Source organism: Ciconia boyciana, chromosome 1 (assembly GCF_034638445.1).
Source record: "Ciconia boyciana chromosome 1, ASM3463844v1, whole genome shotgun sequence".
In the NCBI taxonomy this organism is placed as follows: domain Eukaryota; kingdom Metazoa; phylum Chordata; class Aves; order Ciconiiformes; family Ciconiidae; genus Ciconia; species Ciconia boyciana.
In genome coordinates, this window is record NC_132934.1 from 186,557,361 (window position 1) to 186,701,539 (window position 144,179).

Here is a 144,179-nt window from a genome sequence, read left to right on the forward strand (position 1 = left end):
GTACTTGACTGAACTCTTGAGTGGCAAGTATTTTACTCGCAGTAAACAACAAGATCATCAGAGAGGCATTCACAGGAGAGAGACCAAATCAGTGAGTGAGCAGCAGATGGGGCTTGAGATTCAAAAATGAAGAGCACAGGCGACTTCATCTCCTAAATCTCTTATTGATTAAACCATGAACAGTCAAGACTCTAATTTCACTGACGTTTAGTGCAGCAGCTCTTGGCTGCCAAGCTTAGGGAGTGAGCAACCTAGCAGGAATTAGAAAAGAGTTGGATAACAGAGTCTATGGACATGAAGAGCAATCATACCATTGTTATTAATAATAATTCATGCACTGCTGAAGCCATTTGCACAGATACTAAAATCAGAGACGAGGAAAGAAAACTTTAGCAGTACTGGTGGCAGACAGCTGCACAAGTGTGGGGCTGGCACAAACTCCTTGTTAGTGAGTAACTGACCTCCTGAGTACCGCTATCTGCAACATCTCCTTTCACTCCTTCCTACTGAGACTCTTTCTCATCCCTGTAGTAGCTGATGCACATCTACAGAACTATAGGTAGCTCTGCCTCATCAGAGAGTGGTGCTTTGATTTTTTTTTTCTCCCTTAGCACCTAGTCCAAAGTAAGAGATTTTCTTTCCTACCATGTTGGCCTCTTTTTGACACAGTTGGGGATTTGGGGGGGGGAGGGGGTGTCTAAGTTCTGTCTCCTTTTTAATCTTCCTCTTGACCCCAGCCTTCTCTTGAGTATGATACACAACTTTTTCTTTCAGTACAGGATTCTCTCTTTCTTCAAGCTTCTCTTATAACAAAATCTGGACACTTTTCTCAGGTCTTAACCCAGTGACAATGTAATCACCACCTGTTTCTGCAAGGCAAAAAGTACCTAGGCTGTTAATGGAGTTATTGCTCAGGCTTTCCTACTTCCTGTTCTACCTTGTGAACAGGGAAGTTTGTTTGGCCCAAGTAAGCCATTGAATATCCAAAGGCAGTGCATAGGGTTTGAATTCTCATTCTTCTGTGCTCCTTCTTCCTGAACCTGATTGATACAGTTCCTGCTGACTTTGAGAGATTTCCCTAAGGGCAGCTGGTAGCACCAACAGGCTTTTGAATTACAAAATGTTACGTCATGCTAATCCTGAAAATTTGCTGTCCTCTTACTTGCAAATTGTGGCCTGAATCTGAGCTCTTCATAGACAGCACTTCTGCTCTACTCCTCTACCTAAGCGCATTCCTCTAACAGTGTGTGTAGAGCAGACCTTGGGAAAGGAGCTGCAGCGTGATAGCCTCTGTGCCCACTGCTTAAGAAAAAAAGCCTGGATCCATCTTCTTTATTCCCCCATCAAGTGTTTATCCACATGGATAAGATCCTCCTCAGCCTTCTCTTCTCCAGAGGCTGAAGAGTCCCAGCTGTCTCAGCCTCTCCTTGTGTCAAAGGTGCTTCAGTTGCTTAACCATCTTCATGGTCCTTTGCTAGACTCTCTCCAGGAAGTCCATGTCTCTCTCGTACTGAAGAGCCCAGGACTGGACACAGTACTCCAGGTACAGCCTCACCAGTGCTGAGCAGATGGCAAGGGTCACCTCCCTTGATCTGCGGGCAATGTTTTTCCTCATGCAAGGAGGCTGTTGGCCTTCTTTGCCGTGAGGGAACATTGCTGGCTCACAGTCAGCTTACTGTCCATCAAGACCCTGAAGTCCTTCTCTGCAGAGCTGCTTTCCAGCCAGCTGGTCACCAGTGTATACTGGTGCCTGGGATTATTCCTCCCCGGGGACAGACTTGGCATTTCCCCTTATTGAACTCAGTGAGGTTCCTGTCAGCCCATTTCTCCAGCCTGTCAAAGTCCCTCTGGATGGAAGCACAAACCTCTGGTGTATGAGCCACTTCTCCCAGTTTTGTATCATCTGTGAAGCTGCTGAGAGTGCACTCTCTCCCATCATTCTGGTCATTAATGAAGATGTTGAACAGTACTGGCCCCTGTATCGACCCCTTGGACACACCACTAGCGACTGGCCTCCAGCAGAACTTTGTGCCACTGATCACAGCCCTCTGGGCCTGTCCACCCAGCCAGTTTTCAGACCACCTCACTGTCCACTCATCTAACCCATACTTTGTCAGCTACATCTATTTGAAGCCCAAGTAGTAAAAACTGGAGTTTCCGGGTGGAGGGTCCTATCTTGAGCTGGAGAGGGGGTGAATTTAAGTCACTGGCTGTGCACATAGTACGGGGGAGTTGTTACAGTCAACCACTTGAGTGCTTTTGATTCTGTGATAAAAAAGACAGTAAAGGCCCTTTTCAGCTTCCAACAGCACTTAATCCAGACAGAGCATGACCTGATCTACCTGCAAACTGCTGTCATCATATTTTGCTCTCTATTTTGTCTCAAGGGGTGGTTACATCTTGCTTCCTGCTAGACACACCTGGCCACATTTGATTCTGCTCCATTTCTTAAGAGGTCAGGTCTTTAGGCAAGCAATAAGAATTGCCAGTGGTGTTCAGAGATTTACAGGTTTGTTCTATATCCTGTAGGCTTCAATCATTTGCACTTGTTCAGAAACCCCTGGGATGGCTAGCTGAGCTGGTTTGGTTTTTGCAGTGGGCTCTTTTTTCTTTCCCTTCTAAATTTATTAACATGATTTTCAATTACTTTTAGAACCCTGATAGTAATTTATTTTTAATTATCTACACTATGTAGCTGTAACTTGCTAAATATTCAGGTCAGTTTAAGGTCTCCCTCTGAAAACAAGTATTATGGTCATGGAAAGGCTCTCAATCTAGTTCTATTATCGTTATTAATTCTAATTAAAATAATACTTAGTACTTATCTAGCAGTTTTATGTCTGGAGTATTTTGTAAACATTTACCGATTAATTTTCACATGATTATTGCAAGGTAGGCAGGAAATAACAGTGAAAAAATCTGTAGCATAGAGTGAAAAGAAGAAAGTCACTTATCTACAATAAAAGGAGTTCGTGAGCATGTGTTGCCCATAGCCTCATTCTCCTAGAAGTCTATATAGTTTCCTGCACATGTGTGTGGACCTACTGTACGGTAGCAGAAACCATGCATCCTGACAGCACGTAAGCTAATACACACTCTGTTTCCTCTCAGCAGGGAATAGAGAGCAGAGAAGTTCACATCATCAGGTTCAGCTTGAAAAGAAGAAATTTAACCAACCTAAGGTCAGGATTTAAAGATACAATAGGTCTCCCTGTCTTGATTCAGAGCCATAAAAAGAATTGGATTCCTCAGCATATGGTTAAGTACCAAGGGAAGAGGACTAAATAGACAAGATTGGATTGAAAAGAAGAGAATAGATCTGAAATTCAAATTAGGGAAGCAATGATAAGTCCTTGGCCCTGTTACCAAATTTGACACTGACAGAGATTAGTCTTGGCACCATCAGTAATGAGAGAGTTGGGGTGCTTTTTAAGCTAAATTTGCTGCCAATATCTAAAAGGTTTGCCATCCATGGATGAGCACATCGTGTCAGAAGGCCAAGAGCTATTAATACAGTCACCACATAATGAGTGGGGCAGACGAAAGGAGCAGCTTCTGTAAGATTAAAGGCAGTTCCAAGTCAATACCATTTCTGCAGTGTTACAGTTCTGTGGACCAGCTACAGCTGAAGTCTGGGACTCCAGTGGAGAACATCAGCGATGCAAAGTCATTGACCAGCACATTTGCCAAAAGAAGCCCAGGGGGCACAAGCAAATGATTTGCTCAGGAAAAAAAAAAAAAAGAAAGAAAGAAACTGATGGCTCTGCTCCTTGGAACAGAACAATGCCAGTATGACACTTCTAGGCATAAGATGGATGCACAGTCCGATCACCAGCCATCATGAAAGATGATGAAGAAGCCATCACCAAGTGCTCCTAAAAGCCATGTCATCAACATGCCACAGGCTGAAGACTTCCTAGGACTTTTCCCATAAATGGGACAAAGTACCTCAAAGTGTATGTTGCTTGCAAATGGTTCCTTTGTGTATATCAGAGGGCAGGGACCCATGCAGTTAAATGAAGCATGAAGCAGGGTGAAGGCAGAGAAACCACCCTTATCCAGGACTGGCCAGTTTTCAAAGATGTAATGGCAGAAGACGTTATTATCATGTAAAGGATAGGCTGGGTATGTGCAAGAAAGGATGTTGTTTAGTGCTTCCAAGCAGTTATTCCTGCTGTCATGAGATAGACAGGTACTGAAACAAGGCAGAAGTATATGGCACGAAGTACTGGTTGCGAGTCTGCAGGAAATAGTGAAAGGGGTATCCAGACAATAGAGAGGAAAGTCAGAAGCACATCGCAGTCTCAATATGTTGCCTCCACCTACACCCAAAATAAGAAAGCCTTGTTTACTTTTACAGGACACAGCAGAGATCATAGCTGTTTTCTGTTCTTTTGAGCTGTGGAGACTCTCAGGAGCACACTCAGATAGGACCTGTGATTAGGAAGGAGCATTTTCAATAGGAAAACTTTAAAAACAACTAAATGGCTAAAGCCTGGAAGAGCCCAGTTCATTACCTTCCACTCTGGTGGGCAGCTGCAGGGAGACCCTGGCTTGAATACATTGTAGGTTCCTACCCCATGTCAACAGAAGACCTCAGAAACCTCAGAAAATGTCAGTTCAGCACATTATTTTTCCCTTTTCCTTTATTCCTTAAGGAGCTGTGCATATCTGCTTCACCCTGCATGAGTAGTTCAGGAGTCTGGCATTTGCAGGCAAGAAACTCAGTTCATGTCACAAACAGAATATGTTATTGTGGCAGAGGAGCAAACTCACTGGAACCTCTAATAAGAAGTTTTGCTAGCCATGGCAAGGGTAGCAATGTAGGAGCTTAGCCTACATGAGCTTCTGGGTTAGCACTCACAGAAACAAAAATCTGCTGGAGCAGAGTGTATACTATTCAAAGCACTGATTCATCCTTCACTCAAGACATCTCCATGTGGTGTGCAGTGTGGATCAAAAGGTCCTCTAAGTCCAGTCCCCCGTGCTCTGCTCTGCCTCATTTCCTTCAGTTTTGTAGTCGGGTCAGGGGCTGCACTGGCCTGCAATAGACCCTGGTGACGTCTACTGGCCTACGTCTTCACAGGCAGTAGCTATGCCATGACCCACAGGCAGCGTTTCCTACATTCGTTCTCTTATTGATGTTGCCAGCACCCTTCCCACTCCTCATGGGTGCCGGGCCAGCAGTGGTGATACCAACTCCTGCTCTCCTTTCACTTCAGTGCATTCACTGCCAACCTGGAAAAGGAAATTGCTTGATAGTTTCCTGCCTACTGAATAATTGAAGATTTAAGGTTAATACTTTCATCCCATAGGGAAACCTCAGCCATTGCCCTACTTTTTGTGCATCACAGAAACCAGTCTGTGCACAGGTCTCTTCACGGCCAAGCACACGTCACGGTTCCTCAGCCTACATGCTTGGCACATGGCCTGGGCTTCGGACTGGAGCAATGACTGTTGTTCAGGTTGATTGTACAGGTTAACTTGTAACAGTCTGAACATGATCTTTAGATATCTGTTTTTAAGGGGCGATGGGTGGAGTTTGCCAGGACCGTACCTTACAGTCTGGGGCACATGCTGCAGGCTGTCCTATCAAGGAAGGGGCCTGTGCTGGGGAAGGTCATTGGCCACTGTGAGCCTGCTGAAATCAGCTGCAGTCTGCCCTGAGACACATGAAAACAATGATGGAGAAACCATCATGACAAATCTCCACCATTATCCAGTCGTGAAACACAGAGTGCCCTTGCTCAAATAAATTTAAGAAAGAAACCGGCAGTGGCTAGGGCTGGAGACAGGGGGATGAGAGGACAATCGATGCCAAAAAGGGTAGAGACACCCATGAGGAGCTGTGGCCATGGGTGGTCAGTGGCAGGGCCTGACCAGGGACACCCCTGAGGGACTGCAGCCATGAGCAAGCTGTGCAGGGGCAGTAACATCCAGAGGGACTGTGGCTGTAGGTGACCATGTGGTGGGGCAGGGGGGAGATAGATGTTTCTGTAAGTTTTAAAAATGTAGTATTTTTCTTCTTTTTCTCAATACCCAGATCAGTTACTGGGTGTTTGTGTTGGCTGGCAATAAATTAACTAAAGTAAGATTCCCCAACTTGAGACTCTTCTGCCCATGATAAATGTCTTACTGCGTCTCACTCGGGGGTCGTCGGTGGTATCCAAAGGTACAGAGGTGATAATAATAAGGATAATGAGGACACTAAAACAGACTGTGGATTCAGGATAATCAAGACAGAGCGAAGGGTGCATGGTAGCACCAATTCTATCCAATTCCCTCCATTTCAATAGACATTATTTATGTATATATCCTACCATACATAATATCTATCATATTGTAATATATAGATACATTCATGTCTATATGTTTAAACACATAGATATATTTGAAAATATTTTATATACATATGTTAATTTCTATTATGTATTAACATCATTTATTATATATTAGCATATTTTTGTATCATAAATGTATATATATTTGAAACTGTGTACATAAAAATAATCTACTCCATATGTACTACACATATATACTAGATACAATATAACATATCATAACCGATCAAAAGATTAAGTCATATACTTTATGAATTAATATACTACTGCTCAGCCATCCAGTCAGTATCTCTGACAGACAATAGCTTTCTACACTAAAGCTCAGATTATTTTGAACTTTTAGTCTATGTCGAAAAAAACTCAATAGATTCCTGAAATGTGATGGGGGATTTTCATTTGCTTCTTTTTAAAAAAATGCAATTTTTGATTGTATGTATATTTCTATATATGTATGTATGTTCTCCTGAAAAAAAGAAGCTGTTTTTCAGATTAAAAATGCTTTAAAATTGTTTTTGTGAACTTCAGGGAAAAAAAATACGTCTTCCTCTGTTCCTATCAGGTTTTGCTCTTCAGCAGTTGTCAGGAATTCTGCTGCTTCCCTCGCACGGGAACCACTGGCACAGCTCGCGGCCAATCCTGTCCAGTACCTGTTGATGAGAAGAGATGAAGTTCTGGACACTACAGGAGTCTCTGGGCTGGCCCCACGCAGGAGATCAGCAATGGACCAGCAATGCAATGAACCCATTAAGGGAGAAAAATTTATGCTTAGGAAAAAATGACTGAAGAGTCTGCTAACAATACATATGAGGACGTTTTGCGTCACTATGTAGCGCAATGCCATTTTTTCTTAATAATATTTCTGTTCACCTTTCAAGACCCAACGTAATATAATTCCTTAATATGACAGTTTGGCACCACATCTAAATTTACGGCTAAACGTAGCTTTCATTGAAGTCAACCCCCTGCTGACATCCCAGTGGCCATGAAAAGAAAATTTTCACTTTCACTACCGAAAAAATTGAAGGTGGCTGCAAAAGAATAAATGAGCTACTTATCAACCTGCATTTTAAATCTGTACTTTTTAATGTTACAGGGTATTTTAAGTGACTTATTTTCTTTCTACTCTCTCTTGCTAATTGGTTGTTCCTGGACCAAAAAAAGGAAAATTAAGGAAAAGAAAGCAGAAGTGCTGATCAGAGAATAGATTTGATTTCTCACAGCATGGTCATGCTGTGGTTAGTTAGCCACCTGCTCAAAGACATGCAAGGACTATTCAGGAGCAGGACTATTCAGATACACCCTGGTTTAGGGGAACCTTTCAGACCAGTTTCTAAGCAATAAGAGTACATACACACTGTTGCCCATTTAGTGCTGGGTGAAATGATATGATAGTCAGACAGACTTAAAAGGAATGTCTGGCGAGATAAAGTAGGGAGCTGTCACCTGTGTAATAAAAAACAGAGACACACTGAAGCTGTTCAAAATAACATTGGTTGAGATTTTGGGTTTCCTTTTAATACTGTGTTTTACTGAAATGTTACAGTGAAATCAGCTGTGGAGGGCTAGGGCAGCTGTATGTGACATTTCATTTCACTTCTGGATACCAAGGGAGATGAATGTATGGGGGCCCCAGCCCGTGCATTTCCATTGCCATTCCTCCAGAAATGAAATATCATGTACAGCAACTTATTCTTTATGGCTTAATTTCCTTCTGCCCAAACAGCCAATCAGAGACATAAATGGACAAAAGCAATTCTACAATAAAACTGTATGTGTATTATATCACAGCCATATTATTCTGAGGTTTTGCTCTATTTTTGCCTAAGGATCGATGGATAACTGAAACACAACAGGAAATATTTTGTTTGTTTGCTTCTTAAAGAGGAACAGAACCACCCAATTGATAATAAAAATTGGTATGTGCTTTTCTGTGAATGCATTCTAGCATGGCAATTAAGTATTGAGTAAATAATAAACATCTCAAGGCAAACCTTTTACAGCCCAAATAAGACAAATGAGTTACAAAATGTTCACTTATAATAGGAAAAAAGTGCTTCATCATCACTGGAAGCAACATGAAACAACTGAAGTTACATTTCAATTCCTGGTGCTTTCTCAGCAGTGCAGTGGAATACTGGGTATCATTTGGAAGGAATTAATTCCTTCATTCAAGCATATGGAAACCAACATTTTCAAGACCTCCCAAATTCTGATGCTGTATTAACCCAGGAAAACAGGAAATATTCTCTGCATCCATCAAAAATTTTGTTGTTCTTTTTTAATCTAAGGGTCTTGAGAGCTATTTTACTTCATAAAGGTATCCAGCAAAAGATTAGTTTCCGTAATAGTACAAAAAACATTTATTGTCCAGCTGGCAGAGTAGCAGTCCTTTAATTAGTCCAGCCTGCAAGTTGGATGGTCCTCCATGACACTGTCTGCTCTTGTGTGAAGTATTGCTCCTGCTGAAGTCAATGCTACTAACGACATCTGCTGAGCCAGGTTTCATCTCTCAAGGACAGCTTGATTTTTTGCAAAAACGCACTGGCACCAATCTCTCAGGTTGCCTTGGGACAAAGTCTCACTTCAGCTCTGACCGGGGTGAACCCTGAGCCTCACAAGCGAGAGATGCCAGCTCCTGGGATCATAACCCTTTGGGTTTCTGGGGCTCATACTTCCTTGTGAATGCTTTTCTTGGGCAGATCCCTGCAGCACCTAGGTTTGCAGGTTGGCTGTAGCCCGTTACAAGTGGACAGGGTCACAGACATGACAGGCTGTCTCCTGGGGACTTCGCGTTCTGTTTTGCTTGGGCACTTTGCTTGGGTAGCCAATTCTCACAGCATCTTTTCCTGCATGTTAACTGAGATTTTCGTTTGACTTGGAGTGGCTTCTCTGGGTTGTGCCGTGTATCACTAATCAATAAGACAGACACAGAGACATAATGTGGAAATGAATTGATTTCTGTGAAGAGAGAAGAATGTGACTAATTATTGCTAAGCCACCTGCTGCTACAGCTGGATTGAAACTTCTCCACTGTTCGCTGCTATGTTGAGCAGCAAATTGCTAGGTGTGAAGGCTTTCTGCCAGCAATGCAAATGCCCGGCACAAAAGGGTGCCTTCTTCATAGCATAATCCCATGACTTCAACTTTTGTAGACAAACTGGCCTCAAATTAGCAGCCCAGGTGTTGCTAGCAAAATAGGAGGTGTACGGCTCACCCCATTCACCTGGCTTTTAGGAAGGAGTTTTGAAGTCAGTTTGAAACTGAGCTAGGACATGACCATGACCTGCAGTCCCAGCACTGATCTTGTTATAAACACAGCTGGAGTATGCTCTGTTGCTGAAAACTCTTTTTGAATAGTGTTCTACCTCGATAGGTCTTGAGATGCTTGACAAAGACTGCCACAATTATCCCCTTTTCCAGATGGGAAGACTGAGGCAGGCAGACAGTAGCAACTGCTTTTGATCATCAAGAAAGCAATGGCAGAGGCTTAAAATGAATGCAGGTCATTTGCAAAATCCCTCCTAGGTGCACTATTTCCTAGTATCTGCCCATGCTTACTTCTGCAATTCTTCTGGGAAGTCATTTGCTCTAAGAGAAAAGAAATGACAGATCTCACTTGAGTAATGTTCAAATCTAGTGATGTCTAGATTCTAGTCCTAGACCTATGAAGCTGACTTGGATGCTCAGTGTGTCTATGCCAGGTATATTGCATTGCAGCTTTGGCTGGTTGGTACTAGGATGTGAGTGATACTTGTGCCTGTAGCAAATGTATTCATAATGCCTTGATACTATTTGCATTTTCTAGAGTCCTCATGGTCTTCAGACAAATTGTCCCTTCTTTCTCTGCTCACTGAAAAATTAAGCTTTTAGCTCTTCTCCCAGGATCAACATGTGTCTGGGATTCCCTGAACACATTGAATAAATCACACTGATTTCTCTAGTGTTTTTGAGCACCTGTCTTTTTAATACGATTGCTATTCTGATGCATGGAAAAATTTGCCAGCTCAACATTAGTCTCACAGTTGTTGTTTTTTTTTTTAATGCAGACTGGTTACCTGACAATCTGGAGAGTACGCTGTTTGCCTGCCACTGTAAAATATTTAATTTGTCATCTTCCTTCTCCTCCTCTATCCTTTTCCAAATGGACACACAGACAAAGAGGCAGGAAGACCTTCCCTTGCTTAAGTGGGAATATCTAGGACTGTATGGGAAGAGAGTTTTATATCTCATATTTCAAATAACTTACATCTCAGAATTCCCTGCTTAAAGTCCCTTTGAAGTTCTTTTTTAATTGGATTGGACTTGGAAATTAATTATCATGATTCTCAGCAGTTAGAGAGTGCTTTAACTCCTCTGAGCCTTGCTCAGATGTTAATGAATTAAGGACAGTTTGCATCTAATTTGGACTAGGTGACTAAACAACTCAGAAAAAGGACTGTGTTTCTATATACAGTGTCTCATTGTGTCGCTGCTGGGGGAAGTACCTGCTGGGGGATGGCTGACATTTAAGGGCTTGTGCAGTGAGGATACTTCCTTTTGCAGCATGGAGCCATTAGGGTTTGCTCCGAGCAGGTTTTCTTGGCATGGTGCTGGGAACAGTTGAGCGCTGCCTGCTCCCTCAACACACAGGCAGCTGCACCAAGTCACTTAGAGAAACAGCCAAAAAGCACAGACAGCATGTACCAGGGTAGATGGGCATATTAAAGTGCTAAATACATTCAACCATAATCAATGGTTCATTGCTAGTGGGTTAAACAACCTTCTCCCTTGCTGAAGGATTTTATTTGACAGCAAGGTTATAGTGAAACACAGAAATCCAATATCCCTTCTATAAAATACAGAAGGAGAAAAAAATTATGTGGACTAAAATTATGACTTAATATCACATTTAGTTTGTCCTTTGCTGGGATTGGTAGGCTGTGTTTCAAGCTTTATAACTGATATTGCTCATAACACCAGGGAAAAAGAGAAAGAGGGCAGGCTATAAACTAAAAGATTGGAGCTGTAAGACAAGCATATTGCAAAGTGACAATAGGGAACAAGGTGGTTAAAGGGATCACTAGATGGCAGTCAGCTCTCCAGCAAGGATAATCGAGGAAGGGAGAGATAAGCTTGTGGAGACACAAAAACAGCACGGAGGAAAGCATAATGCCATAAAATTATTGAAACGATGTCAAATTTGCTCTGCTTTGCGCCAGGAGTCCCAGAGCAGGCGATGCTCTCTTGAAAGTGGTCTCATTGTGTCGGCGGATTTACTCACCTGAGGAGAGCAGGTGGGATCGGTCTGTGCACACACAAAGCAAGGAAGAGAAAGGAATTCAATTTAAAAAAAAAAGGAAGAAAATTGTCTTGCCAAGTCTTTCAGGCTTGTATCGAGATGTGAAAATATGGTAATTCAAACCCAAACCCTAATGAAATTTTAGATAGAGATTGCACACATTAATGTTACTTACTCGTACAGCATCAGTGCAGGAGTGCCATATGTTTTAGCTAGGCTGAAAACAGTATAATATCTGCCTGTCTGCAGAGTTTATTAATGTTGTTTATTATTTCTATTGCACTGTTCATGGTGCATAGGCCTGTGCTAACTTCAGCGGAGAAGGAGAGGTATCCCCAGTCCATAAACCAATACCAGGGAATGCATTAAAATACCTGAATTTGGGATCACCCCAGCATTTCCTTTCCATGGTTATGTTAGAGGAAGGCAAGGATTAGGAAGGAGAGGAACACAGATCAAACAGTAGCTATGGTTTAGTTCACCTGCTCTTTTTCAATTCATATGACTATCTTTTCCACATTAACACTCCTCCAGAAACGTGGCAAACACGACTCAGTTCTCCATACAGTTTCCTGGGATCATTCCTAATTTTAAGGGACACAGGATTATGTGAGTTCCTATATACCAGCAAAGACCATAGGATTACACTGAATAATGTGCCCGCCCCTCCCTCCCCCCAAGCCCATACATTTTGAGTTGAACTAGGGCTACATTTTTCAACCTGTGGGGTCATAATTTCTTGTAGATGGTCACAATGGGAACTGGAAATGTATTAGTCATAGCCCAAATCTTCCCAGTTGGCACTGCCATATGTGAGAGCTCTAATACAGGAATTTGTTAACATTACTTTTTTTTGTAAATGTTAAGACTAAACTTGCCTCCCTTGGGGGAGTAAGAAATGCCTATTTTTAGAAGGCCATCTAGTTTTGCTTAATGATATGGAATGATGGAGATGTTACTGATTTGTCTGTAATGCTTCTTCAGCATTATTCCAATAGGCATCACTCTGAGACAGTAATTTATAGGCAAAAAGCCTAAAACCTGCTAGCACCTTGGAGGAAGAGTACACAGAGAAGTCACTTTCCTGAGAACACATCTTCCCACAAAGGTATTATCTTGGAAACAGGGTAAAACTTCTTGCAATATGTGGTGTCTATCTCTTTCTCCTTATCTTTTTCCCCACAGATATCCCTTTCTTGGCCTTGACAGTTAGTCTGCAGTGTGATTTTATCCAGTTTTCTTAATGTTCAGTGGTTGGTTCTTTTCTACACTTAACTAGATGGCTCTCCTATACTTTCTCCTTTCAATACAGCTTGCTGAATTTGAACAAGTCATCACCTCAGCTTCTCAATAAATAGTGAAGATGGTACACCTTCAGCCTGTCATGCTGAAATGCATTTTTCAGACTTCATATCTATTGCATTTTTTCTCTGAACTTTGACTTTTTTTTAATGTCATTTTCTCAAAAGCAGTGACAACAGGATCAGACTAGATATCCATGACATTTTTCCCAATTCTAGCGAAAGGGGAAGTACCACCTTCCTACACCTATGTGCACGAAATGTATTAGTGTCCCCACAAGCAGCCAGCCCCCCAGGAGTTAGAAGTAAACCACTAGGAGATAATGGTTAGTTGTTTATCCAACAAGGATATCTAACAAGACATCCAAGGTCTTCTCAAAATTATTGCTTTGTATGACAATCATCTAGTCTGTTTGGGCTCCGTTCTTTATTTCAGGAGGGATGACGTCATATTTAGCCACATTTAAATAAATAATTTGAGGATTTTCAACACATCAAAAAAATGTTGATTCAATAAACTAAAAGGACATGGTGGGGATTTACTGCGGCAAATTTGTTTGCCGTCTTGACCGCATTCCCAGGCAAGCTGCCTTAAGAGTGCCCAAATCAAGGAGTCCTCTGTGCACTGTAGGTAGAGAAGCCTTGCTTTTCTGCTCCCATAGATCCAGGGAGCTCATTCATCATTATAAGATGAACAAATTGTTCCCAGTGTTTCTGAAATAAAATACTGTAGAAAGGGGAAAGGGAAGGAAATGCTTTGGCTTTCATTCTGTCTCTGCATGAACATTTCCTTCAAGGTCTTGAGATTTTCAATGGAACTGAAAATTTGGGTGTGTCTACATCAGTATTTTAATTCAGATCAGCAGTATACGTTTGAAGCAAATCTCCTCAGTGTGCCAGTCACCACACTTGGGCTCACATTTCAGAATAATCTTGGATCATGTTCTTGCCACATGAAGCTAAAGTTTAGGAAGGGCTCCTGTGGTGCCTCCAACATGCTCCAGTCACTAATGGGCCTTCAATATGCAGAGTTAGTCCGTAGTCAAACCACTGAAAATAAGGATAGTGTAGGCCTGGGTTCCTCAGCAACAACAGTTTTGCTGCACAAATCTGATCCTATTGAGCAAAACCCCTTGCTAATATGATATAGCTACTGTATCCCAGCCAACCTAACAAAAGTACGTATTTGAATGCACACAATTTCTTAAGCAATATCTTTGCTGGTCTTCATTATTATTACCTACTGTATGAAAATTTTTTTCAGCAACTCTGTTACCAGCCCCAGGCAGGATTCTTGATTTTCACAAAGGCAGGTTCCCTGCGGTCTGATCTGACCTTTATAGATATCAATTTAGAGTCATCTCCTTGGTCTCATTAAGAACAAAGCAGAGGACCTGATAGGACTAGGAACATCTGGACTCCTAGATGCTGCCCACTGATTTCTGATGCAGTTTCATCATGCCCCATTGATCCACAACCCACAGAGGAATATCAAGGTCTCACAATTTTCAAGGGATCCAAGTCAGCCTGCTTTCACCATCCAGCAGTGGCCATCTAAAGCTGTGCTAATCCCAGGAGGCTCCTTTTGTAGCCAATGAAGAGAGGTGGGCCTCCAAAAATCATTTAAAATGACCTACATTAGAAACTTACCTTAGGATAAGATTCATCACCCAACAGAGATACCTTTTTTACTACATCAAAAGGAGCCAAAGGTAACTATGTCAGATCTATGTGTTTTGGTTTTAGAAGCAGATGAATCCTATCTGTGGACTAGTTAGAAAGAGGTGGAAAATTAAGATTTTGGAGAAGTAGAAAATTGAAATTTACATTTTCTGGCGAAACCATTATAAATCTCAGCATAACAAACTAAAAATGCCCACAATGATGAAAAGTTCTTCAAGTGACAGGTCAGGGGGACAGTTTGCTGTTTCCATGGAAGAATTTAGCTGAGATAAAAGTATTGTCCACAATCAGAATAATACGTATGCAATAAGCAATTATCAGTGAAGAGCTCTGCTCCCCAGGCTCATTATAGAAAAAGCATATCTAGGACTGCTGCTTAGTATCATTGTCTTAAGCTGAGTTTCACCTTGTTGGAATAATGTCGAATCAGTGGGTTCTCTTCTTTTACCTTTTTCTTTTTCATGGTAGGGATAAGGCATTTGTCATTTGTTTTCCTGGTGGTATATTATCTATTTCATGCCTTATAGTTCTCGCTTTTGCCTGCACTGCTGCTTTACTTGGCAATCAAAGCAACTCCATCCCCTTCCCCTTATGCATGTATTTCTGTTACAGAGTGAGCAAATGAGGATAATTCATGTCATCGGACTGGGATTTGTGGATGTCATCACAATTCATTAAAACTAGTAAGTACTGTAGCTTGTTCCCTATTATTCTGCAATACAGTTGGCATACGGATTGACACACTAGTAAAAGCAGATGAGGATATTTAAGTTTTTTCCATAGAGAAAAATCCCTCTGCTTCATTGTCCCAGTTTAGTGATATACTTTCGACCTGTACTTGGGTATCAGTCCTTTGCTACCAATATAAATGCTGGTTCTATCTCTTCCAGGTATTTCCTTCTTCCTTTATTCTTTGACTTTTGTCCTCCTGTAAGTCATATAGAAATCAGTAGAGTTTGTAAAGCTTTCTATAGCATTTTAAAACCATATCACAGCACTTAGTCAACAACTGCACTTTTGCTAGTTGATGCTATGGGTCAGTAAAACAAGATGGATAAATGCCTTGTGAAAGTATACAGGCTTTTTGACCAACTTCTTTTTAGTGCAATCATTTTTACAAGAATTATTCCAAAGATGGGCCTTCAAATGAAGTTTTATCTCCCAGGGAGGTGGAAGAAAGACTTGCAATAGCTCTGAGCTGTACATCACACCTCAATCCTGCTCATAGATCTTGCTATTAAGGGCTTGACTGGCACTTAATTTCCATCTCTATCTAGCTGTTCACATTGGCTCCTTTCTCTTTCCTTTACCTTCTTATGACTTTCAGTTCTTTGTTTCCTTTCAGAACTTCCTTAATAAATTCAATATACTTCTTCCTGATCTCCTTCTCATGCTATTATTAGGTTGGAAGTGTATCTGTTTTCCATAAGCATTTTGTTTAGACCATAGAACATAAGAATCTGATAATTTCTTTATTTCAGGTAGTTTTACACCCTAATTATCAGTGAGGTTCATTAATCAATGAGGATCACTAACCAAATGAGGTTTTAGTTTGGTTGCTTTTTTTTAAAAAAATACTTTTTATGTCTCTTCTGGTATTGTTCCCAGCTGGCTGTTTTATTCCAAGACAAAGATGTTTTCTTGGTTTCCTTGGTCATACATCCAGTGCCTCTCTTTCACAGTTTTAAGACAGAATTGCTCCTTGTGCCAGCTTAGGTTAAGCATTCTTTATTCTGCTGTGCTCTTGCATTTTTGCAGAGCCACACAACAAAGACAACTAGGCTCTTTTCTTCTGCTAGTGATCAAACTAAGAATTAATACTAAAAGCTAATCCTTGCCCAAAGAGTGAATCAACACTTTTTGTTGTTGTTTTTCTTCTTTTTTTTTAAAGAGCAGGCAGGAACATACGGTGCTCCCTGACTTGCTCAGTTCCCAGACATATGGATGCCTTCCAGCCACCCCGATGGCAGAGCACGCTGGCAAGAGACTTAATGCCAATGCCATAGGCACACTTGATTGCACAGCCTCCCCTGTGCTATGGGGGAAGCCCTGTGGGGCACTCAGGCCCATGCTTCCACCAGAAAGCTGTCTGGAGGTGCCCCTTGAAAGATCACAGAGCTGCATCCAAAGACCTTTTGGATTAAACGTGTGGGATACTTGTCACTGTCATCTCTTGAATATTGTTGTCCCTGAGCTGAAAGGTTTTGGCAAGCTGTATGCCTGGTGTTAAACTCTGACTCTGAGTAACCAATAATGAACCATTCACTGTCAGCAAAGATTAATTTATAGTGCAATAATAGTTATATGCTTACTATTAAATATTTCTAAATGGAACTTGTGCACATATGGAATAAAGTCAGTTTTGTGACATCTCTTAACTCTGGTCCAGTTTCATTAACTTTTATTTTCCTCACCTGTTTCCACCATCATTATTGTCAGCCTGGGGGCAGGCACTTTTGAAACATTCATTTTAATTACAGCACAATAAGAATGCAGCTCCTTGTGATATTTATCAGCGGAATACTCAAGAAATTTTTAATATATTGAAAATAAATCCTGTTTATAGCATACTGCTTTCCCAACTGTAGAAGATTTTAGAAGTTCATATATCATGCATTTACCACCTTTTTAACATTTAAACAGAGCCTGGAATTTATACTCTTTGATGACTCACTGGTCCCCGCTGCTTAGATGTAATCATCACTCAATAAGAAGTGGAAGAACAGAGCGAACACAACTAATGCTGCAGTGCTGACCAGGCTGGCAGAGCTGAGCAAAGTGGATTAATAAACTCCAGCATGATCTACTCCTAGTGACAGACATGGGCACCCCAGAACAGGCTGGGTCTGATCCATACACGTGCAAGGCCAGGTAACAGAGAAAGTGAGACTGCTGGATACTCAGTCATTATAGCTCATTATAAAAGTTTATGGTAGACTTTTACTGGCCCCTTACCACTTGAGGAATGCAACCTTTGGTGGATGAATGATTAACCATTTGCTGGGAGCTTGGGGAAATTGTTAAACAAAATATTTGTAGAACGGGTTTGAATAGGCTTTGGCACAGAGGACCACCTTTGACAGGCTAACTGTACCTCATTATAGTAGGAAAACACTTCATAGATCCATTATCAAGGAAGTGTCCAAGGAAAAGACCAACTCGTCACTACTGGAAGCTATTAGCACATAGTACTACCGGCCTTTTTCCCTGACATGTGGAAGGGTTGAACATAACAGCCAAATACTTGGCCTCAGAGCTCTGCAGTTTATGTCCTTTTGCAATTAAACACAGTGAGCTGGTTCTGCCTTCATCTGTGGGCTTTAGCTGTAACTGAGATCAGGCCATGTCTCGGCATATCACTGACCCTGCCGGGCATCTCCAGTATCTCCTTTACTGACGTGCACAACCGCACTGCTTTGGCACCCGCAGTGGATGCACAGTTGGCGTGTTTAGGAGGTGCAAGGAGGGGTGGTAGCAATAGGCTGCAGCTTGCTGAAAGGGTTCCCCGGATTAAGTCTGTTGCCAGCCCAATCTGCCATAGGGGGTGTCTGCAAATCTCCCCAGCCTGCCCGGAGCCAGCTGCACAGCTCCTTCACAATGCATGAGACTCAGCTGCTTAGGATTGCTTGCACTGAGATATGTAATTCATGTGCAGTTTAAAGGACCCAATTTCACTGAGGCTATGCTGATTTACCCCTCTTTATGATCTGACCATACATATTTATTTAAAATGCTGTCAGATTCAAGGTATCTTAGAGGCCTGTGTGGTCTATATTGACTTTAGGATGAAATAGTGTATCAAGGGACACAAACCTCAATACTGGTACTACGTATTTATGGGTGTTGTCGTCCCCTTCAAACAGATACCTGACAAACAGCAGCCTAGAGTGAAGCACGGTGGCTCAGGGATGAAAAGCTTTTTTAGCAACAATAAAGTCATAGCGCATCATCTTCTCAAGGCCTGACACTAACGAGGTGCCTCCTAGCTGGGATGTGAATGGAAGCCCATCAATGGCAGAGGCACCTCTGCAGGCCATAAAAAGTGAAGAAATAAGAAGATGCCACTTAGCCACAGTCAGAGCTCCCTCCTGGCAATCCCACTCCAGAGCTACTGAGCGGTGCCTCTCCACCTCTAGCACAACCATGATGCCCTGAGCTGTTTCTCTCCATGAATTTTGTCCCCAGAGTAATTTCTTTCTGCCCCTCAAGCCCTGTGGACTTGATGGAGGGCAGTTGTAGCCACCTTCCTGGGACCACAAAAGCTTTTAAGCTGGCTGGGTGCTCACACACTGTCTCCACAGCCACTTCACTTTGGCTACACGCTCCTGCCCTTCCAAGGGTCTCTTCTGCCCCTTGCTAATCACCCTCCTTCCACTCCAGGTTCTCCTTTACCTTCCCTTATTTCCTTTGTTTAGCTAATCCTCTCTAATGAACTCCTGAAGAATTAAACAATTAAAAGATGTATCTGAGACTTAATTTGTTGTTTGCCAGCCATCACTCTGTTCATATATTATATCCCTTTTTTCCCCTACCCTGTGCCTTGTTTGTTTAAACAAAGCCTTTTGGGTCAGGGACTGTCAGTGAACAGGAATGCACAGCACTGTGCGCTCACACAATGGGCTTCTAATCTCATTTGACCCTTCAACAACCCTTAAGCTTCTGCAGCCACAAATATCAACATATAATTTCAGCTAAGAGCTATCTATGAGTAGTGAGGCCTCCATTTTAAACTGTGATCCCTATATTTGCCTTAAAGACTGATTTGCGATAACTGGCAGACTGAAGTACTGTTACCTTGTGTTTATTTGTGAAAGCAATTTTTTAAAAAGGTCCCAGGACTACCCATATAGTTGCAACTATGGGAATATGCTGCAAGTAAATCACTTTTCTTGGTGCTTAGGCTGTTATAGTTGGGATTCAAGTCACCCAAAAATTAGGAACATAGTCTGTGGTGATCATTTGTGTTCTCTCCATAGACTGCAAAGACAGACAGACATCCTCAGAGGCTGATTCATCTTAGGTGTCAAAGATGCCCTACCAGATGGCTCCACAGATCTGCTCTCCAGACAGTTCAAGTTCAGAAAACTGAATCCTTCCCTCAGTAAAGACAATCCTTGGAACAGAAAATAAACTGCTCCTGCAGGACCCATTTGTGTTCTCCTCTCCACATGCAAACTACAGACCTAATATGTGGTCTATTTGTACCACCTCCATATTTGTATTCCACCTACCTTTTCAGTTTATTCTGCCTCACAACGCTAAAAGACCACTATAAAGATTACCGTTACCTATGTTAAATTGAAAATAGATACAGTGAGAAAGATATCCTCTCCGAATCCTAGATTTTGCAAAATGCTAACACAATAGCATTTGTTTTCAGTACTTGTTCATTAGCCCACACACCCACTTCCAAGTCTTAAAAGCTGTCCATTTTGTGACACCAGAAAGCTAACCTGCAGGCAACCCAAGTGCTGGCTATCCCATTTGAAATCAAAAGGAGCTGCAACTTGTAAGGCAATAATTACATTTAATCTGTTTATTAAATTGTTTTATCTTTATGGTTGGGTTGCTTTCCTATCAGTTTAACCTATTTCAATTCCAATATTTCGCATTGCCTTCTGCTGGAGACAAGTGGCAGGGTACAAAGAGCAAGCAATGCATTTTCCCAGATTAAACAGAGAAAGCAGAATGAATCACTGCTTCATACAGTCTTTTTTTGAAGGAGAGCCAAGACAGACATTGATTTAAAGAGCAAAGTAATTGGCACTTTGAGTTTTGATCTCACATATAGAAAACATAAAAGTTCAAGAGAACAGAGAATTTATCAGAATTGATCCAGTGTGACAAGGTACTGCAGAACTTCTGAAAAGTCACGTAAAATATAGGCTAATCCAAAAAAATTCCCGGCCTATCAAATTCAACCATTTATTCTCTCTGGAGGAAATGGAAAAAAAAAAAGAAAAGAGTTTGTTTTAGTTTGGTTTGGTTTGGTTTCATGGTTTGGGGTTTTTGGTTGGTTTTGGGGGTTGTTTTTTGGGTTTTTTTTTGCCATTTTATTCAGGTTAAAAAGAAATTGGGCAAACCAGGTGAAATTTACCTAAGAAACTTCCTCATGTGTTACTACTTTGTATTACATCCACTTACCTTAACCTCCAGTAAAAGGTTCAGATTAGTTCATTGTAGCAAGTCTTTTTTATTTATTTAAATGGGGTTGGATCAGGTAGGTGAATAAAGAGTAGTCCAATTTCTAGGATTGAAGGCTCTAGTCTCTGCTTTGCTGTGCTAGCAAATGCTGACCTTCAAGATGTGCTACAACAGCACAACATCTATTTCCCAGACTCTCCATGAAGGAGGAAGCAATCCAGTTGTGTAGATCAACAAAACAAATAGAAATCAAGATATAAGCATTCCAACAGCCTTTTGAACCTTTTTTTTTTTAAAGAGAGAGAGTCAATAGCAATAGAGACTCTCCACAACAGCAGAGCAAAATTGAAATAGCATAGGATGCTCTACATTAAGGAGGAAATTGTAATTTCTCAAGGTGAGAAATACTTTTTTCTGGTTTTGCATTGAACAAATGCAATTGAACAAACCTGAAAACTTTTGGCTGTAACTGAGAGGACAGGAATGAAGAGTAGACCTGACTGTTTTCCTCTTGGCTGCTGGGCCATAGTATTACTCGAAGCTTTGAAGTGATAGTTAGATGAGAGCTTTGGTATCAGGGATACACCAAGACTGCGTTTGTTATTTTCCTCTTTTTATAACTTTGTTTTCGCCTTTGTAATCCAAGACTTACCTCTTCCTTGGTGGAGTAAATATGGAGGGTGGCTACTAAATCTTATCTGCTATGAGGATCATATTTTACAAAAATGAGATACCCTGCTTCTCCAGCAGTCACCAGTCATGTACCACAGCTTGTGAAAACAGCCTCTGGGAACATCTGTAACCCAAGAGGAGTTTGGGAATCACTGGCACCGGAGTATGTCTCCTGCTAAGGGGACAGGATCATATTGGGGGCTACTGCTACTATGTGCCTACCTCCAGGGAAACACCCCACTCCAGGCAGAGACCAAAGCATCTAAGACGAGGAGCACCAGCAAAGAAACTCTGCCACCCCCACAGATTAGCTCAATAACAAACACTGTGCCAAAGAGGAGGCAAAAGTGCAAAATCCTCACTTCTGGTAATAAAATAAATTCTTATTTATTTTTGGGAAACAGACAGATGGCTATTTCCAGTTTAGAATAGGGAAATACATATTTTTTTATTCCTTTAGTAAAGCAGTGGGTTACTAAATATCAACAAAGCAGAAAACTTGGACCATTGGCTGTAGACGTATTGAGTGATGAGATTGTTAAACTGCTGTTTTCAAAGTAGGATACTGGGTAAATCCTCTGAGATATGGTGACTGTCCAAAAGATTGAACAGAGAAGACAGGAAACAAATTTTTCAATATTTCCAAAGGATAATGTGCTGAAAATGTAACTATAGGTCTGTCAATTTAATGCTTACCCAGGGCAAAATCTCAGGAAGGCATAATAAGATGTGCTCAATAAAGAATTAAGGGTGAACAGCATAATTAATACCAGACAACATGGTTTAATGAAAGAAAAAACTTTAAAGATAAATAAGTTGCATTTTTGGTGGGATTAGTAGTCTGACAGAATGTGCATTGGTTAAAATAGCAGAGTTATATAAGGCCATATGACTTTCTCATTTAAAAAAAAAAGAACTATTCAAACTTCAAAGTTTAGGTAAGCAAATTAAACATTTACTAGAGAGATTTAAAAAGAAAATACTAAGTGGGAATGGTCTTTCAAAAATAACATTTCTGGTAGGGTTTTCTTATCCAAATGTAGTTCAGGGGAGTTCATGGATTGGGAGGGAAGGCAAGAGAAATTGGTGGTAAAGGCTGTGGTTGGCACTAACTGAATGAGAGATAAAGATAGCTTCTGGAGAGAGGTCCAGACAGCAGGAAAATCTGGACTTGCCTTCTTTTAATTAAAGAGCTAGGTGCAAAGATCAAACAGCTAGGAACAGGGAATGTGGGCTGTAAGTGAAATAAAAGATGAATTAATGTTGGCAAGAAACCCCCCCACCCTTTTATAATGAGAGCAGACTGGAGAGAGTTCAGATGAGATCCCTAGAATGGTTTGAAATTTGGAAAGCCTTTAATGAGAGACTGAAGGAGCTCAAGAGAATCTTCTCTCACCTTCAAGCGTACATTTCTACCCAGCCCCAGTCACAGCGAACGTTCCCCCTCTACTAACAGTGTCGGCATGTGCTGAGTGCCTGCCCATGATTGCTGGGACTGAGGTGACTCCTTTAAGGCCAGGACAAGAGAAAGAGTTTATTCCAGATAACATGAGACACTTACAGGTTCCTGCTCCACGGGCAAGGGAGGGAAATGAGCAGTTCAGACCTCAGATGCACTGAAGCTGGTGTCCAGGGTCCTGCAAAGACATCCAGAGCTGCCCGAGAGAGCAAGCGGAGAGCTGGAGGAGAGCCACCATGGGCAGAGCTCGAGAGGACCAAGGACTGGCTGTTGCTGACAAGAAAGGAGGGTGAAGACAAACTGTCGGCTCCAAGATTTAGACAAAAGAAATAATTAGAGATATTGATTTAAACTACTTCTTAAAAAATTAATTTTAAAAGTGTAGAATTACTGTAAACAAACTACAAAATTAAAAAAAAAAGAGGGTTGGAAGCAGTTAAAATTAATTGGGGCACAAAAACTTTGGTTTATGTCTGCAGGATGAAACAACAAGTCTTTCTTGGATTGTGAGCTGAAAGTGGAAAATGTGGGCTGAGGAAAGAAATGAGTGGTAGCAGAAGATGAAAATAACTATGGACAGCTTAGGAGATCACTGCAGGACAGGTGAGGTTCACAGGTGCCTCTGGAGGTCACCTAGTCCAATCTCCCTGCTCAGAGCAGGGTCACCTACAGCAGGTTGCTCAGGACTGTCCAGTTTGGTTTTGATTATCTCCAAGTATAGGGACACGGCAGCCTCCCTGGGCAACCTGTGCCAGTGCCTGCTCACCCTCACAGTAAAAAAGAAGAAGGGGGGTTGTGTGTTTAGACATATTTTTCTGTATTTTAACTTGTGCTCATTGCCTCTTGTCCTGTCATTGGGTACCAAGAAGAGCCTGGCTCCATCTCCTTTACTCACCCTCTTCCAATATTTACCCACATGGATAAGATCCCTCTGAGCCTTATATTCTCCAGGCTGAACTGTCCCAGCTCTCTCAGTCTGTCCTCATATCAAAGATGATCCAGTCCCTTCGTCATCTTCTCAGCCCTTTGCTGGACTCACTCCAGCATGTCCATGTCTTCTTGTACTGGGGAGCCCAGCACTGGACCCAGCAATTCAGATTTGTCTCACCAGTGCTGAGTAGAGAGGAAGGATCACCCCCCTTGACCCACTGGCAATGCTCTTCCTAATGCAGCCCCATACCAAGATGGGAAAAGATGGGATAAGTAGGGGACCTAGAGAGAAGTCAGGAAAACACATCTGCCTCTCAGAAAGGAGAGAGAAATGATTGCAAAAGAAAAAAGTTAAGTTGAAGCAGCAAATAGCAATAGTATTTCATCCATTTGTTCTATGATAAGATATAGCAGAGAAAGAGTCTGTTGATGAAGGAGTCAAGAGTGCCAAAGAAGAAACCATGGATTACAGGCAGATTCAATTCAGCTGGTGAAGTAGAGGGATTTAACAAGAAAGGGGGCATGATTGAAGGGAAAGAAGGAGGAATGCTTAACAGGGGGAGCGAAAGGGATTTCTGCCAGAGAGTCTGTACTCCAGGAGCAGGACTAGAGAAAACAAGTAACTGGAAGTGTAAAGGAGTGAGTGCACTGGGTGAGAGAGCCCTTAGGGAAGACTACAATGGGGCACAGTCATGGCATGGGCCACAGCAGGGACACCCAGCTCTTGGGCTAGATAAAGCCATGTGCCTTCTCACTTCACATGAATTTCTATTCTGTTGCATAAAGCAGAAGAGCCATCACAGCCTGGGTGCTGAGAACTACCCTAAAGAGCCTGGTGGTTAAGATATTCTCCAAGACAGGAGACAGCGGTTTGGATTTCTTGAAGCAGAGGCGTGAACTGAACATGGATGAGTATCAAAAAATGTAAGCTATGGATTAGCTCCCTTTCTAGTAGCTAATAATATTCTGCCTCGGTGTCTGGGTAGTGGGGCACATACCAAAAAGAAGATACATTTATCGAATCCTATTGCATCTAATGCCTTCTGTAAATCTGAGATATTTTTAAGAATTAAAACTGAACAAGGACTGCAAATTGAATGAAGCTGTCCAAATATGCACACTGAAAAAATAAGAGTCCCAAGAGCAGAAAACTCTTTAATTTACCAGGCAAGTGGTTAAGAAAATTCAATAACAGATACCTGAAACTTGGCAAGTTTGAACTAGGAGTCAGGCAGATATTTTTAAAAGCAGGGATAGTTAAACCATCGGAAAAACTTTTAGGTACATAACGGAGAATCAGTCTTGTAAGTCCTTAAATGAACATTGCATTTCTTCATAGGATAGTTTCTGATTTAGGCAGACCATAAAAGCTAAACATAGGAATCTTGCTGTCAAGTTATATCAGAATTCAGAACAGCTGATCATAATGGTTTAGTCAGTTTGTTAAAATGAATTTGTCTCAGCAATGAAAAAGCAAGGGTGTAACTTCCAGCCCCATACCACTCCCTGTTGGAAGGTTTGTTTCTGAAATGGCAAGGAGAGCATCAGTGCAGATTATATTGAGAAAACAATGATTTTCAAAACAAAAAAACGAGCCTCCACTTACTGTTATATAGTAATAAAATCTGGTTTTATGCCACTGCATAAGAGATAATTAATTCGGTCCATGTAAGTTCTAACCAGAGGAATCTATTTGTATTTGAAAACCTTTATCAAAGGTTTACTCTAACAGGTAGATAGAAAACGCACCTAGCTATCAGTTCCTAACTCTCAACAGACATGAAGCCATTCTCCCAGTGTATCGCCAGTTCATTTCATTATAACCCCTTTAAAGAGATGTCATAAAATCCCTTTGCTTTCAAGCTTAAAGTTTGGGCAGGATGTGTGTGTGGGGAGGTGGTAATTCTGAGATGCTGGAAGCTTTCCAACAGGATAAGAACAGCATTTTCCAGACATCCTGCTAATATCAATTCGTGGATGCATGTAACTTCTTATCATCTCCATTGCAGGCCATGGCTCTCAAAGACACTTCCTGGGCCACTGTTCATATAGATTTGTTTGTTCTGTTCAGAAAGATAGGAGAGAAAAAAATCAGATACTTTGCCATTAAAAAGGGCTGGAATAGTTAATGTCTGAAATAATAGTTTGTAGAGAGCATTTCAAATAAGAGATTGAAATGCTGGATAAGGGGAAGGACTTTGAAGATTGTGATCAAGTTTCATCTTTGAAGACAGCCAAAAGAAAGTAGACAAGCTTAATGGAAGAGGTTACTCAAGGTGACTTGCCATCAGTGTTCCTGAATGTGAAAGTAGCAGGTTAATAAAAAGTTCTTCTTTTTCTTTGGATATAGAAACACAGCAACATGATCACACTGAACTTTAACTTGTCAGTGGCCATGGTGACTTCCCCTCCCACTCAGCCTTTGTCAGCGGGGTCTAGGGGTATTGTACCTCAAGTGCAGAGAGGCTGCAGGTTCACTACTTCAAAAAGACCACCTACAAGTCTTAGTCTGATTAGAGTACAATACAAGGATCTGATTAAAGCAAAGGCATTTCCTTTAAAATACATATGCATGCATGTACATATATGCCACTCTGCAGACATTGAGTCCAAGCCCTGATATCTACTAAAGGAGGCTGGATGAGGGAGTTCTTGGAGGGAGATGTGAATTTAATTTCCAAAGCAGCAGTCCGATAGCACAGCCAAGTACCACTTGCAATACAGTGCCATTGTGTAGGTATGCAAAAGTCTTCCCAAGGAATTTTCCCAGTGTCAGATACTTAAAAAAAGGCTAAACCACAGAGCATTACCAAAATCTCCACCATTTCCTATTAACATCAGCTAGCTAGTAGTATGAGAGATTTGAGTAACTCTTTGAGGCAAAGAGAGCCAAGGGCAACTGCAGAGAGTCCCAGAGGGGAAAGCAAACATAGCAATATCCATGGTTCAAAAGAAAACTTCAGGTAATCCATTATGAAGTTTTCATATTGCAAGGGTGATGGAAAAATATCGTGGCATGCCTGCACACTGAAAAGAACTGCTCAGGAAACCTTTAACTTTACGTAATATGTACTTGTAAATGCCACAGATACTTTTTCTTGTCTGCATGGTTTATCTAACGTACTGTGGACCCTTCTTTTCCATTAGAAATATCTTGGTCATGCATCTGACTTTTGGAAAGCATTAAAGTGTTGTCATCTGCAGAAACAGGGAGATATAAATTAAATTCCATTAGACTAGAGGGACAAAGAAGAGCAAGAAACTAATGATAACCTTGCAGTAGTTTTCCTCACTTATATAACAGAAGTTACCAAGGTAAACCAGGCAGAGTGAAAAACTGGTATATCATATCACAAAAGATGTGGGAGAGATCAAATAAATTTCAGTGTTATTTCAAGGTTTATTTCTTTCATGTGTTGTATTTTTCTAAGAACATATTTAAAAGATCCTGTCTACAATACACACACATCTGTTTCTTCTTGAGTGTCTGCTGTTGAATACAATAGTAAAACAATTCCACAAAATCCCCACCAAAACAAAACAAAAAACCCCCAAATCAGCAATACTTCCCATCCCAAAAGAAAACCCTCTATCTGCTTCTTTAGTTCAAGTCTCTGAGAGTTTTTGGCTGGGTATAGAGCAGCAAGTAAACACAGATATTACTGCAGCTTCTGCAGCCACTAATGTCTTCTTTTTCTGAGATCCCAAAGACTGGGATAATTACATTCTGCAAGAGGCAAAACAACTTATGAAAAAAAAGACACATTCTCTTATTAAAAATTAAATAGGACTTTCATAATCAGCTGCTTCAAATATGCGTGAATAATGACAGCTAGAAACCAGTCTCTGCAGATTGCTCATGAAGTGGGTGTGAAGCTGAAGTCAGGGTAAGAAAAAAAATCACAATGATAAAAGAGTGCTTTCTTGGAGCTTTTACAAGGTCATTTGGCCTAGGCAGGATAAAAATTAATATTTCTCCAATACCCTGTAACAAGAGGGAGAAAACAAAATTAAAAATTATCTTTTGCAGCAAAAACAAAAATCAAAGTCAACTTCTTTAGGATTAAGTCCACTGGAAAATAGTCTCCCTTTTCTTCCAACAGGTTTTAGCTTTTAATTATGTAAAGCCTTCATGAAGGGATTTCTATCTTTTTGTAAATTTAATTCACAAAATGTCCTAATTATCTGCAGACATATTAATAACTTTGAACAATATATTAATGTAGCAAGCTGAAATGTGTTTTCAAAACAACAGTGAAACAAGGCTTAAAGAAGTACACCCATCCATAATTCTTGTACAGTTCATATGTAAATATATTATTGGTATTGTAGATATTGTGAAAAACAACAAAGAATCCAACGTGTTGAACTCCTTCAGCTGCCCACAGTTTACCAAACCTAATAGTATTGTGGGCTGCAAAAGATGGCCATTTCTTCCCCTGTGGGGAACTGCCTTTATCTATTCGTTGTCATTTCTTTAGTGAATTTGAGTTAATTTTTAATAACAATTTTACTCCTCATAAAACTGAAAAGATGACTCATGGGAGGCCAATGATATTATTTAGACACTGTCTTCAGAATACAACCTTGCTGCAAAAATACTAAAATAACTGTTGGACCAGAAAATGAGGAAAAAAGTTGCAGAAGAATATCTGCATTTGTGGGAGAAGGGTTGAAAGCAAGGGGCTTTTTAAAGTTTGATTTTTTTAAATTCCTCTTTATAAAATCCCGGCTCTCAAAAAAATGAGTTATGTCAAAGCCATCTCCTAAGGCAAGAATAATGTGTGTCAGTACCTGAACGTGCTTCAAAAGTCTCCAAGCCTAGAAGTAAAGGCTCTGCACAAATCTTTATATTGGAACTGGGAATTAGGTTAGGGAACCCCTTTCAGAAAAGAACATAGGTGCAGTGAGCCTTATGAAAAGGTCATTTGAAAACAGAGGGCCTGATTTCTCTGATTCAGTAGTGGTGATTTACCAACAGCCTCCACTGATATGAGTATTTTCCCTTTTTGCTCATGCGAAATAGCAGGAAGAATGCAGCCCATGACAAAGTCATCCTCTTTCACTTAAGAGCACTGAAAGTTTGCAGAGTTGCCTCCTGCATTTCCAGCCACATTCCTCAGCTGCCCAGGTTTATCCATGCACAGTCCACAACACAGAGAACGTGGCTGTATTGAGGTTTTAGCCTAAATGTCAAGGCACCCCCAGCAGATGCTTTCCATGCCATCAGCACTTCCTCTGACTTGCAATATATGTTCTGCAGTTCTTTACGAAAGAACGTGTTTCAGAATAGGTATGTGCCATTGCATGGCTCCAAACAGAGTTGGAAAGCATTTATTTTAAGATCCCCTCTCATATTACTTGAGAATTGAACCACCTAAGCTTTCATAATGAAATGTCAAATATGAAGCTAAATTAATACCAGCATTGGTACTAAAAAGAACAAACAAATCCATTATTCTTACCTTTCTCCTCCTTTATTCCAAGTAGTTTGACTCCTGGATAAAAGAAAAAAAAAATGCTTTATTACAGGACAATCACATATTTATGCAAGTAATTATGGTTATCCAGTTGTATGAAACTTTGATTACTTGGTGCCCTTTCCTGTCTTTTGAAACTCCACTTAAAATAACAAGTAAACCCTTCTGCAAGATTCCAATTCTAGCAATAAATATTTCTTTGATTTGAACTCAATATGAATAGCAGGATGTATCGACACAGGAGATAAACATATCTTGGTTTTGCTGGAAAAAATCAATCTAGAAATGTTTCAAATATCTTCAGATCCTTCAATCCTTTCTTGATCTCACACAATTTGAAAGAGTGAAAAGTTTCTTCCGTTCCCCCCCAGACTCCCACTATTCTTTTAGGATGAGATTTTCAGAGGAAAGAATGATTGAGCTCAAAGTCAAGCCAGGCAGAACGCATCTGCATATGCTGTTTCACTGCCTTGTCAGAGGTAAGTCGTTAAACTCAGCTACAGCATGCCTGGACCTACTCATCTGAGGTCCCTATATCGATGCTGATACTTCTGCTGAGTAGTTTATTTTCTGCCATCCTTCTACCAGGAAAGACAAGCACATTACTGTCAATTAAAAAAAAACCTCAAACCAACCAGTTTTAGGAAAAAATTTAATAATCTTTCCAACTCAGATTGTATATAGACTAACCAGGCTAAAGCTAAGTTAGCAAACCACATTCTTCATTAAAACAAACGTAACCATTGCGGATTGCACTCTGGAACCTTTTTATATAAATATTATATTCTCAATATTCCCATATTAAATAGAAGCTTTTTATTTGTGCTGGGAAACCAGCATTTTCAGTGCAACTTTATCAATCTAAAAGTTCATGAAAGTTTGTATTAAATACTGATTGTGTATGGAAAACTGTGGCATGCATGCTGGCCTTGTAACTTCAGGGACCTTTGAGCTATGGTTCCTCTCTGCTGTGCAACAGCAAACTTTATGACATGCTCCTTCTCAAATTGGTAGCAAATAGCATAAATCAAGTGCTGGTTGAGACTCCCATGGCTCAAGCTACAAGAATTAAACCAAGTGCTAACCCACAAACCATGTTTATTTAAAATAGTTTTATACATAAATCATTCTTCCTCAAAACAGATTTATCCAGCATCCCTCGAGTTCATGTTCTGCATATGGGAAAGGAAGAGAACGGGGTGTCCTGTCACACTGCACCTGCGTATTCAGGGTGTAGTTGCTTCCCACAACAAATATCTAGAATTATGCATCCACTGAAAGAGCAGAGTCAGCATCCGAGAGAGCATTTCTCATTCTTATGCATAACACCGGGTGTAATGGAGACATGAAACGGGAAGTGTAATATGTCATGTTGCCCTCCAGATTCTGCGTTTACTATAGCTCAGAGAGTTTCAACAAGACAACTAGTATTTCATTAAAGAAGAGTAGACATATAAATTTCATATGTTCACCATGTCATCTCTCCCCATTAACAGAATAGACAAAAGGGTCCTTGACAGTGCTCCATTTCCATGCAAAAAATAAACAAGGGCTCTGTTACAGGCTTGCCATGCATTAGCACTTGGCCTCTGCAAATCCCTCTGTACTTGAACATGGGCAAATCTCATGAGGGAGTGAATATAAAAATGTGCAACTGTTTTAAAGTTATTCTTCTGTAAAAATAGAAGTGTTTTAATATTTAAATAAAACCGATCATTTGTGCCATTAGAGTGAACAGATACTGTCTCAGTCATAGGTCCCAGCTGAGTAAGGATTAAATCTTATTGATTAAACTTTGATGTCGAAATGACAACTGTTATTTTTTTATCTTCCTATCCTAAAAGGTTTATTCTTATGTTAGAGACAATGGCGGGGCAAAGGACATCAAAACTTTCTTGATAGCATACGACAAGACTCAATGCTCTCTCAAGGGTGCAGTAGCTCACAGACAGACGTGGAAATTCATTAATTTGTATTCCCATTCAAAAAGGAAACCACACAACCACCCAGAGAGCACCCTGGCATTTATAACCAAAGAGGGAGAAAAGATGACTTTCATGAAGATCCTTTTTGAAATAACAGCTTATAAATATTGCTAATAAAACACAAGATGTCTGGAGGGCAGATGAATTAATTAAAACTGGTTTCCTATCGATGAGAGGACAACTGGGCAATGCAACTGCTCTCCTCCCCCCTGCCCAGACACACACAATAAATTTGCCTTCCCCCACTCCTCTCCATGTCCCCTGTAATATCCATGTCCCCTTCTGCATCCCCTAGCCCCAGGAAAACAGGGCAGAGCTGCAGCTGCTCTGGAGCTGTGCCCACGCTGATCGGCCGGAGGGCTGCAGCCAAACAACGCACGTTGTGCCCAGGTCCTTCCCACTACCCCTCGGAGTGGGGCACTGTTTTGGGGTCTCTCCTCTGCCAGCCATTGCTTTTCACCGAACGCATAGAAATTTAATCATCTTTTGAGACTTATGCTCCCTTTCAAATTTGGCTAAGATTGGCCAGCAGGTTGAAAACCTTACATGTAGACAGGCAGCGTGATCATACAAACTTCATTTCCTTTGGAAACCAGGCTAATAGAAATAATAGTGAAAAATACAGCAGGTATATCAACAACATGGTGCAATGTTCATTTTCTGTTAAGTGCAAAGCCGTTGTGACTGTAAAGAGTTCAAACAGGGAAAAAAGAAACAGGAAAGAGAACAAACATTTCCTCTTCAGCGCCACTGCACAGACGGAGCAGGCTCAAAAATTACCTGCAGGTCTTAACTTTGGGAACCTTTTAAATTTCTTTTAATCTTCGTATATAGTCTGACCTGCTTCAGTTAGCTCCCTTGTGATGTAAAACGCCACGCTGCAGACTACATGGCTTGTAAGCCTCACCTGGAGTTCAGTTCTTTTTGCTTAAAATCCCAAGGGGAGGGAGAAGAATCTTGGTATAATCAAAGACACTGAGGTTGCAGCCTCCAGCCTATCTTTTGAGAGACATTTTTCTTTCTTGTTCTTGTTACCAATACTCATTTTTAACTGCTTTCCATAATGACATATTCTTTCATAGTTTATTCTTTCCCTGATTTGTTTAGTCTTCAAATCTCACATCATACAGGAAATCTCACATAAAGGAAAAATGGATAATCTAGCATTACCCAACAGAAGGCAGGTTCCTTGGGAGCCATTAAGTAAACATCAGAGTAGGAAATTTATCACTTCTACACACAGGGTTTTATTGCATTTGTGTGGATGCATTCTTTGAATATATATATAATAATAAAAAAAGCATAGATTGGCAGCATACATCACAGGAGTCGTCTGTTGTTAAAACTGTGCCTGGGCTGAGTGCACTCGTTTGGTGGTACCAACACCTGCCCTATGGAAGAGCACATATGGCATCTGGCTAAAGGCAAACCCCTGCTCCCTCTGCAGACAATGGCAAGGTTTTCAGTGGTGACAGCAGGTGCTCTGATGGAGATGCTTGAGTTTAGATATTGGGGATCTCGGCTGTGTCACACATTTTCTTTTGAGTTTATCAGGAAACAGTTTACAAATTCAGATAAAGGACACAAACTAAAATAAAAATAATAATTTCTGCCCTTGCTGCCTTTGTTAACGAAGCCCCATCCAGCAGACTTTACCTTTTGCCCCTTACTACGTATCAGTCGGCTCTGTCCTATCTGAAGTCTCTAATTCTGCTATCTGCAGACATGCCATCCTTCGGGAGATGGTTCAGGCCTGCTATACAGACTGCTTTCTTACAGTCTTTTACTAGCCTGGACATCTGTAGTCTGGCTTCCAACAACTCCTGGATTGCTTGGCATGTGATGCAGGCCTTACCAGTAAAGCCTCTAGCCAGCTGGTTCTCCAAGCAGCTGCCTGCAGACCTTATGGGAGGTTGAGCTGGCAGGTCCTGCCTCCTCTCAGCAAGACCAAGAGAACTGCTACGCACAAAGGTGGCCTCAGTCCAAGGTTCCTGAGCCCTCTGCCATGGCCCAGGGCTTGCCTAAAGCTCGTAGTGATTAAGACACTCTTTTTGCATTTCCAGTATATGGAAAACTCTAGCAGCAAGAATATGTGCTTCTTAATCATGCCTTGACTTCATAGATGCTTGAACCCAAGGCTTCCTGGCATTCATCTGCCAACATACACATCCTCACCAAACAGTCCAACTAATCCAATTCAAGCTTTTCTTGTCTATCAACTAAACATCTTTCTCTACACTGGCACATTCACTGAATTCTCTTAGACTCTAATCCTTTTGCTGCTCAGTCTTTGTAAATCTTCCATTTCTACACTAGGGTCCTTTCAGCAAGGGAGTTTCAAGCTAATGGAAATTTCCATGATGGGAATACTACATAATTTTTTTTTTTTACACTGAAGAGTGCAATTCTAAATAACAGTCACATTAATGCCTCATTAGGACAGCTGAAAAATTAATGGATGTTTAATAGGCTACAGACAAGATACCTTTTCTTCAAAGAATCCTTACAAATACTATGTATTTTAAACTGGATGCAGTTGGGTCTTCTTTGTCATAATTTTATACGGGCAAAAAGTGAACAGCTGTACCTTTCATGGGATTTTTCCCCTCCAATTTCAATATCATATTAAAATGTTTACAGCATTTCCAAGCACGTTTTATTTAAAGACTTTCAAAAAATCCCTTACGATTTCACTACCCTTGTTCTGAACTTAAGGAAGTACCTTGGATGCGGTTCCTCGCAGTAAGTACCTTGCATGCAAAGCCACTGAGTTCTGCTGCAAGAGCAGCTGTTCCTCCCTCCTCCCATTTGAACAGCTTATATTTACAAGAGGATTTCTTCTTAAAAGCTATTGCAGGCAGCCAGCCAGGACTGTAAGTTCTGTCAGGCAGGCTAAACACACACAGACACATGATAGTATCTGGGGAAAAAGTCAACTTTCAAACAATCTCATTGTTTTCACATTCTGTATCCAAAAACTTACCCAGGCGCTGTTACTGCGGTAGTCCAGACTCCCACGATATTCAGGTTGGTAGATGCTATTAGGTTGCGTTTTGTTCTGGAGTCGGTCCAGGAAAGCATTATTTACCCTTAAAATACAACAAAAAATGAATAATGATTGAAGGTAGCTGCGGAGTTCAAAAACTTTTGAAATTTAACATTCTGTGAGTGGCTCTCCCTATTCTCAGTTCCATACCCATCGTCCTATGTTTTCCAAGCCTGTGCTGCATAACCACGGACTGGCATGAGATAGGGTGTAGCGCATCTTCACTTCACTAGGTGCGTCCTTATCCTGTGATCAGTCTATTGTGATTAAAAGGCACACCTCGGCTGCTGTGAGAAATGCACCAAAATTCTCCATAGAAAGATGACCTGCATACCACCACCCACCTTATCAGGGAGGTTAGCTGTTTTGACAATTCACCTTAGGTAGTCTTTCAGCCTTCGGTACACACGGAAAGTTTCTAGAAGTACTGATTTCCTAATGCCAACGAAAAAAACCACTTGAGCTTGTTACTAATAGAGACAATTTGTGTAGCTGACAACTTTCCCTACCATCCAGCTCTGAAATCAACTCTAGCATTTTCTTGTACTGCTCTATCAATCTGGAAAGCATGCACAAATACAAATACACTTTTCCTCAATCTGTTTTAAAACAGATTGTTTAATGTTTTTAAACCTTCTGAAAAACTGTTTCTCCCCCCCCCCCCTAATGCTTAGGACTGACACACATGCTTAGACATGACTGTTGTTTTAATGTTTTACAATGCTATTGGTAAGAATGATGTAAAATGCAAGATACTGGATTATTTCTATCTAGGGACATGAGATGGACTGAATCGAAAATCCTTCATTAACTTCTATGGGTAATTATCTCAATATCTTTGCTAGAGAAAAAAAAGAAATGAAAACAGTATGGAGAGTGGTTGCCTATAGAAGTAATTTTTTTTATATTTCCCTAATGATATAAAAAAAGAAACAAATTGTGTTTTTATTTTTGAGCCTGAGCCTTGCTTCTTTTTACCAGCAGAAAACAAAACTGAGAATAAAGCCATGCTTCATGATAATGGAAAGTCATTTAAGTGACAGAAGTGCAAGATTAGAGCTGCTGAGCACAGAGAGGGCACAGCAGTGGGCCACAGCCTGGGGTGCGAAGCAATGCAGCTGCAGAAGGCCCTGCTGCACTGCAGCTTCTATCTATCAATATCAAATCCCACGTTTAGCTCTGCCTATTAACCTCAGTGACAGTCAACCACACAATGTGGCACGGACAAAGCAGCCCATTCTAAAATAAAGTAGAAATAAATAAAAAAATAAATAAATGGATAGATAGATAGATGGATAGATAGATAGATAGATAGATAGATAAATAAAAAAAATATGTTTCCCAGCTGAAACTACTATACTAGCAGTTACCCATGAAACTGCTAATAGTTTCTACCGTATGCTGTATCCTATGCTGATAGGATAATTAAAGTGAAAAAGGCACTCTGGGTCATATGGCATTACAGTGACTCTGGGTCATACTGCATTACAGTGAGCAGTTGTAATGATGGATATTAGTGCCTCATTTGAAGGCAAAGTTAAACCAGAGGCGAGGTCAGGCATCCTCACTGCAGTCGTCTTCTAAAGCATGAATGCCTGCGATTTTGAGACCTTTTCCAGATAGGAATTGAACTAAAGTGTATTCTGCATTTTTGCATCATACCTCCTCTGTTCGTTTTGACGTGCTCTTGTCCTGGCTTCCTCTTCCTGCTTTTGTTTAAATTCCATTAATTCAGCCTGGGAATGATAAAAGTGAAAAAACAAACAAACAACAAATTTACTTTTAATTGACATACCTATGTTGCAAACCCAATTAATTCCACATGGTGTTAACTTCAGCTAGAGCCACGTGTCATTCCCAGAACTTCTCTCAATACATTTTATTTATGTGACAGCACTATGTTAAAAACTGAGCTCATTTTTCTGTTCAGCGTTGCACTGGATGAGTTTTGTTTGTGCCTTAAAAAATGGGAAGTCGCAGGATTCAGACATTTACAGTCCTACCTTTAAAAGGGGTATGCCAGACACCAGTCTGCTCCCCCTTGCCCCAACCTATGGGTGGAATTTCCCTGTGGGTCCAAGGGGGAAGACAGCCTAAGTCATCTAGTAGGAGCAGACACAGCTGTCACACCCGTAGGGTACAAAGGAGACATGCCCTTTGCCTCCTGCCTCCGTGGAGCGTGAGGAGAAGATGGGAACGGGGTATGTGGCGTAGTGTGTCACCTCCAGCTCCCTGGGGCTCCCCCAAGGGTGAGGGAAAGGCAAATGGTACCTGCTGGTGTGGTGAAAGCGAGTGCAAGCACCCAGCATTGCAGCAGCCTACCATCCTTACGTTACGTAATATTAAGGTATATAAACAGTGTCAAAGGGAATTCTGTTCAGAGGAGAGTTTGCTTATGCAATTTTAGCCAGGACTGCGAAGGAAAAACAGTGTGTATGACTCTGCTCTGCATGTGTGCTTGTTTGTCTGGCTCTTGCTCCCTGCAATGCACCCAAGAATTGAAGATGCAGATTTTTCTGCAAAGAAAATTTGTCTTGCAGGGAGAGGGGGAAAGGATAGGAACAGACCCATCTTTCATATTTTCCATAGCAACTGAGTAGCAGTAGGAATAGGAACTAAAATAAAATGATGTGGTTAGATAAAAGCTTCAATAACTGAATGGAACCACGAAAGTTTTAAAAAAAATCAATTTAAGTGGAACATTAAATAAAAACTATGCAATAAATGTATGAAGAGAATCAATAACTGAGAATGTGTTGTGTATCAATATTTGTCTAGCCCTAAAAGAAGAAACAGGATTAAGAAATAAAAAAGCCAGCCTTAATTTTCACTGTTTTAAATAACTATTCAACCTGAAAATTAAAACCCAGTATCTGACTTTCCAATATGCTGAGTCCTCTCTTGGAGTAATGTTCTGAAATATATTGTGTGTATATGATGCGGTGTTCAAAGTGTACTGAAAATTTCTAAATCAAGCAATACATACTAAAACCTGTTCTGAAAAAAAAAAAAAAGGGAACTGACAATACCTATATGTTTTATAGCTACACTGTGCTAGGAGGTACACACAAGACAGAATTCACAATTACTTTAATAAATATTAGTTTGAAGTAGAAATGAGCCAACATATATCTGAGGGACAATTATTGGAGCCTTTAAAATACATATTATTTACAGTAGGTTTGTAAGTAGTGCATTACTCTGCTCAATAGGTAGCAGCAATGTGAAGGCAAGGAGCATTTAGAACCGTGTACCAAGCAAGAGCAGCCTTAGAAGCAGCCAACACCTTCTTAGCAATCTGTGGAAATCGGTAAAGAGTCTAAAGCTCTACATGAGCCCCTTAAACCAAACTCATAAAGTAGGGGCATGCTAATTCACATCTGTAGTTATTTTCTCTATTGAAGAATCAATGTAAAGAATACAACACCTACCAGCCTTACACCCATGAGGACTGGCTTTCAAAAATTTTTCCCCTGTATAGTTCCTGGGAATAAGCATACACCTGATGGGAAAGCAATTAAGAGCCTCCCTTTTCCCCCACCTTTTCTTTCCAGCATCCTGGTTGCCAGAATACTATGAAATGAGGACACTTATCCCCAACATTTAAAGAAAGATATCTGTGAGAGGGGCTGAGTCACTTGTCCAGCTCCAGTAGAAACTCACTGCATGGAATTTGTTGCGCTAAGATTCTGCTACTGGGGAAGTAGTTTAACATTAATTTGGATGATAGTAACAGCAGAGGCATAGCAAGGGGCTCAGTATTTGCTAATATGTTTTCAAATGATTTGCTAACATGATTTTCAAATGCTGCCCTCCTCATACTTCCACAGTCAGACCTGGAGCCAAGACAGGTCACTTAGCACAGTGCCATCGCCTTGTGTAGATGAACTTTATGTGGATATGGCACCCAAATCTATGCCAGAGGGACTACAGTGGTTCAGACGCTTTTCAGGCAACGGTGCCATGTATGCAGAAGATGGAGTCCAAGCCTGCAGTTATGGCATGCCTGCTTTTTAGACAATTCAAAACTCTACATTTAGGTAGTTAGCAAGGGAACAGAGAAGCATACAGACTTAACAGCAAATTTGAGTGTTTCCACATCCCAATTTGGGAAGGCAGGGCACATGGGCCTTGATTTTCTAGAAAGAGACTATTCAGAGCCTGAGATCATCATTAATATCTCAGTAAGATTACTTCTGCCTGAAAGAGAGGAAACTGGTTTCCTTAGCCTATGAAATTGGGTGCCATGGTCAAAAAATGCTCTGTACAGTTGTTCAAATGGAGAGGCAAACAGGAGCCAGTCATCCAGATGCAAACAGCTTTGAACCCAGAAGGTAATTGTCCTGTCCCTGTCCAAATTTTACAGCTTGGCTCATCTCTCTCAGAATATTTGAAAACAGTGACTGAATCACTTTTGCTAAAGAGAAGCTCTGTGCGTAGGCAACAAGTAATCAATGTATTTAATTGGTTTCACAGCATGCAAAAATGATACAATATGCAAACTGTTAATGTATAATTACCTTCCTCCGTTGTTCTTGCTTCATTTCCTCTAATCTTCTGTTTTCATCCTCTCGAAGAGCTTGCTTATAAGTATGGCTCCTAGTCTATTGTTCAGGAGAGAATATAAACATATTGGTGTGGGGAGAAGGGGGGCCAAAATCCCAAACCTTATTCCCAAATTGTTATACAGGTAATTAACAAAACAGAAACGGTTGAATTATTCCAGTTACTTAAAAAACAGATTAGTCTCAAGAGTAGAATTTAAACAAGAAGTGGTCTAAAGCCTCTCAGTCATTCAGTTTGGCTGAATGTCCACCTGCACATCACAACCAGGCAGCCACAGCACATGCTATTCCGTGTCCCAGTGGCAAGCATAAAGATACCCTGAGCAGTCAGAAAACACAATCAGGATATATGATAGTGAGATGGGGTATTCTGGGCAGAAAGAAAAGTACTGAAAATATTACTAGCATAACGAAGCAGCACGGAGGCCTGGTAACAGAGGGGAACCCAAGATTATTTGTGGAAAGGCATTTGTGGAGGTAGGGCAACAGAAGCTGAGAGACAAGTCTGCTATATTATTTGTGGGATAGCCAAGACAACTGAAAATCTGAACTACACCTCGTGAATAATGTATTCAACTGTGTAGTAGGTTTTCATTACAATAACTACCCCTGGTCTTTCACAAGTCGTAGTTGTTAGCAAAGAGCCAGCCTACCATTAGGATCTTACAGGATCCTTAGGATCTTATACATAGGAACTTGTACGGTAAAGTCTTTGAGCAGGGACATACTGTAGCACACTAAATAATGACCCAGTATAATTTAATACAAGAAGTGTGCAGGTTTGACTTTAGAGAGGAATTTGTTGCAGGTCTACACAATGTTCTTGAAACTTGATATATGCATGCAGAATGACACCATTAAAACAACAGGCACATAATTTGCTAAAAAGACTGAATAGAGAAAGCAATTATTAACAGCTCAATTTTGAGCTGGGAGGAGTTGTTACATGTGTCCAGGGAGACTCATTCTGGGTCCAGTATCATTCATTACTCTCCATAATGGCTTGGAGAATTGTGTGGAGTGTATGTTAATCAAGTTGGAAGACAATAAAAATCTATGCAGGATTGAAAGACAGGATTAAAATTAATTATGAGCTTGATTAAATAAGCGGGCCAAAGAAGTCACCAATGACAGACTCACTCCAAAGAAGTTAAATTTGTTCACGCACATCAAGTAATATTTGACACTGATATTTGAACTAGGTGTGCTAAATTAATATCACTATCAAAGAAATTATGTGAGGGAAAAAATTTGATCAACATTATATTGTCCCAAACTTTTTTTAGTACATGAATTTTAAATTTAAATAATCACATATATATATATATATGCCCCCTTTTAGCATGCATGTCAGGCACTTCCTAAGCTTATCACACTTCACTATTTCAAATACATTGTTCCTGAATCTTTTAATTACTCTAGACAAAGGACAGGTCCCAAGATAAGATCAAAATTAGAGTTCAAGTCTTCCCACTGGTTTAGCATTTTGGTACTACGCCAAGTTTATTTAGATAACAACTCACTGGTTATGTGCTTCAGATTCCTCACACAGAGCACAGAGGCTGTGCGTATGCCTATAGACCGTACCTCATCCAAGTTGGGAAGACATTTTGCTAACTGCATTGCTGCATTATAAGCAAGTGATGCATTGATTCACAAAGCTATAGAAATGCTGCCATGCAAAAGACATGTATAACATCAGCTAGTATTAAAGAGCAGTACAGATAAACTATGTATTTTATCTGCTTGGATACTAGTGAAGCCAAAGATGAACTATCATATGTAATTTGGCATAATTTATTAAGAAAGCCCTCAAAAACTGGAACAAGAAAGGCACAGATAGGTAGGAGAAGTAGAAGGCAAAGGCTAAAAGTAGGACCTGTACAACTGAAAGAATTCAGTGTTCCTTCAGGCATCCACCCACTTCTGTATAGATATGAAGACACCACACCAGAATGCTGAAATCCAAGTCAGTCCTGGGGACATGAGCTCACTTGTCTTCACAGTTCAACATTCACACCATACAAAAGGCTGCAGAGCTGGGTCTTTTCTACCAAAGAACAAGCTCCCTACTGTTTGGAGTGTCAGATGCTTCAAGAGGGAGGTAGAAGTGGTTTCAAGACATGTTTTCTCCCTTCCCATAATCCTTCATCTTGCTTGTCCACCCAGGACTACAAAAGACAGTCTGAAAGCCACTCCTGCAATTGACCTGCCCAGCAATGCTGGGCAGAAGTTGGCTCCTTCAAGCTATATATGTGCCCACATACACTAAGATTTCTTTAGGGTTTTCCGAGACACAAAATGAGCCGAAGAATCAAAGGGGAAAGGAACCTGTTTTCAATATCACCTTCCCTTTTCATGCAAGGAAAACCAGGAAGAGATATTAGAGGCAAGACAGAGCTGTCATATATTCTGTTTGCAGCAATTTCTACAACAGCAGGGCCTTGCATTTTTCCAAGGCTTCCGAGGAAATACGCAGGTAAATCTTTCCCTCCCTTTATTCAACTGTTGTTGTTCAAGGTTGTATACAACAGAGGGCTGCCCAGATTGGATACTTCCAAGTTTCTGCTGATTAAGGACTATTGCTTGTAATGACAATTTCTGTCCACTTGGCTGCCTGCTCTCTGTCTTCCCCCAATTACAAACCTCCCTAAAGGAGAAATACTGTTGTCTCAGGGTTCATATTCCTCACTGAAAGTTTTTACGTCAGTAGAAAAGCTTGGTTTAGACACAAAGAGACTAATCATATGTGAAAAAGCCTTTTTGGGGCAATTAGGGTAATGAAACTTAAGCAATACTTTATCTATTTCCTAATTACATTGATACTTACCGGGCTCATTCAAACTAGGACAAAGTCCCCAAGCAATCTACGGAATCACTTTTAGGATGCAGTGAGAAACAAGCTCCTCTTCTGACTAGATTTTCAATGCAGTAAAGCATTTGCTGACATGAACTAGTTGAGATTTCATAAAAGCTTGCCACCAATGGATGCGTACATAGCACATTTAAGATTCTGATCTGACCGTAGAATATAAATCTGGCTCTCATTTATCAGAGAGAGATCTGTGAGTAATAAAGGCAGTCCCCTACTATGTAGGATACTCTGCCAGTGTGTAAGAGACAATGTAGGCAATCTCATTCACCCAGAAACACTCCTTGGTACTCACTAAGTTATGTCTAGGCAATTAAGCTCCATTAGTATATTCTAATATTACACTATTGACAGCACCTGGAAAGCTGACAGAAAATATAGCACATGCCATGGTTTTGCTTACCCATGCTGTAGATTCTGGGCCACGATTAGCAATCTGACAGGAATCACTCTTTGGCAAACCCAAGTCCAATCTGTTCAATAATTCATTGGTTTTGCTACAAAGAAATCCAATCCAAATAGAATTGTTAGTGCTTCCATAAAAATAAATACAGCTTTTTATTCCACCCTTGGAATCTAGCCTAGACATTTTATCATGTGACTGCTGAAAAACATCACAGGTGGAACAAAGGGTTATGGAGACAGACAGAATGAAATGGGACAGAGGATACAGAACCTATATTGTGGATAAGATATTTGCTGGGAGGAATTTTTAAGCAAACAATTATTGTCATTTGCATATTTGGGGTCTACAGTGGCTATGCTTTCTTTCCTCATTGTAAAATACCTAAAACACAGACTCACATACCATTGGACTTCATCAGAATGCAACTGCTTCACTGAATTGTTGCAAATCCTTCTACCAGATCTATAAATCTCAGATAAGTAATTTCAAAGATTATTCTAAGGAATTTTCCTTCATGGTTATTACAATGCAGCCTTACAACAGATTATTTAATCATGCAGAAAGACTTTGAAGCATTTTGTAGCATTGAAAAAAAATGCTTGTCTTTAGTTGAAGCAGAATTGCACGACATTGTCATTTCTTATTCTGGCAAGGGCAATTTTATTTTTCCAATCGCATCCCTTATAAATCAGATGATTTTCAAAGTAGCATAGCTTTGCTCACAGTTTCAACCAAGTATAGTTAAACAAAGTCACAAGTAACAACATAAACAAATGTTAAGAATAGGAGTTTCAGTGCATGATCAGGAATCAATTTCCTAACCTGCAGTCCCAGGCATTCAAGTCTTTGCCCACTCAAAGGAACAGAGTTAGAGGAAAGAGGCAATTTTATTTCTGTGTACAGCTTTGGAAAGCATGAAAATACTGAAATGAGAGCAGCAAGAGTGCTTCAAGAGGCATTCAGCACAAAGATTTACACTGCTAACAGGGCAACCAGCTAGCTCTATGGGGGAGAAGATGCCACTACCAAAGACAGCTACTTAACCCTGGAGAAAAAGCCACAGCTGCCAAAGAGTGATGACGACTAACTGCTGAAACAGACAACCAAGTCCGTTTTTATCTTTAACTCCATGATCTGAAATGGTGAACAGATGCATTTTTGGAAAATGTCCTGCTGGTCAGTGGGTATATTGACAAGAAGTGGGGAAAAAGAACAAGAACCCACAAGTTGTTCTCTGCTACTCTACACAATACAAAACCATGTTACCACTTCAGGTATAAAGCACTTGATCAAGCTGTAGCAAGCCATGCTTTTAAAGTCTCAGCATTCCCAGTTCACTCCCTTTCCTCCATTACCCGGGCAGTTAACATGGACCTCAGCCAATGCACAATGCTGAAAGAACCAAGTGAAACATAAGATTCCCTGATCTACAAAGCACCTGTATATCAAGGTTAAACAAATTAATAGTCTTCTTACCCAAGCATTAAGCACACACATTTTTTCCACAAAAGATGAGTGGTTGAGTGGTGAGATTGCACAGAATAATTTTGGGAACTTGAAGTTTTAAATTGCAGATTTTGTGTTTCTCTACCTATGCTAAAATTGCTAAAATAACAATTTATTTCTCCACCAGAAAGACTAAGAACTCCTACAGAAAGTCTGGAATATATTTGAGAAGGTTGAAGCTCTGCAAAGAAATATCTGGCAACTTGAGGGTATACCTGGATGTCCTAATTCCTTATGGATGGCAAAAGAATGACATGGGGTATGTGGAAGTTCTCATTACTTGCATAAAAATGGGGTGGAGGGTTAAGACACTGCATTTCCTAGATCAGCACACTCATAGATGAAAAGCTAACTCGGTTTCGGTATTAGAAAAGATGAGTACAATACTGGAAGCAAATAAAGTTTCTCAGCAAGACTGTGCACTGCCTTTGAATATAGAAAACACCCTACTACACCAAATTAAGTAATACATTAATAAAGTGTCCCTATCACAAGAAAGGGACTCAGGTTTCCAAACCTGACTAAAGACAAACTCAGTCAAGTCAATCATGTATGTTAATTCATTGTGTGTCATCTCTATGGAAACCCAGCAATGCATCTGGAGGTGTCAGACTGTCAAAATATTTTCTGAATGGTATTTTTCATAATATTAAACCCATAGTCATAATAATGTGGAGCATAGCATAAGCCATGCTGCAGGGAAAGGGGGAAGTCGGAGAGATGACAGTTCAATTAATGTTCGAGAGGAAAGCATTATCTCCAGAAGGAAATCAGCATATCAAAGTGGCCATAGGTGTTCCACATTCAGACAGCTGGAGCAACATCTCACTCGCTTGCTAAAACTTCAAGGGATAATCAAAGATGCTAATAAAATGTGTTCCTCTAAACTAATTAATATTAAAGAAAGAAGAGCATGAGCTGAAGAAATTAATTTGAATACAGTGGCATGCTGATACCCTTCAAAAATAGCTAGGCAAAAGGAGATCCCAAATTTAGACAAACCAAGAAGATGGCATGCTCCTAACAGGCTGCTAACCTGAGCTCTGACTACCCCTAAGCATCAGGCTGAAGGGAAGAGAGCTGTTCAGAAGCACTGGTTAAGCTGGAGTGATCTTATGAGCGTATTTTGTCTTTCTTGGTAGCCCTGTTTCCCATTACACTGTTGGGAACAAGTCTTTTGCTCGGCTAATTAAAATAGGCTACTCCCATACTGGTACGTTTAATAGCACCAGGCAATACTCTCAGCATGGGAAGTGAGCCATCTATATTGTGGTAACAGTTCCTGGAATAGTTTTGACCTGTTCCAAATAGCACTTTCCCAAATAACTCCTGGCTGCTGTCCGGGAATGAATATCAACCACAAGTAACTCCCAACATGCACTTTGGATGTAACCGCCCCATTTTCAGAGGTAAAAAACTTTGCTAGCAATGGAAGCAGGCAGTCTCAGGCCTGTTGGCCTCAAAAGTGACAGTCATTGACAGTGTTTAATTTATTAGAACATATGCAGCCGTGAGGGAGTGAAGCACAATACTGGATTTGGGGGCTGAAAAATTCTTAAGAGCTGTCATGGAAAAATACTGACTCTGCTGCCAGGATCATTGAGTAACGTGCTAGGAGGGGACAGTGCATGACTGTGGAAATCAGTCCATGTTGCAAATGCTTTCTGTGGGTCCTCAGATATACGGCTTTACATTTCACAACTATTCTTCAGGCAGAGTCCTTTCTTAAAAGCTGTTATGTAAAAGCATATACTTGCAGCCCAACAAGCACATGTAAAATACAGAAACATGAATTTTCCAGGTGTTCCACTGAGAACGGTGTAATTTAGGGATGTAGAGCTGGCACCTTGCACTCACAAGCTACTTGTAGATCAGGGAATCCACATGCATTTCTTATTGTTTGGGACTAAATGCATGTGCTGCCCACATTCCCACTGGGGTGAGACAAGGGGGTGGATATAAAAGCTGGAGTCAGCCTAGGTTCCTCTGGCCTAGGTAGGAGTTCCCATGCTCTAACGGGGTCACCAGTCTTGACAGCCAAGAAGCAGAAAGCTCCACAGTTGACTCCAGTGTGCAACTGTGGAAGATCTGGAGACCCACAACTGATCTCGTTGCAGGACCTGAGATCTAATATCCAGTGCAGAATAAGGTCTTTAACTTTGTGTGTCATTTGGCCTTAACTCCTGTCATATCTACAAGGCAAACAGAAAAGCCAGTTCTGAAAAGGATTCATCCTTAGGGACATGAATAAGGATACAGACTCAGGCCCCAGCATCTTCCTCCACCCAAGAGCTGCACAGCAAAACTTGATAAGCTTTTCATTTGAGACTGTATTCCTCTCAGAACAAAGATGTAAAGAAAATAATTTTTCTGCTTACACATAAAGTTCTTGGCTTTAAGTCTGTTTTACAGACTAACATTAAAAATGCATCAATTAAAAAGGCTTCTTGTAATCTTCATTACTCCTTCCCAATGAAACCAGTGGCAGTTAATTCTTTTGCTTTAATTGATGGATATTGAAATGCCAGGATACAGAAAAATATACTGGCTTTTATGCCAGTGCTTTTGAAAAAAAAGCAGCACAACACTTTTGCATATATAATAAATCTATTTATTTCTCTTGACAATTTTTAAAAGATAATGGCCACTCTTATTACTACTGAAAACAAGATCGCTCCTGAACTCCTTGTTTTCTCAAGCTGCAGGATCTCCAGCATTACAATTCTGCTCTAATGAACATCCACAAGTATGCTAAGAGCCATTCAAAAACAGTAATAAAAAATAAAAATAAAGAATCCCAAGCCAGGTAAATCATTATAGCCATTTCAGAGAGGAGACAACTTGAGTAGTCACTAAGACAACAGAAGTAGCATCTAGTGCTGAATGGCATGGACACATCAGCTTCCAAATTCATTGCCAGTAAGCAATGCTAAAGTGTTATATTTCACCATTTTCTTCCAATTCAGCTGAAAAACTAAGAACCATGCATAATGCATACACAACGTTAGTTTCACACATCTGCCCAGAAGTTTCACGATGGTTTTTAAACAATAGCAGAACTCCCCCTCTCATAAACAAAACCAAGAAACAAAACTGAATTTCATTCAAGACGCATCTTTTTGCAGCACCAGCAAGCATATCTACACTTCTTGCCACTTCAACATATTTAATTGGCTAAGAGTAACAACTTCCTCAACTTTTGGAGAAATTAAGATTTCTTAAGAAGTTAAGAAGAAGATTTCTTAAGTTAAGAAGTTAAGATTTGCTTAACACTACCAAAGCCTACCCACAAGAAAAGCTGCCCTTCATTTCAGTGAGGTCCATGGTGGATGTGTTCTTACTGATGCCCTTGTTTGTTCCTCAGAGAGGGCTCTGCCTTGTTCATTGCCATATGCATCCCGGTCAGGCACTTGCTATGACCCACAAGCCAGGCTGGCTGGTACTAGGGCTGTTGCTGCTCCTCTGTCATGTGGCTTAACAAAATCAAATGTCAAATTAGAAGAAATTCCAGAAGCTGACACAAACGTTGATGACATTGCTGTCCATTTATGCAGGTTTCCCATAGATTCTATATTAGGGGATGGAGAAAGAGACTCCAAAGGGAGGTGCAGTTTGGATTTTCACTAATGAAAATCATTTGCTAAAGTGGGAATGAAGCTGGGAAGCCGATAATACAATTTCTGAAAATAATCCCACCAAAGGTACAAATTTCAAAATTAAGCCATTAAGAAAGTTGCAAGTAGCCTGAGAGGGGACACTAATGACTTTTGCTGGTATACAGTTATACATGCCTCCTCTTAGATCCCCTCCTTTTTGCAGAGATTTACCACAGCAAGAAGTTTACAAGGTTTAAATAAGTTCAGAAGGCTACAAGCAACTGCCATGTTTCCCACAGATGGGCCATGACAAAGGGCAAGGAGGTAAAAACATCTCCGTCTGTCAGCAACAAACATGCCCTCAACTCTACATGGATTCTGGTTCTCCTGTACCTCAACTCTAACCCACACCCGCAGGACAGAGTCCACTTTTGGGTAAGAAGAAAAAACAAACATCAGCCATGTGCAAATTGTTCAGCATGAACAAATGTCCATTTTTTCGTGTGCATGTGGGTGGGGGATTCACCTTTTGCTGGAAGCTATAAGGTGAAAAATTACAATGTGAAATAATTAACCCATTAAATTTCTGTATGATGTTGATGGCTCTTCTGCAATGCCTTTTACTGGGGAGAAAGGCCATCCTTTGGGTATTAAGTCCACTTGCTTTCCAGCACAAATCCCTCCAGCAGCCACATACCAAGCTTAATGCAGTATTCACAGACTTCACTGGGAGTAATGCACAAGCATACTAAGGAGGACTTGGACAAATCTAATGATAGTGATCAAAACTGTGCTATCTTTGGCTGGTAGGCTTTCTTGTCTGCAGGTTCTTGAACATGTGTTCCTGTTCTTGGGGACAAGAACAAAAAATGTAGCACTAGTTCATTTTAGGTATAAGGCTTCAAGAAAGTATAAAAATAGGTTTAAAAAAAAAAGGCAGCTTTCTCAGCAAAATTATTTTCATCACTTCCCACCCACACCCAAAACTAATATTTCCTGTCAACCCACTTGCTTTTTTTGTTTTCCTGACTGGATGAAATAATACAGCTAGGCTATTCTTTCCTCCCACCAACTCATCCAATACTCTTGGAGGTTATTTTAGACATCAAGTTTCATTTATTATCTGAAGTAATAAGCATAAATCCAGTTTTAAGGAAAATGCAGTTTTGTATAAGTCTATTGCATAGATCTTCCATTCTGTGGGCTCCATCTGCATGTGCAATCTGCTTCTATATTTTCAGCCAGCTTGCATGGGCAGATTAATGCGTACAATTAGAAAGCAACCTCACAGGCATTCAATAAACTGCCTTCATTATTACACTCAAGAGAGTCCCTTTGGATGTCTATAAACGCCTAGTTTTCTGCCTGTTAGCTAAATAATTGACAACGTTTAAAATAATCAGGAGCAAATGAACAAAACGAAGACCAGTGTGGTGAAAAGAAGCAAACAAAAGATTCTCAAGGCTGCAAACCCTTTTTGTGCAAGCGCTCTTTCATTCTCTCCAGCAACCTATATTAAAAGTCTGGTCAGGTTTACATTTGCACTTCTGTGGGGAAAATTTGTTACCAGCCTGCTATTTGAACCACACATTATAGGGGACTGAAAACTGGCAAGGACACTAGTATTTATGCTGTAAAAATAGATAAATAAATAAAAATTCTGTTTTGATTCAGGTTTTATTTTCTTGCATTTTACGACTTTTGAGAAAACTGCTTTGGCAGGCAAGTGTATATCAGCTTGGTTTGGTGAACATCCTGCATTGTGTTTGGAATATGCACTTAGAGGCACTCTGGCAAACTCTGTTTCCAGCTCCAGATTCTGAGCAGAATATATTGAGTGCACACATGTACCCGAGTGCAGCAGTGCCAGGAATTTTTACAGGAGTACAACCTCCACAAAACAGAGGCATGAATATTTAACAAAGGGAAGGATGAAGTGATACAACTGCCATAATGTACTATTAAAAAAGTAACCCTATGTTCTAGACTGTTGTTCCCATTTTATAAATAGGAAGATGGCTTTTAGAAAAGCAGTGGACCACATCCAACACTACAGTTTCTGGGAAGTTGAATCCAAATTAAATAAAAGCACCTTACTAGAGAGCTGGGCTAAAACCATATGGTGAGACACGCTACAGCTCAGGCACAGATTCATACAGCCTGCACAGCAAGCCACAGAGAAAAGCAAGTCATGAGGTAGTCATCCCTCATTACTGTTTAAATGACAATTTTTGTGTCCTAACTAAAGAGGGATGTCCTGAAAAGTCCTTCTAACCTCTTCTTCGTTCCCATTTGGAAAGATGGACACTCAGTCCTTTCCTCACAAGGATTAGCAATTGTGAAGTATGGACTACACAAGCATTCATTACGTTTTAATGTACTCTGATAGAAACACAGTCTCTACCACAGGCCATCAATGTAAAATGCATCCAAGACACCACTACTCAGAAGGAAGGACTCCATTTCATGTCTAAGTAGTTTCCGGAAGAAAAGTGCACATTTACTCCTTATTTTCTAGATCTGGCATCTGCAGAGGCAGAACCACAGCAACGCTATCACCAATAAATCCCTCAAGTGCTTCTCCTCTGTTAGTACAAACCATAGCAATCCTGCCATGCAGCAGCTCCCCCAGCTCAAAGTCTGCTCCTGTGTGCTCTTCAGGCTTTTTATACACAGCTACTTTAGGACATACCTTGTGAATTTTGTCCATTTTAGTCACCTAATAGATCTTGAGTCCACCTGGGTCAGAGGAGCTGCTGATCCCAGAAGAGAGAGGCTTGCAGACTTTTCCACAGCACTCTGCATGCATGTCTAGACCTTATTCTCACAAGACACAAACACATACTCAAGCAACTGTGATAACAGATACAGGTGACTTTTAAGGGCCAGTTGTACACAAAGAAGCTAACAAGGTTTTCAAGAGATAGGAAATAACTGTATTCTGCAGACAATTTTTCCTTTTGGCATTCACCTACTTCACGTTACACCCTTTGAAAGGGGATTTCAGTGAGAAGTTCTTGTTTTTAATAGTGACAGGAATTTAATCAGAACAACGAACTTCTGGGCAGCATCATACTTTATTGTCAGAGTATGTTAATGACATGAGAATCTTAAGTGCCTTTCCTTATCAAATAGAAGCGGCACTTCATACAGGAGAGGTACTGATTGGGCTGCACACCATGGAGGCTGATACAGCTAGAGGTGGTGATCAATTTTAAAAGGTTTCCCAGCTAATGAGACTGCTGGTAGGCATTGATCTCCTCAGGAAAATTGTGATGTTGCAGCTACAGATGCTTACAGAGGACAGACTAACAAGGCAGCTTATCTTTTGAAATGGCTACACAGGCCATGACTTTGCAGAGGTCATTGCTTTATATGCAGCTCATGACCTTCCTTCCTTCCTCTCCCAGCAAGCAGGGAAGGAGATCAAAATAATCCAGCAGAGACAGCAACAAAAGGGGCACAACCTCATATTTGTTCTCTTCGCCTCCAGACATAGGGTCTTAGATGATGGAAGTAATGAGTCACGCATTTTTGCATAGTAGGCAAAAGCACGTCTTTAAATACCAAGCACTTTTATGCGAACATGTCTCTAATAACCAGCAGTACTTCAATGGAGTTGCTTTACAAGATCTGAGATATCGCACCATATCCTTCCATTACTCCTGGATGTTGTGCTCCATAATGCCAATGTACCTTAGCAATGCAACCTCAACAACATCCAGTAGTAAAGACTCCTCTTCCTCTGCCCACCAAGAGGATTCCTTCAGACCAGGGAAGGCACTAGTGTCACTCTGTGCAGCATGGGAGGTTTTTACTTAACCAAAATTGCACCCACTGTAGGTAGGTTTTCAGCTCACTTCCTCCAGCTGCAGTAAATACAGGGCCCTCGAGTGTATGTTCACTACATAGTACGTACAGATAATCTTCTGACAGTTGAACAAAATCTCGAGCAATGGAGCTCGACAGTCCATCTTTACCTTCAGTTGCATCAGTCAGTTTGGTTTCCTAAGATGACAGCAGCTGAGTGCTCACAAGGCTTTCCTAAGTCGGTGGACAGAACGGCTGCCAGCCAGTCTCCTTCTCAGTGCCTAGGCAGCCTGCGCTCCTGCACCACCTGGGGACCAACCAACTGCCCACATGAAGGTGTTTCAGAGGGACAGGGCCTGCTTTTGACAGAACCAAGCTTACTTCTAATGGAAAAAGCACTGATCAGCAGAATTCATTCCACCTTAAGCAAAAAAAGGTGCAGACAAGGAAGGTGAGGGAAAGGAAGAGATACGTCTCTGATCATAACTGAATAAGCCTTAAGACAAAAAATCAGATTAAATGGGAAGGTAAGGTCCCTGAATCCCCTCAGGAAAAAGCAAGTCCCATAACTGAAGACCCTGCACTGAAAGGTCTGATGAGGTGGTTGTTGAGTTAGGCTCAAAGAGCATGAAGGTGCCTAGTCTGTCAGAAACAGGCAGACATCTAAAGCTGTGCAGGGTCTTCAGAAATCCTGAGGAATCAAGGTGTGTGGGGGGGAAATCCACACCAGGACAAACAGAGGACAAACAGCAGGCAAAATACCAATATCTACAGGCAAATGTTGGCAATGTATTTAAGGAAAGAGCTGTACCTAAAGTCAAACGGGAAGAAATAAAAGGAAAAAGACAAGAAAGATGAGATCAGTGAGAAAGCACTAAAATGTCTATACGTTAGAGAACAGAGTCTGGGCAAATTATGAAGGAACTGGAGCTACTAGCATGGGACAAAAGTGACTCCTTTAAAGGTCACAGAGGGGGAAAGAGCAATCAATCATACTACGAACACAGGTGAGTAAATTCAGGAGCCAAAGATAAAAAAGGTAAAGGTGACTAGACAGCATTGTGTGTTAATTATGTGATAGAATTGGTTTGGATCAGTTAAAAATAAATAAATAGGGTAGAGTGAACTGGCAAGGCAGGAACTTCACTGCCAATAGAATTAATTATGTCAGGAGGTAAGCCATATCTAAATTTGACATTAAGGAGGTATTCTTGGGAAACAAGTCTTCACAGCATATCTCTACATTTAAGCTGTAGGACTATGCTAAATATAGGAAGTCCTCATTATTTCCATGTGGGTTAGATTTCTTTACTAGTCACTAAAATAAATGGGTGGAGATGTAATTTAGATCCTGTTTCGATAATTAGTCTTGGATTGAATGATCACATATTGATTCAGTTAGAGAAAGAAAGCTCAAAGTCATTCTGTAATTCACGGTTTTCATTTCAAAGTGTATGTTTTGAGAAGCTAAGAGAAATTTACTGAACCAAATTTCTCACACAATAAGGTATGGAGGAGGCTTGGAATATTTCACAGAACCACAGAGTGGCTGAGGCTGGAAGGGACCTCTGGAGGTCATCTTGTCCAACCCCCTGCTCAGGCAAGGCCACCTAGAGACAGTTGCCCAGAACTTTTGATTATCTCCAAGGATAGAGACTCCACAACCTCCCTGGGCAACCTGTGCCCATGCTCAGTCACCCTCACAGTAAAAAAGTGTTTCCTGATGTTCAGGAGGAACCTCCTGTGTTTCAGTTTGTGCCCATTGCCTCTTGCCCTGAAGTCAAAAGTTTTAAGTCAAAAAGTGAAAAAAACAGCAACAGAGGCCAAACCCTTCCTGAGGCCCAAACCAGACAAAAGCAAACAAATAATAATTAAAAAAAAAAACCAAACCAACAAACCCAAAACAGAAAGACAAGCAGATGAGGAATTTTAGTTAATAAGTTTCAAATTTTACTTACTAATATTGATCTTCAAGGAACATTTCTCTTCTTTGCATTTCTTGTTGCCTTTTTTTAACTTCGAGTCTCTCTGCCTACAGCATTAAAACCAGGAAAACATACTTGAGATTTCCAGTAAGCCAGAAACCAACATTGATTATTCAATTCAAGTACTTCAATATTCTGGGTTTTAAAACAACTATAGCAGCAGCTGGGTACAGAAGTGACCCAATCTCGAATTTAAAAGTATTCAGGCATGACCAAACAGCTCCTCGTCAAGAGACCAGTCTGAAACAGAAAACCACACTGTGCTCCTGGCAGACCCATCTATCCTCACAAAGGGCCTCGTGAGCCTTCACGGTTCTCATGCCACAGCATTGTTGGGGCCATCTCTCGGTATAACTGAAGAACGTTGGTCCTAGTAAGAAGGCAGAGGACACAAACCACTGCACCAAAGCAGATGATAGTCTTGTAGCACTGAAAGCACAGTGATACGAGTACGTGCACATAGACCTGTGGCCTTCAGGAGCATTAGGTACTGGCCAGCTGAATACAGGCTAGGACAGATGAAAGTGGGAGACGTTTGTACTTAACCAGTGTTATTCTGCCTCAGATACCATGCCCAGTGCAAGAGTCAACCAAAACCTTGACATGCAAAACTCCTCTGGAAATCTGGATGCTACACAAGTGATTAAGTCCTTTAATATAAAATTACACATAATTTCCAGTGGAAGGGTCATCTAAGCTGCCCCACCACTCAACTTCAAGTAGAATAAAACGTTAAAATAAAGCAGAAACTAGAGAACTTGCTGCAACAGCAATATGTAGCTCAAGCTATATTCCAGTCAAAAGGAGGCCAGCCAAAATTTTTTTTTGACATGCAGGCTGCAGGTAGGTCCACTGGGAAGAGCAGTCAAAAGGCAGTTCAGTGTATTAAAAGCACAAATCAGAAGTGCCAAACCAGGATTTCAGCCTTGCTATATTTTGAGCACAAGCTCCCACACTGCAGTTGGTGGGGGGATGCTCCAACAAGAGCTCCCACCCGAGGTTCACAATGACTAGCATGTTGAGCAAACTGCAACTTCAGACTGTCACTCTGCTCATCGCCCACCCTCAAAATGAAAAAAAAAGTAATCGTTTGGTAACCCAGCAACCAGACATTGCTCGAAACAAAGTGCCCTGGAAATATCAGACAGTATGTTGCGGAGATGAGAAGGGAGCTGTAGGTGGGAACGGCCCATTTGGTCAGAGCCCCAAATCAGGGAGAGGACACTGTACCTGGGTGGAGGTATTGTGCAAGGCCAGGTAGAACAGGGGGTGTGTGTGTGTGTAAGGGGGAAAGTGGTGTTAAGAATTCGGCTGTAACCCCCACCCCCATCATTTTCTTCCTGTCCTGCAATCAATAACATTTCAGAAAAATTACAGTTCTACTGGCAGTTACTCAATTACTTTGCCTTCAGTGATTTCAGGGTGGGTATTTTTTAATTGGATAAAGAATGACTCTCTGGAAGAGATTTGCATAACAAGTGCAAATTCTTCCTCGGCATGTATTGGATTAAAAAAAAATCCTGTCAGATGTCTGCAGACAGGAAAAGAGCCACTATGTTGTGTAATGATATAAACTGTTGGAAGGCAAATGACTTAGAAGTTGTTATTTGGAAAAAGGCAATGGGAAAATAAACAAAAGGAGGAAGATGAATCTCTGAATAAGATGTCCCATTGCTCAGTCATTTGACATGCTGAGACAGTGGCAGAGTGTATGAAGTACTGATACAATTAAAAAAAAAAATCAAACTAAAGTAAGGAATATCACCCCACAGTACAGGTAAATTTTGATAGTGTCCAAGGGATATCTTGTTTGCTCCTAACCCCTCCACCCAGAGACAGATGATTTTTTAGGCAAAAGACTCCCACCCATCTGTGCAACTTAACAATTTACAGGGAAAGAAAGGAAAGAGGAAGAAAGGAAATCTGATAGCATCTATTATTGTCAAAGGTGATGTTGATACCCTTAAGACACCAGTAATAGCTCCCAGGCTTTTCCCCACCACTGCTCAACACTGCAAGCTGACACCTTCACCTCTGAAAAAGCATTTGACATGGGATCCACCATCATATTGCAAGGCTCCTAAAAGTTAAAATCCAAAGCTCAGCGGAGTTGCTGCAGTCTAGCTCCTAGCTAGAACACCACAGTGATATTAACTTTGATAAATACAATCCTTCAATATCACCCCTGTCTTCCACTAGATAAAAAAGAAGGAAACATCCTACAGCTATTCTACCACCAGAATGGTGCCTAAAGAAAACGCCAGCATATTGAAATTATTTACTTGTAGGTGGTACGATGATTTTCTACTCTGGAGGTTTACCCCGGGACCCCTGCTTAGGATGTGTACAAATGATAGGCAATGGGACTGGGACATTCTCTAACTAATGACAATCTATCAATAGACATTGCCAAAGCACTCCACATTTGGCACTGTCTTCAAAAACAAAGCCAAGAGTGGAACAGCTGTGATATTGAAGGTAAACATGTTGAAAAGCATTAGCAGAAGGTCTGTAAAGTGCCTGGTTTTAACAAATTCCCAAAAAAGGCCATTCATGCTGATTAACACAGTCAAATTAAAGAGCACATGATTTGATAAAGAATAAAATGAAATTACAGCTTATTCTAAATAGGACAGTTTCTAAAGATGGCAGGACTGTTACTATGTAATGCAAGAGCAAAAGAAAGTTGCACGCAGTAGAATTACACTGAGCCTTTCCACTTCAAATCTTTCAAATCTTTTAATATTTAGTCAAGATTTAGAATATACAAGGAAAGGCTAAAGGCAAGGTAACAGGAACAGGGACAGAATGACAGGAAACAGAAATATCCAGTGCACTGAAGTTATGCTATTTTGTGTACAGCACAAATGCAGAAAGCTTAAAAAAGAAGCAGCCAAATATCAGCCACTCATTTATTTTCTTGGGAACTTTGACAATCCTGTCACCCAAAGACACAATGGTGCGGTCTGGTCAAAATCTGTGATGTGAAGGTCTGCACAAAAGATACCCAACTGCAGACGCCTGCTACTAATGAGCAAATAATAATAATGCTACTTCCCACGTACTCCCACACCTTCTGCAGATCAGACACACATCTCGGCACTAGAGACAAATACAGAAACGGGGACTACCCTGCTAATGTTACAAAGCCTCTCCTGAATTATTTCAGTGAGCACTCAGTGATCACTAGCTTAGAAGAAAATCCAAACTCATGCAGCCCAGGGTTATCCCATGAGCAGTCCTAGGACAAATCAAAGCAGTCCTAGGACAAGCTGCCTGACATGGAGTGCACATGATCCCAAACCCCATTCACTGCTACACACAGAGACTCAAGGACCAGTTCGCACAAACTGGTCCTGTTGAACACAGAATGAAGGGGAAGGATCCACCTTTCTTCTCTCTGGGAGCTGGAGAGAAGCAAGGTAGATGCCAAGAGTGTTGGTATTCCAGCACCTAACCTCATGGTTAATTAAAGAATGACAGAGACAGGCAGGTGGACTCGTACAGATGGTAAGGCAGACCTTCCACATTTGGGTACTGCTTTGGCAGACATCCAGTTTTCTCTTGGTCACAAGGATAACAGGAGAGTGGATACTGCTTTTCTCTGCAAAACCAGAATTAAAGCAACAACATAAACAGATCCTATGTTCACAAGCAGCACTGGCTTACAGTACATCACCCTTACAATCAAGGAAGAACTGAGCTGACTACCAGCACCCTTTCTAGTCATCGGGCATTAGTGTTTAGGGCTTCACCATTCACATTTATTGGCAAAGTAGCTCTCCAGCCGTGAAAGTTTCAGGGCCCCTGCTGATAAAGCTGGCTAGCCATTATCTCCTTTCAGACTGTCAGACAATTTGGTTTTTATTGAACGAATAATAACCTTGAGCAAAAGACAGACTGGCCAGCAAGAAAAGGCGGCTTGTGAATTTGCAGAAAGACATGCTCTCAGCTGATGCCCTGCAGGTGCAGTTGTCTACAAATCTATCACTTTAAAAAAAATGTTCCTCTCCTGCAGCAACCAGAGCCCAATGTTGGTCGCATACTACCAGTTCTTTAGGGTCCCTTTCCTGTCATCCTCAGCTCTGGGAAGCCTTTCATCTGCAGGCAGGGTGAGATAGCCAAATCGACACCTTTTTGTGGCTTTCCAGCATGCTTTTCTTAAACAGAGAGTTGAATTTTTAATATATAAACACCTTCCAAGCAGAAATCTTCATCAGCTCAATCACTATTGTGGAAGACAACCCGAATAAACAAATTCAAATTAAGAGTTCCCTTTCATGCTCCTCTGTTTTGTTTGTTTACTTTGTGGGTATATGTTTATTTATTCAAATTAAACAGTCTGTTTGGCAAAGGTGTTTGCCGTGATGTTGCATTCTCCTTTAGAAGAAACTGATAGTTACATTTTTACTATCTACAACATCTATAAACATTTTATAATCGGTGGGAGTGAAGGTAAGGAAATTAAAGAGCATGAAAACAAAACTGATACATCAATATATTTTCTAGGTGTAACTATAAATTATAGCAGTCTTGCAACATTTTTCTTGTCCAATGCCCACGGGCAAACAACATATATTTAATAGGTGAATAAAATATAATTAATCCCCTTTCTACCATTGCTATCATCACTGCTTCTGGAGCTATACATGAGCTGGTAACTGTTAATGACATTTTCACATGATAATATTTATTGCCCTTGTGAGCTATTGTGTATGGGCTTATCCCTAAAGTGTAATGCTAACCACTGAAAGACTGGGAACAGACTAACCCTTACCTAGAGGCAATTAAGGCTATTTTTGTTTATGCACGCCCTTGTACGCCATCCAGTAGTGATGATTTTTTAATTAACTCTCAGCATTCAGCTTCTGCAGAAGATAATTTTTAGTGTTGTGGAGACAAAACTTGCAAACCTGAAATCTCCCTTTCTCTCATTACTACTGTGCACATCAGTATCATGCTCCCCCTCTTTTCTTTTTTCATTTAAATTCCACATTACATTCTCCAGTGAGTGCTGCTTGGTTTCCACCAAGGAGACATGAATGAACTTTTACAAAGGTTTATGCAGCACACAGGACGAGAAGATGCTTTATGAGAATAACTAGAAAAAACAAACAAATGCAAAATAAAACTGAAGATTTGAAAGTGAGATACCATTGGTGTCAATATATGGTGAATATTAGAAGGAAAAGTGATCTTACATTTTAGCAATACACCTGGGTGTGCAAGCCCCAAAGGGACATCTGAATTTCACGGAGTGCTCAGCAAAATGCAGATAGACTACACTGACCTTTTCATATTTTGGATGCCTTTTCTACCATGACAGGCTGGATTTTCTTGTATTCTTCCCATGTGTACAGCAGGCAATTATGAATTTCTATAAGGTCTGTGTGCCATCTGCCACAATCTAATCTTACAGAGAAAGCTCATGCCAAAATGACCTATATAACCTGTATAAACAACATTAATCCTGACCCTAGTGTTCTCCCTTTCTGCTAACTCTTCAGTATGGATGCAACTGAAAGGCTGGAGTTTCTGAAGAGCCAAAGGAACGCTCAAGCCCCAAAGAACACCAGGTCAGGCATCCTTCAGTCAGCTACAAAGAGAAGTAGGACTGGATTTCCTAACTCCTTGATGCAATCCGGAGCTACCTTTTAAATTAATTAGCCTGTTCCATGTAGTTCAGCAAAATCAAGCATCAAGACATGAACTTTGTTATATGGGTCCAACTCTGCAGTAACCATGCTTACCTTTTCTCTCTGAATTGCTTTCTTTTTCAGGATTTCGGCTTCTTCCGCTGCCTTTTTTGCTTTTACATATTCTTCTCTCTTGTGCTACGTGACATAAACATATGTTTTAATTGATTACCTAATTTAAACATAAGGTAACTTGACTTGACTCCTGTACTGCACATCTTTCAAACTTAAAGTGTGTTTGAAGAAAGTTTCCAGAATTTTTTCTTAAAATGAGGCACTGAATAAAGCAGCCTGTGCACCAGCAACTCCAATATTGGCTTTGCAAAGACTGAGAAATCTAGGACTGATAAATGGGCATCCATGCAAGGAATCACACAGCTGACTGATAACTTACAAGCATTTATACCTTTTATAACAGGAACAACATTTCTACATAAGCACTGGATGGGGTGGTACATTGGTCAATTAGTCAAAGTCTAGGCAGCATGCCGGAAGATACACCAAGGCATATAAGTGGCTTTGCAACTGTACTGGCTATCATTTTAGATATGATCTGCAATAGAGGTTGCTACATATTTATAGCCAGATTTCTCATTTTCTTTGGTGCAGAACATTTGTTTCTAGTTTTCTGCTGCGTCCTTCAGGTTTCATGCCTTTCTTTTGTCAAGCAGCTGTGAGTTCATTTTATAGCCATGTGAAACACTTCATGAAAAGCTTTTTTTCGAGTTCTTAAAATAAACAAACAAATTTATTCTTCCTGACCTTTTGCTGGTATTTAGATTGCATGAGCATCATTTGCTGGTTTTGCCTTGCTTGAGCCTCTGATTCCTTTCCACCTTAAAAAAAAAAAAGTATAAATTGCATTTTGCATGAGCATTTTAAGTTCAAATGCGAGTCATTTCAGAACAGAGCAATATAACAGATTGGATGTATGCATATACAGGAAATTTTTCATAATTACAGTAGCTGTCTGACATTAAAGAGAACAGACAGGAGACCTTTTTGATCATTTTATCCATCCGTCAAAAGCACTAGCTTGTTATTTACAGAGCATCAACGGTATCACCCACTCTATCAGCAAATGTCCTACAGTATATGATCAGTTCACCGAAGAACTATTCCATTTTCAGAAAATCAGTCACGCTTTGCAGATGAGTCTTCATTTTCAGATCCAGCTCTCCCCACCTTTGCTCAGTTTGTCACACACACACATACAGAGTCAGAAATTTTATTGCCAAAAAGTTTCTCTTTTATCAAATTTAGGAGCTGGGAGTCTCTGCCAGCTCTAATGGGATGCTATCATTTGAATATCTTCTAAGTAATGCCTTGGGGCTCAAGGAAGAATCCCTTTTCTGAAACAGAAATCAAAGCCTCTTCCCACAGACCTCATATTCATATCCAGCTAGCAGAAGGTGCCCTTTCCAAAGGCACAGGCTCTCTTTTGAGAACATCTATACCTCTGGCTGTAATGTTCAGCTTTCAATCAAAAAACCAAAAACCAAACCCACAAACAAAACGAACAAAAAAAACCCCAAGCACACAGAGAAAGTGATAATAGGTCTTAAGGGATGGAGGGAATGGGTTTAATTCTATTATTCTGCTCTGCTATTTTCCAAAGTATTTTCTTGCTTTGGGAAAGCCAGTAATTCATTCCCTCGGTTGTTGCAAAAAACAACAGAAAAAACAGAAAAAACAACAGCAGCCCCAACCCCATTTTGAGGATGACGGCTGTATTTTCACCTACTGATTTTCTGAGAAGTCCCCCACTACCTGACTGTTAATTCTACAGAAACAGCTGGACTAATCTGTGCTACCTGAGGTGCCTAAAATGCAAGACAACTATACTAGATCTTTCAGGAGGGATCACCCTTCACTAAAAGTAGCTTTCTCCACTTACTAATGGAAGGTAACTAATCTTTAGGTGCTTTTGTGAGGTTCAGTGAATGGGAGATCAATTCCCTAAGTGTGGAAACGTCCTTATGCACACAGATAAGTCTGTAAGATTAAGCTCGCAAGAAAGACTGGCCATACAGTATACAAGCAACAGGCTTACAGTAGCAATAAGCCTACAGCTGGCATTGTAGAGTGTCTCCTCCCCAGGTCTAGGAAATAAAATTGCTGCTAAACAAGTTTTGAAACCTTTTGGATGCTTGATCTTTCTTTCTAGCCTTTTATTGGCAACATTTAACACTCCCGTGTTCACTGGGCATTTCTGCATGTACAGCTGGACATCAGCTCTAAACAAGTATTTTACTCATCATTATTAGCCATTTCCTATAGCCTTTCAGCCAGGTTTAATTCATTCAAGTTGGCTTGGCTGTAATGTGTCAAATGTTTCACTGAATTCAGAGTATGTTGTGACTGGCTTTATATAATATGATCAAAAAAGAGCCCATTGCATTTATGAGGCATGATTTGTTGCTCCACTCATTGCTTATGGAGGAGGGTGATTGCTTATGGAGGAGGGTGGAACTTCCATTCTTCATTGCTCTCATCCCTCTATGGCACCTGAAAGTTTGCCAGTCAAATATTACAGAGTTGAAATCCAGAATACTTATTTCCCTATGGAAAGCATGAGTGTTAAGAAACTTCAACTTTAAGAATTCTCTGATGATTTGGACTAGATGTGTAGTGTCTTAAATCACTCTGAGAAAGTAACATAGGATACTTTTTTACCTTAATGAGTACCTACAGTTGTGAAATTAGAGATGCCACTTATATTTTTTTTTCTCTTTCCTTGAGCTCTCTTCTGTTCCAAATTTGTTCCTGTGGGAATGATAAGATCTAATAATCTTTGCACTTTACCTCTTTTCAGAGGTACTGAACTCAATGCATGTGTCTCTCTCCTGGGGTCTTTCCAAGTGGCAGCTAGACAGTGACTGAAGAGCTCATATAACCTCCTTGAATTCTTTCAGCTTTTTCTTGCCTTTTTTTTCTCCTTAATTTGCTTCTTTCCCAAGAAAGTTTTTAAATGCAGTGGGACCAGAAGAAGTTAAGACTCCCCACACTCTTAATCACTGCTGGTTTGCCATCATATCCCCAGTCACGCAGCCAACCTGCGCACATTCTGCATATACACCACACACCAACTTTGTGTTTTCAGATTTCACTTTCTTCAACAAAAAGCTTTGTGGTCCTCTTGGGACAGAAGCATGTCTTCTAGGAACTGCTCACAGGCAAGAAGCAGCTAGTATGTATGAACTCACAGAGACCATGTCTGGCCACAGGATGGTGGGAATACAAGGCATTACACCAACTTGCAAAGGCAGGTTCACCACAGCAAACAACTGGGACTCAGGCTGCAGGGCAAAACAAACATGTGGGACCAGTATCACCTTGACCCCAGAAACAAATCTGGGTTGGAGTTAGTTCAAATTCCTCCATCTCCCACCTGGTATCTATTTTTATACACAGTAAACCAGCCTAATCTTATCTTGTATAGCATGGCAAAGAAAGAACTTAGTTTCCAGGTCAAGCAGACAATAGCCTGCACTGTGTACCCCAAATTCTCCTACAACAGCCAAGAGAAGGAAGAGGAGCTCTAGTTTTACAAAACTAATAAAGGCATCATTATAATCATTCACTTTGTAAGAATGAATTTTGTCCCATTTCTATTAGTGCAGTTCCTCAAGGTCATCCCATTTTTGCTGCACAGTATCCTCATCATGTTCTATACAGAGGATGTTTTCAAGTTTTGTCTTGTCAGCAAGTTTCATCAGCTCTCTCCTACTTTTTGTGCCAAAGACATTAAAGAAAGATACTAAAACAAGATAAGTCTGAAGACTGGTACTTGAAAAGCACTTCTAATAACCTTCCTCCTGCTTCAGCACAACCTGCAGCCCTATTCTCTGTACAAGATTGGGGGTGTGTTGGGGTTGGTTTTGGTCTTTTTAATTATTTTTAAACTAAGTCCCAAATAGCACTAAATTAAATGCTTTATAGCGGTTATAACTGAAGAGATCCACTATGGTTCCTCTCACTTGTCTAAAAAAAGTTGGCTATTTTATCAAACACATCAGTTCAACTCAGCGTGAGCCAAGTTCCTGTAGCTTTTTATCCTGTTTTTCATTTACCTATCTCTGTTGTTATTTTTATGAAATTGTTAATACAGAGCCTCATGCACATTTAGCCTGCAAATGCCTGAAGCTGCGGGGACCACTTCTGCCTCTTCAGGAGACAGCCATCAGGAAAGCACATGTACTGGCTCCTAACACAGAGGAGTTTTCTTATGGGTAACTGGAGGGTCTCCAACACATGCTGTCCATCTGCACGCTAACACCAAGTGTGCGTCCCCTCAGAGACATCAACCACAGACAACGTTGCCAGCAGGAGGGATAATCCACCTCTTTTTCCCAAATGTTAGTATAGATTTTCTACACTGATCTGGAAAGATTTCTAGAGTGACAGTCTATGCTGTTTTGTTTCAGAAACATCTTCATTGCCATGACCATCAAAAAGCACAGAGCACATACAGTAGGCTCATGTTAGCCCTTATTGACACTGAATCTCTTTAATAAGTAGCGTGTGAGAAAAAGCGAAAAATGTCTCATGTCCTGGAAAACAAAATTTTGCAATTCATAATAGTTGATTTACATGTCTTACCCAGTCTCTGTGGAATCAAGCTAATCGGGCCTGGCCTGTGCTTTTTCTTCCACCGCTCCAAGTCATCTAGCTCTTTGTTAGCAACTGAGCAGGTACAAAAAGAAACAAATATATGGAAGTTAGAGGCAGTACTAAAAAGCAGCCAGTATCATTAATTGTATGTAACCCTGAAGACCCCATCCAGGAACAGACAAACTTGTTCTCAAGGGGTGCAGATAACCCCCAGGAGGTTACACAGTCACTGCAATGATCACCTAACAAGGCAAATATTTTGCCTAACTCGCGACTGTATGGTGAGCAAACCCTAGGACTTAACCCCAAAAGCAAAACAAAAAACAGCTAAGAGACTGCTCATAGACTTGTTTTTAACCCCTGGGAACCTGTAGGTAAATGCCACAGTATTTACTCCTACAGGTAAAGCAGAAGTTGTTAAGATTAAGATGTTATTGCTGCATGTAGGGAAATGCTTGTGGTATAACACTCCCCAGCAGGGAAATGAAGAATAAGTAATTTTCCCTCCCAACCACATGCTTCCTAAACAAAAACAGGAGGAATGCATGATTCAGCTTCAAATTAAGACACTTCAACATAGGTGTCCACAAGTGAGATGGGTGGCAAGCTCCCAGTGTAGTTGGTGGAAGTCTAGGGGCACCAGCCATATGCTCTAGGATGGGTGGTTGATTACACTGCTCACTCAAATCAACTGACAGAGGAAAAAAAACATTTCCTTTCAATAGCAAGGCGCACAAAGCCTCTGGAAAAAGGAGCTGTGTTTTAGAGGAGTACCTCAGTTGCTCTAAGAGCTCAATTCACTCTTATTAAAACCAAACTGAACCATATTTTCTAATGGCAGGCTATGGCTAACAGATGCTAACACCAGCTCTCCTCTAACAAGATAAAGCCGGTTCCTGGGCAAGTCTCTAAAGAGGCCCAAGAGAGATACCAGCTTGTTATTTCATCTTTAAAACAAGCACTTTGATAGAGACTGGATTTGGTGAGGCCCTATTTCTGCCAGTATCCAAGGCAGAAATACTTGGCATGCTTCAGATTTTGCATGCTGTTGGCACAAAGTGAAAAAAGTTCTTTAGTAGAGCAGCAGCACCTTTGGTGTTACTGTCAGTCAGCTCTAAGATGATCTGCTTTTATTCCTCCTTCCAGAAGATTATGGTTTGGTTCAGATGTTGTCCATTTTCTTTCTCGCAACCAAAGGTAACCCAACCCTACAGCAGCCTGCTGGTGAAGCATTTCAGCCAAACTCACAATGTTTGAGAAGAAATGTTTTTATTGCATTGCTTCCTTGAGGACTCAAAACATGAGGGGTGCTGACTGACACTCCTTCAGCTTTCATATCTTCCTCAAAAAAACAGCTAGGAGTGCTGGACTGCAGTGCTTGGTCACCCCTCCATACAGAATTTATTTCATGGCTCTTTTGCTGTAACTTTTGGCAATGAAAGCTTTTTAACACATGCCTAATATTTCTGTTAGAGGTTCAGGGAGTTCCTGCTTAGCTACTTTCACCAGCAAGACTTGAAGCCAAGCAAAAGTGAAGATATTTTCCATCTAAAATGATCTTTCCCATCTTCATTAAAAGATCCACCCACAATCCTTAAACGGAGATTCAAGAACCAACAGTGTGTCTAGTTGCTTTAGTCTCCACGTGAGAGTACTTTCAAAAATATTTCTTACTTATATTTTCTTCTTCCTCCCTCTAACCCAGACAGCGTTCAAAGTTGCGTTCTTCAATCTGAACTCAATCCTGTAAAAGTGGGATAGAGCTAATTCCAGCTGAGTCTTGTAGAAGCCAGCTAGAATAGCTCCAGCACTGAAATTACCGAAAACCTTTTCCTGAGCAAGACTTACTCTGCATGAAGTTTAGGCAGATGAGAAGTTAATCTTAAGAAAAGCCTACATGATGATGGTGAATGCTCATAGCAGTGACTTTACTGTCACAGTTGCACATATAAAATAATTGCAAAAAGTAGGATAAAAGTTGGAAGGGCGATAAAGCACAGAAACCTCTAAACTTATTCAAGTAGAAATAACGTATTACTGTATTAGACAACTCAACTTACTTTGCTGTAACTGTTTTCTTCTGGTTTCATTTGGAGTTATCAAGACATACGGGCCGACACTAAAATGAAAGAAAACACTCCTTTATTTTTTCCTGTCTACTGAAAAACAGGACTGGAAGGGGTTTCCTTCATCAGCAAGGTCAGTTTTCTGCTGTTGTAGCAGAACTTCATAACAAAACTTGTATTTATTTTGATTCAGCTCTTCAGGAATTTTTGGTAAATACTCTAGAAATACTTGTTATATTTGGAATTGGCTGCAAATACCAAGGATAACATTTTCAGACACTTTCAGCACAATCTTCACTTTTCTTATTTAAGTCCCACTCTAGACTGCTGACCTCAAATCTCAGCTGTTTCAAATCAAATCACTTCCTCAAATCAAACAGTTCCACGTGGTAGACAACTACTTCCACAGCTTGCTCAAGCACAGAGGAAGACCATTGTCTACTGGGAAGAGCACTGGGGCTGACAGTCCACCCCACACCTCGAGAGCACCAAGCACCTCGTAGATTTAGGCAGTCTGCCCAAAAGTTGTCCAATGATTGTGCAAAATCATACTGTTTGTGATGGACCCCGGTGACTTGCTTTCAGCCCGAGCCTCAGTTTCCTTGTCAGCCTTGTGTTTGTCAGGCATTGGGAATTCCTTGGGCATATTTATCTTGCTGTCATGCCTAAGGTGCGACTCACTGAATCAGGACAAAGGCCCTGTTTTGCTAGACTTCATTCAAAATGCAGTTGCTGTCTCAAGGAGCTATCAATCTAATGTGACAGCAAAGAGGTAGGACAGGGTTCAGAGTGTATTAGAGACTCGAGGTGATCAAAAGACTGATGAAAACATGTCCATTCCACTTGGAGAAAACAAAGGGGTTTATCTACACGGGGTATTGTGGTGGTACGAGTTTACACTGCTCCCGCTCAGCAGAAATTAAGCCACGGGGGTGCAGGTTTACCAGAAATGCACTAAGCAGCAGTTGGCTCCACATATCAGAGTAAGCTTACATCTCTCTGCAGCATTCGGCAGGGTTTTATCTGCACGCATGGGCACAAACACTTCATCTGACTTCATTGTGGGGAAGGCCCAAGGAGAAGAGCAGAAAACAAAGAATAATGAGGGGCGAAGGCTGACCCTCTTACCAGAAGAAAGGGCCACAGGGGGTGGCTAGAGGGCAAGCAGAGAGAGCACAGTTGGCTGTGGAAAAGTAATGAGAGAATGAGGCTCGAGAGTAAGGCTAAAAAGGGGAATGAAAATCATGCAAAGAGATCAAAGTGCAAAAAGCTGCCTGCTGCCGTATCACTGTAATTCAAGGTTTGGGAAGGAAAGTATTTATATCCAATTACCTCTTTCTCTTTGAAGACTTATTCTAGGAGGATGTGGATTAATTTATGAGATTAAACTAGTAAAGATAGAGCTGCAAGCTTTAATGGTGCCATTTAATAAGATCCTTTCCCTTCCTGCCAGCATACTCAGGTGCCTGTGAGACTGTTCTTCACCTCTCCACCGAATCCCAGACCCTCAAAGGCAGGAGCTAAGAGAGCAGCAATGCCCCTCCAGCATTCGCGGCACAACTGCAACAGTTACTTAAAAGAAGTTTTGACAACCCATCTTGCTTATGGCATAACATTCCCCATCAGTGATGGTTTTTCAGATTTTTCTTTATTTGACTGAGTAGTAGCATTTACAATTTATCCCAAACTGCCTTTGACAAGCTGCTGTACAGTTTATCAGTTTCAAGAATTTTTTTAGTAGTTTTTCGTGGTTGTTTCAGATATTAAGATCGTATTTCTTTCAAGTTCATACACAAAAATTATTAAGTACCTTTTACACTCCTCTCCCTTTGTCAGTGAAGAAAATGGCTGGACTTGTGAGTTGCAAGGCTACATATCTTCCCCCAGAAAAAACATCAGTGCATCTCAGACAACCCACTGCTTCACAGCACTAGAGGGCAGAAGAGTTTTTATATAATCAGATGTACTTTGATGACTTCAAGCAGAGTTTGTTTGGTTGTTTTTTTTAAATTAGGAATCAAATTAAAAAGAAAGCATGGCCCTCTCCATGTCTGCGCATCTATGAGAAATCACCATATCAAATTTAGCCCTTCTGCCATGAATCGTTTCCTTTTCTGCTTCTGCTTTTTGGTTGGAAGGCTCAGAGTCAGGGAGGCCAGGTGGGGCCACCCTTCTGACATCTGACCGTGGTCATTATCCATTGCATCTACGAAAGGGGTAGAGGTGACACTACACTTACCACCAGGAAAAGCTCTGCTCCGTTTTCCAAAGAGCAGCGTAAGAGTCATTGTGGTTAAAAGAGTGCTTACTTAAAGGCCAATTTGGTTCCCATGTTACTGAAATAAAGGCGAAGTTAAAATAAAATGAAGATGTCAAGTCTCCAGTGGGGGAGGGAAAGAGAGAACAGAATATCAACTTTTGGTTGTCTTTCACCTAGTGCTTATACTTTGTTTTAGTCCAAGTTAAAGAAAAAAAAAAAGAGCATTAGTGAGTTTATCTAATTTTATAGTGTTCACCTTGGTCTCCGGAAAGACAGAGTGTAGCTTTGGGTACTGGGATCGGGGGAAGGAGGAGCAAGTACATGGTAAACTTCTTGTGGGGTGGGTGAAAGTCAGGGTATGAACTGGTCCTTGCTTTTCAAGCCTACAGCAGGAGAGGAGCGAGGTGAGCTGTTGCCTGAGAGACACCGTCTGCCCTACCAGTTCTAACACTAAAATTAAAATCCACACCTAGCATCCCTTATTTTCTTGAGATTTTTATTGAAGGAAAGAAAGTTAACGCAAAAACCCACCACCAGCTTTCACCTTGTTTTAGCCAGTTTGCAGGATATTGCATGTCATTTCTTTGTTCAGACAAAACCTCTGATCCAGTAAAGCCTATAAAACCCACTACAGCCTGTCAATTTAATATTCCAGTCAGTTTCTAAGTTGCCACAGTAGCCGTAAGTCTGGAGCTAAATTATCCTTCTTACCTGGGTAGCAATTAAGGAAATGTGAAGATTTGAAGCTATCAGTGATGCGCAGACTTTTTGTACTTTATACCAATATACGAAGTACTTCAAAATCCACAAACAGAAAAGCTGATAAAGAATTTAACTTTTCAGGTCCCCTAATAATGATTCTTATTGTTATATGACTTAAGCTTATCTTTGAGGTAGGGTTGTTTTATAAATAAAAATACAGAAGTCACTGGGGGGGGGGGGCAGGGGGGAGAACATCTTACCCAGGTTATAGCTCTTCAAAAAAGAGAAACAAATTGTCTTCTACTTTTATAGATCACACTAATCTTGATGAGACTTTTTTTGGTTTATTTCCTCCACAGAAAATGGGAATGTATTGACTAATTGCACAGACTGAACAGATATTAACGAGAGTAAGAAAGTTATAACCCAGTAAGAGAAAGTATCTGTATTGAAGTAAAAACAAAAAGCAACCTCATACGATTTTTCAAACAGATAGACATCAAATACCATAGTAGCGGGAAGATAAACACCTATATAACTATATATAAATAGATAGATATAGAAACATTTCAATCAGGAGATACATGCAATACAGTCACAGAAAATCTACAAAGGTCATTTACAGTTTGAGTGATCAGCAACACAGAGAACACCATGTCTGCAATCTTAAATTCTGAATCCTGTGTGTAACTCTTCTCATCTAACTAGCACCACTCAAGGACACTTTTTCAATGCTTTGAGGGTACAGACCATAGAAACCTTTGTTCTACTTTCTTTCAGGTTTGTATAAAACAGTTTATTTCTAAAATTGAAAAAGCACATGAGAACTGCCGTTCACCAATAATGTTTTTTGCAGAGCTGTGCCCTTCAGTTTTTCTTCAAGCCCGCTCCAGCCATCTACCACTGGGGAGCTTTCCAAATGAAGCGTGAAATAGTTTAAAGAGTTACAAAAGTAATGGCTGTTATAAACTATTTCCAGTTCCACTGTGTTTTATACTGCGGGTGCATTGGTACATGAATGCCACGAAGCTAAAAGCTAAATATTTCGCTCTGCTGGGCAACGTGCCTTCTGTAAGGAGAGCAAGGAGAGTGTAGTTGGAGAGCAACACAAATACCTAAAGCTTGGAAAAAAGACGTGGGCAGGTTCAGTCTGGAGGAAGGACTCAAGGGAAGGTAGAGGGGAAATACTACATTAAATAATATGTTAAGACTGAATGTAAAAGAATAAAGGAACCAAACTGCCAAAGATGAATCACTGAATCTCCTTCAAAGATACGCTAAGCTGAACTTTGCATTCAATTATCAGGAATTGTTTTAAGAGCAGTCAAGTCCACACCACCACAAAGTATTCTTTTCACCAAGGCTCCCATGCCTGATGGAGCAGCCATATGCTGCTAAGAACCACGGAAGCTGCCAAATCAGAGGGCTACAAGATGCCAAATCCCAGCGAGCAGACAACAACTGTCCTGTAGGTATCCCTATTTCGCAATGCACACACGGCCAGATGCTAACGATAACTGACAGCCACAGTTCTAGACCTCTGTCGAGCAATATGCTCTGTGCCCCAGTGGTGCCATCAGCAGAGCTCTGGGAGGGTGTACAAACCTTGTGTGCGGCTTTGGGGTTCTGGCTTTCCATCTTTATCAGCACTGGCATCTTACCAGTTTACAGCTCAGAGACAAAAGTGAATTACTGGGGCTTAACATTATACACTGTCTGATTCATCCTAGCTGCGTGTGTGCTCTTGACACAAGAGGCAGAAAACAAACTGCATTAGCAGAAAGTGTTTATCATCAAAAGTCTGCGCTCATGGATTTTGTCCTGTGTTTGCCACAGGCTAGGAGTGCACTTAATTACCACAGTTCAGCTGATGTCTGGAAGCTTATTAAGCCAGGGTAACTCACTTCTGTATCTGCTAAAGCTTTCATTAAAATGGCCACCATTTTTGCCATAGTGAGGCCTCAGGATAAGACAAAGACTTAAATCCTGCAGAAGTGAACTTGCATGAGGAAACAGCGAGAAGGAAACGAGCAGCAGAGAGAGGCCCAGGAGAAGGTATGAGTCAGAAACAAGCAGGAAAGCAACAGACCTGCCATTCTGCTGGTGGCACCCAAATCTTAATTCTCTGGTACCCGCAAGCTTGTAGGGAAATTCCTGAAGTTAAAATTTGGTCCAAAGAGTAAAACTGACACTCAGAACTGAATTTCCAAGAGTTAAGATGGGGCCTGGAGTCAGCAGCTTGGTTTGGGCTCAGCACGCGATAGCACAGTAGAAAGAATGGCAGGTGCTTCAACCAGCAACCACTTGGTGTAGTAAACACATTGGTGCTGGAAGGCGATCTTAACCACCCTCTAAAACTCCAAGGAAATTGTCACAGTGATGGATCAAATAAGGGAGCCAAGGGATAGCTCTCAGCCCAAACTCGGCTCGCAGCACAGCTTTCTCTCTTCCCTGAAAACACTAACGTGCCATTAATCAGCATATGCTCGTGGGCAGACTACTCCAACGGGAGAGAGTTCGCTGTGGCGGTGTGATAGATTAACATCGGACCCAACAAAGTCTATGAATTCAGATGCGGCCATGTTTATGCTGTCCCCAGGCCCCAAAGCAGCTCAGTTACCTCAGTGCGGCACAGTGCCAGGGATGCACCGAGCGTGCCAGACCCAGCTGGAGCACCCGGTAATCAGTAGCCGTGAGGAGCGCAGAGCATCTATACGTGGGCAGGCCAGGCACTGGACTTGGCAACGCTAGCGCTGAGCCGAGCTACCCACCGCAGAGGTGTCCGTGTGTTGCGAGCCAGGCTTGCCAGCATGCCTGGAGAGCTGAGTAGGTCAGATGCTGTATCACATGAAGCTTAAGACCTAAGCTAGCGGCACGCTCATCTCTGCTTCCTCCACTTTCTTTTCAACAATACATTTCCTTCTCCTCTGCCTCTGCACCACAGTATTTGTTGTCCTTTTATTGCCCCTGCCCAAACACACTATCCTCCCATATGTTCCTTATTCATCGTCTCACCACAGCCCCTCAATCAAGCTATGCATCGAGGGAACATGTCGGGGCTTGTGCAAACCAAGCTCTTCCAAGAAAGCCTTCTAATACAGTCATTAAAAGGACTTCCTTCCCCCCACACACACATTATGAGGAACAGCAACTCCCATCATCCAGACCAACAGAAATCTCACTGCATAGTTATCCTCTTACATGGACTCAGCCACCAAACACTTGGCTGGAGATAAGGATGGCTACTGATCACATCAAAGCCAGGCATCTCTGAATTGTCCCACTGGGCTGTAAAGATTAGCCCATCAGCCTGAAAGATAGAGACTTGGGAGATTTCCCCTGTGCAGCAAATACAGAGCTCAACTCTAAACAGATTGTCCATAAATCAAAGTACCCTCCTAGCACTCCCACCAGTGGCAGGGTAGTGGGAAAAACAAGCATTTTGCTAAGCATCCACCTCCAGTTTCATAGACTAATTTGGTTTTTTTAAAAAGAAATTTCAGATCGTGAAAGAAAATAAAATTTTCAGAAGAACTGCTAAGTATACTCTATCAGCAAAAGACTGAGAGGTCTTACAACACTATAGATACATATATATATATATAATTCAGGATGAAGATTGGAAAAGGAAGGAAAGAAAGCCCTGATGGATTTGGCTCCGGCAGTCAAAGAATACAATTTTGTGAGTCAAGCATTCTAGTAACTCTGCTCTCCTTTCACACAAAATGATGAGGGACTGTTACTAGCTGTGCGACAATATATCTTCAGACCTTGTTATTTTGAATTTGATTTTTTAAATGGATTTTACCAGAACCAATATTATTCTTGCCAGCTTTAAAGGTGCCAAGGACACACTGCTGACTGGGGGCAGCATTTTCTTTTTCAGGCACTAGCTATAATTCAGCCTCTAATTTCCCCACTTTCCTCCACCTTTTCTTCTGTACAGACTTTTGTTTCTGAATAGACATGAACAGGGGCAATTTGGGAATTCACTTTCTACAAGTTAATTTCATGGCACTTAGCACACAAAGTGAAGTAACTTTAAATGCAAGCTTATTATTATAAGCAGTTTCAAGCACTTGTCATCCTGGTGATTTTTTCTCCATGGCCTGAAACCACATCCTATATATAACTGGAGGGGGATGTGAAAACTTTGTTTCAATTTTGCATTGGAACAAGTATTCTTCTAACTTAATTAGGACCATTTTATTATCACTTCTCAGCCTCGACATATCATATAAGGGCTTTTTCAAAGCAAGAGAAAAATTACCCTCTAATACCAGTTGCCCACCTTGTACTTTTTAATGGTCAAGTTTGACTATTGGCTGGTGGATGAGACTACAACATGCCACATCCCACACATATTTCATGTGTCCAGTCTACATGAAAGGTCACCTGATCTCACCCTAAGATGCTGCTAAGGTGTTTTCACACTCCCAATTGCTCTGAAGCACAGCCTGAGACTGAGAGTTTGCGTGGAAACAAGACACACATGCACACAGAGGCTTCAACAGAGACTCCAATTCCTGCTTTGCTGGCAGCAAAACCATACCCTGGCTGTTCCCAGAAAATAGCAAGCATGGAACAGAGTTGGAATAGAGCCACTCCTTGGCACAGAGGTATCCTACTTGGGCCCCTCATGTTCCCTCTGGTACACATATTCCTGAAAGCCTTCTAGGTTAATGCTAAGGTGTGCATTTTTTCTTCTACTGACAGCCTATGACTTCAGCTCCCCCAACTGCTCTGTTCAACCCTTGGTTATCCTACAGCATGAAAACCTGGACTATTCTGAGGGTGTCCTAGTATTTTAGTTTTAAAGATCATGTTCAAAAGGACTGATGGCTAAAAGGCTGAGTCAGCTTTATCACTGCTAAAATGATATTTTAATCTGAGATCTTTCTTGAAACATAACTTGAGATAACAGAACAAAGGTAATAACAATCAATGAATTAGGGTTTTTTTTTTTAAGAATAAAGATTTCCCCTTGTGTGCTTCAGTATTTCAGATACCACCTACCACTTTAATCTGGGTTAGTTAAGGAAATCGCAGTTTATGCAGCTTCAATCACCTTCAAACTGACTGCTAGCATCCCCCTCCTCGAGGGAAGGGAGCAAACTCCAGTCTTGTTCACTTCTTTTTTCATTTGTTTCCCACTCATATTACCCGGTTTCTCTTTGAACCTGCCTTTCCCTCATTCCTTCTTCTCACTAACTACATACTAATGCAGACTTTAATTTGTACACTCCAGGTTTAGCAATGAATTCTTTGTTACAGCTTTATGAAGACACAGAGAGAATCTTTCCTATCACATAGCAAAAAATATTAAGCGCACAGTCCTTGCAGTAGATGCACAACAGCTTTCTCTCTGCAAGCATCACATAAAGATGAAAAAGGGAACAGGGCTTTAAATTATTCTTCCCCAAAAGCTTACTTAGTTTTAGGGGGGATCCCATCATCCGGTCATAGTCTGTGTGAATATATTTGCTCTAGCCTTAAATTCTGTGGGGAGCTCAGACTAACCAACTGATTAAGTATTTACCTAACCTATACCAGGGGGTTTGTATGCCAGACTAAATCCAGGCAAAGACAGTTATACCAATGGGAAAAGTCCCACTATCCGTCCCTCCCCCCAAAAAACCCCCCAAAACCCAACAAAACAAAAACCAAAAACCAGCAAAAAAATGCACATAGCACAAATACGTAAGCTAACTAGGGCTGTACTGTGGATATACACCAGTGTGAGGGCAGGCAAGACAGAGGGTCTTTCATGGGTCTTCCAAGACAGAGGGTCTTGGAAGTGGCAGAAAATAAACATAGACTGTAACTCGGGAATGGTTGTTTGCTCTCCTGAAAGTCAGTCATTAAAGCGCTGATGGATTTCATAGCTCTTAATAGTCCCTGTATCATTACTACCTAGTAGGCAAGCATTCATGGGTTACAATGGAAAGCTGCTGATTGCTGCTTGTGATCAGCAGCCTGCCAGCTCTCGCACAGCTTGGCTCCACCTTCTTCATCCAGAAAGAAGGGAAAGGAAACTGAAACAGCCTTCAGTTTCCATCAGCTGCACTTTGAAAAGTGGGGGCAAAAAAAGGCAAGCTAAGCAAATTCAGCACATAATAACGACATTACATGCACTGTTACTAACAGCTCAGAAAAAGCACATTTGGGGAAAAAGACTGTATACAATTACTTTTGGTCAGCTAAGCATATATGTGTTAAGCACATGTGCATAAAATACACACACACTATTGTCCATTTCTGTTCTGTATTATATCTGCAAGCTAGAGCTTATACAAGCTATCTAAGAATTGTCACTGGAAAATCAGAGATGGACTAAGCATAGATCCAAATAAAGCCTAAAATAAAATTGAGGGCTGAAGCTTTGGCTTTGCTTTTGTCAGCATGAAGTTGTTAGAAGCTGTTCTGTGTCCTGGACTGCATTCAGATCAGTGCTGGAATGCAGCCTATATCCATCTCTTAAGCTAAAGGAAGTATTTTTAGACTTTCTAAGATGAAATATTAGGAGACAGAAAACAGGAGCTAGAACCAGATTTGAAATTTCACTTTGAAAAAAGATGCCAAGAAACCGACACTACGTACAGCAGTATCAAATGTACAGAACCAGCCACTGCTATCGCATGAGGTCTAAGCCATGCCATCACAAAGCCTGCCAGAACAACTCAGGTCCCATGTAGGAAGCATCATCCACAGGTAGGCTTCAGGCTGGCCGCAGGTGGCTCTGACAGGACGAGGACAAGCTGCTTGTGTGCCCAGTCCCATTCACAGGCTCTCTAGAAAGTATTTCTGCCTTTGAAGGTGCACACCTTGAGTAAGGTGAGAACAGGCACCCGCTACACACAACACCATCTCAGCCAGACTCCTTGCTACTTACTACTGCTCTTGCTGTTGTTGGTAGACTGATGCTTGGCTGCTTTGCTCCTCTTCAGATGTTGTCAGCTTCTGAGGGTTTTCAGCCTCCTCTGTTTTATTGTTGCCATCCCAGAGGTAACCTTGAGAGGAAAACGGGGTACTGGAGGCAGCAGCCGTGCTGTACCTGCTGCCTTCCCTCCATCCTCTAACCCCAGACATTGCTTCGGGAGCACCTTGCCTTGTCAGAAGGGAGTATTGCAGCTAAGGCTAGGGACAGACTCAAAACTTCGAGTTCTTACAAGCTGGTTTCAATTCCTTGTATGACCCGCCCCTGCCTGGACTCTCAGCTGTTAGACATCCCAAATACATGCGCTGGTTTCCGAGTCATCCTCCAGCTGATCTATACTAATAAAACAGTCGACAACAGTTTGTGCAGTCTTGGAACAGGCTGCTTCAGCATAAGCACAGTGAGGTCTGGCTGAAAGCCGTATTTCTGACAATTTTTTACCCCAGCACTTCAAATTCGCCAAAGACAGAGGGGAATAGCTCTAGGAGGGTTGCTGGTTTCTATTTTGTGAGAGTGTAAGGAGAAAGATGAAAGTGAAACTAAAAACTAACCCGCAGATAAATCCTAAGGCAATGGTCCTGCACAACTCCAATTCTGCCTTTCAATTCTGCTCAATCAGAAAACTTCTTTACTTCAGCCTTCCTAATTCTACCTGATGAATAGAGGACAAATACATGATCCTCTTAACCGGAAATGCAGATCCTTTCAGTGAACACATCTGACCAGTGGTATTGTATCTATGGGATCTGCAGGGCTAGGGAAAACCAGCAACCTTCTTAATATCACTAGTAAAATAAAGATGTTTGGCAGCTCCTAACCCAAGAAAAAAAGAATTAGTAATGCTACTCAAGCTTTATGCAGCAGAGCTAGGGAAATTCAGCTCCACACATGCAGATCCTGTCACTGTTTGTCCTCAGCTGCTCAAGCTGCACTAAAACCACATTGCTGAAGCGGTACTTGCGTGGCCAGGTTTCCTGGCTGTCCAGACTGTCTAGGTCTTAAAGCACACCCCACACATGCTGGGAAAGTAGCAAGATAAAATGCCACATGGAGAGCCACAGGCTCTCTCTGGTGTTCATGATGCTCCCGGGGGTGCTGTATGGGACCCTGTCACCAGCAGCACACCTCCCAGAGCTGCCACATCCAGCAGCACATATCTCCTAGGGCTGCCCGATGAAGGCAGCATCAATAGTTTCTCCCTCCCGCCATCCCTCCTAACATGCTCTGCAGCAGAGATGATCTGCATTTGTACACGAATCATTCTGTACAGACTACGGAGTGCAATGGCAGTACGTTGCAAAGGGATGAGCTGGTGCAAAGTCCCTTGCATCCCTCCCAGAACTGTCTTGCTTCCGGGCCATGATGGGTCTAGCCTGGTCTATGACCACACAGGAACACTGTGGGTGAGTCCACTATGGTCACTTCTTGGAGACAAGACAGCAGAAGTCAAACAGAGGCCCTCTGCCTACCTTCTGCAAGCCCTGATCTCTCTAATCCCAATCTCTCTTGAGACAATTATGCAGCATTCATTGAGATGTATGCAGAAGCCACCCCAGGTTGGCAGTGCAGTCTCTCTTTTTGGTTTCTTAGGGGAAGAATTGGTCTCTGGGACATTTTTTAAGGAGCTGGCTCAGCTGGGGGGATGGATGCCAGTTGCCTTTTAGCTGCCTGGGCCATTAATCAAGAGTGCTTGCTCACACAGCCCCTGTCTTCGTTTGGAAACTGTCCAGGAGACCAGAGCAGGCTATAGTCCTCTTTGACCCATGTTGCTTAAAGCCGTACACTGTGGGCAAAGGAATATGTCCAGTTTGTAAGACATTGCTGAGTCATAACTGCAAGGCAACTCATGATGTTGTCAACATAGGCAGTTCCTTGCTTCAGAGTGTTCCAGGCTGGTGTGGAAGGGACCATCTCCTCTGCCAGATGTCTTCAGGAATTGCTAAAAGAGCAAAGGGCCTCACAGCCTTGGAGCAGTTGTGCGGGCTTATTCTTTACCTCTGGACTCTGTGGAGAACACAGACATTTTGTCCTGGATAGTGACTGGGCTCTTACCAGAAACCAAACACATGGCACTTGACAATCTGAGTCATCCCCCAAGTCATCCAAGAAGGTGTTCAGGTAGGCCAGAAGGCTCGAGGCTTGCTGTCCTGCTTCATGTCGGCTGCCACCTGCTAAAGGCAGGCCCTGGGGAAGATCTCTTAACCCAGGTTCCCCCTCCTCTTCACAAACACATTTTGGTTTTTTTGTACAAGGTGCTGGCAAATGAAAGTAAGCATCAAGCTTAGTCCCTTATGTAGGACTGCGGGGTAAATACATGAGGTGCAGAGAGACCAGAGGCAGCGCAAATGATAGGAAAGTCATGTCTGAGGACTGCAAAGATCTGTGGGATAACAGCTGTGCCTACAGGCACCCTATCTGGTAAAAATCCAGCTTCGACATCTGGATTCTTCTTAACCCATGCAGATTGATGTCTTAATAACCCAAATGTAATTACGAAAGTGGATTATAATTAATGTGGTCACTGCTGCTGTATCTTCAATCCCATATTGTTATGTAAAATTCAGATCTAATACCTGTTTCCTGTTGAAATTTAGAAAGTTTTGGCTGCAAACAGTAACTGTAGAATCGAAGTAGTTTATATCTATGTTGCTCAAAAAAGAGGGATGGCTCTGTTGCCTCCAGCTATTAACAATTTTTTTTTAAATTTTGTGGAAGGAAATTCCTCAATAGAAAATTATCTTCTGCTTTGAGAAAATCCTTCAGCAGACATATAAAATATTAAGAATCACCATATTCCCTCCCTCACCTGTGTTTTTCATGAAATTACATTAATAAAACAAAATAACTTCTGTAGAGGAACATTCTATATTGAACCTTTATTTCCAGCTCAGCAGCATCATGAACTATACAAAAAATGAGAGATATCAGAGATTCTTTCTCACTATAAAGGATACTCAGAATCCTGGTCAGCCACCTCATCCTTTCTTTGGGAATGCCAGATGGGATAAAACTCTCTTCTCTGAAAGAAATAGTATTAAAAAAGATAAAAAAAAAAAAGTATTTAAAACAATGTCACGTCCCCTACCTCTCCTTCCCTGAAAACACCTGTTCATTCTTCATTATTTCACTGTTGGTTTATGGATTTTAAGGTTTTGCATTTTTAAGTTTTTTCCAAAACCACGGACACTTTTAATTAAAAGCTAAGACTTTCATTTAATCCAAGGAGACTAGAAGCCTAAAGCCTGAAGAAAAGCATCAAACTGCAGGAGACTTTTGAGAAAGACAGCCAGGACAGGCTAGCTTTCCTACAGCCCACTCTCTATTTTTCCCAGGAGCCAGCAAATGATATCAGAAGGCCTTGACTGCTGGAGAACTGCCTTTTCCTTTGCTGTCAGCTAAAATACTTAGTCCTACAGCTGAGTATGATGCTCAAGAGCTCACATGCATAGGTTTTTCCCTGGATATTTTGACTAAGTAGGTAAGACACACAGCTGAATACACTACAGTGCATATATGTGTAATTGATCATTAGGAACATCTCCCTGCATTTTAGGGCAATGACAAGGCATGGCAAATATACCTAGAAGCATACCTATAATTAGCACTGCATATAGTGTTTTTGTACCATGATGGAAATTAAGAATTGAATTTTTAAAGATGCATTTTACTTCACCAAGGTTTTTCTGGCTGAGTACTCTAGCTCGCTGTACAATTAGTTGTGAACAGAAAAAATTAAACTGGACAACAAGTAATGTTCAGCTAGACTTTTAAAACACTTGATCTGAAACATGCTTATGGCAAGCAAAATATCTGAGCTCACGGTAGACCAAACCCACAAAACATTAATATGAATGAATATTGTAGTATCGCTTTTAGTTTTGTGCACTTCACATAAAATCTTTCGTCAGGAGCAAGGTTGCTCTGTTGTGAGGGCAGTGCGTTCTGCAGGGTTGATAGCACTAATTGTTACAGTTCAGGATGCTGAAGAAGAGAAATTTCTCTGCTCCCTGGAGAGGTAGCTCCAGAAGGAGGGTGAAATGTCAACATTTGGCCAAGATTTATTCTTGTTTACATCTAGGACTGGAATTTGTCAGGCTCAGCAGAAAGAATGCCATTAGCTTTGACAAGTGCATGTGTGTGTCTGTGTTGGGTAATCTATTTAGGAGATGTAAAATGCTGCACGCACTTTCCATTTTATTGCAAAAAGCTGAAATTGACGGTACCTGTCAAAAACTATCATCTTCCACTCTCTAAAAGAAAATTGACCCTTGCTGTGTCTGCAGTATCCTTCAGCGTTAGAGCAGGTCCACCTCTCCTTTAGCTAATAATACTTCAGTAAAAGGAAGTGGAGATTGAAAATATAATTGACCTGATGTCCAGAACTTGCTATATTGAGGTCCTGAAGTAGTGCCTGAAAATTATTGCTACATTTTAGGAGTATTCTTATGCCTGGAGAGTGCCATGCATATCTATATTGCTATATAAATAATACTAAATAATAAAGCAGGGCTATTTTAAAGGTCTGATGTTATAAAAACAATCAAGACTACAAATGAATGTTTTATACCATTAAAAATGCCTGCAACAATTCTATTGGAAAAGGCAAACAGGCAAACTATCAGAAACAAAGAGCTCTTATAGCTACTGCTCCAACATTGTGACCATAAGGAAAAAGTCATTGAGAAGTCTGACAATATTAAAACAGTATTTGTAAAATTCCTGGCTATATTCTTAACAGTTTTTAAAGCAGAGGAGATTTACTTGTGCATAAATTATTTTAACACTCTTATTCACAAAAGATACCTCAGCCTTTTGCCATATATACCATCTTCTTCATGGAATAATTGGACTCTTGTAATTCCTGAAGGCCATGATTAGTTCCAGCTTAGGATTTTGTATAATATACTTCCCTGTGGTACCTGGTCAACCAAACGTGTCATACAGACAATTATTATAGTATCTAGAAAGAACATTACATTCTTTATTGTTGAATGTTTCAGAATATGTTACTTAAAGAAATTAGTAGAAGTCCACATGCCTCTTTTTGCTTTTATAGTATATTGCGGTAATTAAAGAAACATACAAATGCTTTTAGGAGCAATGAACTCTTCCAACCTCTAATCCTGGTGCAGTGGCTGCGAAGATTTATTCTTTATTCATTTGTATGCACATGACAATTCAGCAAGGCTCAAGTACTGACTCTACCAATTTTATATGATACGCCTTATGATTTCCTTGATAATTCTCAATTATACTCTCTTCTCTGCCTGACCTCAGAAACTTTAATCTTCGGCATGAAAGTCCCTGCCATTTTAATGTCACTGGTCAGGTGCTACACTTACAGGTACACTGGAAATTGTCAGTGGTAAAGAGTAAATCCAAAAGGCCCCCCTCCTTGTTATCAATTTCACAAGCTTTAATCTGGTATCTGTTTCTAGATTCTCCTTCATTCCTGACAGAGACTCTTGCCAGCATTGATCCTGACTGCAACATGGAATACTGTAGCACAGACTGTTTAGGAAAGTCATTTACAGGAAAAGTATGCAGACAATTAACTTAAATGGCATAACAAATATGGACAACATTGCTACACATTAATAGTGACAATATGCTGGAACATACCAGTGTTTAGGATTAAATTAAAATAGTAATGGACAGATTGTCTCTACCAGCACCATCCTGTGCATAGCGTAGCACACAGCTGTGCCATGCTGAGAGGAGCTTCCGGAAAGAACCATAACCAAAGACCCAGCTGCTTTCGTTCCTCCCCTCCCTGCTTCCAAGGGAAACAACCTGCGGTCTTTCCCTTCCAGCAAAAGATGACTTTTCCTTGTGTTGATTATCTGGTTGGCTCTGCTTAATCTATATTCTTCCTGAGTCTCACTGTCCAGAAAGTGGTACTACATAGCATAGCTGGTGATATGAGGAAGACATTCAGAGCAATGCTTTCGATCTCAGAGCTTGCCTAGATGTATCTGCATGGACCACAGTATGGCCCAGTGTCTTTAAAGGCCAAATTTTGCTACCCTTACAATGACCTAAGATGTCTCCTGAGTGCACTGATGATAACTTCCTTGCAGAGGTGATCAAGGAGCTGACAAGGGGAGATGCTCTTCTGGATCTGATACTTATGAATGGAGAACTTGGCTGCAGTGACCACGAGATAGTAGAATTAGGGCAAAATAGCAGAATCACAACCCTGGACTTAAGGAGAGCAGACTTTGACCTGTTGAGGGGTCTCAGGGATTTGCTTGGAAGGATCCCATGGGATACAGTACTGAAGAGGAGTCCAGCAGAATTGTCTGATTTTCAAGGATCCCTACCTAAAAACTTAAGAACAGTCCATCCTGACAGCAGGAAGTCAAACAAAAGGGGCAGGAAGCCTGGGTGGATGAACAAGCTGCTCTTGACTAAACTCAAACATAAAAAGGAAGTGTACAAGAGGTGGGAGCAGCGGTAGGTGACCCAGGAAGAATACGGAGCCACTGTCTGAACGTACAAGAAAGAGGATCTGGGGAAATACAGGTTGTTCAGCCCCACCTCGATCCCAAGGAAGGTGGTGAAGCAAATAATTCCTGGTGGACAAGTTGACCATAAGCCAGCAAAACATTTGGGATTCCTCACCCTCCTGTATTTCACATGGATTTTATGTGGTACCACTTAGGTAGATCTTGTATATTATGGTTGTATATCTGGGTATTAGAGACATTCTTCTAAACTACTTTGGGTTTTGGTGGTTTAAAATTCATTATTGTTGATGTTCTGCTGATTTTTGCCCACTGAGTCTTCCCAGTTTTTCAAAGCAACGCAGCTGTTCTTGTTTAGAGCAACCCACGTGTATTTCCTACAGTTGCCTGGCCAAACACACACAGTGGCTAAAATGAACAACTCTCATTCAGTTTACTGTCCCATTGGACTCAAGGATGCCACTTTTATAAATAGGTACTTTTCAAAATGAGTAAATGTTGCAGAAGCTGGAAAAAATAGGTATTATTTTCTGCAGTCTTTCGCTTCATAGATATGCCTCTTAACTTTCTCCTAGTCTTATTTGTTTGGCTTCTTTTTATTTCCTGCCATTTCAGTTTTCTCCCCAAAACAAATACGTTTCTTCTCTTATGGCTGATTATCTTTCAACAAAGAGCATTACGTCATCAGGAGAGACCTAGATTTTTTTAAACAAGTTGCAATAAGGTGCAGAAGAGGAAAATTAAGGGAAAAACCCTAAATTCCAATACTTTCGGTTTATTTTTTTTTAAACTGAGTTTGCTAATCAAAAAGTAGTAAGTGACATGCTATTCTGCATTACTTCTTTGCAAATCAATGAACAACAAATGATTAGTTGGGGACATTTGTATTGATTTTAAAATAGGTTTTAAGAGTACAAGAAATTCAATTCCACTGAAGGTTTAAAAAATTAATCATGTATGATTGTATGTTATATCTTAAATGAAGAAGTAGAAGGGAATGTATTTCTTCCCAAATGGATCATCATACAACTTCCAATTATTTCTGTGCTGTAGAAAGTTAAATTTATACATCTATCTAAGATTAATGAAATGCTATATATGGTCAACTCACCTTTATGGTTAATAGCAGCCGTACTTTGAAAAGATACTTAGAGATTGTGGGAGACTGAAAAAGTTAACGTCTCAAACATTGTGGAGAGATGAGGCGCGATTTGCATGGCGACGGCAAGTCGGCTAGCGTGGGATGGGGAGAGCTCTTCGGAGGAGAGACTAAAGAGGTATTGTCTTGTGAGACACTGAAAGAGGTACTGTCTCACACATTGTATCGAGATACGGTGCAGCAAGTCGGCTAGCACGGGATGAGAAGAGCGCATTGGAGGATGCGCAGTTACCATCTATAGCCAGAGGTCACACAGAGTTTTATCTAAGGAATGGGCCTGCGACCACCCAAAACTTGGAATAAAACTCATCGCAACCACCCCCCTCCCCCAGCGCCTGCGAACTTTTGAGGACCAGAACAACATAAGTCCTCCAGGGGCGTGACCTGAAGCAGGGATTAGAGTATAAAGAGACTCCTTCCCCAGGGAACGGTGCGTGCCCATCACCAGAGGATTGCCACGCCTGTCACCGTCATCGCGGGATCCAAGGGTGGTGATAACTTTCCTTCTCTTTATCCTCCTCTCTTCTCTTTTCCTTTTCTCACTTCTCTTTTCCTCTACTCTTCCACTGTACATGTATATCTGGGCATACGAGTTTTGGATGAATTGTGACGGGTTGCCTGGAAAATAGCTCCATTGCCAAATTGCCTCTGTTCGTTCGCTGAGCTTGCTAGTTCGTTAAGTTTGTCTGTTCGTCTAGTTCGCTAGTTAATAAAGTTGCTAGTCTGACTGTTCCTCTGAGTCATTGTCGTGACTCTACCGGCCCTGCAGCTCTGCCGAGCAGAGATCGGCCTTTGTCGGTACACAAATCCCCGGGAAATCAAAAGATTCACCCATCTCGCAACCCACCGAGTGGGACGACACAGAGATGAATTAAAGCAGTTGCCTTTCGGTACTACAGGATTGATGAGTATCAATCAGATATATGAAACCATGGTATGTGCTCAGAATGATGCCTCAGAAGAGCAATCGTCGTTTTAAATAGGAGATAAGAATAATAATTCTCTTTGTTGAGTCACACCGCTTAGCAATCTACAGATAATTCAATTCCATTGCCGGTATTACCAGGTAGGAGAGAAGGAAAACTAGCATAAGGGCAAAAGAAGAGCTGTTATGCTGCTGTAGTGAACAGAGATTGACATTTTACATTTTGTGATACAGGACTACTGGTGATTGACAACTTCTGCAAATGAGGTATCACTTGAAGATTTTCAGAAGGGTGAACCATGATCCTACATGTCAGCATTTTCAGGAAATCAAAATATAAATATACCGAAACATATACAGACATCAACTAAGGTGCAAACATATAAATATTAAAAAGCATTTTTAGTGGTTTTGCTTGGGGTTTTTTTCCCAGATGAATTTTTCTTTATCCTTCCTTTACATATGTTTTCCCCCTTCTTAAATCCTATATTCTTTCTTAAGATGGCATGAATCATCTCTGTGCGGCCTTTCCTTCTCCCAAGTGTTTTCTCTCCTTCTTTTTACCCATTTTTTTATGCATGAATTATCTCTCACCCCCTCATGTCTCCCCCCCCCGCCCTTCTTTCTTGGCTGTCTTGGGATTTAGAACAAGCAGCCACCTCCACTCTTCCAGCTCCTCAAAGCAGCCAGGAGAACAAACGAAGGAAACACCAGCCCCTGGGGGCCGACCCAGCGTGAAGCCGGTGGGCTGGGAGAGCCGTCCCTCAGGAACTGGCTCCTTCCCCACCGTGAGGGCCTCGCCTCGCCGGTGACAGCTTCCGCCCCCCGCCAGCGCACCGCCCGGCCCCGCGCACCGCCGCGCCCGCCCTCTCCCGTCGCACCGAGGCCGTGACGCATGGAGGCCGTGACGCACGCGCCAGCCTTGGCCCCGCCCCCCGCCCGGAAGATTGGCGAGGGGAGGCGCTTCGGAACCCGTCCTTCCAGATGTTTGTCCCTCCGGACGACCTGTAGCGCTTTCTCCTCCTCCCCCGCCCCCCCCCCGCCATGATGGAAGGAGCCGCGGCCTCCTCCGAGGGCCTGCGCTATGCCGAGTACGCCAGGGTCCCTACGGGCGCCGGCAAGGGCCAAGCCGAACTGGACCGAGGGCTGGTGAGCGCGCCGGGGGCTGGGAGGAGGAAGCAGCGCATCCCGCGAGTGGCGGCCGAGGAGAGGGGAGGGCAACAGCCGGCTCTGCCTGTCCTCCTTCCCCCCTACCGCTGCCCGCAGAGCCGGGGCGGGGGTCGCTACTCCCCCTCGGCTTGGCGCCGCCGAGGGGTGCCCCCCTGGGGGCCTGGGTGGCGGCTGGGCCCGTCCGGCCCGTGAGGCCGCCACCTGCCCTGCTTCCCAGCCCAGAGCTGTCACATCCCCGCGGGGTAACGTGTGTGAGCTCCAGGGCAGCGGGTCGGGGCATGGGGCTGCGGGGGGCAGGCGTTCGCCATCTCTCGTGGGGGTGGGCAGGGAGGTCGGGGTGGTGGTGCCCGGCGAGGAGGCTTGTGCCCCCTCGCCTCAGGCCGTGCGCGGCCCTGGCGGAGCTGCAGCGTGGGCAGCGGGGTACACGGGAGCGCTCCAGCCCCCGCGTAAAGCGCTGTGCTGCTCCGGCGTTCACAGGCACGAGCAGACAAGGCCTAAGATTTCATTCCCCTGCCGTAAAGGGATGATACCGGTGAAATTTTCACGTACTGTGCGAATTTTGTTACCGCAGGCTCGAGCGTTAATGGTTTTGTAGAGCTCTGTTTCGGGAGAGTAATCCTCACCTAACAGTTTGTCATGTGGGAGAGGCTGGACGGGCCTCGAAGCGGAGGCGAAATGCCTCTGAAGTTTCCTCTGCCGTACCCTGCGGTAGTGGAAAGGGTGCTGTAACTTTGTCCCGCTCCTTCGTACTGGTCACTTCGAGGACAGTAAGTTCTCTTTGGAAAAAAGTTGGAAAAAATACATGGGTCGCTGCTTAAAGTACTGGTTCGTGAAGATTTCACGGTTTTAAAATGGCTTTAAATATGTATTTGCCGTACTTCACTGTGTGCATGCTGTTGCCTCTAAAACATTTCTTTTTTAAAAAAATACAATTTAAAAAATCATAGTTTTCTAAGTTACTTATTCATTGTTACTACAGTCTAGGACTTCTCCCCCACCCCCCGAGACTCTTTCTATGTATTTAACAGCAAGCTGTGTGATCTTAAGAAGTTTACTCTGAAACTCATTATTGTCACGTCCATGTACTCTCCCCGTGGAATGCTAGCAGGGAAATACCTAGTGAATTTTGTGGAGTCTTTGACTCTTACCTGCCTGGGATAAAAATTGCATCTGGGGTTAGTATGGCTTGCTTTGTTGGTGTGAGTTGTTTTGTCAGGTTCTTACAAAGGTCCAGACTGTGGTAGGTTTTTAGAGGACTAGATGCTGGATTGCTGCAATTTTCTATTGGAATTTATTCTTTAGCCAGGCCTTTCAGTGGAGAATACAGTATTTTTCAGGCATATATACATTGTAAGCTGTTAGCATATGGTTGGTGGTAGAAGCTGTTTCAGAGTTTCTCTAGATGGTATCATGTACATAGTTAGTGGAAAAAGGGACAATACCCATGCTTATTGGATTCCTGGCTAGGGAATTCAGGAGGAGGTCAAGTTGCATATAACCAAATTCTAAAATTTTGCCACAGCGAAATAGCAATCTGTTCTGTGCATCTGTTCCTCTGACGTTGTACAGAGTTAATGAGGCCTTCTTGCCACAGTGGAAGGAAAGAGTAGTAGGAGAAGTAACAGCAGCATCAGTCTCTCAGGGCTGAAAGAGCTCTGTTCAATATCCTACCTTGAATCTTGGTTGTGAGATGTCCTGGATGTTAGCTGTCCTCACTTGATCTTGATCACTTTACTCTTGTAGCTGTTTTACAAAAGCATTTGGAGTTTGGAGTGACAGAAGAACAACAGTAGAAGCATAAAGAGTCTGTTCTCAAGAAGACCCGCAAGAGGCCTTTATTAATTAATACACACTCAAGAAGATTGATTTGAATGCCTTATGGTAATGCTTGTATTAGTAAATCTGTTGCTCAGGTAACATTTCCTATGAAAAACTGTCAGAAACTTTAGGCATAGTTTTATATACAAACCAAAAAACTTGCTGTAAAATAAATGACACAAATTGACATGAGAATTGGGTGAGTATGGAGAACAGCATCTAGATGAAATTACTTTTAATTCACTATTGGAAAATAAATTAAATTTCATAGGAAGGTAAGACTGGAAGGAAAACATTAGATTATGAAATCAGATCTGTTTCAGGTAGTTTATGATATAATCCCACTTTGAAATGTATCTGTCTCCATATGGAGTTAATGAGGTGGTTTGCTCTGAAACAGTCTTCCAATAAGCTGTAGCAGCTACTCTTCTGAGGAATAGAAGCCTTATTCTAGCTTCCATACCAAACAATCATTTATTTTGAGTCAATAATTTTTATTTAAGGGAAAAAGTAGATTCAGAAATATTATTGTACATTTGGTTAATATACTTGTGTATCCTACTTCTTAGCACCACACAGCACTTAAAAAAACCAAACTTTCCTAAAACAAAGTTTTTAGTTAAGCAAGCAATTTACACTTGTGTACTTATTTCAGTGTAAGTATATACTTCCTATTTTACTGATCCATGATTAAGTGTGGACTAAGAACAAAATGCTATCCAACCCATTGGAGCAAATGATTATTTTCTCTGTGCTTTTTATTCCATTATGCTGTAGCTTTCTGAGGCGAAAGACAGTAGAGCTCTTGCTGTGTGTCTGAAAACTAGTTGTGAGAACAGCAAAATATTTTGCGTTTGACCAAGAAGGGTGTTTTCACTGATTGTGTTAGAAGAACCAGTGTATAAAATACAAATCCTATGCAAGCAGGTATGTTTTAACATTCATAAAGGTGGTTCTTGTAGCCTGTGGTCAGATGTAATAGTGTTGTGCTGAAATTTTAAAATTATGCATTTGAAATTCTTTTTATATTTATAAGTTTAACTTTTTTCTACTTCATAGAAGGAGAAGCTGCAATGCTAGGAATTACAGAAGTCGTTATATCTCTTTTTAGTATGGCAAGTTAGCAGACACTGTGGATTAGAAATTTGCAGAAAGAATATATCATTCTTCCCTGTTTCTTCTGCTAAGAAAATTAAGGCTACTGGAAAATTATGTATTAAAGGATTAGGCCACAGATCTCTGTATGCTGACAGTATATGATGTATACCTCTAAACGTACTGTATGTTAATTAATATGCTTTATCCTCTTTTGTTTGCCAAACACTTTGGTAAGTCAGGTCTTGCAGTTACCTTTCTAATGTGTGTGTTTTCTTGTACACGTTTCTGAAAATAATTAAAAAAAATCAGGTTTTGCAGATTTAGCAAAACTCTGGTTTATTGTTTTCTGTATCTAAGAGGGTTTGTTACTGAAAACTGAACTACATAGTAAAATGAAAATACTGAGATCAGCAGAATAGCATAGGGTTGATGACTAACCTTTGGGAGCTGATTCATTGAATAAAGAAAGGGACAGATGTTACTTTTTAATCTTTTATGGTTTTATTTTTCCCTCATGGATCTTAACAGAATGCTTTCATTTAAAACCTACATCTTAGAAATTTCTTAGCGGCATTTTCAAGGTAGGGGGGAAGGTCAATTCTGTCATAACTGAAAGTCAGTAAGTAGTTGGGTTTTGGGTTTTTTTAGCCCTTATGAGTCTGAAATGAAATGCATTTTCAAGCAATGGGAACCAAAAATGGTTGTGATGGTAGTTGTATTAGCATGCCGTAAATGAACTGATCCCTTCCACAATGATAGTGAGTTGCTTTCATTTAATATTGACATGAAATGAATATATTTAATTAAAGCTTTGCACTTTATAATCTACATTTCAATGCACCAGACTAACCTTGACTTATTCTTCTAAATAATCAACTGAGTTAAGTAAGCTTGGAAAAGGCAACTGAGTCAAGCTGGACTTAAAAGACTTACTGGTTAGTACTTGAATTTGCCACTAATTTTATGAGAGAGGCTGTCTCAGTATAAGACAAACCATGCAATCTTTCTTACATTGATTCAAATTCAGTTTTTATCACGTGTATAGTTAGGATATATTCACACCATAACAAACATTCAAGGTGCTTTGGTATGATAAGTTATCACTTTTTTGCTACTATGTGGCAAGCGACTCTTCTCTAACCTGCTCGTTAATGCAAATAAGGTGAGTTACCGTAAACCAGTATTTCTCAGCTTTTCTGGTGGTTGTACCTCACTTCAAAACATGGACAATCTTTCATGCCTCTCTGGCTTGAGCTTTCCATCACTTTTACCTAGTTTTCTGGCTTGTCTTTGTATTCGTGGTCATATTCATGGTCCTGTGTACTGCTCCTATTCTAGAGCTGCTGCCATGCTTCTTTTTTACCTGCTATTTTCCAGGCAACGCTAGCTTTACACTAACTGCTAGTGCTTTCCACTGAAGTTGAAATAATGAATCCCAGTGGACGTGGCTGATTATAAAAGGCCCTCAGGGGTCTCTACATTGTGTTCCCAGACTACTGTGCAAAAACACTTAAGCTATTTCTGCACTGAACTGACGGAGTCCAGGTATTACTTATTAGCGTGGTCTCTGTGCTTGGCCTTACCTATGATGAGGTGTCTGCTGCTAATGCCTTGTTGCAACCTACATACCTTGTTGTAAACTGCAGACTTAAACCACCTTTTTGGTAGCAAAGCAAGTATAACTTAATTTGGACAAGCACAAGCTAATAATTTTTTTTTTTTTTTGCCAGTGTGATCTATTTCATACATTGTTGAGCTCTTAATTGACTGTAACCACTTAGTAAAAGATTCTCGCTGTCACTCTGAACAAGTCAAAGAAAGTCTTTTGAATATAAATCCATGGTCACAAACCACAGAACAGAGTAATATAGAATTTCTATAGGGTTATGATATTTTCAGAAATGTTGTGGCTGTTTCTGGTTAGTGTCTAAACAGAGGAATTAGAGGAATTTTTTAGAAGGTTTGAATATTGAGAGCCTGGGAAAACCGACTTGTGAGAAGAAATGAAAAGAGTTTTAGTTTAGTGAGGAGATGAACTGTATGCTTTGCTATTTTATATCTTCTACCATTTAAGGTAACATACTTATATTTTTTCATGGTCTAAAGATGAAGGGAAATTTCGTGGAACTGAAAGGAACAACAGACATAAAACTACCACATTATTTTTACATTCAGAAATGAATGCTAATATCGAGACTGAAGACTACACCAAAATGGAAGAGTTAGATTACTGAAATGGGATAGACAGGCAGATTTTTAAGGCCAGAACTCCCCCAGTCTTAACTTTGGAGCTCCACTTTCAGTATGTTTAGTGAGTCTCTTTTTTTTTTCTACTAGAAACCTCTCGGCAATTGTAGTGTTATGTTATGCAAATAGCTAGAATAGCTGCATCCGGGTAGGTGGGAGGTAGGTACATAGTTAAAATGCATAGGATCCAGAAGCTGGATGGAGAGGAATACAGCTGCTTCTAGATGAGCTCAGAGCAGGCTACCACTTTTTCCATACTGAGCTCAATACTACAGGCAGCAATCACAGCCACTTGCCTTCAGAGCCGAAGCCGTAGGAGCCACTGGGCGTGATGGCAGTGCCTACATCTTGTACAGCTGCCCGTTTGCTGGGAAAGTTGTCGACCTGTGTTCTAGCCCCTCCTGAGCCAGCTCTACAAGGCTTTAAAACGAGTATTTCCCAACTCTTCCCCTATTCCTTCTCTGTCTAGAAATAAGATTGGGTACAATCAAAGAGAATTTTAGCCCCAGGAATCTTAGTAGCAAAGGCAACTTGGCTCCAAATCCAGTTATTAGGGCACTTGCATTGAAATTTGGGCTTTAAGTCCTGCTGTCAGGCTTGTTGGTAGAAAATGTATAAACTAGTTATTGGATAAATGCAGAAGTCAGTCATATATGGAAGAGACAGTCTGGTGATAAAAGCATTTTCACTGCTGTTATGTTTTGAATTCAAAACATAACAGGCCTAATCTGATTTCTCATGTTTCCTGGGGGAAAGTTCAAGGCATTATTGAACTATCATATGATAAGACAGGTAGTGCCACAGATGACTGTTTCATTTGTTTCAAAGATTACATGTAGGCTTTTCAGAAGTGGAGAGATGCCCCCAACACTTGCAATGCTCATTACCCTTCTTGAATTCTGCAAACGTTTGAGAAGGCAGTCCCTCCTTCAGGGTTTACTACGTATCTTTCAGCAGCTTCTTGTTCAACATGGAGATACTTTTTGTCAGCCTTCTTGAGATGCCTGACTTTCTTCAAGCACTGTGCAGGAAAATACGTACACATAATCTGGGGGTTTTGAGTTAGTAAAAGCTAGAAGTTACTGTTGTCTAAATCAGATGTTCAAGTCTTTTTTGTTTTGTTTTGTGGGTTTGGTTCCAAGAGCCCAGTTAGACTTTAAGCGAATTTTGGCTTATAATGAACACTGTCTGAAATCTGTCAGAAGTCTGCCTATTTACAAATATTTGTACTATAAGATAGAGTCCAGGCAGTGACTGACACTAAGTAATGGAAAGAGGTTACTGGGCTTCATGTCTTTACTGGGGCTTCTGTGAATCAAAGTGTGAAAAATGGAAGACACTAACGTACATTTGTGGCTGTAGCACTTACATTAATATTCCAATACCATATTCAAGCAATGTCATGATGAGATTCCCAGTGAAGGACTTTGCAAAACGATATTTTTTTTAGCTCTTCATGTTTTTGTAATAAACTGATACTTTCTGTTATGTACTGTGTTGAACTAGTCTACACAAGTAATTTCAAGTAATCCTGAATGGTTGTCTGCCTTGTGTTTTTATCATTACATACTGTGAGCTGCTTTGTCATGTTTGTTCACTGATTTGCTGATGGGTGGTTCCAAGTTAAACCCTGATGCATTGGCATGGAGTAGTGGGGCTGAAGTATAACGTAGCCTGTGGAATACAGAACTTACTTTTATCTTTCTTGTAAATTATATATGAAATGTCCATGTCAGACATCAAAAATACTCTCTGTTAAAGTAAAAGGTGCATATATTTCAAAATACAATTTGCGTGTTATTCTGATTCCTATTTTTCTGCTTTAGGCCAGAACTATGATAGCAGTTGGGCTTGGTGTTGCAACTGTTGCATTTGCAGGTAAGCTAAATTACCAGCCAAGTGTGGAACAGTCACTTGTGAGCTGCTGTTTCCAAAAGGGTTAATGAAGTTTTTATGAATATAAATAGTGGAAGATGGAAAGGTCACTTGAGTGCGCTATGGAGAATAGTGTCCAATTATAGTTCCTGTCCCTTCAAAATCTTTGACATATTTTCCAAAATTCTTTTTGAAAGGTCACAGCTGGAGAAACTAATTTTATGGGCAGCAGCTAAAAGGTTCCATCTGCTTTTGTCTGCAAAATGTAATGTGAAAAGCTTCCTTTGTTTATTTAATAACATATGGCAAGGTGGAGGTTCTTTAGTACAGAAGAGTGCAACAGGATCTTGTGAGGTGAAGGTGATGCTCGACAAATTCAAATAGAGAAAAATAGAAGGTTTTAGTGGCTACAGTGATTTATCATACTAAACTGTTCCCATAGTACATTGTTTGTTACCTGAACTCTTTGCATCTGGACTGTATGATCTTCTGAAAAATAGGTTCTAGTCTGAACACAGGGCATGGGCTTAACATGATTTATACTCTGGGTTACTCAGACTAGGTAACTGTGGTCTATTCTGGTTTTGAAATACACAAATCAATTCCCATTATTTTCAGCATATAAAAGCAACCATGGTCAGCTATGTGCAAATGCATACACCAAGAACAGATGCAACAAGCTGATGAATAGATAAACAAGTTGCACTAAACTTCAGCAGGTGCTTGCTGGGTACAGCTGTGTTGTTTTTTTGATTAGGGGAAGGAAAGACAAGATCTTTGGTGATGTACACCCATTAAGCAGTTGGTTTAGCTCTGTGTTTGTATAGAAGTAGAAGAGGAATGCTCTTAGAATTTCTTCTGCTGATTGAGCTGAAGAATTAATGGCAGCTAGCAAAGAAGTGGTAACAGAAAGCGTTAAGAAGGTGAGGTAATATATTAGTACATCATAGCATTTCAGCAGTGATACTCTAACAGTGGTTTTAACTTCTGTGTTAACATAGGCACAGGCTTAGATAACTAAAATAACCTGTGGACACATCACATATTTTAAGGATGAAAGCAAGATGCTATTTGAATGAAGCAGAGCCACATTTTATAAAAAGTTTTTCCATTTGTATAATAGTAAGTTACATTGCTAATGAATAGTTAATCAAAACAATTGTCGGGGAGAGGGGACTTACAGGAAAATCCTCCAGTAACATGGCACAAATCTTGATTCTGAAGTTGATAGGCCTGCTTTGTACTTCTGAGAACGCAGTCTAATAGAGTTCCCTCTAGCCTTTCCTAGCTATAGACGTTCACTGCTGGTGGGGAGTTGAATGGCTCTGAATCCCAGAAGATCCTCTCTTTGTAACAAAATAAAAAATGAAGTACTTACAAAATGTGTGATTAAAGCTTACAACATCACAGCAAGAAATGTGTAGTACATAGATTTCTTTTTTTGAAGACTTAACCTTTGAACAGTATTTAATAAATAATGTATATCCAAAGCTAATGTTTCATACTGCCCTTTTTCTTAAAGTTCACAAGGCAGATCTCTTCATTTATCATATTGAAATGCATTTAAATCTACTTATTTTGTGAGCAAACGCAATGGATCTTTGTAGTCCATGACTAGGTTTTTAGATTAAATATACTAAACTTCCCCTCCCTCCCCCAATAGTACAAAGACTGGAAAATGTAAACCATAGCAAGTTTACCGTGGGACTTTGGCTGGGCAGGATCCAAAACCGGCTGTTGAACATCTTGAAAAGCAGTAAGTGCAACGGTGCTGTACAGCAAATGAATGAGACAAAAAGATTAACAAGGAAGGATTTTGATTTTTTTTTTTTTTTAAACCAAAATTCTTTCTCCTATAAGCTGCTAAACATCATTTGGAGACTTTTTTTTTTTTTTCTTTTAGTGACTCTTGGTTATAATTTCATTTAACTTCAATCTTTTTCAGGTCGTTATGCTTTCCACCTTTGGAAACCATTGGAGCAGGCAATTACAGAGACAGCAAAGAGGATTTCAACTTCTGTAAGTTTAGAGGTTACTTTATGCTAAATTTATGATTTTGTATTTCAAGTATTTAGAAAGGAAACATTTTATGTTAAATATGGAAAGTGCTACTTAAATTCCCCCCCGCAGGGTAGGGGTGCTCCTTACTGTGAATGTTTTGGTGTATTATCTGGTATATTTTAAATCCCTATGCATGAAGCTATATCAAAAGATGTTTGTGAGTTTGATAAACAGTTCTGATTTTGCTGGTGATGTTCCATGTTTCAGTTTACTTTGCGAGTAAGCGTAGGATAAATTGTTGAAATGCACTGTGAGAAAATAGCTAATTCCTAGAGATTACAAAGTGATGACATGCAGTTTCATTTTGAGAAGGTAAAAATGGAAGAAGTTGGTAATCTTTCTTTCAGTGTTAAAAATCAAGAAGACAAATTGATAAACTTCTAGGAAAGGTTGCCATAGAGATGGGGGAGCTTGTTTTCTTGTTCACATGAGTTGTCTTTTTTTCTTCCCCAGCTAATTTGAACTTTTAACCAAGTTTTTGTTCTTTGTTTTGCCCTACATATTTAAAAATATAATAATGAGGTAAAAAAATCAAGAGGTAGAGAGTTGTAAGAGGAGCATATGCAAGGAATATTCAAGAACATTTACTTTTTGCTTCAGTGGCTATACTGTCCTCTGGTAAATAAATATGTTCCATTCCTGTTTGATTAAAGTAATTCCCAGTGAGGTAGATGTCTGCTTGTGGTAGTGTATTCTTTCAGAGTTCATAGTCTGTGAACAGTTATCCACAGTGGAAGGAGTACAAATTCTCTCTTGATGCTGATGGGTGGGCGTGTTGAGGGAGTAGTTGTCGCAGATTATTATTTCTTGAAAAATATATTAACAGTAGGTTTTTTTAAAAAGTGATCATTAGCATTGTACCTATTAATGTGAGGTCAGTTGCAACACAGAGCCTGTCTACAGTATATAGACAGACACTAGAGTCCAAATTCATTTGCCATCTGTACTTCGTGTTCATGTGCTGAAGGTGCAAGCTTGATCAATGCAAGCTTCCTGGGGAGGGAAAGACTTGAAACATGGGCTGTCCTCTTGGGGCTGGTCCACACTTGTTCTTAATCGCAACATGTGTCAGCCAGAAACAGTGTTCCTGGATCAGTTTTTGCTCTGTCCTGCTATTGCATTGCTGTTGTGAGACCAACACTTTTTTTTTTTCCTTTTCAAAGTAATTTTTTGAGAGATTCCCAAGCTGCCTGCCAAAACAGCAGGAGGGGACTTTAGGTACTGCGAATTAAATTGCTTTCACATGATATGGATACAGTCTGACTTGCAGGCTTGCTAGAAGTAGCTAGCAATAAGGACATGTGGCTTCACAGTAGGGAGTACTTCAGTCTTCACCCTCCCTCCCCAGCAGTTTTACTCCAGCATTTCTTCTTCTATCCATTTGTAGGTATAGGCTACAGAATCTAAATTCAGACATGTTCACATAAGAAAGCAGGCAGTGACTCTTTTTAACACATTGAAATATGACATGCTACTGCACAGAGAGGTGTCTGTTCCTAGGAAACTGTACCCCTCAATACTGGTATACTGACTGAGCCAAGCTCATTACAGGCCTATCTCATTTTCACCACAGTAACTTTCAGAGTCTTGTAGAATTCATGAACAACCACAGAGAGCAACCCAGGAGCTTCTGTATTCTCAGTGTTCCTAGTCCTGGAGCTGCGTCCTCTGTCTGCCTTCACATCCTGCCTTACAGCCCAGAATTGTATGTTGATTTCCAGTAGATTAATAGAATCATAGAATAGTTTGGGTTGGAAGGGACCTTTAAAGATCATCTAGTCACCCCCCTGCAATGAGCAGGGACATCTCCAACTAGATCAGGTTGCTCAGAGCCCCGTCCAACCTGACCTTGAAAGTTTACAGGGAAGGGGCATCTACCACCTCTCTGGGCAACCTGTTCCAGTGTTTTACCACCCTCATCGTAAAAATTTTCTTCCTTACATCTAGTCTGGATCTGCCCTCTTTGAGTTTAAAACCATTATCCCATGTCCTATCGCAACAGGCCCTGCTAAAAAGTTTGTCCCCATCTTTCTTACAGGCTCCCTTTAAGTACTGAAAGGCTGCAATAAGGTCTTCCCGGAGCCTTCTCTTCTCCAGGCTGAACAACCCCAACTCTCTCAGCCTTTCTTCATAGGAGAGGTGTTCCATCCCTCTGATCATTTTTGTCTCTCCTCTGGACCTGCCCCAACACGTCCATGTCTCTCCCGTGCTGAAATCCAGAGCTGGACACAGTACTCCAGGTGGGGTCTCAGCAGAGCAGAGTATCTCTCTTCTGCTGTTCTATTTCTGAACTTGAAAATACAAGTTTTCAGTGGAAGATGAGACGTGCTGAAAACAGTAAAAACCCTCTCTTCCTGTTTACCATTAACTGTGTGTATTTGTCAGCTTTACATTTGTGAGGGTAGCGATGATATTTTTCAAACAATCGTAGTCCAAATTTAAGACCCTTGTATAATTCTTAACCAAGATTACTTCTTCTTTACTACACCACAGCTACTACTTTCTTGGATTGTATATTTTCTAAGTTTTTTTTCTTCTCCCCTTAACAATCAGTTATTTCCTATTTATAATTTTTCTTTAAAACAGTAGAGAAAACTTTAGGTACAAAGGTTCTATGTAAGTGCTTATTGTCCAAACTTCTTATTTTAGTGGCTTTACATCATGATTTTGTTTGGGGAATTTGAAGCTGCTGAGTATAATCTGTGGATTAGCACTTTCATCAAGTTTCTTTAGAGCATATTGCCCTCTAAACTATATTGACAAAGGAAATCAAGCTGTTAGTACTTCTACCTATGCTTACTGGAAAAAGCATCTCATGTGACACTTAGTGTCTAGGCTTAGTGTTACTTTGCTGGTTTCCTGTGGTGTTTGGAGGCGCCTAATTCGGTCACTATAATTTACAGTGGTTACTCTAGCTTTCGAGAATCAAACCCTGTCCCTCCTCACCTCCTTTTTTCGAGAGACTGTGAAGCAGCTGCTTATTTAAAAGCTAGCTTGTTCTCTCTGTAAGCTCCCACTCTTCATACCCCCATTTGCAACTCTTCCCCCCCCCCCCCCCCCCCCCGTTTGCAATAGAAATCACAGTTCATGTTGGTTGCAGTCACTCAAGCTAATCCAGATGCTGTTTATCCTTTCTTCCTACTCACTAATAAATGACTTGGGTAAGGTCAAGTTGAGCAATTATGAAGTGATCATTTAAAATGCCTGCTTGCTGTATCTTGAGTATTTGAAACTTTCTGTTTACTTATCTAAATAAGTAACATGTACAGTCAACAACTGCACTCATCTTTTAGTCAAAAATAATAAGTAAAGGCAAGTAAAAGTTCTGTTTTATTCTAAATTTCTACCTCTCATTTAACTTTAACTTACTGCAGTTAAATATATATTCTTAAATATGAAGTCTAAATGCTGCCGTAATTTAGTCCTGAAGTTTTCTACCATCTTTTTTTCAGTGGAGAAAGACATAGGAGGACACATTGTAATTTCCCCTCTATGACAAGTCATAATGTTAATTTCCAGATAAATGCTTTTTTAGTTCGAGCCTAGTTTTGTTACTGCTGTCACAAATGCCAGTGACACTGTTTTGTGTCTGTGTGTAGTGACAAGAGTCTGTTGCCAGTAGAAGGTGCGTAGCACTAAGTAGTCATTTGGCTTTTCTTTTTCAGACAGACCTTAATGCTGTTACTTATAATGTTAATATTTCTTTAAAATGTGAAATAGAAAAAAAGGAAGTATTTCAGTAGCATTCATGACCTTTCTTTGTTGAATCAATGATATTGAAGGTTGAAAGATAGAAGATATTGAAGATAGAAACAGCAATTCTAGGCAAAATGAACTGTCAAAATACTCAAATTCCACAATCCTGAAAATTCTGTGTTCCAGAAGAAAAGGGTGTCTTCTATAGCACTTCATTAGAGGTTTTTGCACTGTGTTTCCCTTATTGGGCCTGATTCTGCTCAGACTCATAGAGTTCTGAATTGAGAGGTAAGGGTAGCAACCATCTCTCTTGTCTGTCATTGAAAAATGAAGTTTCCAGAGAATAATGCAATTTGCAGTCCATTTAATAATTTTTTTTCTAACTGAAGTTAAAGTTGATCTTAGCAAATTGTAGCTTATGTTATAACACAGCTTCTAAATAGTTTGTTATTGTAGTTTGGTTTGTTGGTGGTGTGTTTTTTTTTTTTTTCCTTCCAATGTTTGTTACTTTTTCAATGGAGGACTGTATTGGTGGTGGAACAACACATAGAGTTTTCAGAAAAATTCACTACTTCGTGTAATATGATGGATGGTCTTGGTTATGGGGTTTTGAATCTCTTACCTGGCATGGAAACAGTGATTATGCTTTCCCTGTGCTATGCTAGGGAAAGTATCTTGAAGACGTCACAGTCCAAATGGATTGGATTTTCTTAGCTGACTGCTTTTGTGAAAATTTGCAGGAGTGAATAGAAATTTGCAGAGCAAGTCCAGCCATTTTCTGTTTTTTCCCCCAAACCTATTAATAGCATTTGTTCAGGAAGCAGAATTTGCTTACATAAGTTGCTAAACAGTAACAACATGCAAGGAAATGAAGTAAATTAAATGATAGCCCCTCCCCTCACCCCAAATAGTATGAAGAAATGGAGAGCTCATTTCGATGATTTTTCCAGTACAGAATTCGTTTGCAATAGCCGGGTTAATAAATAATCAAGTGTCTAGAACTGCCCGCTCATCGATGAGTTCTCATAACAGAAAAATATCTTGACTATTGTTTCATTTCATTGCAGCCATCACTTAGAATTTACAACGAGGAAAAAAAAAATTGCTTTAGTTTGAATAGCATGCAAAAGTTGTTTCATTAGGGAACCAGAAATTTGCCAAGATGTTTCCTAAAATGAAGGCTCAAAGTTTCTTGCCCTTATTCTAACCAACGGGAAAAATGGCTTTTATGTCTAGTTTCCTTTTACTTTAAATACTGTTTGGAATCAAGTTCTTAACTTAAGAATTGATTATTCTTGCTACGTGCTTCACTTCGGAGAAGAAAATGTTTTTTTCTTGATGACCAGTTCAACAAACTGTTTTTGCTTATGTGCCGAAGGCCACAGACAACAGAATTTCTTTTTTCATTCCTCTTGGAAGTGAACCAAATCAGGGCTTCCCAAGATTAGAACAGTGTCAAGGAAGTAGGCTTTAAAACCATGAAAAAGTATTTCTGAATTTAAGCCTGTAGCCATCTGTCATGGTATAACCCCAGCCGAAAACTAAGCACCACACAGCCGCTCGCTCATTCCCCCCCCCCGGTGGGATGGGGGAATCAGAAAAGTGAGAAAACTTGTGGGTTGAGATAAAGACAGTTTAACAGGTAAAGCGTAAGCCACACACGCAAGCAAAGCAAAACAAGGAATTCATTCACTCCTTCCCATTGGCAGGCAGGTGTTCAGCCATCTCCAGGAAAGCAAGGCTCCATCACGCATAACGGTTACTTGGGAAGACAAATGCCATCACTCCAAACGTCCCCCCCTTCCTCCTTCTTCCCCCAGCTTTCTATGCTGAGCATGACGCCATATGGTATGGAATAGCCCTTTGGTCAGTTGGGTCAGCTGTCCCAGCTGTGTCCCCTCCCAGCTTCTTGTGTCCCCCCCAGCCTCCTTGCTGGTGGGGTGGGGTGAGAAGCAGAAAAGGCCTTGACTCTGTGTGAGCACTGCTCAGCAATAACTAAAACATCCCTGTTCAACACTGTTTTCAGCACAAATCCAAAACATAGCCCTGTACTAGCTACTGTGAAGAAAATTAACTCCATCCCAGCCAAAACCAGCACACCATCCCTCTCTGTTCTCTTATTTCAAATAGTATTTTAGATGAAATCTACCAAGAACAGAGATGAGCTGTGTTAGAGATAATTCAAATCTTGCTCTTCTCTACATGAATAGTGAACCAGTGTCGTCCTGTATTAGTGTTGTATGCCAGAGTTGAAGGGTAGAGAAGAATTAACCTTTTCAGAAATCCATGTGCACCTAAGCTGCTTTGGGAGAAGTTCTGGAAAATCTTTCAGAGGACATTAAAGTGTGCTTTTCTCTCCTGGCTGTAGTAATTGTTTGGCGTCGTTGCAAATTTCTGTGCAGTTCTGCCTCCTCAAGGGTGTTACCTTGAGGAGGTGGCCATTAAATCATTAGCATCGTGTCCTCTCAGAGGGCTGGAGAAGCCCTGTGTGTTCCCTTAGTGTTACATACTCTAACCTGCAGTGTCAGTGTGCACTGTTACAGACCTGTGTTGTGTTACCCTGTAGCTATAGCAGCAGTTCCTCAAATGATTTTTGTTATAGGCATGACACGTCCACAGTTGCTTCAGCTTTGGTACCTGTAGTGTTACGGTAGTGGTTATTTTGTGTATGGTTTGGGGTGGGAAGAAGGAAGATAAAATTAGTTTCAGATCATAGCAGCACACCAAAAAACCTTTTCTGTTGCTGTGTGTGACTTTGTGGTAGCAATAGGTGAAGCATTTCTGAACCACGCTTTTGGGTGAATGTCACTCCTAAGCTTAATTAAAGGCTTTGCTTAGATATCATAGACAGAGCCCTTTAAATGCTTTAATGCTTTTGAAATTACATAAGAGTGTTTGTGTAAACATAAGGCAAAATTCTCACTGAATATGAATAGATATATTTAGTGAGAACAGTGTTTTATTAAGGGCCGGGCACATTTTAACTTGGGGGTAGAAGGAACACTTAAAATAATTTTAGCTCTGAGGCCAGACTTCCCTTTGATAGCAACAAAAGAATAATATTTTTCTCCAGTTGATAGGTTTTGCATTGAGGAAAAAATTTCAGTCTTGTTGAGTGATTTCTGTGTGCCAGTTCCCAAAGGCAGGCTGTCTTGGAGCTACATCTGCTGCCTCTGGGACTTGTGCAGGTTAGAGTTATTATTTGTGTTGCAATGGGCTAGTCCCTAATTCTTCTTATAGAAACATTTACATTGAGGAGATCACTGCTAACCATCAATGGTGGTTCAGTAACTCTTTTTTTAATTTAAAATATATTGATGGTTGATAAATATACTTTCAACCCATTCCCTATGACCATTAATTGTTGTAAGGATTTACTCTCGTCTCCATCTCCTTCTCTTTAATGTTCTTTTCCCACTTGTGTTTTTTCTCCCCTTCTTAAAACAGTGGCTAAAGTGTCACATGTCAATTTAAAAAACCAACCCCAGATCCTGTATCTAATTGTCATCAGTCATTGGTGTCTGGGGAAAGATGTAAAGGCAAAAGTTGGTTAGGATTGATTTCCTGAAATAGAGGTTGTGGCTTTATGCCAAGACTTTTTTAATTTTTGGTTATTTTTGTTTATTTTTCAGGGTTCCTTCAAAGAACTCTTGATTATTTTTTTTTGAAGTAACATTCCTTCATGTGAAAAAACATACTGACTCTTCATCAGTATATTATATTTATCTGTTCTTATCCTTTTATTGTTGTTTTTACCTGCTTTCTTTGTAGAAATATCTGGGCTTCAGGGTGATTGTCCATAATTCATTGGATGCCAAAGTATTGTGACTTTTGCCATTTTCCACTGCGGTGGTACCAAAGCCGTTCTAAACAAGTTTCCCCCTTTCCCTCCCCTGCCCTCCCCAACACACACACTGTACCACTCTATGCTAGTATGTACTTTGATTCTGGACTCTTTTGCCTGAAGGCAGGATTTTAATGGTTGTAGCTATTAATATCTCTTATTAGCAGCAGAAGATTGTAAAAACACAGTTATTTTTAAGTTGGTTTTTGTATGTGTTAGCACTCAGGAGAAGTCGTTTCATATTATCTGGTTTGTAGTCTTTCCATGCATTCGAAATAAGTTATAGATGAATGTAATGCTCTGAATGAGGTCATATAAATACAATTTAGGTCCTGGGACCTTATACATGAGACTAATTACTGCTTGTTTTCCCTTTCTTCTTTTTAGAGTCTTTCATCATACTATAAAGGAGGATTTGAACAGAAAATGAGTAGGCGAGAAGCTAGTCTTATTTTAGGTGTAAGGTAGGTGTGTTGCATTAATATATTTTTGTTTAGTAAGTATTGAATGAAGAAAATGCCTGTTGCGAGAATGTGGAATACTCTTGCCAAAATCGTAACTTTTTTTAAAAAGACTTCTAATGGCTTCTAAACCATTCTAATATTCTGCTTAAGCTAAAAAGCAAACAATAAAATGCTAATAAAACATGCAACTTGTGTTTGGCTTGAAGGCACGGTAACATATTGCAGTGGAGAATTGGTGCTCTAGAAATAATCAGAATAGCACATACTGTGCTAATTAGTGTGATCACGTGGCCTGGTCTCCAAAAAAACCCTCAAGATAAGTAATATTGTAGATTATATTAATAAACAACGAAAACAAATCAATTTTGCTCATTTTTTTGTAAGTCAGTAATATTATTTTTTTCTTTCTCCACTCCTATTTGTTTGTATTTAAAAAGCTGTGGCATATTCCAAACAAAAATACTTGGAGAGACTTGTCATTTAGAGTAGGTATGGGAAATAACTTCCAGGCTGAGTATTCAATGGAATTTTTCAGTGGATATTTTCAAAAATATTTGGATGGCCAATGGCCACACACCTTAGTGTTTTCTGTAAAGCAGGTGGTGGGTTTGAGGGCTTTCCAGGTGAGAGGAGCAGATCTGACCTTAAGTAGTAGATTTCTTATTTATGGTTTAGATCAGTTCTGAATTTTAAGGTTAAAAAAAAAGATAAGGAGGATGGTTTTAATTATCCCCAGAAGAAATTATTTCAGATGGTGAAAACTGGGACTTAAAATCCTGTTCAGTGTGCTATTTGTGTTTACTTCTAACATAATGGAAATAATTCAGATTTAGCATTAATTTTAAGAAATTGTAAAATAGAACTTTACATTTATTTGAAATATTTCATACTTGCACACTGAAGAAGAGATTTATAGGAATGCTCTTCAGAAATATTTCCTTTGGCCTTTACGATAATGTATTAACATTTTCACTTTATAAGGGCAACTTCAGTGATATTCCAGAGTAGCACATGGCAGCTTAATTGAAGTGTGTTTAGAGTGGCAATGCCTAGCCTGAACACTGCTCATGTACATGTGTGAAGTTTCATCACATCTGAAATCAGTCCCCTTTAATTTTTAATTTTAACAGCTTGAGTCTGCACTGGGAACAGTGACACTGCTTGTTGTGTTTGGACTGAGTCTTGCAAATATCAAGACTTAATCAGATTTGAGGAAAGTTCTTAATGATTAATGGATTGAGCCTTTAACTGTGTAGAAGTATGACTAACACCTTTATCAGAAATTTTCACATTGTTTAAACACTTTTCTAGACCAGTTTTAACTCACTGCTTACTGTATTATATATATAAATGGCACCCAAAAAAAAAGCAAGTGAGTTTTAAAGTGTTATGGAAAATGCCAGGGTATGCACAAACTAGATCTGTCTAGGCCCTGATCTTATTATTGTAACACTTGTCCTCTGTGTCGTCACTTCCAAGTCGTATTAAATTTTAATGCAAAGACTTTCTTCATTATTTCAAGTGCTGAGTATGCATGGGCAGTATAAATAATAAATACAAGCCATGATAAAGGTGAGTATTTAATGGTAGCTTTTAAATTTAAAATGTATTGGCCCGTTACACATTCCAAATGTTATTCTCTAATAACTATCTTGTAAGATTGCAGGGGTTTTGGTAGAAACATGCATGTGCATTATTTGTATTTAAACTATGTAAAAGGTATCCAAAGCTACAAAGTACTGTATTATAAATATTGACTAATTTTAAGTTTTAGTGTTCTTGCATTAGTTATTATGAAGCAGCACTGATTACTGAAATTCAGTATAAACATAGCAATAATATTGACAACTATGTACTCTGTAGAATGAACTGCTGATGGGAGAGATGGGGGAATGTCTGAGATGACATAGGAGATGAAAATGTTAGGAGTGTTTTCCAAACATTAGACAAAACAGATGCTAGCAAAATATAGCTGTTCTAACTATAATGGTTTACAACTATAAAGTCCCTAACGCTGAACTTCTGAAGCTAGCAAATATGTCTGAAAATCATGTTAAAATTCTAGATAAAAATTAGTAAAATTTTCTGTATTGTACCATTTCCTCTATGAAACAAGATGCATATTTTTCCTTCCATAGGAAATATTTAATTGTTTGTTAATGTACAAAATATATAAATGCATTAGTTAAAAATGTTTAAATCATTATTCTTAAAACATAAATGACATAACCAAAAAAATTAGGTTATTACATTAAAAAAACATAGTACATTGTATAAGTGTATAAACACAAACGTATTTAGGGTTTAATCATTGTGGCTTTGTTTTTTGTTGGTTTTGTGTTGGTTTTTTTTAATTGATTTTATTTTATTTTTAAACACAGCTTACTGCACAGGTGTATCATATGATTATAAGACCACTCAAGTTGGGAGAGACCTCAAGAGGTCTCTAGTTGTACCTGCTGCTCAAAGCAGAGCCATCACTGGTGTCAGAGCAGGTTTCTCAGGACTTTATCCAGTGGGTCTTGAAAGACTCCCAGGATGGAGAACGCACGTCCTCTCTGGGCAACCTGTGTCACTGCTGGACCATCTTTGGGGTGAAAAAGTATTATGTCCAGCCCGCACCTCTCTCTCCAGTTTTTGCCCATTTTCTCTCAGCCTCCCACCATGCATGACTGTGAAAGCCTGGACCCATGTTCTTTTTGAACTCTCTGTAGATGCTGGGGGGCTGTTGTGAGGTCCCCCAGCAGCCCTCTCTTCTGCAGGCTGAACGAGCCCTGCTCCCTCAGCCTTTCCTCAAAGGCTGAGTGCTCCAGCCCCCAACCATCCTGGTGCCCTTTGTTGGACCTGCTGTGGTTGGCCAATGTCTTTCCTGCACAGAGGTCCCAAAACTGTATGCAAGCAACTAGATGTGGTTGGCCAAGTAGAGGGGAATAGCTGCTTCTGTCAACCTAGTGACCATGCTTGCGTTCATACAGCCTGGGAGGCTGTTGTCCTTCTCTGCTCTGCCAGGGCACGCTGCTGGCTCTAGTTCTTGCTGTGCCTTGGGTCCCTTCCAGCAGAGCCGCTCCCCAGCCCAGCAGTCCCCAGCCTGTAGCGCTGCGAGGGGCTCTTTTTTCCCAGGCGCTGGGCTCTGCGTCTGTCCTTGTTGAATTTCATGGAGGGTTCCTGTCAGCCCATTCCTGCAGCCTCTCCACGTCCCCCTGAATGTCAGCCCTGCCGTCCAGCGTATTGACTGTTCCCACCAAGGTGATCAACTTCTAAGCCAGTTGGTGATGTTAGAATGCAGCATGACGTTGGTGTGACTCAGGTTGTGAGGCTGTACCAGTTCAACAAAAATGCAATTTTGACATTAAACATTCTTTTGATAGTGATTAAGAATCTTTAGAGGCCAATCTGATTGTGGGATAAGCAATATCTCATAAATGAAGCAAATTTGATATGAAACACCATTTTCACAGTTGCTTCTTGGAGCAGAACTGCATGATTTTCCATAATGCACAACTGCAACTTTTCCACAGTTACGCTTTGGCCATCTAAGTTTCTAAATGTGGTATATCAACTTTCCTTTTTATTATTAAACAACAGCTTTACAAATCAAAATATAGATGATTGTTATTTTTAGCTGTCTGATATCAAATCGTTTCATTTTTGTATTTATATAGTTCAAGGCCTTTTACCCTCTGTTTAATTCTTATTTTCTGGGTTACTTTCTGTTCCGCTGAAGATTCTTTTCTTATTGCGGGTCTATGAACTATTTTTGCAACATACCCTAATTTCCCTGTGACAGAATAACAATTAGAGGTTGCTTACCTCGAGAATGTAGTTAGGCTGATACCTTGCATTCAAACTGTATCTACAAAAAGATAATTAATTAAGTCATCACTGATTAAGAAGTCACCTGAAGTGGAAAACACTGCTTCATTTCTGCATGCTAACAAATTATGAAAAACTAAACCATTCAAACTGTCCATTTGCATATGATAGCCTTACTGTGTTGGCATACTGCATCCATAAGTGGTTATTTGTCTGGTAAGGTACATATTTAATTTAGGCCAAGTACATATTTTATATATCTGTCATTGAAGGAAACAACATTATGTAGCACTTGTAAATCAGCATGTCCCTGAATGTAACACATTGAACAGCTCTGCAAAAATAACAAATACAGGGTTTTTTTCAGGCCCCAGCAGAAAGAAGAATTATTTATAGCAGCTATAAAAATATTTACAGTAGAACAAAATGGGATAATATTAAATATTTGTTGTTTTGTCACTGGTCGTATAAATACTTATTTTCTAGGAGGAAAAAATGTGTTTTCTGCATTTAATGGTAAGAATAATGAGCTAGATACACTATAGAGCTGCTGGTCGTCGCCCCCCCGCAGCCCCCAATTGTTTATTTTAAATGAGTGGATGTATTGCATTTTAAAAAAACGTGAAAGATACTTGTATTTGTCAAATGCACAGGCTTTTTGAAAATGTCCTTCTTGGTGTGTCTTACATGCCTTTGTTATTACTTCCTCAGAGATGCAGTTTTATGTTTTGTCCACAAGATGGTGAAAATCTCAAGTTTTAATTATTTTTGAAGCCAGTATAAACTGTTAATTTATAGCCTGAGTGCAGTGGCATTTATGGTAAGCACTTCAATTTATTTTTGCAGTCCATCTGCTGGCAAGGCCAAAATCAAAATGGCCCATAGAAGAATCATGATTTTGAATCATCCTGATAAAGGTAAATAATTATTACTTTTCTTAACCAGAGCTGGAAAGGAAGAGTCTTAAATGAGATCCTTTAAGTTTACTGATTGTTTAAATAACCACACTGAATGCAAATGTATGTTGTTTATTTATAGACTTGAGCTTCTGTGTGTCTTCTCTCAGATAAACTAGGCTTTATGAACCACAGTTTTACCCATCTTTCTTTAATGTTGTTTTCTAGACGTGTGCTGCTTCCGGTAAAACTGTGAGCTCAGGGACCAGTCTTCCACCCTTTAAAAAAACTTATTCAAAAATAAGAAGAAATTAACTAACATTTTCCTATTAAACTGACAGTCCTGTTTTGAACTGAGATGAACCAGTCACATGTATGAAAGTAAATTTCTGTGGGGAAATGTTCTGCAGTCACTAAATACATCATTGATGAATTTCACACTTCCTGGAATTCACTTGGAAAAAATGTAAAGCCGGGCACTGTTGCTTTACTGGCCAGGTTTTTAATGTAAATTTATCTTACTATTATTATAACTTTAACTACACTACAGCTGGTTGAGAAAGAAAGCCCATATGTTCATTGCTGTTTCTACTTTAAAATAACAGATGGTGAAGAGTTGCACTGTATTTCAGAAGTCAAAAGGGGAAATGGGAGGGTTTTTACATCTTTTTTGACAGAATTACAGGGCTCACTGCCAACACCCCATTTTAAGAAAATGAAAAAATAACTGTGACCACTGGCCATGGGAAGTGTTTAGTTGATGCTTTTCTTTGCTGTCTTCACCCCTCAGTTTAATTCTAAAGTTGTCCTGCTTACTCGATTTATCACTTTCATTTTTGTACACTCTTTAGAATGTATAAGCTGCACAGACATAGAAACTAAATTATCTTCTGCATTTCTAATATATTATGATGGTCAGAGGCCTCTTAACCACTAGAGTACCTATTAGGTCAAAATTTTTTGATGATGAACTTCTAAGTTTATTGTAGCAGTACTTAGAGATGTGAGCCAGAACTGTGAATCTCCGTGTGGATGTTGAGTAGACCTAAAGAGGCAGTTCCCTTTACAAAGATCGTACATCTTAACAACCCACTCTTAACAGCTGTAATGCACCTGCAGCTGGGCACAGTGTAGGTTTGGATGGATGTAGTGAGCCCTCCTGTGTGCTATTAACATGGAGCATTTTCTCAGTAGGAACACCAGTTGAAGGGATTTGTGCCTCTGTGCTGCCCCTGCAGCTCTTCTGGCATGGCTGTAGAAAAAAATCTTGTGTAATGTCTTCAGCTGTGGAGCTAGGGCCTGGAGTAATCTTAAACATGTGGCATCACAGAGAGACTTGTTTGCTTATGTATATATCTTGATTTCTTCTGGCTGTGGGTAGCACAGATGTGCTTTTAAAAATAATATTCAACATTAGAATACTATTTTAAAATAATATTTTACCAGACGGAGTTGATAGAAGAAAGGGCAATAATTACAGATATTAAAAGTTACATATGTTATCTGAGATCCCAAATGTTGAAGAGAGAATTATTAGAAATAAAGAAGACATATATATAAGTTTGCATAATAACATCCCCAGTGAGTGCTACTGAAGTGGTTGCTTATGAACCTTTACATAGTTCAGTTTAAAAGTGTTTTTATATTGATACATTGTATGTTAATTTATCAGTTACTAATTTTATGAAAGAATATTTGCTCACAGAAAAAGAGGAAGAGAGAAGACTTTTGGTCTTGCCCTAATTATAAACAAACACTTAGGCAATTATGAGATTGATTTTTCTCTCATTGGAGGGCTACAAAATTAATATGGCACTTAAGGATATAAATGTAGTGAAAACACTACATGTAGAATATCAGTGCACATTTAAAAATTACTTGGGATACATTGTTTATTGCAGTTTTCAGTCTTTACTGTTTGTTTGATCCCCTTGTCTACTCTTTGAAAGAAGCAGTACTCAAATGTAGTAAATACTATTCCTGGCTAAAAAGCCAATTGGTTTAAAAAAAGAAAAAAAAAAAAATCCTTTTCCAGTAGCCAGTTCTCTACCCTTCCCCTGCCCTGCCTCACTTTCCTCTGGTGTGTCTTGCCTATTAAGGCTACATTCAAACAAAACCAAAACACAAACAAGAGAACTCCATTAATTTTTCCCCTTGTTTTATTACACTATGAAATTACTTTCTAATGATTTGGATTCCTGCAGGAATGTCCTGAAGAAGTCTTTAAGCAAGCCTTGCCACATGTGTCTACAACTAGTTCTGCATGTTTCTTCTATCATTATCTTTTCTGATGAATAGAATAGAATGAATGAAACGATGAATGAAAAATTATGATTGAACAGATGCCTTGGAAAAGGCTATTCAGTGCACAGTACTGCTGGAATCATATTTTCATGTAAAAAATATAGGTGTATTATAGTAAGTGGTAAGTTACTGATACAAACCTTGTAATGTTGTTTTTGGTGACCGTAGGCAGATGGTTGGCACTCAAGGGGAGAGTAAAAAAAAAACAAACACAAAAAGACCGCTGAACTGTAATCAGATTGTTAGATGAAGCGTAAAGCAATGACAGTGTTCAGGACTAGAAGTTAGAAGGCGTACCATGTTTAAATAGCTTTAATGTGATCATTTCTGGCTGGTAATTTTGGGCATCTAGCACAGGAGAGGCTTGCTGTTTGTGTGTGCATGTGCACGCACTTAATGATTCTTTGTCAAAATTATTTATAAAATTTTACCTCTTAGTTTTTGGGGTGGGTGGAAATAATAGCTATTAGCTTTGGATGAATGTTCAAGACAGCTGACCTTGCATACGTTTGCAGCAACATTGCACTGCAAGTCTAAATCACACTGATGTAAAGTGATTTCAGATTTCAGTCTTCTCTCCTAGACAAATTGTTCAGCGTTATTCTTCAGTGACTTCAGTTTTGATTATGTTTCTCATGTTTCCTTATCAACTAGTTTACTTCATATCAATGTCATTTTTTAAGCAGTTGTATGAAAAGGATCTATTTAGGAAGGAGGAGCTCATAAAAGTGAGTAATAAGGGGATGCTGCAAGTGAAGTTGTTTGGTACTTAATGCTGATGTGTAAATGGTATTCCTTCCCCTTTTTCTTCTCAGGTGGATCACCTTACTTGGCAACAAAAATAAATGAAGCAAAAGACTTGTTGGAATCCACTGCCAAAAATTGAAATCCGAAGCCTTGGGTCATAAGAGATTCAGCAGATGCATTGTGCAACAGCTTTCATATCTATTTGCTCCACACAGTTTCTTAACACTGCATTGATTGTTTCTATTTATTGTCATAATTAAAAGTTTAAGATTACTTAAAAGCAAACTGAAATCTTTTACAGTTATGTAAAGTTATGTACAGTTATGCTCCTGTGAGGAGCAAGGAGTTGGACTCAATGATCCTTATGGGTCCCTTCCAATTTGAGATATTCTATGACTCTGTGTATCAGTTTTAGTGTATTTTTACTGAATTGCGATCCATTACAAGCTTTGAAAATGTTCTATTGTCTGTGTTTTTCTTCAGAAGTAGTTACTTCTTTCATAAAACTTTTTGAGCTCTTTAAAATTTAAAAAATAGTCTTAAATATAGGTGGGGTGTTTTTTTTTTATTCGTTGATGAAGACTTGACCATTGCCAGAAAATCTGTGACAATGTATTGAGTCACAGGAAGTATGGCAGACCCCGTACAGCGAGTTTTCAGCATGACCTTACACTTGAATCTGTTCATTTGTGAAATAGTAGGGTTTATTCATGAGTGCAGTTTGAGAGGTGCAACTCAGAACAAAATGACTAATGGGACTACAGACTGTAGTTTCCATTAGCTGTATCTATGGGGCTTGGAGATACGAAGGAAGAGTCTTGGTTTTGGTTAGTTCTTTAGCATATTAAAAGATCTCTGAAATTGTCAAATAATTATTTGGACATGCTTTTACTTCAAGTCACAGAGTACATTTACTCTGTAACAGCTGGGGTGGTGCAGGGGTTTTCATGGCAGTGGAACTGAAGAAGGTAGGTCCATGTGGCATGGACTTCAGATGGATTTTATAGGCTGCAGTTGCCTAGGTCAGTCCAGTCATGTCAGCCTGGTGTAGGACTGATATAGCAGGGAACAAACAGGACTGTACCCCTGATGATAGTTGCTTTGCTTACGGCTCTGGGTGGACTTACTGGGTTAGTTCTCCAGTAATTCTCACATCTCTGCATTACGCTCCATTTCCTGAAGTGTCATACGCACCTCCTTATGTAGCACACTAGCAACCTAGTGCTGGCTTCGGAGAATACTGAAGTCATGGATCTCATGGATCTCTGGCTTTAGAGAGAACACATTTTAATTGACAGCTGAGAGTAGCTGCTATTTGGGACACTTGGCTGCTGCAAATTCCTACCAGTAAGTTGGCTGCAGATGAATTAACTCTCCTAAGAGAATGATGATGAGACAGTCTAGGGGATTCATTGCAAGACTGAAAAACTTTCTAGTAGCCATTCAAACTCGTATCCTTTGAGGTGCTACAAATGTAAAACTTAGATATCCCCTTTCCTAGGTTATTTAGCCAGAGGGAAGTGGCTAAGAGCAGTTAAATAATTAAAGCATCCAACCTCATGTTATCCACCAGAACATATATTTGTCTGTTCATCCAGTGGTGCATGCCCAGATTATATAGATTTTTCCTTGAAAGGAAGAAAATATGATTTTTTTTTAATCAAGTTCTTCCCACTTTGCCACAACTCCCTTACTTGCATTAAAGATAGATGAAAAAAGTTTAAGTTGACCCTGAAAGAAAATACTAACTTTAGGAAATTTAGAGACTTCTTGACAATTAGTGTGACAGGACATATGATGCAACTTAGAAACATAGAACAGTTTGGGTTGGAAGGGACCTTTAAAGGTCAAACTTGGCGGCATAAAGCAAAAAAGGCTGCAGGGAAAAACCTGCTTGGGAATGGGCATACACTGCATGAGTACTACACTTGAGACATTTAACTAATGCTCTAATACAAGAAACTGTAATTTAAAGATAATGGACTTTATTCCTATGCAGTAGCCTTAACTGGTTTTTGTTAAAGGAGTAGCCACCAATTAATGCACATTTAAGGTTAGTTCTTCCTTTCACTGGTATATCAGTATGTATTGGCAAAAAAAAAAACAACCCAAACCATGGAAGTTTTCATTTTGGGAGAAGTGAGATGGTGGGGTTTCTTAAGTGGAGTCTGGTAAGTGATCTGAGTCATTGTTCAAAAGCAAAACTGATGTGTATGGTAGGTAGCAAAAATGTTCTGTAATGATTTTGAACTGACTAGTTGTTTTCATATGATTGCCTTTTTTTTTTTCCTGAGTAAAATGAGGTATAAAGAGCTATAAAGTATCAGTTGAAACAAATGCATTAAAGATGGCTACTTGTTCTGTTCTTAAAAATAAACTTCCCATGTCTTTGTAGGAAGTACGTGTTTTATTTTTGTGAGATTGTGTTGTTGATAATTTTCTTCCTGATCTAATTATTTATATCCAATTATTTTGTAAGAAGCACTTTTTTCAGGCTTTCAGTTATGAGGGAGATTGTCCTTCTTAATAAAAATATATAAAACCAAGTTCTGGTTCTGCTTTCTCCCTCTTTCCAGAGCAGACTACTGACCGATTAACAAATTTGACAAATTAACAAATTAAAAAATTTAACAAATTAACTTTGGCCAGTCGTATCTCTGTAAAATGCTGTAAAATGAGTGAAGCTAATGAATAGCGGTTGTGAAAGCATCATTATTGTATGTCTGGTGCCATAACATCACACATACAATAGCATAAGTTTGTATCTGTGAAAGCAACTAATTTTTCTCATCTGTTCACTGGCAAAGCTTGCTTTACCTACTAAATGATGTTTGGAAGGATGAAGATGGGACAGTGAAAGGAAAGATGTAGTCAAGCAAGCAAATCACATAAATACTGCTCAATTAGTTGTCACTAATAGTCAATGTTGCAGGTGAAGGAATGTCTTCGGAGACTGCCTTGCAGAACAGCACCTGGTTTGGTGCTCAACTGAACTAAAAAGAACAGCATACTACTATTTTTAATAGCATAGCCTGTTAATTTAGCCTTAAAAATATTTAGCCTCTTGAGGCCATTTTCTTTACTTGTCAGATGCAGAAGTTGTTTTGTGTAAGAAAAACAGATAGAGGTTGATTTATTGTGGTGCAATTTCTGTCCATCCGTAACACCAGCAACAAGCAAACTCATTTCTTTGTGTGTGTGCTTTAATGTTCAGAAAGTGTTCCTCTGTAACTTCTTAGCTCAGGAATTCCCAGGTAGTTTTCTCCTCGCATGATAACCAGGCCCAGGTATCCTCTATAACTTCAGAAGTTGAGCAAGACTGAGTGCATTCATTTGGCATTGCTGGGGCGATTCCCAGTTTATTTAATAAAGCACAGCTTGCTCATCTGACTGGTTTTTGCTCTTAGTCTGTGGGAGTTTTCTCTGAAATTTTATTCTTTACCCTTGCCACAGTAGACTTAGCCATAGGTCCACAAAAAGACCCAGTGAAATCTGGTTGTCTGCCTGCAGGAGTGCAATTTGCAAAACCTTTGCTGGCCTAGAATGGGACTTGGGTAGAATTGAGACATAGAAATACAAGGGTACAATTCACAAAATCTTTGCCTGATCTAGGTAATTTTAAAGGTAAAAATTTACTGTCCTATGTGCTTAGATTTCTGCTTCTGCATAGGTGTAAAACTGCTTCCTTCTTGTGAGGTCTTTGCTCAGTTTAATGCTTTTCTCATCCTTAAATCCACAGATTACTTGTCTGGTGTCTTAAGTTCCCTGAAAAGCCTGATCGAGTAGCTGTGGTTGCAGGGTGCCTCATACAGGCCAATGCATCTTCAGCCTTGGTGTGAAAATCCTTATTATCTGTCCTGGAATGAGGCTGGTGATTAAGCTGGGCTGAGGAGGTGATGGCACTTGCCCCGCTTCTTGCTGAAGTTGTGCTTTGCTGCAGTGTGGCATAAAGCCATTCATAAAGCCTGCAAGATCTAAGGGCCAGAGTACTGAGCTCCGGTCCCCACTTCTGGGTCAGTTTAAAACATTAAATGGTGTCAAAACAGGTTAAAAAGTTCACCATCAAAGGTATTGCTAACTTCTTTAGGAGCATCACTTTTGACATGTTGGGCTTTAGGGTCTTTCCTTTAATTCACACTCTTCTATGAGCTCCTCTCTGTCTGTGTCTCTGTCCTTGACAAGCAGCACAATTGGCACTAAATTGCCAGCTACAGCTTCCAGAACTTTTTAGTTGAGTGGTGATAAAATTAACATTTTCCTTGGGTCATCAATGGCAGCTTTTGGCACGTAAGTTGTGAAGACATATTTGTGAATTGGCATCATCAGTGATGCCAGCACAATCTTGGGACTTTTGAGCTTTGTCATTTCAACGATTGCTCTCAAGCAACAGAATGTGTGTGTATGTACATGTCTGTATAAGCACACACGTGTTTATACACATACACGCTGCTTTTCAGGATCCTATGAGGAATTTTGCATCTGTACTGGGGCGCACTTTTAAAATAACATGTTTCTTGAATTTTTTGACTTAATTTTCCAAATCAGATTATTACAATTTGAGAGTGAGAAAAACTTTCCTCTTCATGGGTATATGCAATTTCTGACATACCTCTCATTCTTTTAAAGACAGAAAAAATAATGCCAAAGTAAATTACAAGTCTTAATTATTGTTGCATAAATAGGAAACCAATTAAAAAAACCCAACACACACCGCCCAAACATCTCCAATTTATGCTCTTTGTTGCCTTTCTTTATACCCAGTTTTGCTCTGGTATAAATACATACAACATAGTGATGAGTCTTTTAAAGAAATAGTGGCACTGTACTTCTGCCATCATCATACTGTATTTGTACAAGCTATTTTTTTGCAGATCCTTGTTCCCAATTTTTTTTAAATGAGAATATAAAACTTTCTGGAAAACAAAATATGCTGGAGCTTTTTGGGATGTTTCCCAAATAAAATTTTCTATTTGCAAGTGATTAAAATTTCAGCTACATTAAAAATACGCTTTTGTATTTTACTTTCTCCTGTTTTGTAAATTTATTCACTTGCTTGGGGCACTGAGTAGGAGGGAGGGAATTTTAAATCATTATTTGATGTCTTACTGGCTGTTGGTGACCCATGAACCATGGGGTGAGAAACTCCTCTCATGAATAACTTGAATTATCAGCCTAGGTAGCAATACACCTAATTCCTTTAATATTAGGAAATCACAAAACTACACTTAGAATGAGAAATATCATTTCGACAATAGTAGCATCATCCGAATAATATTCTTAAGATTTTTCAGGAGTTAGTCGTGGTACACAGAATAATTGCTGTACAGCTTTCATGTGACATTAAACACCCCTACTGTGCTATTACAGTTTCCTTATTTATATACTAACTTATACGAGGAAAGGTTAATTAGGTTATTTTTTAATATAGCAGATATTGCATCTAATAAACTCTAGTTTTAAATAGTGGCAAAGTGATTCTCCAAAATTGTTCCTCTCCAAAATGGTTGTATGATTTAAACACTGCATAAAGCCTGGTTCTGGATGTAGTGATTTCTCCTGACTGTTGGAATGATGTGGGCACCTTGGATGTTCCTTACATCTGGCAGATAAGTGAACAGATTGTGTTGCAAAGAATGGTAGAGATGCTAAACACTGCAGTGAATAGCATATAATGAAAGAAACCTAAACAAAATTGTAGTGGATGACAACATGGGTAAAACCTTTCCTGGATGACTGGGATGAGGAGGTAGTTGTTAAGGGGTTGTACTCTACCCAGAGGCTGGTCTGTCCTGGAACCTCTCCTATTTAACATTTTTGTTGGTGACCTGGAGAAGGAGACTCTCATCAAGTGCACTCTCATCAAGTTTGCAGATGCCACTAAATTGCAGGAACCAGTAAATACAGTGGAGGTCAGGACAGACGTTCAGGGGGACGTGGAGAGGCTGCAGGAATGGGCTGACAGGAACCCTCCATGAAATTCAACAAGGACAGACGCAGAGCCCAGCGCCTGGGAAGAAAGAGCCCCTCGCAGCGCTACAGGCTGGGGACTGCTGGGCTGGGGAGCGGCTCTGCTGGAAGGGACCCAAGGCACAGCAAGAACTAGAGCCAGCAGCGTGCCCTGGCAGAGCAGAGAAGGACAACAGCCTCCCAGGCTGTATGAACGCAAGCATGGTCACTAGGTTGACAGAAGCAGCTATTCCCCTCTACTTGGCCAACCACATCTAGTTGCTCGCATCCAGTTTTGGGACCTCTGTGCAGGAAAGACATTGGCCAACCACAGCAGGTCCAACAAAGGGCACCAGGATGGTTGGGGGCTGGAGCACTCAGCCTTTGAGGAAAGGCTGAGGGAGCAGGGCTCGTTCAGCCTGCAGAAGAGAGGGCTGCTGGGGGACCTCACAACAGCCCCCCAGCATCTACAGAGAGTTCAAAAAGAACATGGGTCCAGGCTTTCACAGTCATGCATGGTGGGAGGCTGAGAGAAAATGGGCAAAAACTGGAGAGAGAGGTGCGGGCTGGACATAATACTTTTTCACCCCAAAGACGGTCCAGCAGTGACACAGGTTGCCCAGAGAGGACGTGCGTTCTCCATCCTGGGAGTCTTTCAAGACCCACTGGATAAAGTCCTGAGAAACCTGCTCTGACACCAGTGATGGCTCTGCTTTGAGCAGCAGGTACAACTAGAGACCTCTTGAGGTCTCTCCCAAGCTGCGTTGTCCTGTCCTATGAGATCCAGTGGGGAAGTCAGATAGCAGAGGTATAATAGCAGAATAGCCATATCAGGGAAGTACCCTGTAATAGTTTCTATAGGTGGTTTTTGTTTGCTTGCTTTTTATAAAGTCTGAAGTACAACATTTGTGGCCTCAGCTGAACTTAGAAGCATAGTTACAATAGTCTTGAATGTTTGGAGACCCGCACTAAACAAAATATTCGTATTTTACTACTACTTCATAGTGTGTCCTGGAGCCAACGCTCCAGAGGACTCTGAGTCCAGTCTTGGTGTCACTGGTCAGGTCAGTCCTTTGTTCTTAATAGCAGGTGGTGGGAAGCCGCCTAGTCTGCACTGGGCTGAGAGCAAAGACATTCTGCCTTGTAAAACTGCCAGTGGCCTAAACAGACAGAAATATCTCCTCAAATCATGAGTACCTAGTTAGCGGGTTCAGCAGCCGGCCAGCCCGTAATTGTTTAGTGCTTCCCTCACTGGCGTCGGTGGGAATTACTGCGGTAGGAACTGCTGTAGGGGACAAATTGATCAGCTAAGAGAGGCTTAAAGATCTGAGTGCTGAGGTTACTGACAGCAGTTCAGGTTTCCTGAATTAAGTAGATGGCTACAAGATTCCCAGTTAGATTTTCTTTACTCGCAGCTGGGGAAGAAGCAGTGGGATTCCCCTCTGAGAAAAAAGTCCTTTGCAAGCTCCTATTTGTTATGTTTCTCCTGATCTTAGCGTATTATTTAACCATCAGCTCACATCGCTCTCAACACCACATAGATACCGTTTCAACAGGGGCCTTAAATACTTGGGAGAGCGAGCTGGAAGCCAGGTGCTGTGCCACAAAGCAACATCTGCAACTTGCTTACGTGCTCATTTGACATCTCCATATGCTGATATGACACAATTAAATATTTCAATCTTTGGTGAGTCAGCTTCGGTCTTTTCCACCACCCCCTTCATTAAGAATACAGTCCGGCAGACATTTCCGGGGCTCCTGCCTTCCCTTCAAGCCATCTTCTCAGTAACGGTGAAAATGCCCTCACTATCCGACTTTTTCTCGGAGCAGCCACTCTACCTCCAGCCTTCAATAATTCATAAGCTTGCAGGAGGTGCACCAAAATGATTTTAGCTACCTCCAACTTTTTTGGACAGAAGGATAATAAAAATGATTTCACAGTAACTAAAGTAAGTCAATTCATTGGTGAAAGCACTTAAATATAACTTATTAGCTATTCAGGAGGAAGGTTTCACTAAAGGTACAATGCATTTATGTATTAAAGTGCAGCTCAGCTCCTGAAGAATGACTACGTAAATAAGCACTTGTCACATCTTATTTTTGTTGATTTTTTTTCTTCTCCTAAATTTGTTTTCTGCTGTTAACTGTATTGCTGTCATGATTTTAACCATGAAGTAGCTGGATCCTAGTCCTAGTGGAGTTACTACTGGAATTGCCAGTGAGTTACACTTGTGGTTGCCACTGATGAGGCGGTGTTACACGCATTCGTTCAAGACAGAAGGCACAAGTCAGTGTCACCCATGGCACAATCTGACCTCAGAAACTTTTTGAGTGTGATGTTTGAGATGAAAAGATCAAGCTGTGGTTCAGTTTTGTAAGTCTGGAAAAAAATTGTTAACTGAGAATACTGAGATAAATCCACAAAATATCTTAAACTCTTAATTTCCACTGGACTTAACAGTGTAGGTGCCAGCGTGTCCAGTGATGGGTCCAGAATCACCTCGGCCCCAACATCATCTGCAGCTCATCTCATTTCCTAGTTTCTTGATATCTGTTGGGCATAGGGGCAGTTAGCACCAATAGACTTAATCCTACCAATGTACAGAGGCAAAACATAGTTTTGGGGAACCAGAGGTTAAATCAAGCAAAAATATAGCTGCAGTACTTTTCAGAACTGAGGTGAAGAAGCAGCTGTGGAGGGGTTTCTAGAGTACAAATCTGACAGCAGACATCAGAATTCAAGTTACTCAAATGTTTGGCTCCTTTTATCTATTTTGGATCTGGCTGTTAGCACCTTGGTACTTGTATACAAAGAATACTTGATAGCACAATCACAAAAGCAATAAACAGCGTTACAAAGGCATAGATCTAAGGTGACTGCTTCAAGTGGAATCTTACTTTAAGCACGATTTCAATGTCACGTATCATAATTGCATCTAATATTAGAGACTGACTTAATGCAACACAATGTCAATGACAATATAAAGGCAATCATGAACAGAGAAGATAAAAATGTTTGGGGGGATGGAAGGAAAGATTACACTCTAATGAAGACTTCTGTAGACTTTTCAAATCTTCAGCAACACTCAGAGGGATTCTTTTTTTCTCCTAAGCTTCTGGACACTTTAACCGTGTTTCCATTTTGATACTGGAATCTGCCTGGAAACTCTAAATGTGATTTATTTTAGGCATTTTTTTCCCCCTTCCTCGCACTTGTGAATCTATCTACTGCTAAGCACTGAAGTTGCATATGTAAAGCTGGTTAGCAAGTTGATTAGATTACCAGCTGCTGAGAATTAAATAGGGAAGGGTTTTCTTCTTCCCCTCAGCAACAACCTCCCCGCACCCCCGAAAGGGGTATGGCTTAAAAGGTGTGAGGCTAGACTCTTTTGGCTCTATCGGAGTCGGAAGGCAGAATGAAAATGTCAGACCTCTTCCTAAATGACTAGGAGTCTCTATCAGATTTTCTGTGGACACAGGTTGCAGCAGCATGACCTGCTTATACCAACTTAATAGCATGTAGCTACTGAAGGCCTCCTTGGCTTGCACGTGGTTCCCCCTTGCATTAGCGCTTGTGATGGGGCTATAATTTCAATGAACCACGTAACCACATGGTCTCTGGCTTGCACTGATGTGAATCCATAGGGGCACACACAGGCACACACACAGGTGCCAGAAAGGAGCTACCTTTGGCAGATCTGCTTATGCCGATCACAAACTAGCATCCTCCGTGTGCTTCAGGTTTGGCTAGTGTATAATCTCTCCCCTCCCTCGAATCCCCCACCAGAGCAATGGATGCTTGCCTATTTGTGCTCAGGTGAAACTTTTTAAGTGACAAAACTAGAGAGAGCACCTTACAAAAGCCATGTAACCAAAGCAAATGACTCTGCAGAGGTTAATGTGGCAGCAAGAAGTGAGAACAGCATGAGGGGTTAGGCTCTGAAACACAGAAGCTTGCCTGGGCTTTTTCTACTCATTTAAACAACTTTTCCCCCCTGCAAAAAGAAAGCAACCCAGAGGTCCAGACAGCATTGGCTGTACTCCAGTGTCACTGGTTTGTAATGAAAGCCAGGTTGCTGGAGCTGAAGCTGAGGAAAGCTTTAAAGGTGACCCTCCTGGAGTCTAACAATGCCTGAATTGTCAGGATCTCCTACAATAGATATGAATTCCCTTTTTGTTTCAGTGGGCTGCAATTCTAATAATGCTTTGAATGCCAGCAGTGATAACTATTCCTAATTAGTCCTTCCACTTCTGGGAGGAAGGAAGGAAGGAATCCATAAGATGAAATGAATTCTAATGAGGGACGAAACTCTCCTCCTAAGAAAAAGTGCTCCAAGAGCTGCAGAGACTTGCCCCACTGGGACCTGGCTGACACTTTAGCTTAACACTCGAGAGTTTAAGTGACCCTACAGAATATAAATTAGCTTATGCTGCTTCAGCATTAGCTGCTGAGCAGCCAGTGCTTGGGAAAGTTGACCTGTTTATTCAGGTTGACTTGAAGCTTGGCTGAAAAAACACCCAGGTTTTGTTGGATTGAGAGTGGAGGTGGGGAGGGCACATAATTTGGTTCTATATTGTTAAAGTCTTATTTCAAAAGCCTGTCCATGGATGACAAGGAAACAGAAGAAGCAGAGTGCTGAGGTGTCCTCGCTGCCTGGTCAACTCATGGTTTCAGGATGTCCCTGGGTGAGGATGCTGAACTCATAAGCAAATGACTTTACAGCCCTGAAAATGAGTCTACTGATACAAGCTGATGTTACCAATAGCCCTTAATAAATAGGCAATAGTTTTTTAAAGCCCAATTTAAAAATTGAAAGCACAACGACTCAAAGCTATTAATGATGCCAATGGCTAGCCCATGTGATTCTGGACCAAAGAAGAAAAAAGCCATAGTAAGTGAGAGCTTACAAAAGGTGGTGGTGGGAGGGGGGCATGGGGCAGGGAAGGCAACCCCATTAGTTTACAATATTTCCTGAAATTCAGCAAAAAGTATGAACATAAATGCTTTCAAATTTCTGAATGAGTCAGTGTTTCATAAAAATATGGAGGGGAAAATGATTTCACAACAGACAAAGGCACCATTTCAATTAAATAACTCATCCATGCCTGGAAAAGCCACCCTCTGATTCACATTTTCCTCTGCTGTATCAATCCAGCAGAGGTTGGTAATGATTCTGATTGCAAGTATCTAGTTTTACTTCAGACAATAAAGGTAAATGTAAGAATGCAGGTCTTTTCCATCAACCTTTGTGCCTGCTTTTGTATCCCTGCTTGCATTTGTGAAAAAGCATTGAACAGGCCTAAATGCTCTTCATCTCCGATACCTGGTAGCCTGTAGCTATACCGATGCAGCCTGGTAGAAAGAAGGCTGCCTGGCTTTTGTTGCTTTATGAAATACTCTGCTTTTATTTTTAGTTTTTCTGCAACCAGCAAATTGCTAATGCCTCTGACTGGCAGACAGGATTGCCTGATCTTCATTGCTGCAGTTCTGCTACCAGTGCCCAGGGCTGAAGAGAATTTTTAACAGCATGAAAGACAGGCTGAATATGACCAGGCGGTAGATTTGGGTTTGGATATTTTTTTTCCTGAGGACTTTGTTTCAGTTTCTTTCATGTCGTGTATTATTTCTAGGCTTGTGAGGGAGACAAAAATAAGTGTTTGTTGTTCTTTTGATTTTTTTTTTAAGAGAAATTCTCTTCTCTCTTCAAAAGGGATTGACATGGTGGACCACGCTTCCAAGGGGGATGTCTCTTCAGTTTTCTTTTCTTCATCAGCCTGCTGGGCACCTTTGTGGAGGTTCAGAAAACTTCTGTTTCCAGTTAAGCAGTGTGGCAACAGCTGCATATATCTGGAAATCCTAATAAGCCACTCCAAATTACAGAAGGCAAAACCCACAAAATTATCTGAGAATTAAAGCAGTGGTGTCTCCCTTATTTTACATCGTTTGAGTGTGAATAATGAAAACCAGCAACCATCACTCTTGCCTGTATAAAACGTGTGCATGAGCAGGTAAGCACTTTAAACAAGAAATATAGTGCCAAAGTCATCTCTGCTATAACGTCCTCAAATTCACTGAAGCTACAGTAGGGATTAATTTGCTTCATAATGTTTGAAGACTGGAGGAAAAAATGAGTTAAAGCTTTCTGCCAGAAATTCCAATCAGCACTGAAGAGAAGAGGTGAATGAATACTACTAAACATAAATTAAAAAAAAAAAAACCTCCTCTTACACGCTCAAAGGTTTAAATGGATGTTTTTCATCCATTTTTCCTCTCTCTGCAGTGGCTTTGCTTAGCGAAAGTTTTACTAGCACAAACAGTTTAGAAAAATGAACTTTACAGCCAGGCACAGGTGTTAAGAGGAAACAATTTTTTTATTCATAAGTGAACATCTGCATGAACTGTGCAAATGTATATATCCACTGAGACAGTAGCAATAGAAGAGCTATTGTGATTAAACTCAGCTCAAATATTCTGCAGTAACTACTTGTGCAACTATGGAGTAAAGAGAAATATTAGTGAAATAAGTAGAAGAAAGGAAATTGCAGTCTGCATGTAGATATATTTTTGAGAGCGAAAATAGAAACTAATTTGTACACTTGAATTATTCACTGTGAATTACTCACTTAGATTTGACCCACTATAATGGATTAAGATGAAGAACTGATATACTGTCATAAAATGTGTGCTCTCATTTGAAACCTGTTCCAATCAAAATGGAAGTATTTTGAATTTTTCTAAACATGTCAATTATGAAATCTGTGGCCAGTTGCCTGATGCTAAGAGAGAAATGCGAAACCTTGATGATTAAGCTATTTGTGAGTACAGTACAATAAACTATTCAGCAAAACAGTTGCAACATCTATAAAGGCAATAAGCCTTAGTTTCTGGCCTGATGCTGTGATAAAGAAAGTGCAATCTTCTGTATTGTCCATCTCCTACAGATTCCTTTTTCATGACCATAATTGAAAAAATTACTGGGAATTGCTTCAGTATTGTCTTTCTGGGATTGGGTTTTACCAATCTGCTGAATAACTTACACTGAAGTGAGTGGTTTCTCTAAATACTTTTGACCTTTAAGGTGAAATAACCCCATACATAATCTTCAATGCAAATGTTTATAGCTGCTAAACAATTTTCCAATGCAGCTGGCCATTTTTATATCTTGAAAAACTAGTAATGATACAAACGGTTGATTATGGTTTACAATGGCTATAAACGTCTCAGTATTGGTTGTTACCAAAATAAACTGCCATTCTGTTAAATGTTAAATAACAAGTCATAAACTGCTGAAAACAACCAATTTCTTGTGGATTATTGCCTGAATAAATTTTAGTAGGAAGTGCAGATCATGAAGCTGTGAGCAGCAGATCAGGCCTAATGAAATTTTATATATTTTAAAAAGCTGAAGGATCTCCAGAATATGATGCGAATGGTAACGTACATTAAACAACAAAAAATTAAATTGCCTGATACGTTATTTTTTTGCAAGACTATTGTTATCTTCAGACACAAGCTATTGCTGTTTTCCATTGTTTCTTCAGGCGCTGAAAAACCCTATCAATACTGGCACGTTGAGCCCACCGAGAAGGCAGAGGGGAGCCTGTTTAGATACAAAGCATCTATATGGGAATCCGCACAGAAACAGACGGGTTAGTATCTATGTTGGACTAATTACTATTGCTAATCTCTAAAGCAAAAATACCATCAAGCATTCACAGCACAGGCGCCATCTTCCCAACAGTGAGTGACAGAAGACGTCTTCACCATAGCAACGAGTGTTATCTCCTAAGAATAACATTAACCTCCCTTGTTACCAGTTTTAAATCCTTGAGTATAAACAGCAGTTGCAAGGCATGTGTACCTTGATTGTGCATTTTCATTACTTAATATGTACCGAGCGTGTATTAGGTGAAATAAGACTAAAAAAGACATCAGCAGAAGAGGAAGCAATTAAAGGGCTGGAAATACAACCATTAATAATCCAGGCCTGGAAGAATGCTCAGGGAGAGGTCTCCTGTTCATGCTCATGAAAATCAGACCTCTCCACAGAGAAGCCTGGCAGAGAGAGCTCTTCAGCAGCAGCATCTTCCCCCTCGGTCCTCAGGTTGATTTTGAACGTCAGAGAGTGGTGGGAAAAGAGAACGAAAGGACAAAGGGAGAGAGGGTTATTTCTAATTCTCTCCTGTCCCTTCTGCACCTCCCTCCCCACACACTCTTTTCTCAGGCAGGGCTGAAATCCAGGAAACTTGAACCAAATATTTTAGCTATTCTAAATTGCTGCATTATGCATTTTTTTCAGAATGTCACCAAAGCTTTTTTGAGTAAAGCAGATGAAATTCGCCTCATAATAGCCCTGTAGGATATGGTGATATCCTGGGAGTGCCGTAAAGATGCCATTAAGAAACATTTCATTTTGGCCTCCGGAGGCTCTACATTTACCTGTTTTGACTTAAACTCTTTCTTCCATCTCTGCAAGAGAGGAACATGACACAGAAGTTGCACAAAATGAACTCAGATCAGGGAAGACAGATTGTAAATCAAGACTTGATAGCGCTAAATCATGTTCTCTCTCTTGATCTCTTATCTGATAACTTTTATCCAAAAGGGTATTGAGGAAGTTAATTGCAACTGCTAAGATGAATCTTTAGGAAATATCATTCTCCAGAGCCTTCTTTCCCCTGCACCCCAAACCCTATGCTGAAGTTTTTTTCAAGGCTTCAGGTATGAAATGGTTATCTTGTGAATTTTAACCTCCTTATCCTTTCCTACAGAACTGTTCAGACGAAGAAGAAAACTGTAGCTTTTAATTGGCAAGATTTAGGAATCCAGCGAAGCAGAACATGAGGGGAAAAGGAGGCGGCTTTCTGAATTCAAACACTCACCGTACGTGGCAAGCTAAAAACAAATGTGAAAAAGGATGTTTTATGTTCAGAGACTGAAGTACTATAGACAGTCTTGGGTTAGAAACAGGCTGAAATTAGTGTTGTAAACTTCTAATTACCTTGTGTGGTGTGGCTTCTAGATAGATACACTGTCTTGCAAAGATAGTGGGGTTGTGAGTGCATGTTAAGACAGCTTTAGGCATATAAAGAATAGGTATTGGTAAAGGCTGTGGGACACCTAGTTACTCTCTGGAAATAGGTATCATAAAACTCTTGGTGGCAAAATATTGCAACTTACCCTTTGCCAGTACATATTTTAATATTCTCAGGTCACCAAACTAACAACAGAGCCTGTTGTTACTTAATTGAAAGAGCACAGGCATCAGCTGACATACAGATGTTTGAAGGAAGACAAAAATGTAATCAATAGCTGTTGGGAAAGATCATGCTATATCACACTCAAAAGGAGAGCTCTTCCCTCCCAGATAAGACGGATGGGTAGGAAGGACATTGTAGTCCATGCAATACATTGAAAATCCCACAAGGCTACTGCTAGTTTAAATGTGAGTGAAGGTCTGTACCTACAATATGCAGATGTTGAATGGCATTGAGACACGCCAAGCTCATATGCTAGAAACCTCCGCTCTGCTACTGCCCTGCTCTGCAACAGGCACAAGGAAGCTGCACACGGTGGGTTTCCAGCACTGAAGGTCTCTGGTGCTGGAGATACTGCATCCAGGTGCAACCAGAATCACCTACACCCTGGCACAGCTTCATAGGCCAGCACCAGCTTGTCAGTGAAAAGAGCAATGGGTGGCCTCTAACCTTTTCCTCTTTCCCGCCCAAATGACCTTGCATCTGCTGTCATGCTGCCCCTTCTGCAAGTGATTTGACACCTCCTCTCTGCTCTGTCACCTGTAAGGGAAAGGAAAATCCTCTAGAAAATCCAGCTACAGGACTGTAAGTTCCTGGCCAAATTCTGAGTACAGATTAGGTGTTTTGTGATACCTAGGGTCTTCACGGGTAGATGTGCTCTGAGGGTGCCTATTGGATTGGGTGCTGCACAAAGCATTTTGGCAGGTGTGGGTGTCTTTCAAAACAAAATGGGAAGCGTCCCCTTGATCTTTTTGTGTTTAGCTCAAGGGGACTCCAGCCTAGCTTTTGCATGTCTCTGAAATGTGCCACAGAATATGTCCCACGTCAAGGAAAGAGATGGGAAGTCTTGGGTTTTGTCCTCTGCTCCAAATACTGTTTACTTAAAACACAGCAATGACCCTTGAAACAAGAACAGGAAGCTCAGCTTCCACCACTCGAGGAAAGACCTGCCTCTCTTGTTTGCATCTGCACAACACTGGCATCTCTCTGCTTTGCATGGACCTACTGAGAAGCCCTGTTTGACCCATCACGTGTGATGGGGGTTCTCTGTGTAGGTTGCAGTTCTGCTACACATAGTGTGCATTTGCAAAGCGCTTGACTGTGGTGATGCACAAAGAATTTTGGGAAATTAGCTTCGGTTAGCTGTCAATAGCAAACCCTAGCAATATGCACTGGAGCGGTTGGTGTGCATGCAATGAAGCGGGCTAAATACAGTTCATAGGAAGCAAGAGGCCCCATCTGCTTTGACACCAATGCAAGCACAAACAGCTTCTAACATTTTGCACACTTAAAATCAAGTAAATTACCATCTTGCTGACAGCTTCAGCAGTAGCATCAAAGCTGATTGGATACAGCATCTGAATTAGTTTGCTACCTGCTTCAAGATCCAAGTGATTTTATATTTTAACATGTCAGAGAAATGGATGAGTCTGGATACTGAGCCAGCAGATGTGTAAGCCTCTTGATTGCTCAGGAATACCTTACAGTTATGTATGGGGAGGGAAAAGCATTCCTAAAATGTTTCTGGTATGTGGCACAGAGAGAGGGTAAGAAAGTATTCAGAAGTACCACTCAATTCAGTGATCTAGTTTTTCCTTTCCTGATCTTTACACTGTGCACAGTTAGAAGCAGTGGTTGCACAAGCAAGCATCACACCTGGTGTAAGGCACGAGAGCTGTGTCAGTGTCTGCTCAAACTCATCACAGCCACGGAGAGTTGTGTTAATTGTGTACGTGGGGAAGCACACCCATTGCCTCCACTGATCCCAAGTGGAGCTCTGTAAAAGCCGTCATTTTTTCCTAGGTGCTACTGTAGTTTGTATATTCACCTCCAGTATCCATTTAATTTTTGAACTCGAGTTGTATCTGGCATAGCTACTGATGAGGCATTAAACAGAGGATTATTTTCACAGCACCGCTGGCATCCACAGTACTTTTGGGCAAGAGCATGTAATTGTTTATAAGCCAAGTAAGATGGCTAGTCCACAAAACCAGCAACAGGTAGGGAGGGTGTGTGGGAAGCAGAAGGGGGGGTGTAAAAAGTAAGCAGTGTGAAGCAAAAGAGAAAAAAATATTTTTCTGAAGACACATTTTCTAAGGGAGAAAGAAGATTATCTAACCTTTATTACAAAGAGTTTTCCTTTTGGTGTTTTTCTTTTTGCTGAGCATGGCAGAGTAGAGCTTCATCGTGAAATTTAGTAAAAGAAGTGAGCTTTGATGACAGATAAATGTAATATTTTGTTTGCTCAGTGTCTCAAGAGCTGTTCTAAGACTAAGGTTAGAGGTCATTAAACAAATGCAGGCTCCTTTTGCTTTGAAAACACTTAATGGCACATATATTTTATATTTTGCACTGACAGTTGCTTCTGTTTTGTATTTTGCACTGACAGATTCTCCATACAAAGCAATCAGTACTTTGGGTGTGTGTTTCTTTACATGCAAGTGCAATCAAGACAAAAAACTAAAATCACAAAAAGTGGTTTTACAGAGTTATATTGTGCTGCAGCACTGGCAGTAGCGAGTGGGAGCTCTTTGGGAGGAAAGCACCAGAGAGGTGTTAACACGATACCATTTTCTGACCACTATTTTCTTCATACACTTTGAAGCAGCTAGATGTTGTTAAAAGGTGGGGTGCCTGAGCCAACTACATTTTCCTCTATATCTGCAAGTAGACAATAAAAAGCATAGGCTGAGGTATGTGTGTTTCCCACCACACTTTAGCATTTTTACTGGCCAGTTTGCATTCTTCCTTTAGGGCTCACCACCCTCTATATATGCAAGGATGCTCCATGCTGTCTCAGTGCCGTGCCATGCAGCTTGCCCAGCTGTAACTTCATCTTTTTACACCCCATGCAAGGTAGGTGAGAATCCTTGGAAACTTGCACATCCACTTAGGGGCTCCTGAATTCATAAACATAGAGAGCTTATAGGGCAGGTGTCCCACCAAACCGAGCCACTGGTCCTGCCTACCCAGTCGCCGCTAATGGTACAGGTGTATCCCACAACTACACACCAGGCAAGGAGGCACCAGGCAGTGGGCTTCCAGTGGGGTCCCAGTAAGCAAAGGGCTTTGGTTTGGAAGCCAAACTTTATACCCCTTTTCTTTTTTTCATCCATTTGCCCTGTCTACAGCTGTTCTCATTATCTTTATGAATGCCTCATTCCAGTGCTCTGCTGGATTTCAGAGTGTGGCTATGGAAGAGGTCTGACATGTCCTGTGGCACACAGGACAGGAGCAGAAATGTATCCTCAGGACCATTCCCAAATTATCCTCATTTTGTGAAGCTGTCAGAAACCGCAGTAATGGTCTTGCTGTGGAAAGGGAGTTTTGAATGGCAGTTTGTTTTATGACTCTTAATTTATTTCTCCTTCAGTTGTTGGTCTCATGACTGACTCCTCCTTCCCTCTCCCACTCATGCTGTGCGGTGTCATTCTGCAACAGCTTTCCTTACATTTCACTGTATGCAGCCTCATAATTTTTACCACTGTGAAATGCTTTGGCATATAGGCAGTGAGAAAAAATCTGTGTAACAAACCTGATGCCTTAGAAATATTTTGTGTGTTCCTCTGCAGAGGATAGAAAGTGTTTTTAAGGGGAAAGTATTCAGTGGAAAAAATGTATTGCTGTATGTCACATGAACGCTGTTTGAGAGTTACAGATTCCTGCACAAAACATAATAAAACACAATAGACAGCTCTCCTGCTAGGCACCTACATGAGAAGCCACAGCTCAGCTGCCATGAGGGTTGAGGCTTGGTAGGAAAGGGACAGGGAGGAGAGAAGGAGAAAGAAAGGAGTCCTCAGAACCTTCCAGGCAGATGACATCCTGCCTTTCTCATTCACACACTCGGACAGTGTATGACACAGATATCCCTGCAAACCCTGAACCCACACTTGAATGAAGCAGCAAGCTGGGATGGACATGTTCCTGCTTGGCCCTTTCCCTTTGCTTGGAAACACTCTCCCGCAGACACAGCTGATGCTGAGCCAAGGTGGGATGATACTTTTCCTCCGTTCCCTCCACCTCCTGCATGGCCTCCCTGATGGGGGTGCCACTGTGGCCACCCCGGGGTGAGGAAGGAGGCCTGTCTCCTAACTCCCCTATTGCTGTGACAAGGTACCCACCTTTCTCTGCACCATACCAGCCCAAACAGCACTTTCCTCAGGAAAAAAAGGTGGTATGGGCAATGGAAGGAGCCGTGGGCTGCCTTTGAATCATCCTGAAGCTCTTAGCTGGTGTGCATGCGTGTCTTGCTCTCCCATCAAATAATAGGAAAGGAGGTCAAAAGAGCTCAGTTGGAAACAACTGCCAAGGATAGCAAATCCTTACAAATTAACGTGCCTTTTGGGAAGGAGGAGGGCAGTGCAATCTTGATAAGAAAGGCTGCTTTCATTTTGGGCTTAATCATGCAAGGTGCTGAGTGCCTTCAGTCCTCATTCATGTTGATAGGAACTGACTGTCCTCAGGCTACCTGGCAGGCATGGTTGCTAGGTCAGTTCTCATTCCCCTCTCCCCCTCAGTCTGTCACTTCACTTCCTAAAGAATGTCTTATTTGATGTCATCTGTAGCACAGGGAATTAATGAGGTTTTCTTTCAGAGTCTTCCTATTTATCCCCGGAAAATCAGAGGGACAGATATTTCCCTCTTCTAGAAAATAAACCTCTAGGAAGATGAAGGACGAGAGCTGGTTGGGTGCTTGTACCATCCCGTTCGCAGAGTGAGAAGGTGTTTGGATCTGCTTTGGGTCTTTGCAAGCTATGCTGAAAAGAAGGGGCAACTGCTCGGTGTCTGACTGCCCTTATGGGCTGTTGTTCTTCTTTCGTGTTTCAAAGCATTGCTAACCCCCAGGGAGCACCTCTGAGCAGCGACCATGCCGTTCCTCAAGAAATGGATGCAAGGCACGCTTAATGTCAATAACATCTTAATCACATGGTCTTTGAAAAGTGAAAAGGCCAGGAGAAGTACTTCTGTTAGCATGAGAATGATAGTATTTGATAAATAGGGACTGCATGCATCTACTTAAGATGCTCATATGCTGAGCTGTGCAATTCACAAAATGTAAATGAGGTGCTTATCAGATGGATTATTTTCCAAAAGCACAGGCAAAATTACAGTAATTACTTTTCCTCCTGCTACATTATCTGTATTCCCAAGAAACTTTATAACTTCATACAGAAAATAAATAAATATTTACTTTAAAGATCAGAACAGCTGAGTAAAGGTCCCCTTCACTTCCCACAAAATCAGCATATCTCATGAGCAGAAAGCTGTTCTTGGCAGCACAAGGTTTTCATGGGGGGCAGGGAGGGACAGGTATTGCCAGTGAAAACTGTTTTCAAGGAGATCACTAGATATTAATCTAGATTTTCAAGAAGCTATAGTTTCCCTAAATTCCCACTTCCTTGACGTGCCTTTAGGTGAGAAATGAGTTATCCCTACTCTTCTTCGTTCAGCAACTGAGTGCTTAGGCCCAAAGGTATTGCCTGGGAATAATCAATATGAAGGACCCACCATTTTAATGTGAAATAAAGATTCATCTACTTTGTCAAACCACAGCACTTTTTCTCCCTTAAGCCTGCTCATATACATGCATTTGTTTGTATTTTGTGATTCACAAAGAATAAATCTAAAGGACTGGCTTTTAACATAAAAAAAAATTAAATTAATCTGCCAGGGCTGGTTCAGCTCATCAAACTGTGTAGATCACAGTGTAATTCTAACACCAACTGGTTCTACAGCATCTCAGAGCTCTGCAGACAAGTAATAAGCAAGCCTTATAACACTCCCCCATCCATCCCAAATGCAAGCATTTGAATCTGTTTTAGTTGCTTTTTTATTCTCACATATGAAAAGCAAAAAATTTCTTGGGCACTTGTGTCCTTTGTTACTCTAGCGTGATAATGCCCACAGTCTTTAATGTGTTTGTCCTCAAAATTTCTACCAAATGTGGTAGAAAGTGCTGTTTTGTTATAACTGAGAAACTGAAGTGCAGGAAAGTTAGAAGACTTTTCTCATGGCCACCTGGGAAAGTCATAAGGGGTCAAGAGCTCAAGCCATGAATTCAGCTGGGACCTCTCACTTCCTTTCAAGCTTGCTTTTAAGGAAAATGGGTCACAGCATCTCACATCTCTGACTTTGGAATAATGCAACGTCCTCACGGGGTATGTCTGGATCTAAGACAACCTGGCTGACTGTACACTGAAACAGCCTCAGAGTGTTCACCCCATTCATCATACTGTTCACCACAAGCTGTGAGGATGGGAACAAGCAGCTGGGTGGTGCTACACACTTTAGCAAAAAACCTAGAAGGACATCTATAGCCTTAGTGATAGCACCAGGATCTACCTCCAGTTCCCAGGACACGGCTTCAGCCTCTGAACTAACCTTCTTCCCATAAAATGCAAGCATGCACCACGTGTGAGTTACCATGCGAGTGCTTGGTAGCTGTGCAGAGACCTTATAACGGGAGCTATGTCATCCCCAAAACATCCATTTGAGCCTGAGTAAGGAACCATCATGAAAGTTCAACCTCATCCAGTCCAGTCCATGCCCTAAGTCCATGGAAGTGTCTTGAGCAACATTGCTGTCCTGTAACACATGGGTGCAAATAGTTCAAAAATACATCAAAAGATATCAAATAGATAATTGAACATCATGACTGCACCACTGCATAAACTTCTTGAAAGAGCAGCAAAGGGTGAAAATTGCTGATGGCAATTTCCACAGTAGAGTAATTTAGCTCAGAGGCAAAGAGAGTGGTGAAGGAGAGAGAGAATATATATGTCAGCGTGGGAGAGGGTGAATTTGTACAAGAGGGAGTGCATTAGAGTATGTGTGAGTGTGGAGGAGGATTACAAGTGAGTTTCTCAGAATTAGGGCAAATTCTGCATTCGTAGTAGAGCTTGCAGAGAAGCCGCATGTGTGCATATGTATGCATGTGCGCACGTGTTTGGGCTAGGTCATCTCGGGGTCCTTGGTGTTGTTTAAGACAATTCTCTGAAATATATTTCCAGTTCTTGTAAGTGTAGGGGAAAAAAAACTTCGAAGGTGGGATTCAGGGCCAGCTGAAGACTCAAAACCCAGAAGATGTAGCAGGGATTTAGAAAAAATATATATAAGTAGCAAGATTCTTTCTTTTTTTGGAGAGTGGAAAGATGGAGAGGGGGAGATGGCAAGGGGGGACTGTTGTTATAATTGCCTGTTGGAAAGAGCCTGGCGCATAGGCAATATTTTTCAAAAGAGGAAATAGAGGGTGGGTGGGCGTTCCACCTCCATCACTGGGCAGAGGAAGACATGTGGAGGGTCCTGTGTAACTGAGAATAAGGAGTAGGAGTTAAATTAGCACAGATTCCTCCTTCCTCCCTCTTTCACCATACCAGTGTGTTCAGGTAGGCAACAAGAAGATGCTGTTTGCTGTAACTCAGGGTCATTGGATGTACACAGGAGCACACTACTTCTAAGAAATCAAAGGTTGAACCAGTGAGAAATTATGTTCTACAGCAATTTAGTAGAAAATATTTCTTTATTGAGATGTGCAGTGAAGTAAATCCAAGCTCTTTATGCACACTGCATCTCCAAAATATATGCCAGGCAAACAGAGTCAGATGTTTAGGCTCTGGTTGCTACACATTGCTGGTTTCCCTGGTAATCCACTCTAGCAGTATTCCAGCTTTGAGACTCCTAAACACAAATTTTTGGGCTCATTTCCAGTCACTTATCTTTCCAGTGGGAACAGTCTATTTCTTACTTCTCCCACTTAGGCACAGCAATTTATACTTCTGATTCATGCTGTGGAGGACTGAGGGGAAGCTTTTATAGTGGTAATACCAATTGTCCCCTATCCCACAGTAACTTTAAAGTGCTTAGCACAACCTTGGGAGGTGTGGGAATGTATGACAGGAAAATAAAGTGTTCATGTAAGTATCAGAATTGCCCTTTACATTTCCCTTAACCCCCAAAAAATCATGTTTACAAAACCAAAGTTTCTTCTCATTAAGAAAACACCTCACAAGGCAAGGATTTCACCTTTAAAGATGTTTTCTCTACCCCCATTTCTGAAAGCATCGTAGAGTGAAGCAAATATATTCTCAGTGGTCATTGATCGTAATGAGTCATTGATCTCTTGGTCAGTAGCTAAAAGACTTTACTCTGACCGCATTAACCTATGGATGAATCTAACTGTACATTAAGTTGGTCTGTATTTCTTTTTCCCTTGCAGTGATTCAATGCAGCATTGGCTAAGAATGAACAACACTTATTGGGGCAGTTTGTGTGGAATAGCTATATTCCCCAAGTCTTCCACAGTTAGAAAGTCCTAGCACCAGTAGTCCCTACAGCCAGCGTTAGGATCACGTAAAGGATTAAGAAAGCCCATCATTCCTTAATTTTGTCCTTTCACATTACTTCTATAAGGGAAATGGAATACAATCCTGAGATTTCGGCTGGCTGCATGCTGACCTTACAGGGCATGGCCAAATTATTGGAGATTAATGTTTCTCTCAAGATGCTGTTTTCTATTGTGGTCTTCTTTAGGAGTGGAAACCATCTGGGAATGACTGTTCAAATGGAACTCGATTTCTAGAAGCTTTACAGCTTTACTATGTGCATGTGGCAAAAATTACTTGCAAAATAAAGGCTGTGTGGATTGTGTTTTACCAAATGATTTAGGTATTTGTGATGGATTTCCACCTGTTCAAGTTCTGATTGCCAATTCACTCTATGCAGAAAAAATATAGGAAAGGATCAACATTGTGTAACTGAGGTAAACACCTCTTGATCTCCCAAAAGCTGCTTAATTGGTTCCCATTGTTGAAATGTCCTCTTGACTGTGGACTATCACAAACTCTACATATGAATTTTTAAATTGGTTCAAAGCATTAGGCCAGGATGACAGCATCCCTTTGGAATAATTTAATGGTAATGAAGTTAAAGATAGCACTCAAAATAACCCCTTTAAGATGCCAAATCATTAATGCACACTTGCATAAATTCCACTTCCAAATGAAAGCTTTTGCAAGATTCTGAAAACTTTTGCATGTTAGAGCCCAAGTACATTCATGCACAACTCAGAATGATATTGTATAAGATAAAGAAGTGATTGAAAAGTCATCAAGGCTCATAAGCCAAAAGCTACAAGAACCTCAAAGCACTTTTTGGCTATGGATGAAATTAGTATTTTTATAGACTAGAGAATTAAGTGGGAATTCTGGGTCTCAATTTCCACCTTGGCTCTGGAAGGCAGATATGGTCCACATAAGCCTAAGCTAAATCCCACACAAATGAACTCATAGGTGTCTGCAATGAGGATGACTAAACTGCTATCATACTCCTGGTGAGTGGAGTCTGGGGAGCTACTCAACTGGCTGGATACAGGAGTGCGTACCTCTCCCTAAAGTAGGCATCTACATCTGGGTAGCTGAACAGCCCTGCAGACTCTCTCAGTCTAGGTTAGTGATTTGCTTTTCCACTCCCTGTAATGGGAACACAGGCACTCTGCTCACACACTGACGTGTACCTTTCGGAGAACAAACTAGGGCCTCATCCTTTGCAGAACCTACATCACTTTGAGCTAGGTAAGCAAACGCTTCTGTTGTGTCTCTGTGACCGGCTTCTTGTAGACATAGATGGGTTTGGAGATCACCTGAAAGACATTGCAGTGTGAGAGAAACTGGATGCTGTGCCAAGCAGTCCCCACGGCCTGACTGGTCCTGGGCAAGGGAGCACTGGGCATTAAGGTTCAGGTCCTGGGATCCCTTTCCAAGCAAAGAGTCTTTCTATACTAGCCTCTGGCTGATGGGGAGGAGGGAAGACACAGACCTGCAAGCCTCCGGTCTTTGTCTCAACGCTGCTGAGCCACTCTGTTTATTTTAAGCAGGACAAGCGGGTCAGTGCACATTGCTGAGCTGGGCTGCTGAGCAGTCCATAGACTAGCTCCAGCTCAGTCCTTCAGAAGAGAGCTGAGGACTTCAGAGAGCATTGTGCCATGAAGGTATTTCTGAGTTGCTCTGTGGCCCTGGGAAGAGCTTCCTGAGTTTCTTTCATGGTTCTCTCAGCCCACTCTTTCAATTTTCCTCACTGAACTGAGATATGGCTTCTCTATTGAGGGCAGTGGAGAAGGATACCAACTTCTTTTGAGACTAAGGTCTGTGACGGTTGCACTGGACCCCTTAACCAAACTAGTTCAGTACAGGCTCCAAAGGAGGTAAAGGCCTGAGTTGTTAATGGGCCAAGAACTCCTCTAGTTTCAATCTGTTCTCTGAGAACCCACAAAGGAGCAAAGTGACACAGTGAGCATCGATGCATATGAGCTTGGAACACCCATCATGCGATTAACACATGAATAGCAGGTGGCTTTTCCAAGACTCATTTATCAAGGAACAAAGAAAGTTGTGGGTACAAGGAGTCTCATGCATACCTTTCCCATCGCATGTAATTTGACTACAAGCCAACCACTTCATCCCATAAATATGACAGCCTAAGTGAGCCTTCTTTGAGCTCTCCCTGCTAGGCAGCGTAGCTGTATGTGGTGATCTCCCCTTGAGCTGGGACACCTCTCAAGGTTGCTCCTCGAGGCAGAGAGACCTTTTACCAACGGCAGATCTTTGGTAAGTGACTGATAGCACGCTGAATTAATACTAATGAAACATTACTAATCCATGTAGCTATTAAATATTAATTACTATAAATTTTGTCTTGATAATTCCATTAGCCATAAACTGTTGTCCATATCTGAGACTAAGATTGGACCTGGCCACACCTAAGCTCCCACAGGAGTTTAGAAAGCAAGGGGGTCCACTCTGAAGAACCTCGTGACTCAACGGGAGGGTCTTCCTTACTCTTTGTATTTCTTCCATTGGACATAAACTGTTGTCCATGTCTGAGACTAAGACTGGACCTGGCCACACCTAAGCTCCCTCAGGAGTTTAGAAAGCAAGGGCGTCCACTCTGAACCTTGTGACTCAGCGGGAGGGTCTTCCTTACCCTTTTTGTCTCCAGTCTCTGTGTGAATCATTCTAACTCAATTCTAACTCAATTTTCTTGGTATGTTTCTTCCATGCAGTAATTACCTTGCCATCAAACTTGTTGAACCTTGGTAAACCACTGTTAAACTTTGTTAAATTCCATTGAATTTGTTGAACCCTGTCAAATTTTTATCCTACCTCAATAAAACATATTGCTGCTTCTCTCTTTTGAGTGAGGTGCATTGCACTCTTTTGTGACAAATTGGCGCAGTTGGCAGGATGGCAAGTAGTATCACTGATTACTTACAGAAGGATGGAATAAATTTGAGTCCCAAATTCTCAGAAGAATGGGCTCGCGACCACTGGCATGACTGGAGTGCTATTGAAGAACAATTAAAATTAACAAGGGGAAATATTAAAAATGGTAAAGGAAAAGGAATTATTTGTAAGGTGTTAGGCACCTGCCTAGAAGCTGCCTGTCAGGATAGGAAAAAGTGTAATAGAGAGAGAGAAGATCTGAGAGAGGAAATAGAAGGCAGGAAGGCAGCTGAGTTGTTACTGTCCCTACAAATTGAACAGCTACAGAAGCAGTTACAGGAAGAAAAGGAGAAAAAACAAAAGTTGGAAGGAAAGATCAAGATGATGCTCATGCAGGCCCCGCATCCCCCTAATCCCATGCAATTAGGAAACTAATAGTGTCCCCAGAGGATTGGGATGGTGATATTTGGGGTGATCCTGATGCCTATGATGAGGGAAATGATGACCCCTTGTTCCCCTCAGATTCCTCTGAATATGAGGCTAGACCCATCATCAAAGCAGAATACGTTCTGATTCCAGTTGGCCCTCGATGACAACTGGCGGAATTTCTAATAGATAAGGGAGCACAAATTTCAATACTAACGCAACAGGATGCTGAGAAGCTGGGTATGCAACCCAGATGGCAAAGACTTAAAGTCACTGGAGTAAATGGAGCAAGTGTTATTTGCCAAACCATGAAAGTTAATTTATGGTTCCTGGGCAAGAAGTGCATGTCATCCACTCACTTTGCAGTTAAAAAGCACAATGAAAATATTTTGGATTTTGATGTTTTGACCGGACAAAACTGGCGCTTGCCCGACGGCAGCGTGTGGTTCTTCGGCACAAGTACTAACCCCAATCCCGGTAGCAATTGGGAGGCTACAGTACGTGTACTCCGCGCAGCCCCTGCACTCCCCGATTCAAAAATTACCAATGTACCATAGTATCCGATTTCTGCTGTGGCACAAAACGGAATTTCTGATGTAACAGCAGACTTGGAAAAACAGCACATTACTTCCAGAACCCACTCCCCATATAATTCACCCATCTGGCCAGTACAAAAGCCAGATGGGAGATGGCACCTGACAATTGATTATCGGCGCCTAAATGCCGACGCAGCTCCACTAACAGCTGCAGTACCTAGTATTGCAACTTTAACAGCCACACTACAAGCAGCCACACATCCATGGATGGCAGTGCTAGATGTCAGAGAGATGTTCTTTATGGTCCCCTTGCAGGAGGAGGATAAGGAGAAATTTGCTTTTACTTGGAAAGGTATACAGTACACCTTTAACAGACTCCCGCGGGGATATAAACATTCACCCACGATTGCTCATGCTGCACTTGCTGAACTTTTACAGACAGTCTCACTCCCTCAAGAGGTGAAACTGTACCAATATATAGATGATATTCTAATTGGAGGGACCTCCCCTGAAAAAGCAGGAGAAGTGGCAGCAGCAGTGTGGCAGGCACTATATAAAAGAGAAGTTGAAGTTCCACCTGAAAAATGTCAGGGACCAAGCAGAGAAGTAAAATTTTTAGGTACTTGGTGGATTGCAGGTAGTGCAGCAAATCCACCGGACACGCGAAGTACAACAGAACAATTGCAGACGCCCCAATCTAGGAAAGAATTACAACAGCTTATGGGTACTTTAGGGTACTGGAGGAAACATGTACCTGAATTTTCTATCATTGCTCACCCACTGTACTCACCTTTACGAAAGGGAAAACTGTGGAAATGGAACCCAAAACATGAAGAGGCAGTCAAAACCCTAATACAGGAATTAAAGACATATCAGTTACTGGGGCCAGTACACCCCTGCAACCCTATGATAGCAGAATGGGGTTTTGCAGAACATGGTACTTATTGCAATCTATTCCAGATCGGGCAGAGCAGGCCAAAGAGGCCTTTAATGTTTAGTTCGACTGCATTTAAAGGGACAGAACAGAGATATTCCAAGGGGAAAAGGGACTTTTGTCTTTAGTCCGAGCAGTTAAACAAGTTGAGCCACTAAGGGGTAACCTGTCTGGAAAAACCCCGCTGAGACCAGTATTGTTTTCCTTTTCCAGCAACAATACTGGGAATGATACCAGCATACCTCCCCTGGAGACTGGGTTAACCATCGAAGGATTGCTTATCCTTCTTGCAGGAGTAATCATTGCCCGCATGAATGAAATTCAGTTCACAAATCAACAAACTCGACCCACAGGATGAAGACCCTCAATTCTTTTACTTATGCTAATCAATATGGTACCTATAATACGTTCTGTGCCATACACGTTTCTCAGTTGTAGGTGCAATCTACTGTAACAGCAATTATAAGGGAAGGCGATGAGGGCACCTTGCCCGCTGAGATTTGAAAGGTAATTTGGGATAATGCGACTCAATTCAAAAAGGACTTCCGATCTTGGTGGCATCTACTTAATTTCACTTAGGACCCCACCGACAGTAAAGCCACAGCTTTCGTTTTGACAACACGCAATGCTTCGGTATACACCGTATACCCAATCATTGCACTGGGATTAAATCACAATGGAACTGTCCTCTATCCATTAGAACATAGAGTATGGGCCCAACAAAATGCGAACAAATGGCAAACTGTCGATGTTGATGCATGTGTTGTATGGGAACAACAGGGTATTACTTTCAATTTGTGAAAGTAATACCATTAAGGCCCAAGACATTTGTCTTGACACTGAACAAAATGTTTGCCATTTTGAAATAGATCCTGATGAAACCCCTAAAACTGTACTTGTCTATGTTGGAAATGGATGTATTTGTATGAGAACCCTTTGTGATTCTATATTTATAGACCACACCACTGTAGAGACATATAATGACTCAAATATCTGTATTTGTAATTTTACCAAAATTATGGGATGCAATTTTAACTATTCAGCTCCTGTCACAACCCACCAATTGCTACACTCTAACTATACATTGTATCAAGATTTATTGCCTACTCATTGGAATGAGTCTCACATTGGTAAGAAAACTGTTGCAACGTGATAACCTGAGTCAATTGCTAAAACGAATTCCGAACAACAGTCAAAGAACCCTGATTACTGTCCATCATGATGCAGGGAAGATACATCATGTCCTAGAATGAGTGAAGAAAGATGGAGAACATCACTGGTGGGAAACTCTTTTTGGATGGTCACCAACAGCAACTGGAATTTTGAATTTGATGCTGCATCCAGTTGTAGTTTTGTTAGTTTTAACCTTATTATGTTTATAATCATTCTATATATCAAAGTTTGGCAAAAGATGAAACAAATTATGTCAATCCAATATGTAAAACATATACAATCAACTGATTCTGTATGTGAAATGGCATACAACTAATATTAATTGTGACACTTAAACTAAACAACATATCAAATAATTGTACTCTTACCACTGATCTGCAATACACCACATACTTATGACATAGAGGCAAGAGACAACCGTAGTACCACTCTGTGAGCTGATAAAGTGAACTGACTGTACTCACGGGGTGCAGTGTGAGAGATGCACTCGACCCCTTAACCAAACCAGCAGTAGTTTGGTACAGGCTCCAAAGGAGGTAAAGGCCTGAGTTGTTAATGGGCCAAGAACTCCTCTAGTTTCAATCTGTTCTCTGAGAACCCACAAAGGAGCAAAGTGACACAGTGAGCATCGATGCATATGAGCTTGGAACACCCATCATGCAATTAACACATGATTAGCGGGTGGCTTTTCCAAGACTCATTTATCAAGGAACAAAGAAAGTTGTGGGTACAAGGAGTCTCATGCATACCTTTCCCATCGCATGTAATTTGACTACAAGCCAACCACTTCATCCCATAAATATGACAGCCTAAGTGAGCCTTCTTTGAGCTCTCCCTGCTAGGCAGCGTAGCTGTATGTGGTGATCTCCCCTTGAGCTGGGACACCTCTCAAGGTTGCTCCTCGAGGCAGAGAGACCTTTTACCAACGGCAGATCTTTGGTAAGTGACCAATATCGTGCATAACCTTGAAGTATTGTAACTTTGATTTGTGCCTTGGTAACTTTGATTTGGTCTTGGTAAGTTTAATTTGTGCCTTGGTAACTTTATTTTTGTCTTGATAACTTTGATTTGTGAGTTGGTAACTTTGATTTGTGACTTGGTAACTTTGATTTGTGTCTTGGTAGTTTTGAATCATTGTTCAAATTATTGTGCTGTACAGTAATAGAGTGAACCTTGCCATCAAACTTTGTTAAGGTGCACTTTTACAATATCATATTATAACCACTTTTGCTAATACCTTTGACAGAGTTTCTTTAAGTGATCTAAATCACCCGTTCATGACAAGGTCTGACCCTCATATGTAGATATATTGAATCCTTACAGAGCTGTTTGTTTTACGATTGATTGTATATTGGTATTTTGAGAAAGGAAACATTCAGTCTATCTTGCACGTTGGGACTAGTTCAAACAGGTGTATTGATGACGGTTAGGTTGTGATCAGCCTACTTAGGAGGCAGTAACTTGACACTGGAGTTAGTGCAACCAGCGCTGTAACAATTTTTTACATTCATCTACCCTGTCTAGTTACATCCAGACTTGCCATTAAAATTACATTTATTGATCAGACTATCGTTATGTGGGATCACACTGCTGATGTTGGGTGGAAGACCTCCTTATCCTCACAAAGATGAGTCATTGCTGGTGCACATGTGCTGATGGAAAAAGCATAACAACCTTTGGTCATGATGACTGAGTGGAGCAGAAGCTGCTGAAAGTGACTGAAGCCTCTCTGCAGCTGATATATGAGTGGTAAGATTCACCTCCAGACCATGTCTATTAATCTATTAATCCTCAGACTGCCTAATGAAGGTGTGATCACCACCCACTCCTTCCAGCAGCACATCATCAGCAAGTCTCTCTTCAAAGGATGCAACAATATCGCCACTGTAAGAGATCGTCACCCTACTGAGGGAAAGGCGGCTGTGCTTGGGACCTCTGCTTTTGCCAAGATCTGCACTCTACCAAGCTGTAAGGCTGACTTGGAGCATGAATTTTGACAGCAGTTCAATGACCAGTCATTATGGCAGATTCGGGTAGATCAACCAGTTTTGAAGTCTTTTCCTCTTTCAGTGCAAGTAGGGAATATGAAATTAAACTGCCTGGTTCAAAGCCAAAGGAAATACTTCTTCTCAGTGAACAGTCTAGCTGTGTAACTCCTTGCTGTATGGCACAGCAGATGCCAAAAATTTGCATTAGTTCCCAAAATAAATAAATAGAATAAATTAATGAAAGAAAAATTCATAATAAACACATGGACATCAGCTCTAGAAGACACCACTTGGTATGGGTCCTGGGATGGTTAAGACTTGGTCTAACCTATTATGTCTGCTTTTACAATTCACCCTCTTCCCCACTTCGAGAACAATATTGTCCATAAACAAAGCTACATTTTGGCCTTGCAAGATTTTACAAGGTACCATTTTTCCAGTTTCCAATGTAGAGAAAATGGAAACAAGGGGACACTGGAGAGGGATAGTGTTTGCCTGGCTCCAGCACCACAAACCCATCCCTGCAGGGCACGGGCAAAGCAGATGCCAGACTCAGAATTATTGCTGCGCCTGACGCATCACCATCGCAGCCTGCGAACTAGAGGTGTGGATCCTGGTCCTACACTCTTTTCTGGGACGATGCAGGAGTGGAAAACTGCAACAACTGGATTTTTGAAAAGCCTCACTAGATCTAAGTTTGGGGTCAAACTCCTGTTTAGCAAACTGCATTGTTCTCTATGGGTTTCTTTGTATTTCCTGACCTCCTCCTGGCAGAACAACCAACTGCTAGCTGGCATTGTATTTTCATGTGTAAGTTAGTTTATTTTTTTGTATGTCCAGGATCATCTTTGTGTATCTGTGACATTTTGCTGTGGGACAGGAAAGCTACATATGCCTCTTCCACACCAGTGCAGCAGTCAGTGTGGTAGTGACTGGTCACTTGACAATTTTCTCTGCTTACCTTATAGCAATCCTCTTTTTCTGTCAATACTTGGGACAGGTCAATCACTTTGAAAAAAAGTTTTAGATTAGATCTAAGGAATGGGAGGGAGTTTACACAATTTGAGCTAGCACAGCATTAGCTGTGTATAGGGTCATTAAACAAGTATTTTTAGAAACAATTTTCTTTTAAGATGCATTTACAATATATATCTATACAGCTTTTCCCCCGAAGTGTCTGGGATTGGGAGCAGTATGAAAAGTCATTTCATGTTTAAAATACCATCACATTCTCCTGGATGGTGATAAATATGGAATTTGACACTAGGGAAATGCTCCTCTATTAATCTGATCAGCTTTTTTGTTTTTTGTTTTGTTTTTTTTTTTCCTTAATTTGTCCGTTTAGAAACGTTCTTGTAACCCCTTGGACATAATTTTTTCTTTTCCTCCTCAGAGATCCTGAGATGATATTGAGTTACTTGGCAAATTAGATTTGTCAGTTTTATTTCTGGTTGCTGTCTACATTAATTTTATAATTAAAACCCAAAGATCTGTGTCTAATATGTATGAATCTACAAAAAGCAGAAAGAGGAAGTATGCTTGAGCCCATACAAAAGAAGTAGTTTGACACGTATCAGCGTTATGTTTCAGTGCAAGAAAGGAAATATTTTTTTGGCACAGAGCTCAGAGAACATGGAGGCAAACCAAGCAAAAACTCATGAATCTGAAAATTAGTCTGTAAAGTGTTTGTAGTGACAGTCAGTTTTTGCTAAAACATTCAAATACAAATTATTGGATTGCAGATTTGGTATGCACCATGGGTTTTGCTCATTCATACATCTATTACATATGCTACATTTTGTATTTAAAGCTGGGGTAGGGAAGGAGAAAAAAGTTTAATCAGGGAACTCCTCTCCTATCAACATCTTCTCAACTACATTTTCCCCTGATTCTGATCATTCAATACATTTTAAGCAAGGGGAAATACATGTTTTCCCCTCCTGTCCTCTGTTCTATAATGTCTAGCATTATTATTCACCACATACGTTATTGCAAGCTATTTGCTTTGCTGCAGCACCACGACCTTTGTGTGACTTGCCTCTTTTGGAGGTGTTGTGAATAAATCACTGCCTGCATGTGTTGGCAGTGGCAGCATTCTCTGCTGACTGATACCTTCCCGGAACAGTGTTGCTTTCACAGGGAAGCAGCAGCAAGGTGGTGCTCTCCAGATTTAGGAGCACCCTGGGCAACAGCAATCACAGTCCCCATCAATGAAAACCCTGCAACATTTACCAGCTGTTTCCTTGTTTCACTAAAATCAGAAGGCTCTAGGGAGGTTGGCAGGCTGTGGTCTAGCATTTCCAGTGAGCCACAGCTGAAGATGGGTCCGTAAATTCAGGACCCCCTTAATGAGGTAGCAATGCGCGATCCTGGACTGGACAGAACACTAGATCTGTCTGCTTGAGAGCCTAAACTGGGATGAGATAAAGTCACTGCCATAGACACACTCCAGCCCTCTGTGTTTTGAATAAAGTAATCACTGGCTGGGTATTGCAACCCTTGATTTTCCAGCAGCTACCTGTGGTGAAGACCAAGTGCACTTTCCTCATGCTTGTTTCCTTTCAGCTAACTGCAGTAACACGCACCTTGTCATGATGCCTGAAAAGCAGAGTGTCCTCAGTGAACGGTGGGAGCTATTTCTCCTTTTCCAGCATGACAGGACTGTGAAGGCAAGGTACAACCCTGTTTGCACGGGACCTGTTGAGCCAAGGCTGGATTCTGTCCTACCTGCCAAATGCCAGACTGAAGTTTTGTAGCTACTTCCCCAGTCATACGGCGAGA

General features: G+C 40.8%; 2 protein-coding genes and 1 long non-coding RNA gene across 9 annotated transcripts; 2 read left to right on the forward strand and 1 right to left on the reverse strand.

Moving 5' to 3' along the window:
• Window positions 1-27,262: 27,262 nt before the first annotated feature.
• On the reverse strand, window positions 27,263-75,567 carry EPSTI1 (epithelial stromal interaction 1). The gene is made up of 12 exons (XM_072854278.1): window positions 75,290-75,567; window positions 65,430-65,488; window positions 63,358-63,441; window positions 59,518-59,591; window positions 58,810-58,893; window positions 53,033-53,106; window positions 42,160-42,253; window positions 38,840-38,923; window positions 35,982-36,055; window positions 34,257-34,362; window positions 29,274-29,306; window positions 27,263-27,793 (listed from the first exon to the last, which is right to left on the reverse strand). The coding sequence occupies exons 1-11, from the start codon at window positions 75,484-75,486 to the stop codon at window positions 29,286-29,288; spliced, it is 951 nt and encodes a 316-aa protein (XP_072710379.1). The 5' UTR covers window positions 75,487-75,567; the 3' UTR covers window positions 27,263-27,793; window positions 29,274-29,285.
• A 9,277-nt stretch (window positions 75,568-84,844) lies between these two features.
• On the forward strand, window positions 84,845-110,378 carry DNAJC15 (DnaJ heat shock protein family (Hsp40) member C15). Of its 6 annotated transcripts, XR_012040409.1 has the most exons (9): window positions 84,845-85,034; window positions 92,045-92,096; window positions 93,757-93,849; window positions 94,039-94,112; window positions 102,082-102,158; window positions 103,681-103,730; window positions 106,818-106,888; window positions 109,855-109,899; window positions 109,987-110,378. XR_012040409.1 is itself a non-coding variant. In XM_072850159.1 (8 exons), the coding sequence occupies exons 1-7, from the start codon at window positions 84,930-84,932 to the stop codon at window positions 109,863-109,865; spliced, it is 483 nt and encodes a 160-aa protein (XP_072706260.1). In that variant the 5' UTR covers window positions 84,853-84,929; the 3' UTR covers window positions 109,866-109,899; window positions 109,987-110,378. The 6 variants fall into 6 exon arrangements, 4 of the variants coding, with proteins under 4 accessions (XP_072706262.1, XP_072706260.1, XP_072706258.1 ...); XR_012040408.1 differs by lacking the exon at window positions 109,855-109,899 and having other exon boundaries at window positions 109,987-110,055; XM_072850159.1 differs by lacking the exon at window positions 103,681-103,730 and having other exon boundaries at window positions 84,853-85,034.
• LOC140646354 (uncharacterized) lies at window positions 85,061-87,945 on the forward strand. Of its 2 annotated transcripts, XR_012040411.1 has the most exons (4): window positions 85,061-85,297; window positions 85,627-85,822; window positions 86,799-86,936; window positions 87,651-87,945. It is a non-coding gene; the product is annotated as an uncharacterized lncRNA (long non-coding RNA). The 2 variants fall into 2 exon arrangements; XR_012040410.1 differs by lacking the exon at window positions 87,651-87,945 and having other exon boundaries at window positions 86,799-87,591.
• Window positions 110,379-144,179: the final 33,801 nt, after the last annotated feature.

Excerpts from the sequence above, each read along its gene's own strand:
- EPSTI1 (XM_072854278.1), bottom strand. The coding sequence starts at position 75,486 with ATGTCTGGGGTTAGAGGATGGAGGGAAGGCAGCAGGTACAGCACGGCT. Across the intron at positions 34,363-35,981 it reads CGTCAAAACGAACAGAGGAG|GGTAAATAATGCTTTCCTGG; the intron begins GTATGATGCAAA and ends TTGTATTTTAAG. Across the intron at positions 29,307-34,256 it reads ACCGCAGTAACAGCGCCTGG|GAGTCAAACTACTTGGAATA; the intron begins GTAAGTTTTTGG and ends TCTTTTATCCAG.
- DNAJC15 (XM_072850157.1), top strand. The coding sequence starts at position 84,930 with ATGATGGAAGGAGCCGCGGCCTCCTCCGAGGGCCTGCGCTATGCCGAG. Across the intron at positions 93,850-94,038 it reads GTTGAACATCTTGAAAAGCA|GTCGTTATGCTTTCCACCTT; the intron begins GTAAGTGCAACG and ends AATCTTTTTCAG. Across the intron at positions 106,889-109,986 it reads TTTGAATCATCCTGATAAAG|GTGGATCACCTTACTTGGCA; the intron begins GTAAATAATTAT and ends TTTTCTTCTCAG.